The 135,833-nt window shown below is 47.8% G+C and overlaps 7 protein-coding genes across 19 annotated transcripts; 1 reads left to right on the forward strand and 6 right to left on the reverse strand.

The window, feature by feature from the left end:
- Positions 1-5,763: 5,763 nt before the first annotated feature.
- Positions 5,764-12,800, reverse strand: MRPL9 (mitochondrial ribosomal protein L9). Of its 2 annotated transcripts, none has more exons than XM_086392716.1 (7): positions 12,628-12,800; positions 12,296-12,452; positions 11,475-11,599; positions 11,210-11,260; positions 9,409-9,510; positions 6,427-6,487; positions 5,764-6,292 (listed from the first exon to the last, which is right to left on the reverse strand). In XM_086392716.1, exons 1-7 carry the CDS (start codon positions 12,778-12,780, stop codon positions 6,243-6,245), a joined length of 699 nt encoding a protein of 232 aa, XP_086248842.1. In that variant the 5' UTR covers positions 12,781-12,800; the 3' UTR covers positions 5,764-6,242. The 2 variants fall into 2 exon arrangements, with proteins under 2 accessions (XP_086248842.1, XP_086248841.1); XM_086392715.1 differs by having other exon boundaries at positions 6,404-6,487.
- A 3,296-nt stretch (positions 12,801-16,096) lies between these two features.
- On the forward strand, positions 16,097-19,107 carry OAZ3 (ornithine decarboxylase antizyme 3). Its single transcript, XM_086392719.1, is given in 6 exon segments — positions 16,097-16,234; positions 16,521-16,584; positions 16,586-16,660; positions 17,398-17,573; positions 18,080-18,165; positions 18,855-19,107. Coding segments are annotated over 6 exon segments (564 nt in total). The 5' UTR covers positions 16,097-16,214; the 3' UTR covers positions 18,998-19,107.
- Positions 19,108-20,582: 1,475 nt separating this feature from the next.
- TDRKH (tudor and KH domain containing) lies at positions 20,583-43,136 on the reverse strand. 6 transcript variants are annotated; one of them, XM_086392713.1, is made up of 14 exons: positions 42,140-42,258; positions 27,772-27,908; positions 27,032-27,138; positions 26,237-26,426; positions 25,204-25,343; positions 24,776-25,097; positions 23,539-23,699; positions 23,184-23,356; positions 22,886-22,950; positions 22,453-22,604; positions 22,124-22,225; positions 21,778-21,871; positions 21,486-21,573; positions 20,583-21,308 (listed from the first exon to the last, which is right to left on the reverse strand). In XM_086392713.1, the coding sequence occupies exons 2-13, from the start codon at positions 27,893-27,895 to the stop codon at positions 21,521-21,523; spliced, it is 1,683 nt and encodes a 560-aa protein (XP_086248839.1). In that variant the 5' UTR covers positions 27,896-27,908; positions 42,140-42,258; the 3' UTR covers positions 20,583-21,308; positions 21,486-21,520. The 6 variants fall into 6 exon arrangements, with proteins under 6 accessions (XP_086248839.1, XP_086248836.1, XP_086248837.1 ...); XM_086392710.1 differs by lacking the exons at positions 24,776-25,097; positions 25,204-25,343; positions 42,140-42,258 and adding an exon at positions 42,418-43,136; XM_086392711.1 differs by lacking the exons at positions 24,776-25,097; positions 25,204-25,343; positions 42,140-42,258 and adding an exon at positions 42,316-42,396.
- Positions 43,137-49,638: 6,502 nt separating this feature from the next.
- Positions 49,639-53,150, reverse strand: LINGO4 (leucine rich repeat and Ig domain containing 4). The gene has a single exon (XM_086392720.1). The coding sequence runs from the start codon at positions 53,033-53,035 to the stop codon at positions 51,086-51,088; it is 1,950 nt and encodes a 649-aa protein (XP_086248846.1). The 5' UTR covers positions 53,036-53,150; the 3' UTR covers positions 49,639-51,085.
- A 1,112-nt stretch (positions 53,151-54,262) lies between these two features.
- Positions 54,263-81,453, reverse strand: RORC (RAR related orphan receptor C). 6 transcript variants are annotated; one of them, XM_086392727.1, is made up of 12 exons: positions 81,173-81,453; positions 80,669-80,706; positions 78,443-78,472; positions 66,350-66,435; positions 65,924-66,065; positions 64,138-64,650; positions 63,683-63,804; positions 62,707-62,839; positions 62,436-62,543; positions 62,143-62,253; positions 60,557-60,666; positions 56,092-57,605 (listed from the first exon to the last, which is right to left on the reverse strand). In XM_086392727.1, the coding sequence occupies exons 1-12, from the start codon at positions 81,451-81,453 to the stop codon at positions 57,444-57,446; spliced, it is 1,836 nt and encodes a 611-aa protein (XP_086248853.1). In that variant the 3' UTR covers positions 56,092-57,443. The 6 variants fall into 6 exon arrangements, with proteins under 6 accessions (XP_086248851.1, XP_086248849.1, XP_086248850.1 ...); XM_086392725.1 differs by lacking the exon at positions 80,669-80,706 and having other exon boundaries at positions 54,263-57,605; positions 62,472-62,543; positions 81,173-81,246; XM_086392723.1 differs by lacking the exon at positions 80,669-80,706 and having other exon boundaries at positions 54,263-57,605; positions 81,173-81,246.
- A 6,742-nt stretch (positions 81,454-88,195) lies between these two features.
- C2CD4D (C2 calcium dependent domain containing 4D) lies at positions 88,196-92,732 on the reverse strand. Of its 2 annotated transcripts, none has more exons than XM_086392729.1 (2): positions 90,326-92,732; positions 88,196-89,424 (listed from the first exon to the last, which is right to left on the reverse strand). In XM_086392729.1, the coding sequence occupies exon 2, from the start codon at positions 89,345-89,347 to the stop codon at positions 88,307-88,309; it is 1,041 nt and encodes a 346-aa protein (XP_086248855.1). In that variant the 5' UTR covers positions 89,348-89,424; positions 90,326-92,732; the 3' UTR covers positions 88,196-88,306. The 2 variants fall into 2 exon arrangements, with proteins under 2 accessions (XP_086248855.1, XP_086248854.1); XM_086392728.1 differs by having other exon boundaries at positions 90,318-92,732.
- A 9,769-nt stretch (positions 92,733-102,501) lies between these two features.
- Positions 102,502-112,746, reverse strand: THEM5 (thioesterase superfamily member 5). Its single transcript, XM_086392731.1, has 6 exons — positions 112,315-112,746; positions 109,246-109,447; positions 107,880-108,018; positions 103,578-103,688; positions 103,013-103,137; positions 102,502-102,694 (listed from the first exon to the last, which is right to left on the reverse strand). The coding sequence occupies exons 1-6, from the start codon at positions 112,435-112,437 to the stop codon at positions 102,648-102,650; spliced, it is 747 nt and encodes a 248-aa protein (XP_086248857.1). The 5' UTR covers positions 112,438-112,746; the 3' UTR covers positions 102,502-102,647.
- Between the last annotated feature and the right edge of the window lie 23,087 nt (positions 112,747-135,833).

A 135,833-nucleotide genomic window follows, 5' to 3' on the forward strand; every position in this document is an offset into this window, starting at 1 on the left:
CATCTGTGTCTCTTTTGCTATCTCGCATAGAGGGTCATCGTTATCTTTCTAAATTCCATCAGTTCAGTTTCAGTTCAATTGCTCAGTCGTGTCTGACTCTTTGCAACCCCATGAATTGCAGCACGCCAGGCCTCCCTGTCCATCACCAACCCCCAGAGTTCACTCAAACTCACGTCTGTATTGGTGTTTTTCTTTCTGATTTACTTTACCCTGTATAATAGGCTCCAGTTTCACCCACCTCATTAGAACTGATTCAAATGCATTCTTTTTAATAAATGAGTAACATTCCATTGTGTATAAGTACCACAGCTTTCTTATCCATTCGTCTGCTGATGGACATCTAGGTTGCTTCCATGTCCTGGCTACTGTAAACAGTGCTGCGATGAACACTGGGGTACACGTCTCTTTCACTTCTGATTTCCTCGGTGTGTATGCCCAGCAGTGGGATTGCTGGGTCATAAGGCAGTTCTGTTTCCAGTTTTTTAAGGAATTTCCACACTGTTCCCCATAGTTAGCCATTCTTTTAGTCAGTCTACTGGTGACAAACTTTTAGTTTTCCTTTGTCTTAGAGTATCTTAATTTCCCTGTCATTCCTGAAGGATTTTTTTTTTCTAGGTATAGAATTCTGGTCAACAGTCCAACATTTGAAAAATACGGTATCAACTCCTTCCCACATCTGTGGTTTCTGATGAGAAGTCCGCTGTCATTTGAATTGGGTTGTTTTTCCCTTAGCAGCAGTGTCATTTTTCTCTAGCTTTTTTCAAGACTTTTTGTCTTTAGATTTCAGATTAGTCCTGATATGTCTTGGCATGAATTTCTTGGAGTTTATCTTGTTTGGGGTTTGCTTAGTTTCTTGAATCAATATGTTTATGTCTCTTAACAAATTTGGGAGGTTTTCAGCCATTACTCTGTTGTATATATTTATATTTTTAGCCCTGCTTTCTTTCTCCTCTCCTCCTGGGACTCCAATGACAGAAATATTAGATCTTTTGTTATAGTCTCACAGGCCTCTGAGGCTCTGTTCTTCCCCGCGCCCCATTCTCTTTTCTCTGTGTTGTTCATAGTCGGGAGTTTCTGTTGTTCTCTTTTTCAAACCTTTCCTCTGTTCTCTTCGTTCTGCTGCTGAGTCCATCCACTGAACTTTTCATTTCCAGTATTACATTTTATAGTTTTAATACTTCCACTTAATTCTTCTTTGTATCATCTATTTCTCTAAAAGCTATTTTAATCCCATTAAAGCATATTCATAATTGTTTGTTGAAGCATTTTTCTCATGGCTGCTTTAAAATATGCCAGGTAATTCTAATATCTCTGTCATCTCAGTACTGGCATCAATTTTTCTTTTTTCATTGATTGAAATCATTTTGGTTCATGGTATGAGGACAGGTTTTTAAAAATTGGAATCTGGACATTTTTGTATTATGAGACTCTGAATCTTAATTTAAAACTTACTTCTGTTTTAACTGACTTTCTCTTATACTGCTTTGGCACAGAAAGGGGAAACAGATCATTACTGCCAAGTATAATTTCAGATTTTACCCCTTACCTCCACTGACACCCAGGCACGTGGAGCGTCTCTTTCCCGTTAGGTGGGGATGTGAGTTCCAGCTTCCTACATGGTCTCCACTGATACTGCAGTGAATGAGGCCTCATTACTGCTGGGTAGTGGTAAAAGTGCAAACTCTCCACTAGGCCTCCTCTGACTCAACCCTGTAGGAAGGCAGAAGCATGCCCCTTTCTGCCAGGTGGAAGTGAATCCAGGTTCCCTGATGACACCAGGGAGGGATAGGACTCATTACTGGCTGGTGGAGGGGGAGCTTGTAGCTTCTTCTTTGGCCTTCTGTGGCACCCCCTGGCAGGCGTGTTGGCCCAGGTGTTATCACCTTTATAGAGGATGGAAGGCTAGATTCCCCTCTCAGCCTTGGCGTGGTGGTGGCAGGGCCACAGTGCTGTCTGTGGTGTTTGGCTAGAGTAGAGCAGTTAATTGTCTAAAAGGTTTTTTGCTAAGGCTGCTCCTTTGCTTTGACTAGGAGCAGGCTTTTACTGAGGCTTATTATTTGTACTTTTATTTGTACCCCAATTTGGCCTTTCCAGGTTGCTGGTTCTTTAAATCTGGGATAAATGAGGCAAAAAGAAAATCCAAGGGATTCACTGCAGTGTTGTTCCTTGGGCCCCACCATTCCTAGGCAGTATGCTTGCTTCTTTCCACTTCTCAGTCGTCTTTGTTTCATGTATAATTTCTAGGACTTATAGTTGTACCAGGAGTGGTGAAAGTGTAGCTATTCTACCTTCCCCAGAAGTAGAAGTTCCATCAGTGTATTTTTCACGTTAGGTATTGTATTCTTCATCTCTGAAAGTCAAAGTCGCTCAGTTGTGTCTGACTCTTTGCAACCCCGTGGACTATACAGTCCATGGAATTCTCCAGGCCAGAATACTGGAGTGGGTAGCCATTCCCTTCTCCAGGGGACCTTCCCGAGCCAGGAATCGAGCTGGGGTCTCCTGCACTGCAGGCAGTTTCTTTACCAGCTATCAGGGAAGCCCCAATAGAAAGAAGTTCCATCAATGTATTTTTCATGTCAGGTATTGTATTCTTCATCTTTAGAAGTTCCATTTGGGTCTTATATTCTCTCTCGCGTTATAGTTTTGTTTGCCTTTACAGCCGTAAATGTCTGAAGCATATTTATAGCTGTGTTAATTCCACCATCACTGTCATTTTTAGGAAAATTTCTTTTGGTTGGGATAACATTTCCCTGACTCTCTCTGTGTCTTTTTTTATGGTAATATTTGATTTGCTGGCTCTGTGGTGAAGAATCCACCTGCCAGTCCAGGAGGTGCAAGAGACGTGAGTTTGATCCGTGTTGGGAATACCCCCAGTATTCTTGCCTGGAAAGTTCCATGGACAGAGAAGAGAAGCCTAGTGGGCTACAGTCCATGGAGTTTCAGAGTCACATATGACTGAGCATGCATGCGTATTGACTGGGCATCAGACATTGGGAATTTTGTTTAGTGTTATATTTTATGTTTGCTGCATTTCTTTCATGAGTGTTGGTCTTGGTTCTGGCATGCTTGGTTATCAGTTTGATCCTTTCAAGGCTTGCTTTCAAGTTTTGCATGGTGGGTCCAGAGTAGCCTTTATCCTAACACCCTTTTGAAGACTCCACCCGGTGCTCTGTGCATTGTAAGATCTACCCACACTGTCAGGAATACAAACAAAACATTCCTAGTACTGTGTGGGGGAGCTCGGAGAACTGTTTCTTACTGTCTTTTGGTGTTCCCCACCTCCCAGCCTCGGTTTCACCCCACACATCCACAGATCAGTATTCAGACCAAGGTTTGAGGGGACCCCTCTGCAGATCCTCAAAACTCTGGCCACTCCCTCATCTACAGTGTTCTGTTTCTCAATTTCTAATCAGTTTCTCTTCCATCAACCCTAAGAGACGCCTATTAATAGCAAGGAGGTGCAGCACTGGGTACATGCCCACAGGATCCATGGTCTGATCACACACCGTACCATCTAGAAGCAACACAACGATGGAGCATCTTAGAGACACCAGCTTGGAGACGACACCCTGTAATGATGAGATACCATCCTCCGGGATGGTTTATACCCTTGATCAGCCTAGAGTGCTGTCCCTAACTAAAACACACAGGTCTGGGAAACGGGGGTTGGGTGTAGGAGCAGCCCCCCTTTACCATCACTCTCAGTGACCCACCTGGAAGTTGTGCCTCCAGCTCAGGGCTCTGAATATTTAGAAGTCCTGCTTCACAGAAGGGGAATATTTTTACTAGTGGACACACTAAAAATCTCATTACATTTTAAGTTAGGGCTGTCAGCAGATTTACTTCAGATCACTACCAAAAGACAGTGAGGTTAAGGGAAGGAATCATTAACCTGGCAGGAGTAACTGACTTAACCATCAGGAGGTAAGGCTGCAATTACACAATGGGGACAAGGGAGCGTATATTTGGCACCTAAGTCATCCACTCTTGCCTGATTATTATAAATGGACAAGTGTAGTCATGGCCTGAGACAGTAACCCATTTAGGCCAACAGAAGTATAAACTGAGGGGATGTGGGGGAGAATCTAGAATGGGTAGTCCAAGAAGAAATAGGTATCAGTTGTAGACTTAAGCTACAGCAGCAGGGGCTATAGTCTGTCCCAGATCTTCCTCTTGTTTTCCCAGAACCTGCAGGATCATGTTGGGACTTGAAGCAAATGGGTCTGAAGAGCGCAATAAGTGGACTGTAGTGGACACTGGTGTGCTGCCCAGACTCCTGCCTTCAGCACTGAGGCACTCATTTCCCAGGCTGCTGAGAATGTGTACAGCTCTCATCTGTGTTCCCCCTGGGAACTGTCTGTGCCTGACATCAGTCACCACACCCAAGACCCTCCCCTGGTCAGTGTAGGGTTCTAAAGGTCTGGCCACTTGCCTCAACATGGCACACATCTTTGTAGAGCCATTCCTAGCTTCAGCCTCCTGTGGGACTAAGGCCTTTGCTGAAACTGCATCAGCTCAACTTCTGTCTCTACCTAATCTTCCTTCATTCCCCAACAGGTGTTAATCTAGAGGACTCCCCCCAGTAAACCTCACCACATCACGGTTTTGCCAGGAACTCACCTTATGACAAGTATTTAAACACTTTTTGAGATTAGCTGTGTGGAATGTTGTCTGTTGCCCAATTTCAGAGAGCTTCAACCTGGTGATGGTGGTAGTATGGAACGATGTGGTGTTAAATGACCTTTCCATTTCAAGGATAGCAGGGATTGATGGCAAATTTGACAGTTGAACAGCAAATTTCAAAGAATACTAGTGCTCGACCTGAGTTATGGAATTCTGGAAAGTGTGACGGATACAGATACAAGTGCTGCAACCACTGATGAAAGAACCCTCACTAGAAGGATGGCTGCATGTGGACGAAAGTAGTTAATTGGCTTGGCAAGGCAGGTGAGCTGCTGCTGCTGCTAAGTCGCTTCAGTTGTGTCCAACTCTGTGCGACCCCACAGACGGCAGCCCACCAGGCTCCCCGTCCCTGGGATTCTCCAGGCAGGAACACTGGAGTGGGTTGCCATTTCCTTCTCCAATGCATGAAAGTGAAAAGTGAAAGTGAAGTCGCTCAGTCGTGCCCAACTCTTAGTCAAGAGTACTGGAGTGGGGTGCCATCGCCTTCTCCAGGCAGGTGAGCTCAAACAGGATAAATCAATTTCTCTGAGCTTCTGATAAGGGTAGCAAAGAGTCAATGGTCTCATCTTTATCCTTCCTAAAAATCTCACATTTGAGTGACTCCGGCACAATTCATTGTTAAGAAGAGTTGGTCTTTCTTCCAGGAAAGAACCCTGAACTTATGCGGAACTATCTACTTGCCTCATCTCCCAATCCATAATTACCTATGAACTAGCCCCACATCTTAACCTTTGTCTGGAAACCAGACAAATTCTTTTTCAAAATTTCAAGAGTTCCCTTTTTAAACTTCTTTCTTTATTTTCTCCAACAACTGTCCTTAGGCCTTATTCAGATCTCCTTAGAAAAGTAGAATCCATTGTGCTTATTTGTATTGAGGACTTTATTAGTATACCTAATAAGTTTTAAGACCATAAGGTATATCAGCTTGTTGAGTAATTTGTCCATAGCAACTGTGGGCTGTAGCCCAAAAAATGTTTCTCTTTTTCTCCTTTTAGGAGCAAACCCCAGGGGCTTTCCAAGAGGACATTCCACTTGGAAGTCCTGTCCCCAGTTTACTCAAGTCAGTAAACAACACCTAAAAAGAGCACAACCTTTTTATTTTTTCAGAGATACAATGTTCAGTTTGGATGATGAGAATAAGCTAGCTAGCTCTACCATTTATTCCAGTGAATTCCAATGAAGGAAGAGGCTAAATAGGATCTAGACTCTTTTGGTCTGTTAATATCTAGCTTATCAAATCCACAGCCTGTACTTCTGGAGCAGGCCTCCCCAGTAAGGCCAAACGTGGTAACTGTTGAAGATGGAAAATAGGGACGATTCAACACATACATGCAGTCCGGTCTGCTGTTGCTGCCTCCATACGCTCTCTAAAATTCTGTGTTTGGTTCGAGCTAGGAGCGGTACCACAGTGCTGGTCCATCTTTGCTCCACCGTTCCTCTGATTCTGCTTCGCTGCTTTCGAGGGAGAACAGGTTCAGATCTTCTGGAAGCTGGTGGAGGCCATTCCCTTGGCAGCTTGCTGGGCTAACCAGTACTTGTATCTTTTGGTTTTGGGCCTCTCAAAGTTCACCACGGACATAGGTACCCTCACAGTGTCCAGTCCATTTACCTGCCCACAGAACAATAGGAATGCTTAGGTCAGGGGGCAAATAAGGCCAACACGACCCAATCCCAGCTTTCTACCCAGTCAGAAAAAGGAGACCGTATGTCAAACACTCACCGTCACCTCGCACCAGTACTCACCCCTCTGGGTGATGGGCTCTTCGGGCAACTTTAATGCATGTGGGGCAACCACAACGCCAAGCTGCAAAAAAAATCACAACCAAAAGGAGCTCTTTTTACATGGTTGCCACACTGGGCAATCTGAAGAGGACTCTAGACTTCCCTGTACAGGGATGAGTAAAACTGGGGAGTTTACCCTGGCTGATCCCACGGAAAGGCACAAACCTCCATAAAGAGTGGCAGAGAAACTCAGTCCTGATTTCTCAGGGAGGTGGTTTCACAAAGAGAAACAGGGTTTGAGATCAAAATCACTTCATCCACATAAGTAAAAATTCTCCAGTGTCACAATTCCCCAGCTTTTCCTATCTAGAGAAAATAAATGTTCCCATCTTCTATCAGTTTTCAATTTCTTTGTGACCATCCTTAGTCATTTCCCTTCCACGCCTCTGCAAACCAATCCAGAACACCTTCCCTAAGATGGACAGCCACGTGTAAATTGATGAAGTTAGAACACACTCTCACACCATACACAAAATTAAACTCAAAATGGTGTAAAGACTTACACACAAGATATAACACCACAAAACTAGAAGAGAACACAGCAAAACATTCTGGCATACATTGTACCAATGATTTCCTGGGTTAGGCTCCAAGGCAACAGAAATAAAAGCAAAAGTAAGCAATGGGACCTAACCAAACTGACAAGCTTTTGCACAGCAAAGGAAACCATGAAACAAAAAGACAACCTGCAGACTGGGAGAAAGTATTTGCAAATGATGCCACTGACAAGGGCTTAATTTCCAAAATATACTAACAACTCATATACAACTCAACAACAAAAAAATCAACCCAACTGGACTTCCCTGGTGGTCCCGTGGTTAAGAATCTTGTCTGCCAATGCAGGGGACATGAGCTGAATCCCTGAAGATTTCACATGCTGTGGGGCGACTAAGCCCATGCATCCTAGGGCCCGCGCTCCGAAAAGAGAGGCCACCACAGTGAGAAGCCTGTGCGTTGCAACTAGAGAGCAGCTCTTGTGCACAGCAATGAAGACCAAGTGCAGCTAGAAATAAAGAAAAATTGAAAGAAAAGAAGCCAACCCCATCAAAAAATGGGCAGATGACCTAAACAGACATTTCTCCAAAGAAGACACACACTAGCCAACAGACACAGGAAAAGATGCTCATCACTGCTAATGATTCAGTTCAGCTCAGTTGTGTCCGACTCTTTGTGACCCCATGAATCGCAGCACGCCAGGCCTCCCTGTCCATTGAAATGCAAATCAAAAGTAAATGAGGTACCATCTCACACCATTAAAAAGTCTAAATAGACCTCCCAAGTAGTCCAGTGGTGAAGAATTCACCTGCCAATGCACAGGACATGGGTTCAATGCCCTGGTCCAAGAAGATCTCACATGCCGAGGGGCAACTGAGCTTGCAATCTGCAACCACAGAGGCCACACACCACAACCACTGAAGCCCATGCTCTGCAACAGAAGTCACTGCAAGGAGAAGCCCGTGTACTGCAAGTATAGAGAAGCCCCAACTCACGACTAGAAAAAGCCCACATGAAGCAATGAAGGCAGTGTATCCAGAAGTGAAACAGAAGTCTACAGATAACAAATGCTGGAGAGGGTGTGGAGGAAAGGGAATCCTCTTACACTACTGGTGAGAATGTAAACTGGTGCAGCCAGTATGGAAAACAATATGGAGCTTCCTCAAAAAAAAAAAGAATCGCCATATGATCCAGCAATACCATTCCTAGGTATGCGCTTAGTCGCTCAGTTGTGCTGGACTCTGCGACCCCAGGAACTGCAGCCCACCAGGCTCCTCTGTCCATGGGGATTGTCCAGGCAAGAATACTGGAGTGGGTTGCCATGCCCTCCTCCAGGGGATCTTTGCAACTCAGGGTTCAAACCCAGGCCTCCTGCATTGCAGGCGAATTCTTTACCGTCTGAGACACCAGGGAAGCCCACTCCTGGGTTTATATCTGGACAAAACTACAATTCCAAAAGATACATGTGGGACTTCCCTTGGGACTTCCCTTGTGGTCCAGTGGTTAAGAATCCACCTGCCAATGCAGGGGGCATGGGTTTGATCCCTGGTCCGGGAAGATCCCACATGTTGCAGAGCAACCAAGCCCCTGTGCCACAGCTACTGAAGCCCCCACACCTAGAGCCCATGCTCTGCAACAAGAGGAGCCACCACAATGAGAAGCCTGCACACCATAACAGAGCCCATGCTCGCTGCGACCAGAGAAAGCCTGCGTGAAGCAGCAAAGGCCCATCGCAGTCGAGACACGGAAACAGCCTAAATGTCCATCAGCACATGAATGGGTAAAGAAATTGTGGTCCATATACACAACGGAACACGACTCACCCACAAAACGGAATGAAACCGTGCCATCTGCAGCAACAGGGACGGACCCAGAGATGACCATACTAAGTGAACTAAGTCAGAAAGACAAAGACCGGATGCTGTCACTTACATGTGGAATCTAAAATGTGACACGAATGATCTATGAAACAGAAACAGATCCACAAACGTAGAGAACAGACTTGTGACTGCCCAGGAGGAGGGCGCATCGATTTACGTATGGCTGTCCAACTTAGGGAAAGCATTCCTGGCTGGCTTGCACTGTGGGAGGGAAATGACTTGTGGTTGCCAGACTGGGGAGGGATGGATTGAGAGTCTGGGATTAGCAGACTATATATTGCAACTATATAGGATGGATAAACAGCAAGGTCCCACTGTACACAACAGGGCACTATATTCAGTATCCAGTATATTCAGAATAGAATATGAAAAAGGGCACATATATATAAAACGATCATTTTGCTGCACAGTAGAAATATGTTTTAAATCAATTAAAAAAAAAAAGCTTTCCCTAACTTCAGCTGGATGATCACACCCTTTCCTAACAGAGGGATCAATCCTAGAGTAGCTGCTGCTTCCCAGGGGTAGCTTCCATCTTAGGGCTACAGTGGTGTTTGGGAGTACTCACATTTCTGAGAAAGTGGCGGGCAACTATTTCAGGGTTTAGCTCCCATTTGACGTTGTTCTTCATTCCTACCTCCAGGTGGCAACTCCTCAGAAATTTCACTGTCTGAGAGGAATTATAAACAGAGGGTAGGTTAGAGTTGGAATCAAGGAGAGGAAACATGTTAGCAAGAGGCCAAGAGGCATGAAGTCTGAGAGTTCAGGCAAAGCATGATTCCTGCCTCGTAGCCAAGGGAGGTGAGATGATGAATAGGAAAGATAAAAATTCCTATCATCTCATGACTGACATCATGGAAAGATGTTTCAGCAATGCTCTGGAGGGGAATGCTGCCTGTACTTGGCTCTCCCTAAGCAAGGAGACACAGGCCATGTCAAAGTTAGGCTCATCGACTGTTCATCTCAGGATGGAAAGACTTTCATAGACTGTTTTAACCCAATATTCTGGCCCTTCAATCCTACCACTACACCATTAATGATTCCTCCTTGCTTACAGAATGAGGTATATTAAAAAAAAAAAAAAAGAATGAGGTATAAATTCATCAGCTGAGGATTAAAGATGTTTTATAAACCATGCCCACCCCACTTTTCAGTCATATATTTCCTAATATACTATTCAAGTCCTCTGCTTTAACTAGGCTGGTCTACTTTCTATTTTAAAACATGCTTTAACTGAGCTATCACTTCACACCTGACATAATGGCGATCATCAAAAGAATACAAGTAACAAATGCTGGCAAGGATGTGGAGAAAAGGGAATCCTTGTACACTGTTGGTGGGAATTTAAATTTGTGCAGCCACTGTGGAAAACAGTACAGCAGTTTCTCAAAAAACTAAAAATATTAGAACTACCATATTATCCAGAAATTCCACTCCTGGGTATATATATCCAACCTCCTCCAAAACACTAATTCAAAAAGATACATGCACCCCAATGTTCATGGCCATGTTATGGACACAACCTAAGTGTCTATTATGAATGGATAAAGATATGGTATACGCACCACACACCCACACACATATAGACACAATGGAACACTATGCAGCCATTTAAAAGAACAAAATTTTGCCATTTGCGGCAACAAGGATGGACTTGGAGGCCATTATGCTAGGTGAAATAAGTCAGAGAAAGAAAAATACTGTGATATCACTTATATATGTGGAATCTAAAAAACACAAATCAGTGAATATAACGAGACAAAAACCGATGCACAGGTATAGAGTGTAAGACAGGTTACAAGGATGTACTGTACAGCCTGGGGAATATAGCCAGTATTTTGTAATAACTATAAATGCAGTGTAACCTTAAAACATGCCTTAATTATCTACTCAGACTTTGTCTCCCTTAATACCTTGCCTACCTTCCTGGTCTATCCAAAGCCTATTAATCCCACAAGGCCTAATTCAATCCCATCTGGAAAAAACCCCTCCTCAATCACCCTAATCCATTTTAGTCCATGTCACTCATGATTTATTGTCTTGAGTTTATGTATCACTTTCTCTTGTGTCTGTGTTCTTTCCAGCTTGTCTGTAAACACCCCTGAAGGCAGAGTCCTCATCTCACATTTTCCCAAGGGTTCCCGCCCAGGTTGGGGCCTCCCTCAATAAGCCAGAGCATTTGACCCAACATGTCAGGATCTCCTAGGAGGTCTTAATATTAGTATCAGTTACAGTAGCCACAGTACTTCCCCCTGCCCCTACCTTGTGCCTGAAATTAGGAGACTTCAAGGAAATCAAGGAGCCTTTTAGGGAGAGGTTGGTGACTTCTGTATGTGACCCATAAATAAAGATTTTCTGTTTCTACTCACCGCCTCACCTGCCTTGGTCTGGATCTTGTCTAGTTTTCCTTCTTGTCTCAGCTAGAAAAGAAAGTTACAGATTGAAAAAGAGAAAAGAGTCCATAGTAACTAACAACAAATTCTTACTATACTGGGCATAGTCTGGGCTTCTGAATTCCTGTTCTTCTAGTCCCTACCTCATTTTCAAATTAAATATTAAAGGGAAAGAAGCTGTTAGAAGTAATGTTCAGGTTTTACTATCTCTTGAGTCCCTCTGCTTTCTTTTTGGGCTCACCAATTTCTCCTCTTCAAACAGCTTCTTGTTTTCAGGAGATGCATACACAGCCAGTCCTTCAGGAAGTAGTCGATTACGGCCCACAGACTTTTTCACTGAGACCAGGTCACCTCGGACTCCAAGTTCTGCCAACAGAGAACAGAGGCACAGGATCAGAATTATCTAGCAGTCCCTAAAGAGGAGATGATCAAAGAAAAAGAGACCTCTTATTCTTTCACAGTGCTTATTCCTCCCAGAAGAAATATTAGTATTCACTAGGAATAGCACGATTTCGAATTCATTTCTTTAGGGTCTGATTGAGAAACTCAATATTCCATGTACAAAGTGAAGCACTGTCCCATCACAGAGATTTCAGTATGTGGTGCCTACTGTCAGGCCTTTCTCCCCACACACTGTTAAAGATGCCGTGCTAAGTGGCTTCAGCCCTGTCCAACTCTTTGCGACCATGTGCACTGTAGCCCGCCAGGCTCCTCTCTCCATGGGGAGAATACTGGAGTGGGTTGCCGTGTCCTTCTCCAGGCGATCTTCCTGATCCAGGGATCAAACCAGTGTCTCTTAAGTCTCCTGCATTGCCAAGCGGGTTCCTTACCACTAGCGCCACCCGGGAAGCCCATGCATAGGGAAACAGTCAAAATGAGGCCTTCCAAGACTCTGGAACATAAAATTAGATGATGCTGCATTCATATTCTAATTTTCTATGTAGGAAATCAATGTCACAATCACAGTACTTTTTACCCGCTTCTTCTCAGTAGTGAAAGGGCAGAAAAAAGTTGATGCCGAACAGAACCAGCCTGAGAGAAGTACCTCTCCCCGGGCCTTACCGTCCACCGACTGGGTGAGGATGAGCTCCAGGTTTTCTTTGGGCCTGTGTTTCGTATCTTCCACGAGCTTGTAGACGCGGTGTCGCCGGTGCAGGCGCGGTTTCCGGCCTTCTCCCGCTAGCGGCACCTTCCACCAGCGCTCTACAATGACCGTGCCCTGGAGGCCGGAGGAGCGAGGGTTAGCCTCCTCCACTGGCCGCCGGCACCTCAAGGAGAGCCCACCACCCTTGATTTGGGGCCCACCCGGTCTCACCGCGCTTCTTAAAACAAGCCTCGGCCATAACTAGCTCCACCAGAGGCAAGGAGCCCCAGGACTCAGACCCAGCCCTCACCCGACTGTGAGACAGGCTGAAGTCGCGCTCCGAGCCGGGGGTGCTCCCTGAAAGTCGCGGCCGGAGGAGCTCCCGGACCCCTCCTCGCAGCAGCCGCTCAGTGAACACCCGCAGCTGAACTCCCCGCGGGACCGCAAAAGCAGCCGCCGCCATGTTCTCGGGCGCAGAGGAACGTCCGCAAGGCGCAGGCGGCAGGAAAGGCCCCCGCGGGCTGCCCGCGGCGGGCCTGAGCCGGCGCGGCTCTGTGCGCGCTGAGCTTCCAGGAAAGCCTGGCACGGATTGAGCTGCGATTTGGGTGTCTGGAGACCAGAGATCTGGCTGGGATGGGTGCTCCACGATTCAGCATTTCCGCCACTCCCTTTTCCCAGTTTCTTCTCGGGGGAGGGACACCCATAGCCATTGACCGATAGTGGAATGACTGTTACGTGCACTGACACCGGGAGACACCCGCTCCCTCCCTTGGCTTCACTTGTCTTTATTAGTCTCTATTACTGGGGTCTTTTTATTTAGCTCCAGTCGCTCTCTGAGGTCGCTTCCAGTTCTGACGTTCTGTGATAGCTGGATGCTGAGAGGAGAGGGTACTGCTCTCCCTTTTCCTTACTTCAAATCTATCTAAAAGTGGTGGAAGGATGGAATCCTTTGGAAAACTGCCAACCTCAGGATCGTCTCTTAATCGTTACACTATTTAGTCCTCCTATCCTGGAATAAGATACTATCTTCCTTCAGGATTACTGCAATAGTCTCCTAACAAATATTTAAATAAGTAAATCACGAGGGAGACAGTTCCCTCTGTGGAGGGTCTCAGTACTGGGGAGTAAACCATATAAATGGAATGAATAGGGCCTGTTTGGCAAGAGATTTATGGAAAGATGCTCTGAGCATCATGTTGCTGCTGCTAAGTCGCTTCAGTCGTGTCCAACTCTGTGCGACCCCATAGACGGCAGCCCACCAGGCTCCCCCGTCCCTGGGATTCTCCAGGCAAGAACACTGGAGTGGGTTGCCATTTCCTCCTCCAATGCATGAAAGTGAAAAGTGAAAGTGAAGTCGCTCAGTCGTGTTTGACTCTTAGCGACCCCATGGACTGCAGCCTACCAGGCTCCTCCGTCCATAGCAGGAGGAGCATTTTCATTTCCTCCATCCGTTTTCTAGGCAAGAGTACTGGAGTGGGTTGCCATTGCCTTCTCCGAGCATCATGTTATTCGACCTATAAACAGCCTTTGGCCAGCAGTCCCTCGTAATTACACTTTCTTTAGGGTAGCTTCCAGGACACCCGATTTATTTTTCTCCTTCTGGTCTCAACATGCTCCTAGAAACAAGCGGGGAGCTTCACTCATTTTCTTCAGTCTCCTTTGCTGATTTCTCCTTTATTCTTTATCTCTTAGAGTGCCCCCAGGGCTCAGTCTTTGGATCTTTTCTGAATGCCAATCTTTACTCATAATGCCAATGACATCAAATTTCTGTCTTCACCCTAGACTTCTAAACTCCACACATGACTATCCAGCTGCTTACTTCATCTTCCCCTTATACAACTGTGGACAATGCAAAGTTAACACGCTCCAAACTAAACCCATCTCTATCCTCTGCCCCATACTGCCACACCAGCAGCCTTTCTTCTCTGTCGATGGTAACTCCCTTCTTTCAGTTCTTGGACTCACCTTCTCTCCTATTTCAGGAAATCCTGTGGGTGCTACCTTTATACTATTTCCAGAATCCGACCATATCCCATCACTCCAGCTCTCCACCATGGTATAAGATACTATCTTTCTCCAGGATTACTGCAATAGTCTCCTAACAAATAATCCTTTAGAGCTCTACAGTTTATTTGCAATACACCAGTCAGAATCTTTTGAAAAACATGTCAGATCATGTCTCATCTGTCCAAAACTTGCAAAGACTTCCCCCTTTAGTCAAAGAAAAAGGCCATACAATGGTCTACGAGGCCCTGTATGACCCGGTCCCATTAGCTGTCTTCTTCTACTCCCCCTATAGCTTACAGAGCTTACCAGGTAGCAGTAGTGGTAAAGAACCTGCCTGCCAGTGCAACAGATATAAGAGATGGGGGTTCAATCCCTGGGTTGGGAAAATCCCCTGGAAGAGGAAATGGCAACCCCCAGTATTCTTGCCTGGACAATCCCATGGACTGGAGGCTGTCAGGCTATGTCAGGGGGTCGCAAAGGGTCAGACAGGACCGAAGCAACTTAGCACGTAGCTTGTAACCCACAGTGGACTTGAAAACATTTGACCTGTTCTCCTTAGGGATTTGCACTAGCTGTTGCTTTCACACAGAAGCTTGTTATCCTCAGATGTTGGCTTGGCCTAACTCCCTCACCCTCTTTGAGTCTTTAAATGTCACCCTTTCAATGAGAGCTCCTTAGAGCACCCTTTTATTACTGCCACTGTCCCACCCCTTCACCCTTCTGAGCCTTCTTTCATCTTCTAACACGTGAAATAGTTCTCTTGTGTTTAGTGTTTAGGTTTGTTCTTTCAGTGTTCGAAGCTCCATGGGGCAGGGATATTTGGTTTGTTTACTGGTGTATCCCAAGCTCGCAGTAGGCCCCCAATAAGTATTTGTAAATAGATGAATGAAGAACGTGCAGAGGTCTCAGACTGGTGGCGCCAGCTCCAAATTTTGCACACAATGTTGATTTTTTTTAATCAATAATTTTTATTTTTTGTTAGTAGTAAAATTTCTCAAATTAAAAAAAAAATCTTTTTGAGAAACTTACCACAAAAATCTCTTTCCAGTTTCTGTTGAAAATTGTATGATCTGGTCTGCATTCCTGCATGGAAACTTGGAGCTGAGCTGTGTCCCTACACACCGCACCCCAACCCCCTGGCTTTTTTTAAGAGTGTGTGAGCTTTTCATTTTGCTATAGTCCCACCCAGCAGCTCCACTAATTTCCCCTAGCTGTCCAGGCTCCTGGAGACACTGAGTTTGCAGTTCCTACGCCATAAGGCACTGAGAAAGTTCAACAACATGTAGAACCACTGGGTTATTAAAGGTAGGGATAATAAAAATATTGAACTGAATAGGGAACCAACCAATCAAGTCAGATACTGGATCAGGGCCTTAGAAGACTCCTGCAGTATCAGACCCCAATCTGTTACTGAAGCGTGGGTTTGCCACATGCACACGCCAGAGGGGAGCCCATGTTCCGTGAGCACAAGTGGTCAGCCAGGGCTGTTTATCAACCACACAGAAACAAAAAGTATTTTAATTTCTGGTACAGCCATGAAGTCCATACTAGTTGAACAAGAGCTCTGGGGGCTACCTAAGGGGGTAGATGGGGTAGGGAGCACAGAGAGGAGCCCTGAAGTGACTGAAAGGCTGGCCCTTTGCCCAGGTCACAGTGCTCACCGTGTCACAATGGGACCAGGGGCCTGAACCCCTGCCACCAGCCCCTGAACCTCACTTTGCCGCGGGGAGGCACTGAACTAAGAAACTGCCTTGTTACAGGTCACGCCCCTCTTTCTACTCCCTTTCTTATATCAAGAGGGGAAAAACACGGAACTACCTCTACCCGTTCTGGTCACCATACGCCTATTACCTTTACTGTTACAAGTACCGGATCACCCTCCGGGAGAAGATGCTGCCTTGCTGTAAAAGGTACTTGTTTTAATCTCTACCTGTAGTTGTTTAACTGTAAAGAAAAATTAAAGAATTTGAAAGGACTCCCTAAGTGGCAAAAGATAATAGCAAAGTAGGGTGGAAGGCTGGCATGGAACTTTGTAAACCTTTCTATCTGGCTGGCCTGGGGAAATGGAAATAGATAGGCTGGTTCACAGAAGATACAGAAGACAGTGCCAGACCTGGCCCCGTGTACCTGGAAGGCAAGTCTCTCCTCATCTCAGACTCAGAGATCAACTATTTGGGGCCTCTTTTCCCTCATCAGTATCACCACTTATAAGGAAGAGGAGGACTTGACACTCCGGCCCCGTTGCTGTCTTCAGTGCTCCTGAGTCCCTAGTAGGTCTTCAGGGGGCCAGACACACCGAGCAGGGTGATCAAGACCAGCTTAAAGAATTATATTCGGTAAGTGGACTGGGAGCTGGTGCTGGGACATGGCAGCCCATTGCTTGCTGTAATATGGTATCTTGCAAAGGGACATGAACTAGTTGGAAAATAAATCATAGAAAGCTAGCTCATGTGACCTCCTGTGTAAAAGTGACTTGCTTTATAGGCAAGGATTCTGGTCCAGAGAACTTAAGGCAGGGTCCTAGGGCTGGTGTTGAAAAGCAGGATGGGAAAAGAAGAACTGAAAACAAAGACAGACTATATTAAGACATAAAGCTGTATTCTGGGACATAAAGCTGTTCAGATGCTAAGTTTTGGGTCCAGAATCTGGAACTCCTGCACTTGCCTTTGTATCATCATGCCTAGGTATGAGCTATCCATTTTTAGATAAGAAGTGCCAGAATTTAGAGAAAACTTATATGATGGAAAAAAGTAGAAGAGTAATATTAGTGAGACAGTAAACAGATGACACAGCTTTGTTTAAAGAATAAGCTGTTTGATGTAAATACAAGTTTCTGAACCGTTAGTGCACCCCTCACTGGAGTCAGCAAATTTTTGTCAAGGAAAACTCCATGATAGGGACAGAGTTAGGTCCTAGAACTAAGAGATATTGAGTAAGGCCTGGCTCCACTTCACCTAGGCTCTCCATCAGCCCCCTCCTTGCTTCCATAGACACACCTAAACAGGTCTGAGATCTGATTTGAGGGTTAGGTGAGCACAGAAACAGGAGACTCTCAGTTTTACTCCTTTTCTAGGCTGGGAACCTGACGGTGCTGTCTACTGACCCCCTGCTTCACAAGGACCCGGTGCAGTTAGACTTCCACTTCCGCCTCACCCCCCAGACCTCTGCCCACTGGCACGGCCTTCTGTGTGACCACAGGCTCTTCCTAGACATCCCGTATCGGGCCTTGGATCAAGGCAACTGGGAAAGGTAACTGAGTCTGGATGGGGGGAGTGGAGGTGAAGGGAAGAGGTAGGGGTTCACTCTGATGTCACAATCAGGTAATGGGCATGCTAGCCAGTGAGGGCTTATTCAGAGGCTGGATACATTCAAATCATTGAACCAGCCAAATCACTGAACCAGCTCCTGGTGAGCTGAGCCAGGATCTGGATTCAAGGGATAACAGCCTATAGGAGGTTGCTAAACTGATTCAGAATCACAAGGTGGAATCCATAAATAGTTGAAAGGAAGTGATCTCCAGCTGTTTGTCTTTATGGAGTGGCCCCCTTTCCCCAAGCCCCTTCCACGGTAGGGGTATGAGGCCACAGTGTATAAACCCTTAGCTTCAGAGAAAAATCCATCAAAACTAGTTTGGAACTTTCACTTCCTTGGGTCAGGAAACAATGAGCAATAAAACACCTTCTGTTGCAAATAGGCACCTTTCTCAATTTTGAGTTTGTGAAACATGCCTTAACCATTTTCCTTCTGGTCCCTAGTCTGACCGCAGCACTGCAGTATGTGGAGGAGAAGACCAATGTGGATTCCGTGTTTGTAAACATCCAAAACAACCGGAATGACAGAGGTGGGGAATCTGCTCTCTCCTTCCTGGCCCTTTGTGCTGAAGCAGCTGACAGCAATTTCCCCTTTATAGGAGACCTTCCTCCCCTCATTCTAAAGGGCATGTTCAGGCAGTTCAGGGATTCAACACCCATCCCCTTCTCCCCACCAAGGAAATTAAGGCACCTAGTATTCTGTTCATTCAAGTCATAACTGAACTGTCAGAAAGGCCCTGCACACAGATTTCAGAAGCTAAACTGAAGAAGCACTGGTGAAATTACACAGAAGCCATTCAAGGGTTGTGGCTGGTAGGATAGAAAGAGTCTCAAATGTATTAAGCACCCATAATGTGAAAGGGTCAGGTGTAAGGCCAGGAATATATTTAACCAGATGTGAGGTGCACATTACAGAAATGCTTGCTCCCTCAGGGAGCTTATACTCTGTTGGATATGAGAGACAAGCAAGAGTTTATTATACCATCACTGTGTTAGGCACTTTGTAAACATCTCATTTAAATTCTGTGATCCTCATTTTACAAACATGTAGAACACTGAAGCCAGGTTAGAGTCCAGCTCTGTTTGACTCCAAAGCACATCATCCCTGTGCCTGCACCACACTGCTCCCTGCCCAGTCATTCCCCAGTGGAAGAAGCCAAATCTAGGGGAATGGTTGCATGGAGCCTCAGAGTATTCTAATGTTGTTCTCTTTTCACAGGTGCTCTGCTACGTGCCTTCAGCTACATGGGCTTTGAGGTGGTCAGACCAGACCACCCAGCCCTTCCTCCCTGGGACAATGTCATCTTTATGGTGTATCCCCTTGAAAGGGATGTTGGCCACCTGCCCAGTGAACCTCCCTGAACATGCTTATTCCTACTCTGTGAGGGGCTGGGAGCCTTGTTAAGTGAGAACCAAGCTTCCAGGATGTGACAAAACACCTTCCGTCTAGGAGTAAAGGGTAGTGCAATCCTCTTGTGTTTACTATTTCTTTGCAGGGGGAGTGGGGGAGAGGGCTGGCTGGAGTGAAAAATGAGCCTTACAGAGCTGAATTTACTGAGGGACAGACAGACATTTGATGACTGAAAAGCTCAAAGGGGTCTGAGCAAGACAGGGAAAGGACCCAGGGATTTTAAGCTTTTGCCTTCCCCCATCCCAAAACTATTCCCTTGTTTATTTTAACCATCTGAGCACCGGCCAGGAGCAGGAACCAAGCACCGGGGAATTCAGAAAGACTTAAGCTTTACTGGGATATTTTTATCCATATACTTCGGTTCAAACTGGAGACCAGTGAAGGAAATGAGAGAAGGTACATGGTTCCTGTGGCACTAGTTTAAGGGCAGGAACATTCCAGGAGGCTGCAGAAGTAGTGCTGTTAAGAATAGGGAACTCATTAGAATGGGTTAAAAGGTCTTAAAAGCCATGTTAAAGGAAAAGGCTTTCATACACAGTAACAAACTGTAGCTAAGAATGAGATACCACTCATTTTTCATAGAAGTCCTGTGAACAGTTTATATCAGGAGACCTCTTTTTAGAGTAAAGGCTGATAAACAACAAGGTCCTACTGTATGGCACAGGGAATTATACTCAATATCCTGGGATAAACCATAATGAAAAATAATACAAAAATAAAGTCACTTTGCTGTACTTTGCAGTGTTGATTGTCACAACACTGTAAATCAACTGTACTTTGATTAAATAAAATTAAAAGAAGAGAGTAAAGGCTGAGGAAACTGGGGACTAACTGGCCCCATGATCCTGTCGTAGAGTAGCTCCAATTCCAGGGCCGAGCTGGCTTCAGTGAGCAAGTGCAGCCAAGGTCTGAAATATCAAATCAACAGCATGCTTTCATTGATTCTTGTGGGACTACCCAAGCTACCCAGAGATGCTCCTTCACTGAAGCCTTTCTGCTAATTTCTACCGAGGTTTTTCTAAGACAATCAAATTTGAAAATTGTGTTTCTGGGAAAATATAGTTGCCATGCAGTACATGGGTAGCCTCCATCAATCCCTGGATTAAAAGTCCTGCGTGTCAGAGTCTTATGTGCTAGTTTTAAGTCTTCTACTTTACCTTGCTGATGTTTAAAAAAAAAAGGTTAATTTACCGTTATTCTCCCACCCATTTTCAAGCACCTTCACAGTTCTCACTGGATCCTCACAATACTGTCAGAAATGGAGAGATGCTACGTACGGAAACAGGCTCCAAAGTTCACAGCAAAGATCTATTCCTAGAACCCAGGTTTCTGTAATTCGAATCTACCTCTTTTAGGTGAGGTTTTAGTGAATGATTAATTCTCAAGTCGCTTTAAGGAAAGAATATGATCTGCACATGAGAGGGACAGCTGTTTCATAGGTGGTGTGAGGTGTTAGGCAATCTTACCAGATTTTAGTACAGAAGATACCCATAGGCTTGTTTCCACCTTGTGATTCAACCAGCATTTAGTTTTAGATAACTTTCTTAAGAACTTTATTCAGCAAAGAACACCCCAAATGATCTAAACAGCTCTACAAGTTCTCTATGGCTCTGTGTGTATACATATATTGATATAGATACTATACCAGCAATATAGCAATATTTCCTGAGTTACCTTTCTCCTTGTCTACTTGTATTTTAACCAAAGTTTACAGGGAAATAGCTGGAGCACTGTTACAAAAATCTTGTCTCCAATAACACATTAGCAGTTGAGGCTGGGAGGCAGTATTCTCTTCTCACTTTCTGAGGCTTTTAATATAATTATGCTGATTTTTGCCTTTGCTGCCTGACTTAACTGCAATCTTTGAGTTTACCACTCAAAAGATTTCCCCTTAACCAGAGTCACCTCATGTGGTGAGTCAGTCTGCAGAATTATCACTTCCAATAACCAAACCCTGGCTGTTTCCCAGCCTCAAAGAGGACGCTGCCTAGCAGTACTGTGCATTAGGACTGCCAGAGGGGAACAAGCTGGATACTAAGCAGCCTGAAAGTCATGTGGCAGTACTCACACTGCACAGGGCACAGGGGGTGGAGTTAGGGGCATGTGTCTGTCTCCCTCCACCCCACATGCTCTCTGGTAGTCCGGTGGAAGAAGAAAATGCATTTGGTTCACAGCAAGCCAGGTCATGTATATAACGAAGGAAGAACTGCATAGATCTCTATTACAGGCTCTTCTCTCCAGGCACCGAGCCTAATGCCAAACCTGCCAAAGACACACACAGAGAGACACAAAAAGCTTGAAAGGGCTCAAACTGAAAGTAAAGCTGCAGGAAGGCAGCTGCAGAAAAGTAGTAATAAGATGGGCTACAGGGAAGAGGCAAGGCCCTGTGGTCACCTCATTACTCTCTGGTTGCTACAGAGAGAGGACAGTTCTACTCACAGCAAAGCAGATGGCCGAGGCAACTGAAGGTGACTTCAGAGTAAGTAGTCATCTTCAAGATTATCATCACCAGACATAGAGGCTGCTTCTATTCAGACATGAGGGTAAAGTTAGATACTGCCCTACTGTAGCAGGCACTGCCATTGAGGATCAGAGAAAAAAATAGGCTTTTTGGTGTTCAATGACTACTCTGGTTAGGAGATAAATCTTGACACAACTTCCCTAGTTTGGAGAGGCTGACTAAGAATTGGTAACTTCCAGAGATGCTCGAGGGAGCAAATGCTGTTTGTACCTGATAAACTGAGGCAGGACAGGGTGTTTGCTATCTCTCCAGGGCTCTTCTTGGTCTCAGTGAGCATGCTCAGTGAGACATCTGTTTCTGTGGCCTGAGGGGATAAACAGGAGAAAAAGGAAGAACGTGTTTGGCTGGTGGGAAAAGAGAAGCGACCCCATCATTTTGCTCACAGAGTCTGGTGTGGCTGCTAAGGGACACAGTGCTTCCATTGATCAACTAGTGGAGCAACTCAGAGTCCTTAAGGGTGTTCTACAAATTGCATGCATGACTAGAAGCCCTCCTGTCTTGAGGCACAAGGTTTGTCCCAAAGCAGCACCCCAAATGATGATAATGGCTCACTTACGAGGTCGTCCAACATTACTGGGACAGCTCTGTTTTTTTCCATGTCTTCTGCAAGCTCAACTGCGTATCCTTTACGAACTAATTCTAGCCCAATATCAAGATTCTGAGAAAAGAAATGAAAAGGCTTCTTGGTGTTCAAAGAAGGGCAAATCAAAGGAAGGGCAGAAGAGCTGGGATTGATACTTTAAAAAATTCCTTTGGTGGTTCAGTTAAGCAGGAGCTTATGAAGCAGGACTATTATATCAAATAAGGATTTCTGAGAAAGGAAAAGAAGATGAGCCTGTAAAAATACTGAAGAGACAGTGAGCAACAAGTGAACCTCAGTCTTACCTTCCCGTCGCTAGTATCATATAAATAGATCTTGGGCCAAGTTGAGATCCCAGACTGGACATAGCTAGAGATCTTGGCCACCAGGGGCTTCCAGTCAGCACAGTGAGTGAGTCTGTCAAACTCATCCAAAGCTTCCTCTTCCCACTGTTCACCTGGTTAAAAAAAATTGTAGACAGAGCCTAAGAAGGGGTCAGTGCTGATAGGGGTGGGATTATGCCCTGGAGGGAAGCTGGAACTACCTCTGTCTACTTCAGAAGGTACCTATGTCTGACTGCCAGGCAGGTTTCTGGCTGTTGCTGTCTGGCACTGGTGATGAAAAGGCGCCTGAGCCCCTGGAACTCAAAAAGCCTGGGAATGTGAGAATCCCCACCACATGCCCTGTGAAAGTTATTCTGTTTGTACGCACAGTCAATAGGTAATAGGACCAATTTACCTGAGGGGGCAATCCGTGCCAGACTACACTCTATTGCTTGAAATGGAAGGCTTAGGAAGTCACTCCTAAAGTGAAAGAAACTGAAATTAGAATCCTAGTGCTAGGAGGGCCTTCTTATATTCGTTCCTTCTAGACAGCACCAGTTAACCCAGCAGCGGAAGATAATTAACTGATCTCTAAAGAGGCTCTCTTCCAACCCTCCCCCCCACCTCCTCCCCAGTGAGAAGTGCCAACAGCTCACCACCTTATGGCCAGGACTGAGTCAACAGATGAGACTCCAGCCTGATTCCACACTGACCTGAGCACCCTGAGATCCCTCAGTGGGCAATCTCCATTATCTCCAAAGTCAACAAAGTAAAGGTCCAGGTTCCCATTCTCCAAGGTACCAAGGACCCGGGCTCGATACCAGGAACCATTTGTAGGTAAAGGTGCTGCGACAATGTCTCCTACATGTACAGTCAAGTCTTCAGGCTACACAAGGAAATGAGGAGTCAGGAGAGGGCAGAGTTAGGAAGGGATGGGCTAAAAAACTGAATACCAGAAGGAAGAAAGAACAAGCCATTGCTCCACAGGAAAGGGAAGAGAATACATCACAATGAAAAAGGTATGTCCCCCTTTCATCAAACCCCAGCCCTGTCCCTATAGCAACTCACCAGACTATTTTCGTAGTGCTGGGTCATCTCACTGACAAGCTTATCCAGCTGCAGGCTGCGGGAGCCAATGATTTGGATCCAGAAGTGGTTAGGATGTTCAGAGGCAGAGACATACACTTCTAGGAACTCATCAGCATGGAAACTGAAGTCCGGACTGGGAACTAACCACAGGCATAAGCAAGTTAAGCTACAGAATCATTATTATCTAATATGATGACCATTATCAGAATCATCTCTGGTTGAAATGGGAAGACTGCATCAGTGGGGTGAGAGGTACAAATAACAAGTGGCTAATACCATTTAAAAATGGCTGGAGGGACAAGTGGATGAATCATACAAAAACATCCTGAAGGAAAGGTACTATAAGCTATGTTCTGTTCTTTATATGTAATTGAGTAATTAGAGTTCTTCACATTCTTTGTCATCTGCCGTGTATTCAAATCAGCACCAATTATAATGAAGGGAAATCCCCATATGCTAGGGAGAAGATATGTGGACAGATGTGGGCCTGCTCCAGATTGTATTCCACCACCGATTCATTACAGACCCTGGACACGTCTATGAACCTCTTAAGGACTCTGGTCTTCCCTGCCCATCCCAGTACCTATGCATAGAAGAAAAAGCCCATAGCCTTTTCATTCTTCTTGAATGGTGAAGATTTTTAAGAACAGTAATGAGACAGGAAAAAATATTGGACTCAAAAGTATTTTACTTATTTGTGTATGTTTGAAGAAAGAATACCATGTAATTCAATTATTTGATGTATTACTTGCAGACCAGTTTCCTGTGAACGAGCACATTTCTATATTGTTCTCTAATTAGCTGGTTTGTATTTAGAAAAAAATTTGTGTTCAGTATTAACCCAAGGAAAATATTACCGGTAAGTCCCATCTGTAATTAAAGAACTGTAAATGTAGTCAAGAAAATAGAAATTATTTTTTTATTGTTTCCTTATTCTGGGTTATCTAAGCCAGTATTTCTGGCTTTCCAGGTAGCAGTAGTAAAGAACCCACCTGCCAATGCAGGATTGGCAGAGGGCTCGATCCCTCGGTTGCGAAGATACCCTGGAGAAGGAAATGGCAACTTGCTAAAGTATTCTTCCTGGGAAATCTCATGAACAGAGGAGACTGGCAGGCCACGATCCATGGGGTTGCAAACAGTCAGACACAACTGAGCATACACACATAGCCAGTATGCCTATCTTCCATATGGCTAAGGGGTCCCCTTTGTTACATACTTTCAAACATGGACATCTCTGGACTGGTCTGGACAGCAGACCTCTGAAAGCTGTCATCATTAGGTTTCTCCCAGGAACCCTCTTCTGGTCCCACAGCAGCCACGTCACCATCTCCTTTGTGGGGAGGAACTGCCAGAGGTGCAGCCTGTTTTAAACTAGTGCCAGTGTTTTTCCATAAAGCTGGCTCTCTGGCTCCACCTGGCTCTGTCACTTCCTCTCTTCTTACGCTGATTGGCTGCTTCCGTGGAACTCTGGTTTCTGCAGAATGAGCAATTCTCTTCCTAAGTTCTTCATCTTCTGAAACTTTCTCCAGTATCAAATGCTGTGGAAAATAAAAGAAGGGATGATATCTACATGGTCAGGTACTGACCCAGGATGGAGTAAAGGGTTCTTCTCACTCTCAGATACAATTCAGGTTAGCTACTTGCCTTAGCTGCTGCCACTTCCTTCTGCGTTCCTGAGATTTTTATAAGTCTTGATAGTAGCAATGTTCCTTCTGATTCTTTGTCACAGGTTATTTTGGCTCCTGAGGCCTTACAGATAGAACGAATTGTCTCGCCGCCTCTCCCTGTATTGAATAATACATAAGACCCTGTCCTTTCCTCTACTACTCCTAGTGATGCCACTATCTTGTATACACTATGAGGTGAGAGTCAGGGCTCATTTTCAAACTAAACAGAATGTAGGATAGTGAATGGAAAACAGGAGCTACTGAAATCCTTACTGTAATCAGGGGGATACTAGATTATTTGCTCTACCCATTTTATTTAAATTCTACACACTGGCTAAGTTAATGTGGTCATGTCACTTTCATCTTCTGGCCACTAAGCAGACTTCACATCCTCACTTCATTAGCAGACATCCCACATGAAACCACTGGACCAAGCACAGGACGCTTCTCTGCCTCTCACAGCAGCATGAGGAATGCTCTAGGAGAAGGCATAAAAAGTGCTTTCTATGGCACGGTCTTGAGAGATTTAGGATAAAATGAGCATCCTTAGCTTCCCTTTAAAAGTCTTAATATGAGGTAAGTACATTTACCTGAACCCTTGTGGAACCTATTTGTAAGGTTCAGATCATACTTTAAAAATTTTTTATTATTTATTTTTGGCTGTGTTGGGTCTTAGCTGTAGCATGCAGGCATCTCTCCAGTGTGGCACACAGGCTTAGCTTCCCTGAGGCTTGTGGGATCTTAGCTCCCCGCCTAGGGATCGAACCCATGTTCCCTGCACTGGAAGGCAAATTCTTAACCACTGAACCACCAGGGAAGTTCTCTTACAACTTCTTGAGGTAATGAGTTTTGCTTTACCACTGGCTTTATAAAAAAGTAAAGCTCTGCTCTCAATTTCCCTCAGCAAGATGAAGGGGAAGAAGGCCAGGAAAAGCCCTCTGGAAGGTGTGAAAGAAAGGAAGGCAAAGGGAACAAAAAAGGAAACAGCAGAGAAAGTTGTCCAGTGGTACCTATGATTCTGCCCACGGATCTCTGGGGGACTGAGAGCTGCTCAGACACTGGCGTATTCTCTGTCAGGATCTGATGAATCGCTGCTTTGGCCTTGCACACCTGAACAGGAAACCCACTGATAAGCAGCACCCGCTCATCTCCTATATCCTCCGTGTCCACATCGATCCGAGCACCTGTCTTCTTTCTTAGCTGCAGAGAAAAGGATATGTGGCAGTATGTTCTGGAACAGCTCTCACCTGGGTCAGCTAAGGATACTCTAAACCTAACCCTGGAGGTGGATGGAACTGGACACAGTAATCAGTGAAATCGGGTTTTGTAAGCAGTCCTCAATTACATGTACTTACGGAAGGAGAGACAAAGATAACCCTGAACAGCAGTTAATCCAAAACAGTTTCTCTGTGTTTAGACTGGTATTTCCCCAAATTTGGATTAAACAATCAATTATTTAGTTTTCTTGACATTCCAAATGAATAATGGAAGATGGTAAAAAGAATTAGGGAGCAATTAATTACTGCCAATTAATAAGAGTTCATAATTCCATGGCAGACAGGAATGATTCAACCTATACCAGGATGAGAACCATCCAATTAAAAATCCCCATTTCAAGCTAAGTCACCCATTCTATAAGGAGTAGAAGTACTCATCTCTGGAAGGAAAATAGCAGCCAGAAACTTCCTATTTTTGTTTTGTTTTGTTTAAAATATACATAGTGTAAGTGGGTTTTACAGAATGGGGGCAGAGGATGGACAGCAGAAATCAATCCCAGGAAAGCTGTTGCCTGCTCACACACTTACTTGTTTAATATTGGCTCCTTGCCGACCAATGATGAGCTTTACAGCCTCCTGGGGGACTCGCATCTCTATCTCGATGTCATCTTCCCCAACAAATGTCAGCCGTTCTTCTGCACAGATCATCAGGTCAGATTTAGACAGTACCCAAAGCTATTACTTCCCCTCCCCTGAATCAAAGCTGTCAAAGAGACATTGATGTAAAAGATAAACTGAGGATTTCAATCATAAAGAGAAGGAGAAGCAGCATCTGAGTGGGAACTAAAAGGTCCTGAAAGACCAGAAGATGAGCATTCTTTCTGGGATACCGTTTTCAAATGCTAAAATGGGAAAGCCATTAGATTCTGGGCAAACTACTTCTCCCAAGACATGACTCCTGGAGAAGAATGAAGGCCAGAAGTTGCCTGAGGAGTCCGTTAGGCTCAGAACTTCCCCCGTTTATACACAAATCATTTTCTAAGTCCTCCTCTCTAGGTCCAGGCTGTGGGGAAACTGGACCCAACAGTTAGCAGAATCCCTTACAGTGCTGGTGTTGCTGAAGGGAACAAATCAACAGAATTATAAAATGAACTCTTTATTTCACAGACTAGCTTCACATTAACGTAGAAAAGAAAAACTTTTTTTCAAAGGTCCCTCACAGAGAGCCAATTACATCCCAACAAGTGATAACTTGAAAGAAGTTTCAAGTTAACAATGCCAGAACATAGTCTAACCATTTCGGTATGTACAGCCATGGATTCACGTACCTCTGCTTTCCCTGTATCTGCGGTATAGGATATAGGCCACTGTTGCACTGGCAGGGATCCCAAGGCCCAGTGCTATTTTTTGAATAGTGGACAAACTTGTCCAAGAAGTCCGTTCAGTGGACATTTTCGGCCGCCTCCTGAAATAAGCATATGAAGAGAAAGGAGCTTTCATACAACTTTTACGCCAGAGAGGATGGAACACATTACAATATTACAAAGAACACTACAGCCTAATTTCCCATTTCAAGAGCTGGAGCAGTCTCAAGGTGTGCTTCATGTGAAAGGTCATGAAAGGGGTACTTTTTTCAGAAAGTTAGCTGAGGGACACACACACATATGATTAAACAGAGGAGTACTACTCCCAGCCCAACCCCTGCAAAGAGGACTGTGTATTGATCAGCTTTAAAAGACAAAGGAACAAGGAATTAACTGAATCAAATATTTTAAAAAATTTACATTTCATATCAAACTATTTAAAATTCCTTACGTGTGCACTTCTATGCCTTCTGGCCTTTCTGGATGCTGTTGTCTCTGAAAGGAATGGCACTCCAGGCCCAGGTTTAGGTTTTGCTACTTCTACTTCTCTCTCTTGGAAGTGTGGTCTATTTATTCACTGTACTCCTTATTTCTACTTAATCCTCAACTAACAGTGAAAGGGGATTCTTCCTGCTCCTTCATCAAAACTAAAACTTTCCAGGTAGTTAACCTGCTGCTGCTAAGTCGCTTCAGTCTTGTCTGACTCTATGCGACCCCAGAGACGGCAGCCCACCAGGCTCCACCGTCCCTGGGATTCTCCAGGCAAGAACACTGGAGTGGGTTGCCATTTCCTTCTCCAATGCATGAAAGTGAAAAAATAAAGTGAAGTTGCTCAGTCGTATCCGACTCCTAGTGACCCCATGGACTGCAGCCTTCCAGGCTCCTCCATCCATGGGATTTTCCAGGCAAGAGTACTGGAGTGGGGTGCCATTGCCACCTAGATGGCATATATAAGCCTTATCTAATCTCACCTCTCTTCCCTCTTTCCCATGGTTTCTATTTATCTGGAGGAGTCTTCTGAGTTTTGAGCTGGTCTTCCAGTGGCCTCTATCCATTGCTATTGTCACTCTGCTCTCTTTGGGCAATTTTATCCACACTTGAAGCCTGAACTACTATCTATATGCTAATGACCCCAACACTGTACCTGAACTGATTGCTCATCAAATCTCATTTAGACCACTGTAACGGTCTTGCTATTAGTCTCTCTCTGACACTGTATCTTCATTTTCTTACCCAGCATATCTTAATATGTCCCTCACTCTATTTCTTTATTTCATGTATCAGTACTTGCTCACCCTCCCAATTATTTTATACCATCTCTTCTCAAACCTCTAGTGCTTCCTTCTTCATTCTCCCTCTCAACTGATGTCTGCTTCCTATTTCACTGAGAAAGTAAAGCATTTGGAGAAAATATTAACTAACTTCCAAACTGATCCATCCACCTCCACCTCCTAGCATTTTATCTTCCTTCCTGTGGTCATGGATGAACTATTTTGGCTCTAGCGCTGAGTCTTTCATGTAAGTGTTGCTCTCCTTCTTTATCCTGCATCATTAATGTTTTCCTCTCTGCCTAATCTTTGCACAAGCAGACAAACACGCTATTATTTCTTTCTTAAAGAAAATTCTTTCTCAATTCCATTTATTCCTCCAAATACTACTCATTTCTTTCCTTCCTTTTGCAAGAAAACTCAGTGTCAATGCTTCTGCGCTAGATTTCTCTTCTTGAATTCACCCTTGCTGCTCTGGTGAAGGTCACCAGTGACTTGGATTTCCTGAATCCAATGGTCAAATCTCAGTCCTCCCTTTACCTCCCCCACCACCAGAGTCTGGCACAGCTGGCGACTCCCTCTCCTCTGACACTTTCTTCACTTGGCTTCACAGTACTGTTTCCTGGTTTTCCTTCTCCCTTTCTGGCGGCTCCATCAGTCTCCTTTGTTAGTTCTTGCTCCATTTTTTAACCTCTAAACACTGGAGTGACCCAGGGCTCTGTCCTTTGCCCTCTTTATTCAAGAATCATTCCGTCTTGGCTTTAAGCCCCATCTATTTGCTGACTGTTTAACTCCCAAATTCATAGATCTAGTGAGGACAGTTCTGAACTCCAGGTTTGTACATCCAACTGCTTATGAAATATCTCCTTTTGATGTTTAACAGGTATCTCAAACTTAGCAAATGCAAGTTCACTAAGCACCCCAGATCTCACTCCTTTCTTCTTTGCCCTATCAGTTAGTGGCAACTCCATTCTTTTCAGTTCCTCAGGCTAAAAATCTTATTCTTCTTTCCCTCAAACAGCACCTCTATCCTGGTCAGATTATCCAGAATCTGACCACTTTTTAACCTCTTTATTGCTATGACCAACATCTGCTCAAAACCACCATTATCTCGTCTAGATTATTAAAAAGCTTAATTACCTCCCTGCTTTTTATCATCGTCCAATTTATTCCCCATATAACAGCTGGAGTAAGTGAAAAGTGTTATTCATCTGCTCAAATCCTTCCACGGTTTTCCATTTCACTGTGTTTAAAAGCCAGTCATTATAATGACCTGCAAGGTGTTCATTTTGATTGTTTCCCCATTGGAAAGTTAACTCCCCAGAGGCAGGAATTTTTTTTTGTTCCTCAGTACTTAGCACATGGTAGCCACTTAATAAGTATTTGGTCAATAATAATCTTTGAATGAACACACTTCCTCTTAATCTTCAGCAACTCTCTTGCCTACATGTAAGCTCAGTGGTTTGAAAGGTTCTTTATAACCTAATCTCTGCCCATCATTTCCACAACCTTATATTCTAACACTACTTCTACTGGGGAACAGGATGTGCTTTCTTAAGTATCTTTGCTCTGTCACATGTCACTTCTGTCTTCACAGTCTTACTCCTTAGCCCATCAATACACTTACAACCATTCTGCTTTTTACTTTAACAAATTACGTGTGATGAAATAAAAATTCATATTCTAAGGCAAGGATAATTTAAACATTAAAAAAATTTCCTCTGCCCTTTGGCCTTCTCTCTCCTCTCCACTGTGCACTGTGCATCTGCACCATGCGTCGACCAAACCGCCCCACTGGCAGAAGCCTGCCCGAACCATAAAGCGTAACACTCTTGAGGAGCTAGACTCAGAAACGGCCACATTCGATCCACTATACTGCCCTTATAATGTTGCTCAGACTGTATCTCATATCTGAATTAGGCTGCCAAGTTAATAATGGGAAATTGTGCCTTGAAGGCCAAACTCTCGTGTAGACAGACAGCCACCTACGGGAATACCAGCTGGGTTTATGTATGCTCGCAAATACTTAACTAAAAATTAGAGGAAACCCTACCCTGAAATGGCCAAGACTGGCTTCTCTTTCTGGCATTCCAAAACTGATTTTCTGAATGCAGTTAAAAGCTGGCAGTCTCCTGAAACTCTGCCTGCAGGGTCTACTAGAAATAGTGGAAAGAATTTTTCTCTTTTAAAAATTAGGTTAGCAGGGAGAAATATTTGTACAGGGTTAGCTTTTTAAAGCTTTGGATCCTGCTTTAAAAATCCTGATCCTTTAAAAATCCTGATTCTTTAAAAATCCTTTGGATCCTGAATTGAAAAACTTCCAAGTTAAAATTTTAGACAGCTCTCATCTTAAACCACTGTACCTATTTTAACTGATATGCAGAAGCCTCAAAACACTTCAAAATTTCAAAACAGCCTCAGTGAAAGATTTGTTGTAGAAGGCTAATGAAAGTTTAATGATAGGTACCTAAAAACTGCTCCCCTCTATCTTTGAATACTCATTCTAATAATCCTCTCTCTGACTTGCCTTTCCACTCTGGAGACACTATTAAATGGTTACCTTTAGAAATGGGACCACCTGAGGAATGCAAGTTGGTACAGGCACTATGGAAAACAGTATGGAGGTTCCTCAGAAAACCAGAGTTATCATATGATCCAGCAACCCCACTCCTGGGCATACACCCAGACAAAACTATAATCAAAAAGATACACGCACCCTTATGTTCACAGCAGCACTATTCACAGAAGCCAAGACATGGAAACAACCTAGACGTCCACTGACAGACGAATGGACAAAGAAGATGAGACATATATATATATATATATATATATATATATATATATATACACACACACAATGGAATACTACTTAGCCATAAAGAACAACAAAGTAATCTCATTTACAGCAACATGGATGCAACTAGAGATTATCATACCAAGTGAAGTCAGAAAGAGAAAGACAAATCCGTACTTATATGTAGAAACTAAAACACAGCACAAATGAACCAATAACAAACAGAAACAGACTCACAGACACAGAGATCAGACTTGTGGCTGCCAAGGGGGAGGGAGAGGAGGGGCCAGCTGGGAATTTGCTGGTAGATGCAAACATTTAGAATGGATAAACAAGGTCCTACTATATATACATAGCGCAGGAAACCATAATGGAAAAGAATATAAAAAAAAAGAAATATATATGTGTAAAACTGAGTCACTCTGCTGTAAAGCAGAGACTGGCACAGTATTGTAAATCAACTATACTTCAATTAAAAAAAAAAGAAATGGGACACCTGAGGCTGTAGACCATAGCTAAATAATTTCTTAAGCCCAGGAAGAATCCTTAAAAGTGTGTGTAAATGGATTGCCAAGATGGGTGACCACTGGCCTGACTAAAATGATCACAGCTGATATTTAGAACCTGAGAGGAATTTTACTGGGGGGAGGTGGAGTCTCTGTCCCCCAAGCTAAATGAGGGAACATAAAATTCCAGCATTGGTGAATGCATATGTCAGTCTTTGCCCTGAGGTGGCTACTCAGTTTTATGAGGAATTAAAAACCACTGTCCTTGTGTTGCAGGAAGGGGGACTACCTTCCAGGGCCCCAAAATGGGCTCCTCTCTAACACTCAGAAATGAACTGTCCGAGCAGACACATGTGCTAACCAAGCAAGAAATATTACTGGAAAGGGCTCCTGGGCAGAGAGTTGTAGGGTAAGGGAACCCAGGAAAACAGCTCTGACACATGGCTCGCAGTCTCAGGTTTTATGGTAATGGGATTAGTTTCCAGGTTGTCTTTGGCCAATCATCCTGACTCAGAGTCCTTCCTGGTGGCACATGCATTGCTCAGCCAAGATGGATGCCAACGAGAAGGATTATGGAAGGTGACTGGACACATGGTGTCTCCTTTTGTTCTTTCCCGAACTCTTCCGGTTAGTGATGGCTTATGAGTTCCGTGTTCCTTACCAGGACCTCCGGTCATAAAATAACTCATGCAAATAGTTACTATGGTGCCTGGCCAGGGTGGGTGGTTTTCAGTCAGTGTGCTTCCCCTAACACTTGTTTTAAAAATCTAGTCTTTATAGGACCAGAGGTGTGGCCTCCAGAAATAATACAAAACTCACAGGTGGTGCCAGTGGTAAAGAACCTGCCTGCCAATGCCAGAGACTCAAGAGATAAGAGTTCCCTTCCAGGGGTTGGGAAGATCCCCTGGAGAAGGAAATGGCAACCACTCCAGTATTCTTGCCTGGGAAATCCAAGTCCCATGGACAGAGGAGCCTGGCAGGCTACAGTCCACAGGCTCACAAGGAGTTGGACATGACTTAGTGACTAAACAACAACAAAACCTTTCTTATTAAGAGGCTTGCAAGTACTGGAGAACAAAAATCTAGCCCTTAAGGAACAAAGTATCCAAGGAGGAACTTGTGTTTTTCTTCCTATGCCTTTGAGATGCAAATATTCTATTTGGTCTTTTCCAGGAGCTCTTATCTGGACCATCTTTTTTTTTTTTTTTTGCTGCACTGTGTGGCTCGTGGAATCTATGGTCCCCAGGGATTGAACCTTGGCCCCCTGCACAGGGAGTGCAGACCACCAGGAAATTCCCCAGACTTTTTTTTTTAAACACAATTTCATGCAAATCAAAACTACAACGATGTACTACCTCACACTGTGCTAAATGGCCATCATTAAAAAGTCTACTGGATACTGAAGAGATAAGATGGTGGAGTAGAAAGACCTAAGCTTACCTCCTCTCATGAAAACACCAAAATCACAACTGCTGAACAATCATTGACAAAAAAGACTTAAACCAATAAAAAAATATATTCTACATCCAAAGACAAAGAAGAAACCACAACAAGACAGTGGGGCTCTTTCACGATTTAATCAAATCCCATACCCATTGGGTAGGCAACTGACAAACTGGAAAATAATTATATTGCAGGGGTTCTCCCACAGGAGTAAGAGTTCTGAGCCCCAAGTCAGGCTCCTCAACCTGGGGATCTGGCATCAGAAGCAGAAGTTCCCAAAGCATTTGGCTTTGAGGCCAGTGGGGCTTGAGTGCAGGAGCGCCACAGGACTGGGGGAAACAGACTCTACTCTTAGAGAGCACATTCAAGGTTTTACATGTATTGGGACCCAGGGCAGTGACTCCATAGAAGCCTGAGCCAGACCTACTTGGAGGTCTTGAAGGTTCTCCTGGGGAGACAGAGGTTGGCTGTGGCTCACAGTGAGGGCAAGGACAGGTGGCAGGGGACCCAGTGAATATTCAGTGTGAGCTCTCCAGGAGGTCACCATTTTGGCATTGAGACCTGGCCCCACTCAAAAGCTTACAGGTTCCAGTGCTGAGATGCCTCAGGTCAAACAACCCACAGGGACTCCCTGGTGGTACAGTGGATAGGAATCCACCTGCTAATGCAGGGGACGTGGGCAGATCCTTGGTCCGGGATCCACGGATCCCTGGTCCGAGAAGATGCCATATGCCGTGGAGCAACGAAAGCCCATGTGCCACAACTATTGAGCTCACATGCTGCAACTACTGAAGCCTATGCTCTGCAACAAGACAAGCCACTGCAACGAGCAGCTCATGTGCTGCAATGAAGAGTAGCCTGTGTGCAGCAACAAAAGACCCAGCAATGAAGACCCAGTGCAACAACAAAACTAACAAGGTGGGAAAGAGCCCCACCCATCAGTAGACAGGCTGCTTAAAGCTGTCCTGACCCCACAGCCACCTCTAAACACACTCCTGCTTACCAGAGGGACAAGACCCAGCTCTACCCACCAGTGGGCAGGCACCAGCCTCTCCTTCCAGGAGGCCTGCAGAAGCCCCTGGACCAACCTCACCTACAAGGGGACAGAGAACAGAAGCAAGAAGCTACAATCCTGCAGGCTGAGGAACAGAGGCTACAAACATAGAAAGTTAGACAAAAGAGAGTAATGATAGTAAACAAATTATATCAAGCATCTTTTCCAACCACAACAATCCCAAAACTACAAGGTCAGAAGTCAACTACAAGAAAAAAAAAAGGTAAGAAACAAACAACATGGAAGCTAAACAATATGTTACTAAACCAATGGATTACTGAAGAAATCAAAGACGAAATAAAAAAATACCTAGAGACAAATGAAAATGAAAACAGTGATCCAAAACCCATGGGACACAGCAGCAGTTCTGAGAGTTTACAGCAATACAATCTTACTTCAAGAGACAAGAAAAATCTCAAACAACCTAACCTTACAACTAAAGCAACTAGAGAAAAAAAACAAAATCCAAAGTTAGTAGAAGAAATCATAATGGTCAGAGCAGAAATAAATGAAACACAGATGAAGAAAACAAAAAAGATCAATGAAACTAAAAGCTGGTTCTTTTAAAAGATAAAATTGATAAATCTTTAGTCAGACTCATCAAGGAAAAAAGGGCGCAAATCAATAAAATTAGAAATGAAAAACTGATACCACAGAAATACAAAGGATCATAAGAGACTACTACAAGCAACTATACACCAATAAAATGGACAACTTAGAAGAAATGGAAAAATTCTTAGAAAGGTATAGTCTCCTTTCTTGGAAGAAAAGAAAGAAAACCAGGAAGAAAATAGAAAATATGAACAGACCAATCACAAGTACTGAAATTGAAACTGTGATTTAAAAACTTTTAACAAACAAAAGTCCAGGACCAGATGGCTTCACAAGTAAATTCTATCAAACATTTAGAGTAAACACCTATCCTTTTGAAACTGTTCCAAAACACTGCAGAGGAAGGAACACTCCAAACTCATTCTATGACACCACCATCATCCTGATGCCAAAGCCAGACAAAGATACCACCAAAAAAGAAAATTACAGGTGAATATCACTAATGAACGTAGATGCAAAAATTCTCAAATACTAACCATGTGAATCCTACAATACATTAAGAAAACATACACCGTGATCAAGTGGGATTTATTTCAGAGATGCAACGATGTTTCAATATCTGCAAATTGATCAGTGTGATATACCACATTAACAAATAGAAGAATAAAAATCATATGATCACCTTAATAGATGCAGAAAAAGCTTTTGATAAAAATTCAATACCAATTTATGATTTAAAAAAACTATCCAGAAACGGGGCATAGAGGGAACCTATGTCAACATAAGAAAGGCTATATATGACAAACTCACAGGTAACATCATACTCAATGGTGAAAAGTTGAAAGCATTTCCTCTGAGATCAGGAACAAGACAAGGGATGTCTGCTCTTGCCATTTTATTCAACATAGTTCTGGAAGTCCTAGCCATGGCAATCAGAGAATAAATAAAAGGAATCCAAATTGGAAAAGAAAAGAACTGTCACTGTTTGCAGATGACATGATATTATACACAGAAAATTCTAAAGATACTACCAGAAAACTACTAGAGCTCAATGAATCTGGTAAAGTTGCAAGATACAAAATTCATACACTCTTGCAATTCTATGGGGCTTCCCAGGTGGCGCTAGTGGTAAAGAACCCTCCTGCCAATGCAGGAGATGTAAGAGATCTTCCCTGGGTCAGTAAGATCCCCCGGAGGAGGGCATGGCAACACACTTGAGTATTCTTGCCTGGAGAATTTCATGGACAGAGAAGATTGGTGGGTTACAGTCCATGGGATCGCAAAGAGTCGGACATGACTGAAGCATGAAAGATTAGAAAGAGAAATTAAAGAGACAATCCCATTTATCATCAAAAAGAATAAAATATCAATACTTAGAAATAAATCTATCCATGGAGGCAAAAGACCTGTAATCTGAAAACTATAAAATGCTGATGAAAGAAATCAAAGATGACAAGCAGATGGAAAGACATACCGTGTTCTTGGATTGGAAAAATCAATATCGTCAAATTGAGTATGCTACCCAAAGAAATCTACAGATTTAATACAATCCCTGTCAAATTACCAACGACATTTTTCACAGAATTAACAGCAAAAATTTTTTAAATTTTTATGGAAACACTAAAGACCCTGAATAGGCAAAGCAATTCTAAGAAAGAAAAGAGCTGGAGGAATCAGGCTCCCTAACTTCAGATTATACCACAAATAGCTCATGCAGCTCAATTAAAGAAACAAAACAACCCTATCAAAAACTGGGCAAAAGATCTAAATAGACATTTCTCCAAAGAAGACAGATGGTCAAAAAATACATGAAAATATGCTCATCATACTGTTAATTATTAGAGAAATGCCAATCAAAACTACTATGAGGTATCATCTCACACTGGTTAGAATGACCATTACCAAAAAGTCTACAAACAATAAATGCTAGACAAGGTGTAGAGAAAACGGAACCTGCCTGCACTGTTGGTGGGAGTGTAAACTGATACAGGCACTATGGAGAACAGAATGGGGGTTCCTTAAAAAACTAAAAGTACAACTACCATATGATTCAGCAATCCCATTCCTGGGCATATATTTGAGAAAACCATATTCAAAAAGATACATGCACCTCTATGTTCATGGCAGCACTACTCACATTAGCCAACTTACATGCCCATTGACAGAGGAGTAGTGAAAGAAGATGTGGTACAAGTATTCCTCTACCACAAATATTACTCAGCCATAAAAAAGAATGTAACTTGCAGGAACACGTATGGATTTAGAGATCATCATACTAAATAAGTCCAAAAGACAAATACTGTATGATATCACTTACATGTAGAATCTAAAATATGACACAAATGAACTTATTTACAAAACAGAAACAGACTCACAGACATGGAAAACAAACCTATGGTTACCTAAGGGGAAAGGGAATGGAGAAGGGATAAATTAGGAGTTTGGGATTAGCAGATACAAACTACTGTATATAAAGTAGATAAACAACATCCTACTGTATAGCACATGTATAGCACATGTATAGCATATTCAATATCCTGTAATAAACCATAATGGAAAATATGAAAAATAATATGTGTATATATGCATAGCAGAATCACTTTGCTGTACACCAGCAACTAACTTAACATTGTAAATCAATTACACTTCAATTTAAAAAATAAAATGCAAATTTCAGGAAGCATGTAGGTCATTTGGAACTTGTCAATGACAAAATCTTGACTATCTTCTCCATTAAATATTAGTAGAAAGGGTTTAGCCATCTAAAAAGGTGACTGATTTGTTCCATCTGCCAGAAACCCAATTTGAATTTGCTTGTAACTGATGGGTTTAATATTACTGTCCCTGATTCATGGCTGAAATTTTGGAATGAAAACTATAGGGTGTCTGTTATGTATCTGTGTTGTAGCTGTGCTGCTGCTGCTAAGTCGCTTCAGTCGTGTCCGACTCTGTGCGACCCCATAGACGGCAGCCTACCAGGCTCCCCAGTCCCTGGGATTTTCCAGGCAAGAGTACTGGACTGGGTTGCCATTGCCTTCTCCAGTAGATGTGCTGTATTGCCAAAATTAATTTGTAAAAGAGCTGTATGTAATTGGCTTAAAGGAAATAAAACATCTATATAAATACTCAGAAATTTCACACGATCTTGTTAGCAGATAGGATAAGAGATCCCTGGACACTGTTTTCTTGACAGTAGAGAAGCCATTTTTAGCCTAAGTCATTTTGTAATCTAAGCCTGGCCACAATGCTTGTCCTTGAACAGGTCTCAGGACAGTAACAAATGATTTTAAGGGAACAAAGAATCCAGAAAACAATGGCTTATCAGGCAAGAGAAGTAACAACAGCAAAGGTATTATTAGTTGTTAACAGAACTCCAGGTTCTATTTCAGTCTTAAAGATTAGCCTGAAGCACTGAACCACCAGATCAACTGACACCTAAGGGATGATGCTGTCTTTTCCTGACTCTCCTGACTTAAATCAACTAAAGAGAGGACTCTCAATCACCCAAGACCCTTCATGAATATGCATGTGCCCTTACACAGACCCACCAGTTTTGCTATTTGAGGAGACATGTTTGGAGACAGATCCTCAGTGTTCTCTTTACTTGCTGCAAGCAATGAATCCTTTTTTCTCCCAGTCTTTGACTTGGTTTTATGGCTTGATACCCACCAAGAGGTGAAGTCAATTTTCTGGTAACATCTGGGAAATACTCAATACTGAATCAATATCTGGTATTAAAGTTAGCTTAAGTTTGCTGAATTAATAATATGTATCTCTTTAGAATCAACATAATGGATAATATTTTTATTGTACCTAGATTTACTAGAAATCAAACAAGACCTTAAATCTGTTGCAAAATTTGCCGGCAAGAAAATAACTTGATATGATGAAATGTTTAAGTAAATAGAGGTAAATGAAATAAGAGCCTTTAGGTAAACTCTTTCAGACTAATTATGTTTTGGGAATGTCTATCCAAAATGCTCTCCATATTTTGGTAATTTGAAATTTTAGCATTTTGCTAAATTAAGTTAAATGCTGAAAGTCTACTGAATAGATAATTACCAAATAAAGTGAGATACTATAGCACTAGTGAATATAGGTTTCCTTTTACAAAGAAACTAAAGATATTTGGAACTATTTAATAGGTTTGGTGCCATGCTAACACATTTTCTATTAAAAAGCACATGTTTTCTAGAAACCATAAATAGTATTTATGTACTATTTATAAGCATAAATAGTATATATTTACATACTATATATAAGCTTGCCAATCTACAGAATGCTAATGTAAAACAGTTAATAATTGCTTACTTGTTAGTTTTCATTAGAGTTTTAAGACCTGAGAATTCTAATTAATATACGCAATTTAAGCTACTAGAATAAGGGAAACATTGCAGTATACGAGGAAAGAAATGTTTTCAGAAAAAAGAAGGTATGAGGAACAGAAATACATTTCTATATTTGCCTTTGAGACCTTTTATTGTCACTTTGGTTCGGTGACCAAGAATCATTCCACGTATAATCCTATTTGACCAAGTGTTTTAAAGCTTTTTGATATGTTTAAATTTTTTTTTTTTTTTTTAACTTTTTGGCCACAAGGAGCAGCACGTGGGATCCCTTCCTGGACCAGGGATGGAACTGGCACTCCCTGCGTTGGAAGCTCAGAGTCTTAATCACTGACAGGGAAGTCTCAAAACTTTTTGGTATTTTTGACAAACTTCCCAAAGTTCAAATTCTAAATAAAGTTCATCTTACCTCTAATTAACTTTGAGGTTTTCCAAGGGTCTCTAGAACACCTCAAAATGTTTTTCGCTATCTCAGAGAGGACAGAATGACCCTAGTACGACTCTGTACTAAGCTGGGTTTTATTGCTATGGGTTTCTACAGTACTCCAAACATCCCTTCATAGCATTTGCATTGCTTATAATCATTGATTAATGGCTATGTCTGTAGTGAGAATGAATTGAAGGCAACAACAGGCGGTGTAGGGAGACCAATTCAGAGGCTAGTCCAGGTGTCAATGATGGAGATGGAGAGAAGCAGACAGACGGTTCAGAGGGCTTTCAAAGGAAGAATACACAAGACCCAGCAATTGATTTATGGGAAAGTCAGAGGGTGAGCCAAGGAGCTGGCTATCATGTTTCTCATTTGAGCACCGGGTAGATGGTAGTGTCTGAGATAGAATATTGATGATCTGTTGTGGGGGATGAATGTCTGTGACATGAATGAATTTACTGGGTGACTTCCATTTGAAACAAAACCTAAATTTTACGAACATCTCTTCAAATACTACGAATGAGGTTTGTGCTAAAATATCAGCTGATACCTCAAAGAATATCTACTTGATTAATATTAATCAAGTATAGTTGTTTACAATTTACATATCCTTTCACATTGCTAAGTTTCTCTTAAAAATTAAAAGTGGAAAATATGATGGAAATAAGAATAATTCTACAGTGAAAAAAAGAAAGTGAAAGTGAAGTCGCGTCTGACTCTTTGCGACCCCATGGGCTATAGCGTACCAGGCTCCTCAGTCCATGGGATTTTCCAGGCAAGAATACTGCAGTGGGGTGCCATTTCCTTTGCTAGGGGATCTTTCTGACCCAGGGATCAAACACCGGGTCTCTGGCATTGTAGGCAGACGCTTTACCATCTGAGTTACCAGGGATTGCGCCAATTCTACAGTACTAAATGCTAACTTGTGCTTGACTTTATTACTTCAAGTTGAATGTAAAGAGGAGACTAGAACTTAAGATCATAGAAAGTGAAAGAAAGTGAAGTCGCTCAGTCATGTCCGACTCTGCGACTCCATGGACTGTAGCCTACCAGGCTCCTCAGTCCATGGGATTTTCCAGGCAAGAATACTGGAGTGGGTTGCCATTTCCTTCTCCAGGGGATCTTCCTGACCCAGGGATCGAATACCGGGTCTCCGGCATCGTAGGCAGACGCTTTACCATCTGAGCTACACAGAAGACATGTGGGTCATCTCAGGTTGAGAAAAGTAGGTAGGCAACGCTTTTCAGTAAAAGCTAACGATATTTGTATTAAAACAGTTGCTAACAACTATCTGATATGCATTTCAAAACACAAAGTGAACTTCATGGGAGCGAGGATCTGATATATCACTCCAGGATCTCCTAACAGCCAGAAACCTACAAGGTACCTAAAACATGGTGATCGGTGTGTTGAACTGAAGCAGCTCATTCAATGTTCTCATTCTTGCTACATTTATTTTTAAACCAGTGAGTGAAAAAAGCCTCCACCCATTTCTCTCAGCTGAGGAAAGAGTAGCTGTGACACAGAAGTCTTGAGCCAAAACCCACGATTCTATGCGCGTTAAAAACTAAAGAGGGAAACTGGAAAAACAAATACTCAAGACCATTAAAGAAAAAGCTTTGGGAAATAAGAGGTAAACTGATAATCACTGGCTTGGGGCAAACCCTCTCGCACGGTGCAAGGGTCTGCTGTGACTACCTTGGGACGAGCGCCCTTTCTCTGGAAACAGTTACTAGCCCCGGGGTGGGAGAAAGCCGCCCCCAAAAAGCGCCTCACGACCCCAGGCTCAGAAGCTAGCTCCCGGGCCCCACACCCTCGTCTCGCCCGGGGGCGCCTTTCTTCTCTCAACCCCACATTCCCCGCCTTCTTGTTGCTAGTGGTGTCCCTGGCTCTCGCCTCCCCGACTCCCCAAACCTCCGCTCCTGGTCCCCGCCTTTACCGCTCCTGGAGTTAGCCGTCGCGCGCTTTGCCTCGCACCTCACCCCTGGGGCCGTGGCCGCCTCTCAGCAGCAGCACCACTCCGAGGCCCGCCAGCCTCGCTTCAGCCGCCACTTCCCCGCCCCCTCAGCTAGCCCGCACCAATCAATGCCCGGCTTGCAAGCCCGCCCAATCAACCTCCTCCTCGAAACCAATCCTCGCGGGAGCTGCCCCTGAGCGACGGCGCTGTGCTGCGTGCTGGTACCCAATTACCCGGATGGAAATCTAAGCCCGGCTCACCAGGTTAGCCAATAGACTGCAGGGAAAGCCGACGACGTTGAGATTGCACCTGCTGAGTATTAAACAGCCAATTAGAGGCTCAAGGAGTACTCCCAGCCCATCTCCAGGCCAATTACCTAGGAGGCTTCCACTGAGGTGGGGGTGGGGGTGGGGTTGTAAATCAGCGCTCCAGAGGTGCAAGTGGGTGGAATCACTCAACCGCATCACTGTTCGCACAAAATTAGTGCCTTTGTAGAAAGCCAGTGCCACTCTACAACCCAGTGACCATTGGGGAAGCCGCCTCCTGACGGGCGATTCTTTGCCTCAATCGGTCTGCATACCATGACAGAGACTCAGGAGACATTAAAAACGCTCCCCCCCCCCACCCCCCCGCGCCTCATCCCGCGGGAAAACATTAAAAAGGCTTTGTAGAGATGTAGAAAAAACCAAGCGGAAGGAATGGCGCCGCAGAGCGTGAGGAGCTCTATTTCTCTTTCGAGGAGTGAACAGACGAGGAGGACTGACACCACACAGCAGGAGAGATGAAGTACCCAAGTTCGGAGCAACCCGTGGTAAGGGAGCTGTGGGTAGTTCGGGCATCAGGGGCCCACCCTTCCCTGGGGATTAAAGGGATACCAGCCAAGTCTACTGGCTCGAAGGCACAAGCTGCGGGTAGGGGGGCCGTTTCTGTGGGGGCGAGGAAGGGGATGCAGACGGCAGTTTGCTTTGAAAGAGTGTATTCCAGTCGCCGTCTGGATACTTGGACCGTTATGGACGGTTGGGCCCTGCTACCCACTCAGAGCGGCGGAGAGCCTCGCGAGATGGCCCCGATCCTTCCCCGCCTCCAGTCCCCGCCCGGCACTAGGGGCTCAGGGGTTGAGCGCTCCATGTAATGTGGGAATCGTGCGCACCAGCTTCTGTTACAATGCCTGGCACATGATAAGCATGCAGTAAATGTTTGTAAAATAAATGCAAGATTATATGTTTAGTCAACTAAGGAGATGCCATTGAGCCTCAGTTTTCCGTTTTGTATTAATTTAAAAAATATGTGTTTTGAAAAAGTAATACATGTACATTCTATCAAGGAATGAACAGGTTTCTCATCCTTAAAGAAGCAACCAGTTTTACCAGATTCTTGTGGATTTTCCACAAGATTTCTATAATATGCATACATTAAATTTATATATATTATCCAGTTGGTAACATGTTATATATGACTATTTTGCAATTTCTTTTTGCATGGTCCAGATATCTTTCTGTAGCAGTACACATGTATCTGCCTAATAGTTAAGTTTCACAGTAAGCTTGAGGCATGTATTAAGGTTTATTCAATCAGTCCTTTAACATTATATTGACACCCAAGTATATTTTGTTTGTCTCTTGTATATATGTACAGTAAACATTTAGGGCTGCAAACATTTAAGTCTGACCAGTGTGTGTATTTTTTTTTAATTTGGCTATATACAATTTCACAAATTCTCTTTCTTCCACAAAGATTTTTCTCATTTGCATTCCACCAACAACATTTGAAAAAGATTTTGGTAAGTATAGTATTGCCAAATTGCCTTCCACAGAAGTTTTACCAGTTTTCTCTGCCATCAGCAAGCTTATACAGCCTATTATAAGACTTCTGGATTTTTGACAATCTGATAGTGTAAATGGCATCTTACTGCAATTTTAATTTTCATTTCTCTTATAAGGTTGAGCATCTCTTAGTATGTTTAAGTGGCAATTATATTTTTCTGTAAATTGTCTGTTCATATACTTTGGATATCTGATAAGGGTTGGATAAAAGCTTCCCAGGTGGCGCTAGTGGTAAAGAACCCCTCTGCCAGTGTAGGACAAGTAAGAGGTCTGAGTTTGATCCCTGGGTTCAGGAAGATCCCCCGATCCCCCAGAGAACAGAATGGCTACCCACTCCTGTATTCTTGACTGGAGAATTCCATGGACAGAGGAGCTTGGGTGGGCTACAGTCCATAGGGTCATAACGAGTTGGATGCAACTGAGGTGACTTAGCACACAAAACAAAATTAGATCTGTATTTCACATCTTAACACCAAAATAAATTCCAGGTGAACTAAATACTTACGTATAAAAAAAGGACATTATAAAAGTATTTAAAGAAAACATAGGGTGACTTTTTAATTATCTTAGATAGTAGGAGGCTTTTCTAAATATGATATGAAACCCAGAAGTTATCAAAGAAAATGCTGACAAATTCAGCTCCATAAAAATAAAAAATACTTGCATAACAAAAAAAGTCACAATAAAAAGAAGACGACATACGACAAATTGTGATTGGGTGAATTGTGATTTCTTTATTCTTATCTCCAGTTCTAAAGAGTCCATTTTATTTCCTTGAAGAGTATTCTGAACAAGGTGTAGGTGGCAGCAGGTAAAACTAGTTAAAGTGTGGGTGGCCCAGAATTCAGTGGGCAGCTGTTTCTACTCCACAAGGCAAAGCAGGGAAGTAGACTGTAGCTAGAGGGCTGGACAGGGAGGGGTTCTCTATACAGTAGTTCCAGAGCCTGCTGCTTACAGAGTTCCCTTCTTGGACAACATGCAAACCATTCAAATGATGCTCTCTCTGAGGTTTTGGAAAACAACACAGTGGCTCTGCCCATTGTAGGATTCGCCCCATCACTCAAAGGTCTTCACCAGAAACCAGCAACTGGGAGCGTGGGTCTTAGTATCAGAAATTATGCTGGTGCTACTCTTCTGTCTTTAGGTTAGATTAATGAGTTGTGGCAGGCGTCCTAGGAGAGAGACACTCTCCTCAGCCTCTTTGGCCACCGCCATCCAGCTCGAAGTCTTCCTCCTTAATCCCCCTTTACAAAGCAGTTTGGAGGAAGAGGATTCAGGAGTTCCTTATCTCACACACCCTCCAGCCTGCATCACCACCACACTGACTTCTTAGAGCAAAAGTCCTACCCAAAGCCTCCTGCATCTCGCTGAGAGATGGATGCTGCGGGGAGAATGGTGGCAGGGAGGGGAGCAGAGCAGCTGGAGGCAACAGTATGTTTTCTTATAGGATCTGTCCTATCACTTGCTCTTATGCAATTAGCTACTTCACACCGTAGCCCTTCCTAGCCTTTTCTCTTTGCCTCTAATGGACCTGGAGAGCGCAGGCAGCCTAAGCCTTCACCTTTCTCCCTGCCACCCGAGGCTTCTCCCAGCAGAGGTTCTATAAGCATTTTTGTCCATTGTGTGTACTGAGTATTCTCACAGGGGCCTGTAACTCTCAAAGTTAAGGATCATTGCCTTGCAGCATGCTCTTCCTTTGAATCAGGGAAACAGCCCAGCAAAGGACGTAGGGAAATTAGAGTATCTCAGGAACCAAAATAGGGAGTGTGGAAGTGCTGCCAGAATGTCTTTGGATCCAAACTTCTCTCAGCTTAGATGAGATCATGTCTGAAATGAAAGAGAGGAGGGGTAGAGAGAGGATTGGGCAGGATGATCTCAGGAAGGTTCTCTCAAGCAGGAGTAGGCAGGTGAGTAGAGCTGAATTTTTCTCGAGAGTAATGCAGTTCACCAATCATCCCACCATACTGGAAATTCCTGAGCCGGTGCTCTATAACCTAAGAGGTTGTTGAGGTTAGAACTCTGAAAAGCACCTGTGAAATCTGAAGCCTCCATTTTTAATCACAAGAGGTGTTGCTGGCATCCAGGCATTTCATCTGATTTCTGGGATTTCTGCTGCTTTCTGCTGGTCCTTGGAGCAGAGGCAAGGACATTGGGAGAGGAGACGGAGAAAAAAAGATTAAAAACCAACAACTGATCCTCTGCTTCCTGAATCAGGTGCATTAGAGTTACTGAAAGGTGAGGATCAACAACTGACCCCAGTTTTCCTTAAGAGTTGGTCAGAGTAGGTGGGGCGGAGGATGTCCCCTGGATTTTACCTTTCTCACAGGTCAGTTCCTGCAGCCGAGAGACCCTGGGGAAGTGGGTAATGAGAGCAGACAGTGACTGGAGCTGTACGACAATGGCATGGAAAGCCTTTGGCTTTTGAATCAGACAGCCCTAAGTTCAGAAGCAGCTCCCTTACTAATTAGCTCTGTGTACTCCAGCATGTTACTTAATCTACCTGACCTTTAGTTCCATCAGCCAAGATTCCCTATTTTATAGGGTTGTGGATTAAATTAGAAATCCTACATATAACCACTGACATAAAATAAGTGTTATTTCTTTTCTATCTCCACGGCTGTCGCCCCAGGTGAGGGCTGGCACTGGATTGCCTGTGATGTGGACCATAACATTCCTGCACATACACACATACCACCTGCCCATGTCTTTGGTTGTCGTCACACACTTGGCCACACACAGACACATACCACTACCATCCCCCCCACCCCCGCCCCAACTAAAGCAGCCTTTCCAGACAGGTGAGGTAAGCAGTTGGCTTACTGATGATGGTACCAACTGTGGTACAAGTGCTCATCCCAGTAACCTTGTTACAGTAATTAGTGTCACTCATTGAAGGTGTTCTGGAAAGGCGTTTCAGAGCCCCACAGGCATTTCCTCTAGGTTGAATGTGTTTTGGGGGGGATACTTTTCTTACCTGTGCTGGAGAGGCCCTAGTCTACACCTAGAGTATAACATCTGGAGCTATGCTGTCTAATATAGTAGCCACTGGCTACATGTAGCTATCGAACACTTGAAAGATAGCTGGTGTGACTCAGGAGTGGGATTTAAAATTGATTTCATTTCAGTTGATTTAAGTGTTAAAACCAATATTTAGCTATGGAAAACTACAGCGAGCTACATGTGGGATCTTAGTTCCCTAACCAGGGATTGGAACCATGCACCCCTACGGTGGATGCACGGAGTCTTAACCACTGGACTACCAGGGAAGTCCCTAGAAAACTTTTAATATAGTTGGAACAACTTGGATGTATGAGTTGATTTTTGAAACCTAAATACAGATCAGATATTGCTGGTGAAAATTTAGTTACTAAATTGGAATGTGCCGTAAGTGTTAAGGATATACTAAGTTTCAAAGGCCTAGTATGAAAAAATAATGTGAAATATTTTATCACTCATTTTTATATTGATAACATGTTGAAATGATCAGAGATTGGGTACACTGGGTTAAATAAACTACAGTCTTAAAATTAATTGTATCTGTTGCTTTTTTTTTTTTTCAATGTGATACCAGAAAATTTGAAATCACTTAAGTGACTCGTGGGATTTCCCTGGTAGCTGAACTGATAAAGAATCCACCTGCAATGTGGGAGACATGGGTTTGATCCCTGGGTTGGGAAGATCCCCTGGAGGAGGGCATGGCAACCCACTCCAGTATTCTTGTCTGGAGAATCCCCATGGACATAGCAGCCTGGGGGACTACAGTCTCTGGGGTTGAAAAGAGTTGGACACGACTGAGTGACTAAGCGCAGCACCCCGCAACCCCGCAAGTGACTTGCAGCCTGTCTCTCCTGGGCTGCTCTGGAGGCTGTGGGGCGCAGGCAGCAGCAGCTCCTGATCTAGATACACGTCATCTGTTCCCCACTGCCTCAGGGAGGGGGTGCTTCCCAGAGGAGATTTCTCTGAACTGCAGTGCTGCTTCTGCCCTTTTCTGCATTGCAATGTGCACAGTTGAAACGAGAACTTCTGGCACCTGTCGGCCAAGTCCCAGTCTAACAAGCAGCTGGTGGAAGAGGGGCGTGCCCCAGGGGAACCTTTCTGATGTCTGGAGAGGAGAGGTTGCTGCAAGGCTAAGAGAACTGTCTGTGCATGGTGGGGGGCAGGGTTGGAGGCTCCAGGGTACTCAAGATTGCCTGATTCCCCAGCCTCACTCTCCAAACTGCTGGGTTTCACATTCACCTCTGCGTCCTCTCCACCCCACCCCCACATTCCCACCTCTGCCCAGCTGAAGAGTTTGCCTACTGGTGAAGTCTGGCTACCTCCATATGGCGTCAGCTTCTCTCACCTGTCAGGGATAGTTTGGGCTGGGAGTCTTCTAATGACTAGAGTCTCCCCAGAGCAAGGACTATGACTGCAGGAATGGCTCAGAAGATGATGATGCTTGCAGATTGTTGGGTGAGGGATGGGTGGGGGCCCAGAAGATGGAGGGGAATTGAGGATGCTGTGCAGATGCTGCTGCAGAGAGAGAGAGAGGGAGGGAGAAAGAGAGGTTCCCGGGACCTCGTGACTCTCCACTTCTCGGTCCCTCCTCCCAGCTCCTTTCCTCTCCTTTCACTCCTCCCCTTCCTATGATGCTGAGACTGCTTCTACCTCTCTTGAGCTCTCAGCATCTCCACTTTTTCTGGCACTGCTTTGCCCTGTCTTTGAAGCACACTCAGAGGCAGTCAGCATCTTCTCCTCCTACTCCACCTCAGCATTTGGGGTCTCCATGAGGACAGCGGAAAGGCATGTAGTTCCTGCTGCTCCTTCTTCCCTCCACTTTGCACTAGAGCTCACAGTGCCCCTCCCACCTTGCTCCTCCAAACCTAGTCCTGTTGTGTTCTGGGTCTCTCTCCTTTGACAGCTGCAGATTCTCTTTTTGTTACCATTTTGTGGAGGTTCTCTTGCTTTCCACTAAGGGCACTAGGGATCTGCACAACAGTAACGGTTGGGAGATTCCAACCAGAATGAGAAAGAAAGGGGAGGAGCTGGGTGTCCTGGGTTGGAATTTCTGCAGAGGGATCCTTTGGAAGGCAGAAACTCTCTCCTCCAACTCTGGAGATGGAGCACACAGAGGAAAGGGCTGACATGGAAATGGGTTGCGGGTGCTGATCTTTTCAGGCATGGTGGGCAACCTTTTGCATAAACCTTTGGCTGTCAGGCTCGTTAGATTCAGGCAAGGTCATTGTTACAGGCTTAATAAGCAGGCAGAAGGGTAGGAAGCGGGATTCTGACAGAAAGAAGAGGTGGAACAGACTGAAGTAAAGAAAACTCGAGCGATCACATTTAGTTGTGGCTGCCACTATCATAGCCTTTTGATAGCAGGTTTAATGATATGGCAGGGGTGGGGAGCTCATGCAGACCCAGTGCCAGTGTGTAGTCTGTCCCCATCCCCAGTCCCCAGTCCCCCGTCACATCCTCTTCTCTTTAGCTTGGGGTCACTGGCCCTAGTTCCTTGTGCCTAGAGAGGGGATAGAGCAGCAAGAGGGAGAGAGAGACACCACCACCTGGATAAGGAGCAGACTCCAAGAAGCAGTTGCACTTTCCAGCCCCACCCATGAAGTAGCCTTATCACTGCGGTTTGGCAATTGGTGTTGGTTATTCAAAAAAGCAAGAGAGTTCCAGAAATCATCTATTTCTGCTTTATTGACTATGCCAAAGCCTTTGACTGTGTGGATCACAATAAACTAAGGAAAATTCTGAAAGAGATGGGAATAACAGACCACCTGATGTGCCTCTTGAGAAACCTATATGCAGGTCAGGAAGCAACAGTTAGAACTGGACATGGAACAACAGACTGGTTCCAAATCGGAAAAGGAGTATGTCAAGGCTGCATATTGTCACCCTGCTTATTTAACTTCTATGCAGAGTACATCATGAGAAACGTTGGGCTGGAAGAAGCACAAGCTGGAATCAAGATTGCCGGGAGAAACATCAATAACCTCAGATATGCAGATGACACCACCCTTATGGCAGAAAGTGAAGAGGAACTTGATGAAAGTGAAAGAGGAGAGTGAAAAAGTTGGCTTACAGCTCAACATTCAGAAAATGAAGATCATGGTGTCTGGTCCCATCACTTCATGGCAAATAGATGGGGAAACAGTGGAAACAGTGGCAGACTATTTTTTGGGGCTCCCAAATCAGTGCAGTTGGTGACTGCAGCCATGAAATTAAAAGACGCTTACTCCTTGGAAGAAAAGTTATGACCAATCTAGATAGCATATTGAAAAGCAGAGACATTACTTTGCCAACAAAGGTCCGTCTAGTCAAGGCTATGGTTTTTCCAGTGGTCATGTATGGATGTGAGTTGGACTGTGAAGAAAGCTAAGTGCCGAAGAATTGATGCTTTTGAACTGTGGTGTTGGAGAAGACTCTTGAGAGTCCCTTGGACTGCAAGGAGATCCAACCAGTCCATTCTGAAGGAGATTGGCCCTGGGTGTTCTTTGGAAGGAATGATGCTAAAGCTGAAACTCCAGTACTTTGGCCACCTCATGCGAAGAGTTGACTCATTGGAAAAGACTCTGATGCTGGGAGGGATTGAGGGCAGGAGGAAAAGGGGATGACAGAGGATGAGATGGCTGGCTGGTATCACCGACTCGATGGATGTGAGTTTGAGTGAACTCCGGGAGTTGGTGACGGACAGGGAGGCCTGGAGTGCTGCGATTCATGGGGTCGCAAAGAGTCGGACATGACTGAGCGACTGAACTGAACTGATCTGATTCAGGGTATGTGTAAGTGTGTGTGAAGGAAGTCTGGAGTTTAGACTAGCAGACTGGAGGGTTATAGTTCCTGCTTTGTATGTGGTGTGCAGGGAGGGCTGGGCTGGAAACGGATCTACACCTTCCGTTTCCTGGGACTCTCAGGGAAGAGATGACAATGCTATCCTTAAACTGCAAAAACTTGAGGAGGCAGGCTATGAGGAGGCGGCATCTGCTGCTGGCGTGGTGTGGGCAGAAGGTGGGGAAGATCTGGGCTGTTTGGGATGAATGTCCAGTCCAAGCAGCCTTGGTTCTCTCCCACTGTGGTATCTGAAGCTGGCCTAGATGAGGCCCCGCTGTGGAAGGAAAGGTCAGAAGAGCTTGGCAGTGACCCGGTTACCCCCAGAGTTCTTATCCCCAGAGGTCCGAGGTGCCACAAAGTCGAAGGTCACGTGATGTTTGACCCGGCCTTTGCCTTTGCTCCAGAGGGCGATGAGGCCAAAACAGAGGGTCACCGAGGTGAGGAAGGGGAGGAAGCCAACCGCCAGCACCATAGCTATACCTCTGCTGTCCAAGAAGAAAGGCCCTGGGATCCCTGGGGAGGTGCTGTTGGGGTCAGAGAGAGTGCCATTCGGTGGTTCAACTTGGATCACTTCCAGCCAGGTCCTCAGGGAGTCATTCCCCGCCACGTTGCTGACCACACAGACATAGGCCCCTCTGTCCCGGAGTTGCACAGAGCGGATCTCCAGCGTCCCATCCTGAAGGACCCTCACTCTCCCAGCCCTCCCCAGCCGAACCCCCTGAGGCCTCATCCAGGAGACAGTGGGGGCTGGGTCCCCATCTCCAGAGCAGGAGAAAACGGCGTGCCCCCCTTCCTCGGCCATGACCCAGCGCGGCCCGGATTTTCGGATCAGGGCTGGTCGGCAGGTGAAGTGCCCGGGAGGTAGGATGTCTGCAAACTCCCTCAGGCTCTTCCCCTGGACGTGCTGGGGGCCAGCACAGGCAGGTGGGGTAGAGCCAAAGTCCAGGCGGCGGCGGAGCCGGAGCAGCCAGAGGAGGCGGCAGTCGCAGGTCAGGGGGTTACCTGACAGCCTCAGGGTGACCAGTTTGTCTGGAGAAGGGAAGGCTGTTTCCTCCAGTGTCTGAAGGGCGTTGTCTGCCACATCTAGGAGGTGGAAGGCCGTCAAGCCATGGAAGGCGTGGGCCGCGATGGAGGTGAGGCAGGCACCTGACAGTCGGAGCTCCTGGAGCCGCACCAGGGAACTGAGCCTGCGGGCTGGGATGGCTGAGATGGGGTTCCGAGAAAGATCCAAGGCCCTGAGGAAGCTCAGGTGGTGCAGTGCTTGGAAGGGCACCGAGCTCAGGTTGCAGTGGGTGATGGCCAGGCTGCTGAGATTGAGCCCGCCCAGGCTCCCTGGCTCCAGAGCCTCCAGAGCTGGCCAGTGGTGGATCTCCAGCTCCCTTAGCTGCCCCAGCCCCCGTAGCGCCCCCGCTGGCAGCCTCCCGATGTCCAGTTCTCGGAGCTTCAGGGCCCCCAGTGCTGGGAGGCGGGCCAGGGCCGGGCCAGGCACGGTGCTGAGGTTGCAGCGCTCCAGGGTGAGGGTGCTCAGTTTGGCCAGCCCGGCAAAGGCTCCCGGAGCCACAAACACCAGGTGGTTGTCCCCAACCTCCAGCTGCTGGAGGCTGCCTAACTCCCTGAAAGCGCCGTCAAGGAAGAGGACGATCTGGTTGAGGCGAAGGTCCAGCAGTGTGAGGGCAGACAGGCCCGCAAAGACCCCGGGCCCCATGATTCGCAGCCGGTTGCCCTGCAGCCTCAGGGTGAGCAGGCTGCGCAGGCCGTGGAAGGCCCCTGGTTCCAGGGTGGACAGCTGGTTGTAGCTCAGGTCCAGTTCCCGGAGCTGGCCCAGGCGGGAGAGCATTCCCTGCTGAAGCCCCCACAGGCGGTTCCCACTCAGGTCCAGGAGCTCAGTGTCTAGTGGGAGTCCCCCCGGGACAGCCTCCAGTCGCCGGTGGGCGCAAAGCACTGCCTGGGGTTGGGAGGTGCAGTCACACACAGCAGGGCAGTTGCCGCTGCTCCCCAAAGCCGGCAGGAGGAGCAGGAAAAAGACGGGGGGCCATGGGGGCCAGGCTTGCTTTGGAGCTGTGGCCACAGCCATGCCCTCTTTGTTCCTGGAACAGAGGATGACATGGCCCTTTTTGGAAAGTGGCTCAGATGATGGGTACCATGAATTTCCCTGAGCCTCTGTAGAGGAGAGGGATTGAGCTACCTGTCTCAGCGTGGCCGGGTAGTGTGCAGACACAGGAGAGAGTCTGGCGTACATCCCCTGGAGCCTCCTCTTTGGGGATTCTCTGCTCCCCTCCACCACCCCTGGGTAACAGGCTGAGTGCTTACTAGCTCATGGAACCCTAGTCCAGTGGGGAAGGTTTTACGGAAACATGACAGGAAGCAGCAGGGAAGTAACTTTTGAGTTTCCCTCTATCTCAGAGATCCAGAAATACCAGGTCCCTTCTTCTGAGAGCTGCTCTCCTAGTCTCTGCCCTGACCCTCTCTGCCCACCCTTCTCTCATTTATCTGCCACAGCTTTGTCTTAGGCTTACGGGGGTCATATCCCTGGATCCTGATCGGAGAGAGGCCTCACCTTGACTTAAGTCATCCAAGCCTGGGAAGCATGTGCGCATCAATTTGGCCCCCCAGGCTCCACTCACGGCCTCTCTGCCTTCCTCCAGCCTGGCCCAGGGCCCGAGGCCCCAGACTAACACAAGGCAATCACCCCAGAACGCCTTATGGATGACAGCCAATCTACACATTAAATGTGGCAGAGGATACAGGGCACACGTGAATCCCTCACCAGAGCCCCAAGGGCAGCCCACCTCCTCTGTAGATGATGTTGGGGTGTAAGGGACTCAAGAGAGGCCGAGCATTGTTTGCTTGGTCCTCAGACTTAGGCTTCTCTCATGCCCCTCCATGGTGTTTTGATTCAAACCCCGTGTGGGAGTCTGAGAGAGATCTCTTGTTGCCTTTGGCCTCTGCTGCCTGAGAAATGCACAAGAGACACATTGGGAGCCAGGGAGGCATAGATGAGTGAGGAGGGACAGTGTCTGACCACATACTGTGGTGGGACTGAGCAGGCCCTTGGCTGGCATAGGATATCTTGGCACAGGCTGTGTGCCCAGTCTGTCAACTTAAAGTAAGTTTCTGGGTGCCAGGTGCCTGGGAAAAATTAGGATGATGGTGACTGTGATGACCACTGGAGGCTGAGTGAGGCGACAGAGGAGAAAAGATGCCATGGACCCACCCTGTTCAAAGACCACTGGGACCCCAAGAGAGGGGAAGTACTGGAATTGGCAAGGGATGGCTGCACAGATAGGACAAGAGCAAACTAATGCTCCCTGGGAGGCAGGATGCCTGGGTTTCTTTCTAGCTGCAGATCCCAGTCACCTTTGACCTTTCAGACTTCTGACTTTCTGGGCGCTATGAGGTCAGCTTTCTACCACATGGGCCGTTTTCTCCCAGGTGGAACTTAGGAAAGACAGTTTAAGAGATAGTGTGATTTTTTTCCCCTTTATTTCCCACACTATACCCCTTCCCACAAGGATCATTCAGGTGGCTACCCTACAGCTATTTCAGAGGACCATAGTAGTTCAGGAACTGCAGAAAGAGGCTGAAAGAGCACGGGACGTGGGACACTGTTCTGAGGCTTGGGCATGAGAAAGAATGGCCCAGCTGAGGCTACTGAGCAGGCTCCTCTGTTCCCTATCCCAAACTAACAGGTATGGATGGCCTGCTAAGAATTCTCCAGGGAGCAATGTCCCAGGTTCCCTCATCCCTGCCCCCCTCCCCCAGTGCCTGTCCTGGGAAGTCCACCTGACAGCTAGCTCTTTATCACTACTGCTGCAGTTCCTGCTCTTCCTTCTTTCCTGCATTCAGCAAAAGTGCAGTGAAGCGTGTAACCCAGCTTTCCCCCTTCCCACTCTTGTGAGCATCCTCTTAGTCTCCAGAGCCTGCCAGACCAGGGGCTGGCAGGTCCGGCCCCCTTCTCTTTAAAGGTGGCTAATGTAATCGCAAACTTCCTTTGCTAAGCTCCATGGGTATCGGACTGGCTTCCGGCCACTTTGCAGGAACAGATAGGTGTCAGAACCCTTCTTTCTCTCCTCATGTGGGCTGGGGTCCAGGGGCATCACCCTCAAGAAGGAGGGGTCTTTCTTCTTCTTGCCTCTGTGTGCCAGTCCAGGGACACATTTGATACTGGAACAGCCTCTTTAAAGCAGACCTGAGTGAAGCATGGGGAACTACATGGGGGGTGGGGGGGTGCTCCTGGAGGAAAGGTCTCTGGAATATCCACAATGATTGCAAAATAATCCTTCCCAGAAGTAGAGCACCTGGGAAATGGAGGGAGAGCTCCTTGGAGCCCTTTTGCCCAGGGGCACCTGGGACATCTTACTTTTCCCATCAAAGTCCTAAGAGGCCAAGATCAATGGTGGGCTGGGAGCAGAGTGGGCACAAACGCTCTAGCCCTCGTGGGTCTGGCCTTGTCTCTGAGCATGTTATGGAGAAGGGCAGCTGCAGCTCCAGGACAGGAGGTGGGGTCACTTACCGGAGAAGCCGGAGGGTGGCATCAAGTTGGGCACCGCATCTGTCCAGGGCTGGGGGCCTGTCCCGTTCAAGCTGCCCCTCGGCCCGCACCTCCCTAAGTGCCTCACTCCCTGCCTGCCCGCCTGCCGGGCCACTGCTGCTACTGCTGCTGCGGCCGCCTGCTGCCAAGACCGAGGTAGAGAGAAGAGCCAAAAAGCATTTCTCCTTTTTTTTTTTTTTCCTCTCTCTCTTTTAAACCGGGCGAGAATGAGTCTGCAGCAACCCTGTTGGTGCAAAATAAATAAATAAAGCAACCAGGGAGGGCTGCAGCACTCGCCACTACAGGCTGGCAGTGGAGGGGAGGGAGCGCAGGGGGAGGCTTGGAGCCCCAGGGGTGGGAGGGTTGGCAGCTCCACAGTCTCTCGGACATCCTGACTCCCCCAGGAGCTCTGGGACCGGCCAGGCATTCTCCATAGGGTTGTCTTTCAGTCTCCCAAATGCTGGGCGATTCTGTGCCACCTCTCATTCTAAATGTCCCCTGTGGGTATCATTTGTGGGGAAAGTTCTCAGTCCAGAATGCCTGCTGTGGTGCTTAGTCTGAGATTGCTTCAGTGGGGGAGGGGGGGCGTTCCTGATAGTCAGCTCCCTCACCTCTATGGGGGACGGCTCAGGGAGGGGGGCTAGCATCCTTACAATGTTGATGGCTGCCTGGGCTAGGAACCTGGGTCCTCATGCAGAATGAGATTTCAGAGCAGCACTAGGATAACCTTCATTAAGGCTCCTCCCACCTGGCACACACACCTCTTGCCTTTGAAATCATTTTATAAAGAATGGCACAGGTTGGAGTTTATGTTTACACTCCCCTGAGAGAAAAAAAAGAAAAAAACCAAACCTCCTGACCACCTGCTGTTTCCCTCCAAGCAGGAACACAGCTGTTTATAAAACCAAGAGAAGTTCTCGGGCAAGATCACGGTCTTCTCCACCTTGATGGACCCAGCAGTATCCACGGAGAGAGTGCTGGAATTGCATCTGCTTCCTTTCTCATAACAAGAGCAGGGCTGCAGGGTGGGGACCAGACAACTAGTACTCCAAGGGTCTGTTCTTGGCCCTGTGACTGATCAGTGTCCAGCTACCTCTTCTTTTAGGATTTCTTGCAACCGAAGACAGCTGGGGCTGGCATAGAGTTTGGGCCGCCCCTGGCCTAAGACTGGGGAACTAGAGCACCAGGTGAAATGTTCTGGGGTCCCTCAGGATTGGGACTCTTCCCTGGGGCCGCTAAGCTCCTCTGAGCTGTGACCTCAAGGGAGACAGATTGTGTCAGATTAAATGTGTCTACAGAGCCACATGACTGCAGGTTGAGTGTGTGAGTATGTTTCACCTGTCTGTGGATGTGTGTCTCTGACAGATTTGGGTAATCCCTAAAGTCTATTTTTAAAGTGCACAAAAGAAGTCTGAGTTCTAACTGTCTATCTGTGATGTTCTTGGTCTTCATCATACCCTATCCCTATATCCAAAGCCCATAAAATTATCATCCCCAGCCCCTCCCTTACTCCCATCCGATCCTTACCCTTCACATATCCAGTTTTTTTTTTTTTTTTTCAAGACCCCCGAGTGCCTAACCATTTCCTTGCTGAGCTGGGAGGAGGGGTCAGGCAGAAAACCTGGTGACGCAGATTCGTGTTATATGCAGGTCCTTCTGGGCTCCGGCCGCCAGTCTCCAAGCTTGTGGCACCACCCCAGCCAAAGCCCCCAGGGAAGTGCAATGAGGTATTTCAAAGTCCTATTCTTAGCTTCCGAGTCCAGAGTTGAGTTCCATTCATCCAGGGTGTCCTGGAACCCCTTATTGTCCTGAGGATACCTAGGTCCTCCGAGAGGTCCTTGTATCCCACCCCAGGCCTCCCAGAAGCTGGGGGTGACAGGGCATGGGAAAGGAGTCCGGACAAAGCTGAGGCTGGGGACGGAGTCCCTCAATCCCGACCCTCTGGCTCTTGGCCTGCTGCCAGGCAGACCGGTGGGCTGAAACCCAGTCTCAGCGTTTGTTCACCCATCCCCCCATATAGTCAGAGACCACCCTCCAGGGGCCACAGGAAAGGAAAAGACCAAGGGAAAGGTGAGCCAGCAGGCTCTAGGGAAGAGAACGGAGTCCCTCCTCCAGATCACTTGGACAGGCCCTCGGGTGACTCAATTTCAGTGCTGAAGAGTTCCTTGTAGAGTGGAGGGAAAGCAGCTTGGACCACGATAGGGTGGAGATGCTGGAAGGTTTGCAGCTTTTCCACGTGCTGGCTACACAGGCTCCGCAGCTTCCCCTTGGGTGGCAGCTGGAGGTGGGTTCATGGGAAGAAGGGTGAGTACTGCAGCTCTGTCCCCAGGTCAGAGAAGTCCTCCCATCCTTCCTGGGCTGGGATAACCCTCTGTACTCCCTCCCTGCACACTCAGCACTTGGGGGTCAGCCAGATCCCATTGGTAGGGGTAGGTCTGTATTCAAAGAACTGGAAGCACGCGAGAACCGCAATGGGACAGGAACATGTTTTCTGGCTGAACCCCCAAATGGTGTTCCTGCTACTCCTTAAATGAGCCCTGTTCAGGACTCTCTCACTCTCTTATGCTTTTTAAAAAAATCTTTTTGCCACGCCATGTGGCATGTGGGATCTTAATTCCCTGACCAGGGATTGAACCCATGCCCTCTGCACTGGAAGCATGACATCTTAATCGCTGGACCATCAGGGAAGTCCCCATGCTTTTATAATAGTGAAAGTCTGTGACTCTCTTACACACTGTTAGGCGCCTGTTTGCCTTCGTTGATGCTGTTCCCCTTACCTGGAATGCCTTTTCAATTCTTCTGTGCTTGGCTAATTCTAGCACCTTCAGTGTTACCTCCTCTAGGACTATTTCCCTGGATTAAGGGTCCCTTCCTTTGGGCTTCCCTCTGTGTAGCACTTAAATCCCATTTTAGGAAAATGATCCAATTTGTCCATCTCTCCAGCCTAGATTTAAGCTCCTCGAGTCTCTCTCCCTCCCTCTCCTCCCTACTGTCTCTGTATCCTCTGTACCTATCTTACTGCTTGCACATGGCAAATGCTCAATAACTGTTTCTTTGGACTAAGCATTTTCCAAACAGATACCCAACACTGCAAATAGTAAATCAACATTGCCAGCACTCAGCCAGTGGAGGGGAATGAAAAAGGCCCAGAGACCTGTGAGGAGACAGAGGCAGAGAGACCTCACCGGAGGAAGACTGAGAAAACCATTTATCTTCTGCAATTTCCTGTATCACCAAGTGAGGCTTAAAAGCACCTCTCACCAGCCACCATCCCTTTCTCCCCAGGTTAGGTATCTAGGAAAGGGACAGTCAGGGAAGAGCAGGCAGCATGGGATCCCTTGATACCTCTTAAATTCATCCTCTTCTCATTCCTCCTGCTTTATCTTGCATTTGTTTGGGCTATTGCAACATTCTTTCATTCATTTCATTCATTCTTTCATTCATTCTCATTATGTGTGTTGAGAACCTTTTGGCTAGGCACTGTGATGGGCTGTGGTGATGCATCAGTGAATAAAATAAAATCTCTACCTTTATTAACTGTATATTCTAGTGAGGGAGCCAGAAAATAAATATTAGAAAACTTCAGAAAGCTTTTTGGATGGGGTGGTCTGGGAAAAGCTGTCCAGAATAAAGGGATGGAGCAGGTTGTTTGGAAAACGAGGGGAAGAAGCATCCAGGCACCTGGGGAGGCAGGTGCAAAAGCCCTGAGAAGCAACTTGATGTGTTCAAGGCATAGCAAGGAGGCCAGTGCTGCTGGAATGGGTGACTGAGAGGGCAGTGGAAGGAGAAGAGGTAAGCAAAGAAGTCGGGGGTCATGCCATGAGGCCAGTTGGCCACGACAGAGACTCTGGCTTTGATTGTCAGCACGGTGGCAGCTACAGGAGCACTGAGGAGTGCCGTGTGGCTGCAGTGGGACAGACAGGGTCCAGCCGGAGGCCTCTCTAATGGTTCAAGTGAGCGCTGACAGCAAGAGGGTGACGGTGGGGAGGCAATGCATTCCGAAGGTGGATTCCACCAGATTTGCTTTCCAACTGCCCTCCCAGCTGGTGCTCCTCCTGAACTATTCTACCAGACTTGAGGTTCATGTAGGGCAGAGACTGTCATTTAAGTCATTTCTGTATTCTCAGCACCCAGCACAGTGCCTGGCACACAGCAAGGGTCCATTGCTTGAACCATTCCATAAATGGTCCCCTTACATTGGTTCCAAATTAAATTGCCTAAAAAATAGCTCTGATGATATCATTCCTCTAGCCTTTGGTGCTCTCCATTGCCTGGAAATAAAGTCTTAATTCTTTAATATGGCATTGAAAGTCCTCTCTGATTTGCTCCCTGACCTAATTTTTAAGGTTGTCTTCTGCTACTTTCCTGCCCCCATCAATCTATCCCAGCTTCCAATCTTAGCATGTAGTCAAAATGTTCCACCAACTATTCTCCATATACACATTGTCTTGCCTCCTTATTTTTGCTCATATTGTTCCCTAAGCCTGGAATGCCTACCCCACCCCTCAATGCCTGTTAAAATAAATATTTCATGGCCTAGTTTAAATGCCACCTTCACTAGGAAGCATTTACGATCCTCTCCTTTTGCCCTCAAGTTATTTTTAATCCCTATTCCATGCTGTCACATTTCCCCAATATTTCTTATTGTAGTAATATGTCAGGGGCACAGAGATGCAGTAGAAAGAGCCCCGGGACTTGCATTTATCACCCACGATTGTGTAAACTTGAACAAGTCATTCAGGTCTTGTTATCACTACAGGGAGATTTTAACATCTCTCTTACTGACTGAGTTGTCACAAAGATGAGTATATCTGGGAAAGCACGTTGATAATCACATTATTATTTTATCCCGTATCACATCCTATTCTGCGTTAGTCATTGGTATACAAATCTCTTCTTCACAGCAGGTTAAAAACTCCTGGTGGGGGTAAGGACGGCATCTCTGTATCTTTCCACTCACAGTACAAGCAGGTGCTGGTAAGCGGTGGCTCTATTAAACTGAATTGTTCCCTGGAGGTCCCTCCCAATTTCAGGCTCCCTAACTTTTCATCTGTACCCACACAGAAGTGGCTGCTCAGTCCCCGTGTCCTGTGCTGTTACAAGCTCTCTCGTCCAACTTAGCTCTCAGGCACTTCCTCCTCTGGACCCTCAGACCCTGGTCCTTGCAAACCCTGAGGTCACAGATCTGGCGCCGGGCCTGACCTCCTCTGTCCCAGGGACTGCTCCTACCTTTGCCAGGATGCCTTGGCGATGAGTCTTGCAGAGATGATGATGAAAGGCCAGCTCCAGATTGCACTGCAGCTGTTCTACTTTTCTTTTCTCTTGGAGCCCTGGCCGGTCTGAAGGAGGGGATGGGACCACAGCAAAAACAAGAAAGAACATGGACATTAACTTCCCCCAAAGGGTGTGTCATTCTGGACATCTGTGCTGAACAGAGATCTTCTGAGCTGAGTGAGAGACAGTGTAGGGGGTGTGGGTGTGTATTGTTTTGGAGTTGGTAAGCTGTGGGGGTCTTGGGTAGCTCTCTATAAGGAAAACTGCGAGAGATGAAAGAGATGAGACATTCTGATCTCCCCATTCCAGGCTGCCTTCTCCCTGGTACCTGATATTTCACATAGCTAATTCAGTGCTCTCCACTAAAACTCTGCTGTGTGGAAGAAAAGATCTCCCCCTTCACCCTGACTTGGTAAAGATGGTCCCAGAGAGGAGATGGGCCTTGTGCAGCCACCTAGGTCAGCACTGGGGCTTCTGCAGCAGTCTGTGGCTAACTTCAAGAGACAAACCACTTTTGTCCTGACTCCATAAAATAACCAGAAGTCCTCTTTTCAGTCTTTATTTCCAGGTCAAGGGGCATGTTTCAGTCTCTACTCATTGGTAGAGCCAGTGGACTGATAACTTGGTCTCCAAACTCAGGTTAGTAGCACAACCCACTTCCCCAGGTTCTCAGAATCCTTGGCATTCAGCTGGCTCACCCAGCCCACTCCATTCTGTGGAGTGGACATCCAGAGTCCTGCCCTGATGGCAGGTAGCCTTTTGTTTTTATTTTTGGCTCTGTCCTAGGACTTGTGGGATCTTAGTTTGCCCACCAGGGGCTGAACCCGCACCCTCAGCAGTGAAAGCGTGGAGTCCTAACCACTGGGCCGCCAGGGAATTCCCGATGGCTTGTTGCCTTAAAATGAGTTCACACAGAGCAGCGATTCTCAAGCTTGGTGGCACGTTACAATAACCTACGAGAGGCTGTGAAAAATTCTGGTGTTCCGACTGCACCTGAGATCCATGACGTCAGAATCACAGCATTCATTTTTTAAAGCTCCACCGGTGATTCCAGTGTGGAGCCACAGTGGAATCCCTGGCAGGGACTCACATGCAGCCTCATTGCTCTCAGGGAAGTGGCTCACTTCCTCTCTTCCTCATGTCTCCCCACTTCTCCAGCCCCACCTGCACGTCTCTCTTCCTTTTCTCAGGCTCCTCTGGATCTTTATTTTGACTCATCTTATTTTACAGCAACATTGGGTGGGCTTATTCTGCTTTATAAATACCTTCCCAGATTTAACCACAGCCAAGGTCCACACCCTTCAGTATCCGTCGTGCCCCCACCGCCTGCCTGTAGGTTGCAATTTCCTCCTCCAGGGGATCTTCCCGACCCAGGGATGGAAACACACATGTCTTATGTCGCCTGCACTGGTGGGCGGGTTCTTTTCCACCAGTGCCACCTGCGAAGGCCGTTTGAGCACAGCACACAAGGTCCAGACTCTTCAGTACCTTTTGTGCCCCCACCGCCTGACTGTCCTTTGCCCAAGCCCAGTGACACTCACTGGCATTGATGAGGACGAGGGCTGTGTAGAGGGCGATCTCGTCCTCTGAAAAGCGCAAGGCACTCAGGGAGCGGGAGAAGTCAAAGATGGAGCTGATGAGTTCACTGCAGCCTGGGAGGGTGGAAACAAAATAGTGAGCAAAGTGGCTGAGGCCATGGTGCCCAAGGACACCCACCCCCTTGGTGTCTGGAGCAGAGTGGGCAATCTGTCCTGAAAAGAGGGCGCCCTGGGTCTGGAAGCCTCAGATGGGGTTGGCCTCGGACTCCTCTTGCTCATCTCCCCCTGCCCCTCACCCAAGGCTCGGAACAGCTCCACGCCACCGTATTTGCCTTCAAAAAAGACTGTGTCATTGTCAGCGTTGTAGGCCCGGCACATCCTGACCAGCACCACTTCCATGGCTCCTGGGGAGTGGGGAGAAATGCAGGCGCGTTGTCACACAGAGCCAGGAATCTGTCTCTGTCTCCCTTCAGTGTCCTGGGTCCCTAAGGCACCTCCCTCCACACAGCCCCGCCCATTCCACACTGGTGCCCCCTACCCCGCAGCCCACCCGCTCTCCCTGGGCACCTGCTTTGAGTAGCACGATCTGGTCGTTCTGGCAGAGCTCCATAAAGCCCGGGAGCCTCTTAGCGAACTCCACCACATACTGAATGGCCTCGGTGAGTCGGTGGGCACAGCGTCCCCACATCTCCCACATCGACTGCAGAGGAGGAGGGAGGTCCCACTGGAGCTGTCTTTTAGGACCCCGGGACCCCACTGATGCCCTGGGAGCCCAGACAAAACGGCAAGTACCCCCCACGTTCTCAGCACTTGTGTTTTTAGCCTGTTCTTAGCACAATGCACTTTGGGGCCCAGTGGATCTAAATTTGCCTTTGGCTCCACTACCTTGTGGCGTGGAGTACATCTACGAACTCCTCTGTGCTCACTTTCTCAGTCCATTAAAAGCAGGAGTGGCAGCCTCATAGGGTGGTTGTTGTAAGGGTCAAGGGTAATTTATGTAAAGTGTTCAGCACAGTGCCTGGCAGAGAAAGAGTGTTGAAACAGATGCTAATGAGAAGTCTGACTACTGTTGATAGAGGAGGAGGAAGGAGAGTATGCTGAGGTCTGTACTTCTAGGTCTGGGTGGTGAAGGACATAGGGTGTGTGTGTGTATATGTGTGTGTGTGTTACTCATTGGTGTTCAACTCTTTGCGACCCCATGGACTACAGCCCTCCAGCCTCTTCTGTCCATGGGATCAAAAATACTGGAGTAGGTTGCCATTGCCTTCTCCAGGGGATTTTTCTGACCCAGGGATCGAACCCAGGTCTCCCCCATTGCAGGCAAATTCTTTACCGATGAAGACCAGGTAAAACAACCATAGGCAGGAGCTAAGGAGAAGTTCTCACCCATCTGCTAGGGTGCGTACTTAAAAGCAGGTGCACACTGTGTCTCTCTGGGATACCCTGCCTCGGCCCAGCCCACTCATGTGTTCAGGTTGCTGTCTCTGGACTCCCTGGGTAGTGGCAGGAGTCTTTCCTCCCCAGCGCGGTGTCCTGGCCTCACCTTCCTCTGGTAGCCAGCCACCTCCTCTCGTGAGAAGATGTTGGAGCGCTGACGGAGCAGGTCCTCCAGCCGCAGCTGACATGTGTCCCGGTAGGACTTGCAAACGTTCTGCACCAGGTGCTCTGGGGCCAAGGGAGGAAGGCAGAGGTTCCATCTCAGCCAGATCCTACCTTTCGCATACCAAGGGCGCTCCTCTGCCTGGCCTAGACCTGCTCTGCCTCCCCCTAGACCCTTGTGTATGCTTGGTTTACATGTGATGCTGACTAGGGCCCCCCACTCCATTTTTTTTCCCTGCACTGCACAGTATGTGGGATCTTAGTTCCCTGACCAGGGATAGAACCCATGTCCCTGCAGTGGAAACGTGGACTTTTAACCACCAGGGAAGTCCCACAGGGCCCCTTTCTTGAAAGCTCCTCCCTCATCTTTCTACACTCTCCGCCTCCCCAGCTGCTTACCAATCTCCGTCAGGGAAGCATAAGGCACCTCTGGGGTGCTGCGGAAACTGGGGGTGAAGTAGCTGTCCAGGCCCCGTCCTGGCTCCCCAAACCCAGGACGCCTGGGGTCCTCAGAGTGAAGTCCACCCCTGTCTGGGGCCAGCTGGCTGCCTGTGCCATAGAAGTTCTCCCTGCCCTCAGCCTTGCCCCGCTCAGGGCTGTATTCCAGGTGGTACGAGGCCCCGTTGAGCTCGGTCTTGGCCAGGCTGTTGGAGTAGGAGGGCCCACAGCCTGGAGCCCTCAGGAGACTAGGGGGACAGGCTGAGGCCTCTGGCAGGTCAGGCGAGGAGCCCAGGGGTAGCTGCCCATCCGGGAGCCCCAAGGTGCAGGCGAGGGTGTCTGCTCCTTGGGCTCCCATGGGAGGGGTCTTGGCCGCTTGTTCCCGTTGCTGCTGTTGCCGCTGCTGCAGCTGTTTCTGCACCTCTGCATGCAGGCTGTCCCTTTGCTTCTTGGACATGCGGCCAAACTTGACAGCTGAAAGAGGTCGGGGGATCAGGAGTTTTGGAGGCGGGAGGACATGGCACAGGGCAGAGTCAATAGGCATTGTGACCATTACAGGATTAACTTGCTGCTCCTTGAAGAGCTCACTCCGAGCAGAGCTTCTCCAGTCTGGCCCGGGAGCTTGCCTTCCAGGCATTTCTGTTCAAGACCCACTCCTGCCGACTCCTGTCTGCTTCTGGGCTCTGTCCAGCCCAGATGTATCAGCAGACGTATCAGTCTTCTGAGCAAACTCTCCCTGCTTGAAACCAGCTTCGACTAAGTGGCAGAATTTGAGCAATGAGTCTGGGCTGAGGAGCCCGGCCTCCTGCTATGGGACTGGGGATGGCTGGAGAGGGAGCCTCAAGCTGTATCGGGGTCACCTCGCCCAATCTAGGAGGGTCGGAGGAAGAGGAGAGCCGAGAACACAGGTCTCCCTGTGGTCAGGCCTACAGGCTCCCTGGTGACCTAGATACTCACCACAGCCCAACCCAGGCTCCGCGGCTTGTTTCTGAACATCCTCTTCTGCTCTCTCTTTCCTGCCTTTTCACTCGCCCCACCGCCCCTCCCAGGTGTGGGGGCACAGCCCCTCACCCCGCCTGCCCCTTTGCAACCCTGCGTGTTTCCTTTCACTTTGTTATTTTGGGCGCTGAAAAGTGCTGACAGGCTCCTTCTGGCTCCCCATCACCTCATGCCTCCCCCAGCCCCACCCTGGGCTCCTTCTGTGGTGTTGGAGGGGGGAGCAGTTTGGGGGCTGCCAAGGGGGCGGTGGCTGAGAAAGGGAGAAAGGCACCAGGAACAGCCGCCCTTGTGAACCTCAGCCTTCCGGGCTGTTCTCAGGGTGATTGTGGTCCCATTCATAGTCACAGCCCTTTGTCCCAAGCTGGAGATAGGGGTATGGGGAGCCAGGTGGAATTGGAGCAAGGGGGCAGCTGGGGAAAGATGTGGACTGTGGATGGGGATGGGATCTGGGCTGGAGGCGAGTCGGGTGAGGAGAGTCCCTCCCAAGGAAGGGGAAAAGGGCCTAGGAGTTTGAGGAAACAAGGGTTGTTGTTGCAGAGCCTGAAGCTGGGGACTGTGAAGACCTTTGATGAGGGCAGCCTGCCCACCGCCACGCTGGACAGTGGAAGAGACCAGAGCCTGCCAGAGGGAAGTTTGGAGGGCGGAGACCCGGAAGGCTGCTGAACCCCGGTCTGGTGCCGCTGAACCCGTCTGGTCAGGCCGCCGCTCTGGCGACTGAAGCCCTGGGGGGCTGCCCACTCGGCCTCACCATCTCGGGACATGCCCAGGGCCAGGCACTTCTGCAGGCGGCAGTGCTGGCATCGGTTGCGGCTCGTGCGGTCGATGGGGCAGTTCTGCTGGCGGGTGCAGGAGTAGGCCACGTTGCACTGCTGGCTCCGGCGGAAGAAGCCCTGGGGAAGGCAGGTGAAGACCATGGCTGCTGGCCCTGGCAGGGCCGAGATCAGTCTGAGGACCTCCAGATCGTAGGACCCCTCAGTTTTCTCTCCTCCATTATAATCTGTCCTGCAGTCGCTTCCCAAGTTGAAGACAAGGCCCTCTGGCACAGGGCTCTCCAGGCAAGGCGCCACCGGGCAGCTCCCTAGCCGTCTCAGGAGACCAGCCCTGCAGGCAGTACGGAGGCTGCCGAGCCCCCTCTCCTATCCTCTGAAGAGACTGTGTATGAGCGAGCACTCACCTTGCACCCCTCACAGGTGATAACCCCGTAGTGGATCCCAGATGACTTGTCCCCACAGATTTTACACGGAATCACTTCAATTTGTGCTGGAAGAAGGAAAGAGCAGAGGTGAGCCTGGGAGCCTTTGGTGCAGCCTACCCGAGCACCTGGGAGGCAGATCCAGGGACGTGGTGTATCCTCTGCTGCCCTACCCCAGTCCTCTTGTAAGATGGGAGACCGGGCTTCCCTGGTGGCTCAGTGGTAAAGAACCCACCTGCCAAGCAGGAGACGTGGGTTCAATCCCTGGGTCGGGAAGATCCCCTGGAGATGAAAATGGCAACCCACTCCGGTATTCTTACCTGGAGAATCCCATGGACAGAGGAGCCTGGCGGGCTACAACAACTGAACAACAACAATAAGATGGACGAAGGAGTGAATGCCAAATGCCACTCAGCAAAGGATCTGTGGAGGCTGTTTTAGTTTTGCGGAATGGCTGGGGTTGTACCAGTTCTATGGGGGCAGAGAAAGCAGCTGCAGAGAGGCCACCTGCTCAGCCCTTCAAGATGAAAAGCTCTAGTTGCCTCCCTCTCGCCTGGGGACCTAGGAGTCCTCACTACTTCACAACACCTGCTTCCCGCCCAGGGGGCTTCCTCTGAGCTGCCCTCCCCACACTGGGGCTTGGCCCCCCAGGGCAGACTGTGGGGCCTGGTGGGAAGATGTGGTGCACCAGGCGGGAGGCACCTGGGGGCCAGGTAGAGCTGCCTGCCATCCTCAGCTGGGCTGTGAAGGCTCAGGGAGGGGCTGTGCGGAGACTGGGGGGCCAAGAGGGCAGGGTCACAGGGTGGGGCCCAGAGAGGGTAGAGAGAAGCCAGATGGAGCCCAGGAAAGTGGGGGCAGCAAGCCAGCTCTTCTGGATGTCTGAGAGCCAGGGAGCGGATCAAACAGAGCTCCCAGGTTCCTGACCCAGAGCAGAGGGTGGCTGTGTATGGATGCTTACGTGTGTGTACGCGGGCCTCTGCCTCCAGCTGTGTGAGCCCAAATCATGAATGTTAACACTGGCTGGGACTAGAGACCATCGGATCATTCAGACCTCTTTTTTTCCCCTTTACCAAGGAAGGAATAGGCCAGATGAGATCAGATGGTTGGCCCAGGTTCACAAAGCTAGCTTACTCAGGAGCTGGGTCTATCTCCCAGTTCCCCATAGCTTTCCATTCTGCTGATCCATGTCTGTGATTTCAGGGGCACACACATCAGTGGGCATGTTGCCTGCTTGAAGGGGTGCTCGTGTGTGCGCGTGTGTGTGTGTGTGTGTGTGTGTACACGAAAGGTATATGTGATTCACGAGGCAACAGGCATAGCTGCTTGAGCCAGTGTGTACACTGTGCATATTTGTGTGTTAGTGTTTGTTGACTGGCTGCCAGGACCCTCCCCCTCTCCCACTAAGCTCATTGTAATCTACCTCCCTGGTGCCTTCGCTGTGGATGGTTACTGGCCCCAGGTCCATTTCTACTTTGCCCTATCCTTGTCAATGCCCACAGCTCCCTGCTAAGTTTCAGGGATGAGCCGCCGGCCTCTCCACCAGCCAGTCTTTGGAGGGACTGGGCAGGGATGGGTTCCCTTTCAGGTGTTTTCATCACTCCTAAGGGCATGCGCTTCTCTCCTCTGCCGTTGCTGACCTGCTGCCTCCCCTCTGAGGGAAAATGCCTGGGATGGCTGCTGCTGCTGCTAAGTCGCTTCAGTCGTGTCCGACTCTGTGCGACCCCATAGATGGCAGCCCACCAGGCTCCCCTGTCCCTGGGATTCTCCAGGCAAGAACACTGGAGTGGGTTGCCATTTCCTTCTCCAATGCATGAAAGTGAAAAGTGAAGTTGCTCAGTTGTGTCCGACTCTTTGCGACCCCATGGACTGCAGCGCACCAGGCTCCTCCGCCAATGGGATTGTCCAGGAAAGAGTACTGGAGTGGGTTGCCATTGCCTTCTCCTGCCTGGGATGGAGCAGGATGTAAAAGTGGTCTAGGACCGCAGCTCCCCCTCATCTCTGATTCCAAGGGTCAGAGGAAGCAGCCGCTGCCTGCAGGGCAAATCCAGTGCTATGAACTCTCTTCTGGCCTAGGCCTGGACTCTGGTTGTGGTGTAGGGCCTGCTGATGTGAGGTGGGGAGGGTGACCATGGCTTGCCCACTGCTCCCCCAAATATTGTTTTTGTCACCCTTAAACCATCATCCCCTCAGGTTAGCCTAGACCTGAGTCAGAGTAAGCAGCTGCCTCTCATGGGGGACAGGGTGTCTGAAATCTGTCCATTAGATCTCGAGTCTCTCCTGACTCGAGTTCTCAGGCAGTCCCACTAGCCTGCCCAGCACCCACCCAATAGGCGGTCCTGATCATCTAGGACAGATGGCAAGAGAACTTTCAGATTCTTTCCAGTAAATTAAGAGCAGATGGGAATGAATGGAGGGAAGAGAGAACAAGGGAGGACTGGATACCTAGAAAAGGGGCAGAGAATGCAGGGACACCTGCACATCTTAGCCACTGGATTCTCTAGGTCTCAGTGCCCTTGTCAGTAAAATCAGGGTCAGCACAGCCTTCGTGGCCGGTGCAGGGGGTGACAGGTGTTAGCATAGTGGGTACACGGACTCACCCGAGGAAAGTGCTTTGCAGCTGGAAACACTGTGTGCTGGCTGCCATCGAGCACAGCAGTGGGAAGAGAACCCTGAAGGCGTTTGAGGCCCAAGAGAAGTACTTGTCTCCTGTGGAGTCAGCTCTTGCCTCTCCCCCACAAGTTCCCCTCCAGCATTGTGGGATCTCACTCCTCAGTGGCCCTAAGCCCAGAGAGGGCAGAAACCATCGTGGGTCACCCAAAAAGTAAGCGGGAGGGAGACTAGGCCAAGCCACAGTAGGAACTTGGGCTCCAGCCCAGCACTCAACCACAGGCCTCCCTGCCTCTTCCCTTCTCCAAGAGCCACATCCGTGTGCGTGTATGCGCTGACCACACGGCTGACCCAGACACGTCTCTCGGCCCTACCGCCTGACCCACTGCTGGTCCCAGCCCCAGGAACCTCACAACAGTGTCACTGAGACCTTGCCCTTTTCATAGGACGATGTGGCCAGCCACAGACCACCTTCACAAATACCCGTGTTTGGGGGAGACCAGAGTTTGGACCCCAGCCACTGGGCCAGCAACCATAGTCCCACACTCCCCAGCCACAGTCCGAGACAGAGGTACAGAGTGAGACAGGCACACAGGGTCAGGGGTTTTGAGCTGGACCCTCCAGCCTCTCAGCTAGAGAGACCAAGAGATTTGGGACCAGGAGACGACAGAGACAGATGCAGAGATGGAGAGAGAGCCCCGGAAACACAGAAAAAACCCACACTCGTGTCCTGCCCCCATGCCCAAGGCCTGGCCCTGTCAGCACGGTCAGGCCCTCTTATCCTGCTCCTCCCTCCTGGCCCTGCCACCTGTACCCCGGCCATGCCATCTACCCAAAACCTCAAAGAGAAAGTACCGGTGCACACGAGTGTGACTTGTGGAGGAGGGGCGGGGAGAGGACGGGAAGAGGACCGGCAGAGGTGGCGGTGGGGTGAGCTGGAGCTGAAAAACACCTTGAATACCTCACCTTTGCAGCCTCCCCCCATGAGCCCTGTCCCTGAAGCAGTAGCTGGTGGGAACCCAGGTTGGGGAGGGGAGCTGAGTAATCACAGGATTACTCAAGCTGTTTCCCAGGAGCCTGGCCTGCCAGGAACTTACCACCTAAGGGCCTAACAGTGCCAGGAACTAGAACTAAGCAGAGGTCAGGAGCCTCGAGGTCAACCCCTGCAGCATGGCTCCCACAACAGCCCTCACTCTATCTGCCCTCGCCTGCTGCTTCAGGAAGATCTGTGTAGCTCACTGTGGTTCTCTCCCAGTTCAGTTCAGTTCAGTTCAGTCACTCAGTCGTGTCCGACTCTTTGCGACCCCAGGTTCTCTCCCAGGGCCCCTCAGTTCCAAGGAGGGAGACGACGTGCCCACATACACATGATACCTCCTGAAACCACCTAGTGATTGCATGACCCTAGACCTCTGAGTCGCCAACAAGATCCCCTAGGGAGCTAGTTAAGATGCAGGTCCCTACTCAGGAAGTCGGAGGGCCCCAGGTTCTGCATTTGAACAAGCTCTTGGTTGGTGCCCAAGCTTGCTGGTCCTCACCCTACATTTCTGAGTAGCAAGAATGTAGTCCCTCTTCCTGCTTCTGCCTCTTGCTGGGGCATAAGGGTGGGGCTGGTGGTCTCCTCCCCAGCTCATTCTTTTATCTGCCAACCGGTGTGACTTCTAAAACTTCATTCCAACACAGTACTAGGAAAAGAAAATGAATCTCTTCTGGACTGCTTTGGAGATTGAAGGATCCCCAGGGAGCCTCCTCTGAGCACCTCCTATGTGGGGAAATACGGTAGAGACAAAGTAGGCTGTCCCCCTCCCTCCAGCCTCCTCTAATCTCACCCTTCTCACAGCTGCAAGATTCATTGATAGCGCTCTTTGAATGCATCCTGAGCTTGGCCCTGTGCCACCTTAGAAAGCCAGCCCTGGGCCCTGTCCAGGTGCCCTATGCCACAGAGAGGAAGTGGTAGGAGCAAAGGAGGGGCTGCAACCCAGGGGGATCTTTCCCCTCAAACCCCAGAACCACCCCAGCTCTGGCAGAGAAAGGTGCAGACAGAGGCACCCTGAGGTCCTCATCTTCCCCTGGTGCTCTATCTGCCCAAGGCTAGGCTTTTCCTCTCTCCTCTTTCTCTCTCTTTTTCTCCAAAGGACGTTGATTAAGGATGATGATGACAGGTGGCATCTTCCCAGGTGGCAGAGTGGTCAAGAATCCACCTGCCAATGCAGGAGACACAGGAGACATGGGCTCGATCCCTGGGTCAGGAAGATCCCTTGGAGAAGGAAATGGCAAACTACTGCAGTATTTTTGATCCCATGGACAGAAAAGCCTGGAGGCTACCCACCCCAGTATTCTTGCCTGGGAAATTCCACGGACAGTGGAGCCTGGCAGGCAACAGTTCATGGGGTCGCAAAGAGTCAGACATGACTGAGCAGCTGAGCACACACAAGGATGATAGACATAAGCGTTGGCTGAATTCTTACTCTGTGCCAGGCTTTACATACATTTTTCATTTAATGACCACGATAATCCCGTGAAGTAGGTACTCTTTGTATCGTCCCCATTTTAAGAACGAGAAAACGAGCAGGGGAGAGTGAGTGGCTTGACCAAGGTTGCACAAGCTTGCTGGTCCTCACCAGAAGTGGGAGATCTGGTATGCAAGCCCAGGTCTCTGTAACCTGAGAGCCAGTGTCCCCAACCATTGAGCCTTTCACTCTAGAAGGATGAGACACTCAAATGCACTAGGCAGATTGTGGGTGGGGGCATGTTTACCGGCTGCAGCGGAAGTGCAAAGTGAGGGGGGTGGGCTAGGACCAGAATTCAGGGAGGACACCCATGGAACTAAAGCTGGGCCTCATGTCTAGTCTAAAGATCCAGTCATTATTCCCTCTGTCCCATACCTTCTCCTGTGGTGTCAGCCCCCTCCTGCCTTTAACCATGGTTCGCCCACCCCAGCCGAGCTCCTGATTTAGGACCCTTCACAGGACCACAGCTCCTCTGGCCTGTGGTCTGGCTTTCAGGTCAGGCATGCTGGCAGGCCTCTTTGCAGAAACCAGTGAGTGAGTGAGTGAGAAAGGACTGTATCTCTTTTCTTAGCTCAGGGGCCCTCACCCCCCAGCTCCAACTCAGTCCCTCTCCCCACAGAGACCACACCTCCGGCCAGGGGATCCCTGTGTACCCCAGCCGGTCACCAGCCTCCCTCCTTTCTCAGCTCTCAGTTCCCGCAGCTTCTGCAAAGTTGGAAACCACGGCGGTGGGCTCCCGCCGCAAAGAGCAGGAAGGGGAGGGCAGGGTGGGGGTCAGAACAGAAGCCGCTGTACCTGGCGAACGCTCCTGTCTGCCCTTAGTGAAAATTTTCTGCTGATACACCCAGGTCCCAGGGCTGAGAAAGTAGTGAAGCTAAAACTCAGGTGGGCGAGGGAGAGTCTGGGGTTTTGAAAAGCTATGAAAGCCAGCCAGCCACCTGAAACCCCCTCCTGGTGCCCCCGCCACCCCCACAGTCTGGGACAGGAGAAAGGAGGGGAAACAAAAGAATTGAGTGAAAACAACCAGGGGATGGGGGGAGGGGATGAATCACCAGGAGGAAGCAGTAAGGAGCAGGAGCCCAGACGCACCACCAGCGGCCTTCCCGAGGCTCGAGTCTCCTTTCCAGAGGGCCTCTGCTGCTGTGGGAAGGCCAGGGCCCCCAGAAAGACCCAGGCTCTGGCCCTGTGGCCCAGCCCTGCCGCCATCCCTCCTCCTAGATGGATATCTCCATCCTTTCTGAGCCTGGAGTCCCAGGGAGGGGGCAGCTGGAGGAGTGGAGATGAGATCTCAGAAAGGACTAGTCATTGGAGGAGACCCCAGGGCTGCCTCTCTAGGAGAGCTCTCAGCATGGGAAAGTCCCTGTTCCCCGTCTGAATCAGGGGACAGGGGCAGGGGAGCGGGAAGGAGCCCCTGGGAGGGGCAGCCACACCAATACCCATGTTTCTTGGTGATGGGACAGGCTGGGGTGCTCCCACCTTCTAAAGCCCTGAGCTGGAGGTGTTTGGGAGTCCTGTTAGGAATGGGCAGAGAGAAGAAGCCAAAGGTACAACAGCGATTCAAGGAAGGAGGGGGCCCTTTGAATGGCCCTGAGCTCTCTGGGTGAGGTCTGCAGCACCCCGGGACTTGGACTTCTTTCTGGTTGATGGGTCCTCCTCATCATGACCAGACTTGAGGAAGATCAGGGCACAACAAAGACGAGAACGCAACCTCATAGCCCTTGCCCTCCCACCTCCCCATCCAGGCCTAACGCCAGGGCCTTATGTCTGTTGGCTCCACTCCAGGCATGCCCCGGAGTGAGCTGACGGGGCCACCCTCCCTCTGGCTGGCTGGGGAGCTCTTCTGGCTAATGGATGTTTCCTCTCTCCTCGGCAGCAGGTCATGATGGCAGAGACCCTATCATTCTTTCGGAGCTTCTGTAAATTCCATCCCTCCCACTTCTGCCTTCCTACACCTGATCTATATTCAGTGTCTCCCCTCTCCTGCCCACCTCCTTTTCTCTCTGTCACCCCCTGGGTCTGTGTGCCTTTCCATCTTCTACACTTCAGTCCTGTCTCAGGCTACACGTTGTAATGTTTTGGCTCTCCTGGTATTTCTCCAGTTGTAGCTCTATCTAGACATCACTCTCTCCCCATGTGTTTCATAGATCTTCTGTCATTTGAGTTTGGCCTCTGCATCTCTCTTTATTTCTTGGTCTGGTTCCTTTCTTCTTCATCTTTTTCTTTTTTTTTAAAATTTACTTGGCTGTACTGGGTCTTAGTTGCAGCATGCAGAATCTTTTATTTTCAACACGTGGGATCTAGTTCCCTTACCAGGGATCAAACCTGGGCCCCCTGCACTGGGAGCACAGAGTCCTAGCCACTGGACCACCAGGGGAGTGCCACTGGTCCGTTTTCTGCTCCTGGTGTGTCTGGACCTTGGTCTTTGTGTGGGTCACAGTTCCAAGCCCCTAGTGCTCTGCCCGCCCCAGAGAAGGTCAGAGGACAGGGAGGTAGCTGGAACTCACGAGGGGCTATGAGGTGCCCAGAGACGTCCAAGTGAGAAGGACCGGCGGCACCAACCCCAGATGGGAGGAGACCCTCTCCAGCCTACCAGCTTGGTGAGGGTGGGTTTGTCACGTAGACCTGCTCTGTTCAGTGTCTCCTCTGTTCAGTCCCGGGCTCTCCTGCCCTCCTGCCAGGCTCTGAAGCACATCCGACCGTTGCTTCTTCCCAAGGTGGATTGGCTGATTTGAGACCATTTCTGGGAAGACTAACCTTTGCTGCTACTGGGAAGAAGCCAGGAGGGAAACTGAAGTTTGGGTCTCTTCACCCCTCCTGGCCGCCCCCGCTTGGACGCCTGCACGGGAGTCTCCACCCCAAGTGTGGAGGTGAAGCTCTTTCCTTTCCTTGGCCACCTCTCCGTGTCTCCTCTAAGTTCCCTCCACTACTCTGGGGGATGCTTCACTTGGAGACCACCGCTCTCTGCTTGGTCAGAACGGGAGCTTCTCCGAAGTTAGTTTTGTTTTTAAATTCAGCTTTTTTTAAAATAAGAGAGGGGGGGCGCAATGACTTGCCTAAGGACAAGGCTAGTCAGGGACAGAGGTGGCTCAGAAGCTGGTATTTAGACTCAGCCCGTGGGTTTTTCCAGTATAATATGGACTCTCTTTTGTGGGTTGTGGGAAGACCCCCAGTTGAGGCTGGGGGTGCCTCCTGCCTCAGGCCACAGGAGTCCAGGGCTTCCCTTTTCGTCCTTCACCCTATGCTCTGGGAGGTTCTCTGGCTCCCCACATGAGGGCGATTTGCCCACCCTGCTCTGCTGGAAGGCACAGGGACCCCAGACATCTGCCCACCAGCTGTTGGCCCATGGCTTTGGGCCAGGAAGCCAGTAAAGTTGAAGGCTTTTTGCTCTCATCTCTACTGCCTGATCCTACTCATCAAATGGGTGTCTGAACCTGGGATGAGGGGTCTCTCATACACACACACACACACACACACACACCACCCTGGCTGGATTCCACTTGGTCCTCATGATCCTGCAGTGGGCAGGGAGTGTGATGGCTCAGAGGCCTGGATGCTGGGGTTCTGACCCCCACTGCCAGCTGCCCTATCTTTACCCTCGCCAACCCGCTGCTTCAGGGCACAGCGGCTCCTCTGGCCTCCTTTCTCACCCTGCCCACAGGTAGTTTGGAGGCGTGGAGGGAAACACTGCAGTGGGTGCCGGGACAGCGAGTTTGGGCTGCCTGTTAATTACCAGCCTCCACCTACTACAGCTGTGTGATCTAGGGGTGAAGCACTGGGCCCCTCTGGGTCTCAGTCTCTTTTTGTAAAACAAGGCGCGGGGCACCTCACCTACTCTGGGAGATCCTTGCCAGAGCCCATGACAGAGGAGTTCCTCAGTAGTCCCTTTACTGCAACTGCTCTAAGAGAACCGTTTGAGGAATGAGACTCCACGACTACTCCATCCAACAGATCCTAGCCTTGACCAGGACACACCCTGCCAGGGAAGAGTGCTCGGCTTTTGCCCACACTGTTCCCTCCTTTTCAGAAGGCCCGGGAATGATGATGGGCCCCAGGCTTCCCCGCTCCCAGGAGGCCCATTCACTTACTTCTCATGACTGAGTCCTGGGCTTTGCCGCCTGGGCTCCCTGTCCTTCTCAGCCGGGGTGGTCCAGGGATGGGGCGCAGCTGACAGCAGGGGTAGGAGCCAGGCCCTCTTGGCAGAGCCTCAGTCCGCAGCTCTGCACCTAGCTCTCCCCCAATGCTTCTGGGCCGGGGGGTTTAAGATCTGCACCACACAGGTGGCCGAGTGACAACCCCCCCCAACTCCACCCCCCAACCCCCCCTGGGGTGCAGCGGGTAGGATGACAGGCGCCCCATGTGGCCAATCTGGGCCTGGGGCAGAGTGTGAGGGGCGGGGCAGCCAATCGCAGGGGGCGTTGGAAAATTCCAAAACCACAGGCGACAGCCACACGCGTAAAAGCTGTTTCCACCCGCCAGGGTAGTTCTGGCTGGGGAGCCGGAATGGAGCTCACATGAGCCTGGGGCCAGGTCCTTACTCCCCCTCCCCCCGAGGATCCCCGAGAGCCTGACCCTCTTTGCCAGGTGACTCCAGGGACGGGGCTATTTCTAGAGGTAAGTCACAGAATGTCTGCCTGGGGCCACCTGCGACCCTGTGGACTGCCAACAGCCGTGCTCAGTGAGATGCAGTCTGGGAGGCTGCCCACCATCCACCACGCTCATGCCCTCCCTGCACACGGTACATACCCTGGGCTAGGGCATAAGTGATTATAGTAGCAGCAATAACCATCAGACAAATGCCACTATCTGTAGGAGGGGTTAGTCGGTCAGAAATTTCCTCAGGAGCAAAACTGCCGAACTTGGAATGAAGATGATGTTAATAATAATGCTTAACCATGTGCCAGAAATGGTTCTTAAGGCTTTATGTGGATGATCTAGTCTTCACAGAAAGCTTTATGTTGTAGGTACCATTATCCCTACTTCAAAGATGAGGACAGTGAGACACAGAGAGGTTAGGTAACTTGTCTGAGGTCACACAGCTAGCAAAGTGGTGGAGTCAGGACTCAAAATCAGGGTGTTTGACCCCAGATTACACTTGAGAAATGGGAAGCTTTCTCTGGTTCAGGTCTGCTTAGGAGGGTCTCCTGCTGTGGGAGTCTCTGTAGAGTTTCTTGGTCTTGGAATCCTTCTCTGGGGTCCATCAACTTCAGAGGCCCTCTCAGCCTCATATCTGCTCTGTGGGCACCTCAGCCTCGGGGTTCCCTCTTCAGGACCCCTTAGTAATCAGGTGCCCCTCTCAGTCTGGGAGTCCCTCTTGGGCATCTCCCTTCCTGGGGTTGTCTTGGAGGCCCCTTTTACGACTGTCTCCACTTCCAGAGCCCACTTTTCAGAGTCTCCGGGCCTGGAGGAGGCATTAATCTTTCCTGGATTATCTGGGCCAAACCTCCTAAAAGGCCTCTGATCTTGCTGGGACTCTAATGGCGCCTGGCACAGGCCTTTCCCCGCTGGCCTTCCTTGGGCACTCAGGAGCTGGCAGTGGGTGGGGGAGGGGCTGTCAGCCCATGTTCTCCTGAGGACCCTCACGGGTGGGGGTGGGGTGGAGGTATGGTTGCACAGGGCCAGGGGGTTGGAAGGGGGTGAGGGGGTGTGGTCCTGGCCGAGGTTTCTGTGGTAAGGGGTTGAGGGTAGGAATGGCGTTTAGCCTCTTCCAGTTCCAGATGCTCCGAAAGTCCCCCTTCTCCCCCCCACCCACATATGGTCCCTGGCCCCCACCTCCCTCAGCTCACCCGCGTCACTCCTTGACCCGCTTTCCTCCCAGGGCCCTGCTCAGCATTTCCGTGGGGCCCTGTGGCTAGGGGCAGGCGAGGCACTGATCAGGATTGTGCTGAGCAAAGCAACCCCCCACTCAGAAGGATGTAGCCTCCTGGTGGCCTCCCAGCCCCTATCTGACCAGCTCAGGGAGGAGGGTGATGCTTGGGCCTTCTGAGATCTCTCTTCTCGGAACAGGGAGCTCTAGGCGATGATGGCAGCAGAAAGAACTGCAGTGAGCTCTCAGGAGGAACTGGTAGGCAGTCCAAGGCAGGGCCATGGAGAAGGGACTCATGCCCTGGAGTGGTCCTCCTCAGTTCAAGGATTCTGAGAAGGCATCCTGGGCCTGGAAGGGCACGTTGATGGGACATGAGCTTTGAGACCAAGGTGCAATGGGTGCATTTTCTGGGGGTGTAGCCTCTCTTATGAAGTAGGAGGATAGATCTGATGAGTTGAGAGTTCCCAAGAGAAGGTATTCCTTGCTAGTATCCATTGGTAAGTCCTTCCTGGGCTCTAATCCCTTCCTCACATGTTGCAGCCTCAGTCTTTCAATGTCCCCAGGACCCAGAGTGTTTCTCTCCATGTGTTTCCTACCAAGATGAAGGCTTTCCTGTTCTCCTGCTCTGCACAGGCTGGCCCCAGGCTTGTTCATGCCTTGGGATGTGTTAACCACAGAGATGCACAGCAAACCTGACTCTGCTGCCACAAAGCCTGGTGCAGGCACCCTGAGTCCCTGAGGCCACCCTGCCTCAGCATCTCCCTGCCTGACCTAGTGATCTCCACCACTGCCCACCCCCCACTGCCCCACCCAGCATCTCCTGTGCCTCTGTCCAGCAGCTCCTTCTTCCTGTGGCTCCCTTTCACTGTGCTCTCCTTACTTCTTTGCGACATTCCCTCGCACTTTTCAGGCTTCTCCCTTATCTCCTCCCTTTGCCCCCCAGTCTTGAGGTTTTATCACTCCTCCTCCTCATCTCCCCATGTCCCTGGTTTTTCAGCTCCACCTCCTTTCAGACCTGGCCACCTCTGCCCGGTTGCTCCAGCTCCGAGCATGCAAGGCATGTGCCTTGCTTTTACATGGACCTCCTGGCGCCCTTGCTGAATTCTTTGCCATCTCTCCACACCCCAGCACCAGTTCCTGCCCCAATCCTCTACTCACAGGTGTGGGTCTTCTTTGCAGCCAGCAGCTCTGTAAGGAGAAGAGAGGGGGTCAGGGCCAAAAGTTGAGGACCACGGAGGATCAAGAGATCCTCCCCAATGCTCAGGCCCTCACCCCTACCCCAGTCCTTCCTGGAAGAACCTGGCGTCTGAGAAGGTGGGAACACCTCCACTGCACTGCTCTCTTCACTCTGCCCTACAGTCATGCAAAGCCTCTTCAAATCCTGAAATGTGCCAGGCTCCTCGCCACTCTGGGACTTCCCCACATTATTCTTTCTGCCTGGAAGGCCCTTCCCTGGCCCCTCCTCAATCTAGACAACTTTTCATCCCCCAAGTTCCCAATCAGGTCTTTTCCCCAGAGAAGCCCTCCCGCCCTTGTACTGACACACTCAGCTCCAGCAGTTGATTTCCTGGCACTCATCACATCATCTCACCGCTATAACTGTTCATGATCTAAGAAGAGGGAGCTTTCCTGCTAGACAGTAAGCCCTATGGAGGCAGGGACTGTGTCTGCCTTGTTCATATTGTTATTTTGTAGTGCCTGCCCCTTAGAGATACACAGTAAATATTCTGCTGGCTGCACAAGCATGCTCAGTCGTGTTCAACTCTGCAACCCTACTACTGTAGCCTGCCAGGCTCCTCTGTCCATGGGACTTTGCTGGCAAGAATATTGGAGTGCGTTGTCATTTTTTCCTCCAGGGGAATCTTCCTGACTCAGGGATCAAACCTGCGTCTCCTGCATCGTCAGGAGAATTCTTTACCACGGAGCCAAGCGGCCAGAGTTAAAACTCTTGGTTGCTTGTTTGTGCCCGCAGCACCTGGGAATTTTGAGGTGTAGGGGTTGAGGGTAGGCTAGTGAGGGTGTTAGAAGGAAGAAGAAAGAGCTTAGAAGGAAGAAGGGAGAGCTGCAAGCACAGACATCCCCAGCACACACACTGCCTCCTGCAGGCTCTGGCTCCACTGGCCCCCCAGCCTGCAGAAGAAGCAATGCCTCCTGCTGTGTGTGGCTGGTCCAGGTGAAGAGAAGGCTGTAGGGAGCACAGATGGGTTGATGTGGGAGGGAGGCAGGGAGGCACAGACCTCCAGAGGAGCAGCTGCTGAGGGGGAAGCCTTCAGCTAGAGCCTGGTTGGAGCAGGGAAGAGCATGTCATTCATTCATACGGTTAACTTTTATTAAACACCTACCGAAGGAGTCCCTGTGAAGAAGCTTCCCCTGCCAGACCTTACTGCATTTTGTACATCCACACAGCAGCTCCTCACAGAGCGCAAGGCCAGTTTTCATTTCAGTAAACGCTGCAGGCCTGCCTTAAGCCCCCTGTATTTCCCCTGACCTCTGACTGTGCTCTCCTGTTACTTTTTCCTTCTACTTGCCCAGTGGGCTTCCCTGGTGACTCAGATGGGAAAGAATCCGGGAGACCTGCAATGCCGGAGACCTGGGTTGGATCCCTGGGTTGGATCCCTGGGTTGGGAAGATCGCCTGGAGGAGGGTATAGCTACCCCCTCTAGTATTCTTGCGTGGAGAATCCCCATGGAAGAGGAGCCTGGTGGGCTACAGTTTATGGGGCCGCAAAGAGTCGGACACCACCGAGCGACTAAGCACATCACTTGTCTAATGCTCAGCATCTTTCCCTTCTGCTCACCCTCCCGGCTCACACGCTGTCCCTGTGCCCAGGAGATGCCCCCGTAAGCCAGTTCCTCCACTGGACTGGGTGGGAGTGATGGACTTGAAGGTCTGGGCTCAGCTGGGGTGGGGTAGGGTTGGGGGAGGACTGCGCAGAGAGGGAGTGGCTCCATCCGGCCCCTCCCGCCTGCCGCCAATCCTGCCTGGCCCCACCCAGCTTCCTCCCTGACGTGGCACCCTCTCTCTAGCCTCTAGCCTTGAACCTCACAGCAGGCCTGGGGTGGGGGAGCTCCCCTTGCTTGCCCCGGCAGTGGAGTTCTTCCTCCACCAGGTGGCCCCACCACTTTTTGCCTCAGGGCTCACACCTGACCTAGCATGTGGCCATGGGATCCTGCTGAGCGGTCTCTGAGTTAGACCCTTCGTGCGGCCAAGGACTGCCTGACTCTCCACACCCCCCGGTCCCCCCCTGCTACCCCTGGCCGAGCGTCCCACATTTTCTGCAGAAATGAAACCGCATCCTCCACCCCACACCCTGAGCCAGTGGGGAGCAAAGTGCTGGGGGTGGGCGTGGGCACCGGACAGGGTTCTATTGCTTGCTTCCCTGACGTTTGTCATCTTTAGAGGCAGGACAGCTTCCTCCGTCGCTGAATGAACAGAAGGTGGAGTGGTCGGCCTCGTACTGCTGCCTGGGGTCCCAGCCAGATGAGCAGTGTCTGCCCCTCCTCCCAGGGGGCGCTCTCACTGGAAACCAGACCCTGCCCACATGCTGGCCCTTCTTCCCTCCAGTTTCCCTGACTCTCTTCTCTCCTCTCCTCCCCCAGCCCACCTGTCTCTTCCTTCTTCACGGCTCCCTTTCTTTCCCCTCCATGTGCTTCCTGCTTCTCCTTCCTCTTTCTCTCCTGTCTAGTCCCCAGCCCTTCCTCCCATGTCTCCTTCAGTCTCTATCAAGACCTGCCGTGCCTCACCAGCCTACCCTCCCCTGCCAACCCATCTTTCTCTCCTCTCTTCTCTTGCCCCAACCCTCTCACGTCCCGACCAGCCCCTTCCATCTCTCCTCTGCACCTCCTGGGAGCCCCTTCCACCTGCCTGTAAGGCTGCAGGGCCTCTTACCCTGCGAGGCTCGGTGATGTCTCTGTGGGGCCCTGTCCATGGGGCAACTCCCTTGGTGCCGTCCTTGCTGCCCTGGCTGCCCAGGAGGGCAGGGAGCAGGGCCCAGGGGAGGGAAGAGAGAGGAGGAGGGAGCACCTGGCCCGACAGCAGGCAGGGGAAAGGAGTGGCTGGCAGAGCGTCCCGACATCAGGAGGGGACACAGGGAGAGATGGGAGGAACAGAGTCTGGGGCCTTGAGGAGAGACAGAATAGGTGACAGGAAGGGCACTGGCCTTTCTGCATCACCTACTGTGTGCTGGGCCCTTTGCCAGTCACTTTCTGTAAATCCATGATTTTCTCCAATCCTCCCAGTGTCCACCATGGAGCAAGCATAGTTGCTTCAGATACCTATGTGATGCTCATAAGCTAGATGATGCTCGAAGATAGTCACAACTTGCCCAAGGATTGTACAAGGACAGTAAGTGGTTGAGCTGTGATTTGAACCCAGGTCTTTGTGACTCTAGAATCATGTGCTTTCTATTTGACCAAGACATGCATGCTCACTCAGTCGTGTCTGACTTTTTGCAACCCCATGGACTGCAGCCTGCCAGGCTCCGCTGTCACTGGGATTTTCTTGGTAAGAATACTGGAGTGGATTGCCATTTCCTCTTCCAGGGGATCTTCCTAACCCAGGGATCCAACTTGTGTCTCCTGCATTGGCAGGCAGATTCTTTACCACTGAGCCACCAAGACAGGTGACTGGTGAAGGGGAGGTGGGGAGGGAAGAGATGAAGATGGGATGGCTTATTTGGGGGATGGTGCCTTCTCTACAGGGTGAGGTCGGGTTCATCCCAGCAGTTCTTGGTTTCCTTGAGGCCTCTGCCTGCTTAGCCTCTGCACTTTGCTGACCTTCCCTAGAACTCCCTGGCTCCCTGATGCCTTCACAGCCTCCTGCTCTGCTGGGTGCTAGGGGCAGGCCTGGAGGTATGTGCTGAGGCAGAGGAGCAATGGGAGAGGAGAGGAGAGGAGACATGCTTCATGCAGTAGTTGCAGGAAGGAGACCCCCCACCCCCAGTCTGGCAGCCCCCACGGAGGAAGTGCTCTGGGGAGGCCACAGGATACAGCTTCTGAGGGTCCTGGGTGCCACTGATCCTCTGCACAGCCTCGGCCCAGAGTTTGATTAGCTGGGCCTGGCTCTCCTGGTTACCCAACAGGCCGGCTGGCCAGGGGCCAGGCTGCAGTGGGGAGGCTCCCTGGCACCTCCTCTTGCTTTCACTCCCAGCTGGTAAACAGCAGAGCAGGAGCCAGACATGCCTCAGCCTCGTGACTGCAGCCCACTCCCCCCAACGTGGTGCACGTGGCACCTGGCGTGGAGAGGCGGGTAGCTGTCCCCTCCTGGGCCTGCCTTCCCATCTCGCCATCCTCCACTCATGCCCCACCCTGGAGCTTCACGCTCAGCTCCTAGCGGCACCTCCATTCCCAGGTGGCTCCCAGAGTCTCCGAGGGCTGCAGCTTACAGGACAGAGGTTAGAAGTAGAGAAGGACTTTCCAGCTCCCAGGATGGTTGACAAGGGGGTAGGGAGTGAGGAAGAGTGAAGTGGAAACTTTTGGGGACCTTCTCGTACCGAGAGTCTGAGGGCGTGTGTCTGTGTCTCTGAGACTCTGATTATCCTCATGTCCTTTTGGTAAATGCATGGCCCACGCATCTGTGTACACTTCTCTGCACAGAACAGGATGTTGGTCTGTTTTGGGGTGCAGCCCCTTGGGCAGGCTTCAGTAAGCAAAGCTCTCTGAAGAACCCCCAGGCAGATCAGTGGAGCCAGTGAGAGGCAGGGGCCAGGGGCACTGGGAGTGCTGCTCTGCCAGCCCCTCCCCACCCACAGTTGGCTTTGCGTCCACTCAGGACCCTCTCTCTGTGTTTCCCTCTGCCAACCCCCCATGCCTGAGGCTCTTCTGTTTTCTGTGCTTCATCTCTCTCTTTTCTTTTCTTTAAGCCTCCTTTCCTTTCTGACTCTGGGTCTCTCAGGATCCTTCCTGATCTCCCAAGCATGGGCACAGAGCAGAGGCCATGCAGAGCGCCTGGCAATGGGCACTTGGCCCTGGCATGGTGCCAGGCAGCCCTGCCTGCCCCAGATACCACGGGTCTGGTTGCCTCTCTCAGCCCCGCCGCTTCGGGTCACTGTGTAAGGTGGGGGAGGAAGTGACTGGTGGTTGGGAAGACAGGGTCCTCCTAGACCTAAGCTAGTTACACACTTCCTGGACATTTCTACCCCTTCCTTGCCCTAAGCATGGATGTCTGGTGTTCTTTCTCCCTGGGGCAAGAAGGTAATTCACCCTTTTGGGAAGTCCCCTCGTGCCTACCCTTCCTCTCTTCTGCTCCAATCACAGCCCCCTTTCTGGAGGAATCCAGAATGCCTCTTCTTTCAGAGCAGGGCATTGGTTATTTCCTCCTCACATTTTTATGCAAGGAAGAGGCTGATAGGGATCAGAGAATCATTTCACCCGCCACGTGCCCAAGTTCCCTTATCAGGGGAATCTGAAAGTGAGGGGCAAGCAGCCTAGAGGGGGTGGAGGGTGGTGGTGGCGGCTTGGAACTGGGGAACAGTCACCAACTTCTCTTTCCCTTCTTCCCCACCCCTAAACCACAGAAACCACTTAAAGCTCAGGGCAGGCCTGCCCTCCTGGGGGGGCCTGGGGTGGAAAGGTGGAAAGTACGGGGACCTGGGCAGTCTGCATGCCACATACTACCTCAGCTCCATCCTTCGAGGCCCACCCCTCTGGCAAGCCTGACCCAGAGATTAGGAACAGTTTCCTTTAGGTCCTCCCTAAGAGGTCCATGCCTGGGGAGAACTCAACGCACTGGAGTGACTCGGGAAGGGGGCCCAGGCCCCTCAACCATGAAAGAAAAGACATCCCACTTCTATAAACACCTCAGTCACCAGCTCTCCCCTTTCCTGTCACAAAGGCCACTGTAGGTGGAGGGACAGTAGAAATGTGGCCCTAGTTCCTGGCCCTGAACGTTCCATGTCCCCCTGCCTGTCAGTTAGCATTTGTGGTCATTTAGGCTTGGATGCAGCAAGGAGCATTGAAAAGCAGGAGCTCTGATTTTTGGAGCCAAAAGACAGATAAGAATGCAGCCTACTATTATCAGGCCTCAATTACCACATCATTAAAAGGGGGACAATAGGTTCAGGATGGGGGACACAGGGACACCCATGGCTGATTCACGTCAATGTATGGCAAAACCACTACAATATTATAAAGTAATTAGCCTCCAATTAAAATAAATAAGTTAATTAAAAAAAATAAAAGGAGGACAATAATATCAGTCCAGACTTGTGTCTGAACATACTTTGAGGCCAGAGCAGTCTGCACACTGGAGGGAGTCTTCGGATCTTAGTGGCCCCAGGGCATGCTTTTGTGGCTTTAGCTCGCCAGGAAGTTCCTCCTGAGACTCTGTGGTCCCCAGGGTGTGGGGAGGGGAAGGTTGCCACTGTGGACGTTGAGTGAACTGCTCCTGACTGGAATGGACTTGAATTCTCACCTCTCAGGCACCTCTGAGCAGCAGTAGGAGGTGAGGAGGAAGCCACAGTCCTGAAATTTCCCTGCAGCCAGGGCTGCTCCTCAGGCAGGTTTACTTAACCTCTCCGATCTATCTGCTCGGTCAAATAGGAACAGAACCCACCTTTCTGAGTGGTTGCAATGATTAACTGGCATAATGAGTAAAATACAGGACCTACGGGTACAAAGTACTGTGGTTAAAAAGAAATGTTTCAGTCTCTCTCTCTCTTTCCATTCCTCCCTTCTTCTCTCTGTCTGACTTCCTTCCTTTGCCCCTTTCCTGCTTCAATTTTCTCTAAAACAGATTACCAAGTAACATTTTTACATTTTGCTTATTCATTTTGTAACTTGTCTGATTCCCATTTCTGTTTTTTTTCAGTGTTTATTTATTAATTGGAGTATGATTGCTTTCAATATTGAGTTGGTTTCTGCCATACATCAACATGAATCAGCCATAGGTATACATATGTCCCCTCTCTCTTGAACCTCCCTCCCACCCCTCTAGGTTGTCACAGAGCTCCAGGTTGAGCCCTCTGTGTCATATAGCAACTACCCATTAGCTAGCTATTTTACATGTGGTAATGTATATGTTTCAGTGCTACCCTCTCAATTCATCCCACCCTCTCCTTTCCTTCCCTGTGTCCACAAGCTTGTCCTTTATGCTGTGTCTCTATTGTGCCTGCATGCTAAGTCACTTCAATTGCGTTAGACTCTTTGTTACGCTATGGACTGTAGCCCCCAAGGCTCCTCTGTCCAAGGGATTCTCTAGAGTTCTTTACCACTAGCTCCACCTGCGAAGCCCTGAGTCTCTATTGCTGCCCTGCAAATAAGTCCATCGCTACCATTTTTCCAGATTCCATATATATGTGTTGATATCAATATTTATCTTTCTGTTTTGGACTGACTCCATTCTGTGTAACAGCTCCCGTTTCTGTTCTGATCACTGCTGTATCCAAAGCCCAGCACCTGCCATGTGTGTATGTGCTAAGTTGCTCAGTCGTGTCTGACTCTGTGCGACCCCATGGACTGCAGCACACCAGGCTTCCCTGTCCATCACCAACTCCCGGAGCCTACTCAAACTCATGTCCATTGTATCGGTGATGCCATCCAACCATCTCATCCTCTGTCGTCCCCTTCTCCTCCCATCACTTCATGGCAAATAGAAGGGAAACAATAGTAACAGTGACAGACTTTATTTTCTTGGGCTCCAAAATCACTGCAGATGGTGACTGCAACCATGAAATTAAAAGACACTTGCTCCTTGGAAGAAAAGCTATGACCAACCTAGACAGCATATTAAAAAGCAGAGACATTACTTTGCCAACAAAGGTCTAGTCAAAACTAAACTCTGGACTTTCCAGTAGTGAGAGTTGGATGTGAGAGTTGGATCATAAAGAAGGCTGATCACTGAAGAACTGATGTTTTTGAACTGTGGTGTTGGAGAAGACTCTTGAGAGTCCCTTGGACTGCAAGGAGATTAAATCAGTCAATCCTAAAGGAAATCCTGAATAGTCCTGAATATTCATTGGAAGGATTGATGCTGAGGCTGAAGCTCCAATACTTTGGCCACATGATGGGAAGAAATGACTCATTGGAAAAGACCCTGATCCTGGGAAAGATTGAAGGCAGGAGGAGAAGGAGAGAACAGAGGATGAGATGGTCAGATGGCATCACCAGCTCGATGGACATGAATTTGAGCAGGCTCCGGAGTTGGTGATGGACAGGGAAACCTGGCGTGCTGCAGTCCTTGGGGTCAAAAAGAGTTGGACACGACTGAGTGACTGAACTCAATGGACCAGATGCCATGATCTTCTTTTTTTGAATGTTGAGTTTTAAGCCAGCTTTATCACTCTCCTCTTTCACTTGCACCAAGAGGCTATTTTCTCTTATGGCTTTCTGCCATAAGATGGTGTCATCTGCAATGAATATTAAGGGTTGATTTCCTGTAGGATTGATTGGTTTGATCTTGCTGTCCAAGGGACTCTCAAAAGAGTCTTCTCCAGCACCACTATAGTGAGGTGACTGAGAGCTCAGACTCTAAGGCCAGACTGTGGTTTAAATCCTAGTTCTATCCCTCACTGGATTAGTAAAACTTGAGGTCACACTGGATAACAATATTAACAATAGTACTTAACTCTCATGGGAGTTGCTTACAAGTTGTTGGATAAGATTCCTTGCATGCTGCTGCTGCTGCTGCTAAGTTGCTTCAGTCGTGTCCGACTCTGTGCGATCCCATAGACAGCAGCCCAGCAGGCACCTCTGTTCACAGGATTCTTCAGGCAAGAATACTGGAGTGGGTTGCCATTTCATGGCGATCATATTTTTTGTAGCTGTTAGTGCTTAATATTAGTTGATCAATGCTACCACCTGGTGGACATCTGGAGCAGGATTTTCCCTGGCCTGGGGGATTGGCGAGGGACCTAATCAGGGGAGGGAGAAAGAATGGAGGAGCATGGGGTGTGTGTGTGTGTGTGTGTGTGTGTGTGTGTGTGTAATGCTAGCATTATATATGCTGAGGTTTATATAGGTAACGAAGGCTTGGCCCTGGTTATGGGCACTTGGCAAAGTGAGAAATGGCCCAAGGGGGTGGGAAAAACAAGCTGGGTTGGCACGGTGTCTCCCTCCCTCCCTCCCTCCCTCTCCTCCTCCCTGTTTTCCTTTTCCAAGCCTGCCCCGAGCCAAGAGGAACCAGCTTCAGAGAAGGAGGGGTGAGAGAGAAGAAGGTCACTGCTGACGTCAGGGACATTCAGGTAGGAGGTAAATACACTGTGACCTACACGTATCCATCTTCCACATTCTGCCCCTACTCACCTGGGTAGCCTTTTCTGAGCATCCATGAGAATAGCTCTCACAGTCCGGTGGGACCCCCTCTGCCCCCAGGACCTCAATCCCTGTGACCTTATATCTTGGTCTTTCAGCACTCAAGTGCGGCTTTACTCCCCAGGGAGGCCTAGGTATGGCAGGAGCAGGCAGGAGAGAGGATCCCTAAAGGCATAGTTTGCTAGTCTGACATCCTCTGACTCACTCCCAAGACCCAGAAATTTCATCTCTCTCTTCAGATCAGATGTGGGTGTGAGTGGGGTGCTAGATGGGTGGGGAGTGTTGATTTCCCCTGTGCACCCCTCAGGAACCCCCAGGGGAAGGAAAGTTATGCGGGCTTCAGTCACAGAGCTTTTCAGTGATTGGAGGGCCCCCTGAAGGGATAGGGGCCTTGTTGAGCAGGGACTTCGGACCCACTCAGGTCAGACCTAGTGAACTAGTGTCTGAGTCTCTCAGGAACAGAGCTCAGGATTCTTTCCCTGTGTTTAACAAGCTCATCCAGCATTTCTGATGTCTGGTAATTGTGATACTCAAATTCAAGTTTGAGAACCACTTCTTAAGGTCTGCTCCAAATCAGAAAACCTGAATGAACTTCCTCCATCCCTTGTAGGGCCAGGGCAGAGGGAGGAGGGCAGGCTGCAGATCTGACAGCGCAAAGTGCAAACAAGGGGAGACAGATATTTTATTTGCAAAAATAAATACATGCTGGGCAGATGGAAAGAATGGAGACTGTAGACCCGGTGGAGCCCTCCTGAGGAAGAGACCGTCTCTCAGGCTACAGGCTGAGATGGGCAGGCACCAGGGAAGCCCCGGGACCTAGCCCAGCACCCAAGGGCGGCAGCAGGGCAATCAGGGGCGTCTCACACTCCCCCAGCAGCACGTCCCTGCGGAATCCTGCGCCCCTGTCCAGCACCTTGGCCCTCAGACTGTGGGCGGCCAGGTCTGGCGGGCCGAGCCCATCGAAGAAAAAGTCCTCATTGAAGATGGGGTTGGTGCTGCATTTGACCACTCGGCTTCGCTGGCCCCGCGGCCGGGCGCGCGGCCGCAGCCTCAGCACCACGCAGCAGCCGCCCCCGCCGCTCCCGGGGCCGGCCCGCGACCGCGGCAGGCCCTCAGCGCTCACCAGGCGCAGCCGCAGCCGCCCGGGCCCGGCCGGGTACTCGGCGGAGAGCCGCAGCTGCCCTCCCCGGGGCTCGAGGTGCAGCACGCTCTCCTGGGTCGGCCGCAGTTGGCAGCACAAGAAGTCGAGGTGGAAGAGGGGAGGCGTGGGCGGTCCCGCGCGGCGCGAGGCGTGTGGGCTACTGCCCGCCGAGCTCGCCTGCACCCGGGACAGCGAGCGCGGCCGGGGCCGGTCAGGGCCTGGCCGCGGCGAGCCGAAGGGCGACGAATCCGGCGACGAGGCCGTGTCGCTGTCGGGGGCCTGGCAGAGGCGCAGGTCCGGGGCGGAGACGTGCAGCCGGGACGGCGTAGGGGGCAGCCCGCCGGCGGGGGTGGGCGGTGGCCAGTGGAACAGGGACTCGCGCCGGCGCGTGTGCGGGCTCTCGGGCAGGAAGGCCCAGCCTTCGCGGCCCGCCAGGTGTGGCAGCGAACAGGTCGCGGGGAGGCCGCGCCCGCCGCTGTGGGGCAGCGCGCCACCTGGGTCCCGGAGCCGCGGCGGGATAAAGAACTGTGGGATGCGATCCGGAGTGAGGACGTTGGGGCAGGGGTGAGCCAGCGGGCACGGGGTGCGGCGCTTAGGAAACAAACTGGAGGGCGCCCATTGGGCCCTGGGCTCCGCGGCCCCTGCCCTGTAGCCAGCTTTCTCCAAGAGCCACATGAGGCGGCGGCGGTGGTGGTGGAGTGCTGAAAGTCCGAATTCCACGAGGCCGAGAGGATCCGAGTCCAGCGTGGAGGCTTGGGCAAGGAAAGAAGGGGAGCCCAAGGTGAATGATGCTGCAAACGTACACCGGGTGAGCTGCTGCCGCTCCCTTCTTTGGGGGCCCAACCGGCGCACTAGGCCCTTTTTGAGCGGCAAAAACAAAGGGCGACAAAGTCTGGGGGTCCGGAGAGAAATGGAGTCCAGGGCTAGACAGTCAGGCCTCGGACATACGAGTACACAGAGTCCCCCACTGCTTTCACTGGTACTAAAGATGTACACCCACTTCAGAGTGAGAAGGCCTAACGCACCCACTGGAACCCTAGACTCCTATTAGAAGAATCGAGTTAACACCACGTTATCAAAAGGTCTGTAGTCTCAAACACTGACCCAGAGCTGAAACTCCCTCATATTCACTCTCCTCCTCAAGAGACACCGCGGCCCTAGGGGAGGGGGGAGGGGGGATGTTACCCCCTTCTCCCATGCCCATTCCGGAACACTGAGGCTCTCCTCCAGGGTCTGATCTGGCGCCGCTTGGGACTCCCTCCACTCCCCTCCCCACCCCCACCCCTTGGCTCCCGTTCCTTGCTGCTGCGCAAGTTTCTGCAGGTTGAGCCATCCTTCGTCCCTCGCCCCACTTGTATCCTCTTGCTCCTCCCTCGCCTTCCGGGGTCGTTCCAGGCCAGAAACAACCTGCCTGCACATCTGACTGCTGCCCCGAGAGCACCCGCGGCCTGCTCAAGAAGAGCACCTCTTGGGGGCACAGGATGCCACCCCCGACTTAAGCCCTGGCTGTCCGGCTCCCTACCTCCCAGTCCTACCGCATCCCGAGTCTGCAGCGGACCAAGTAGTTGGGCTGCCCCTCCCACTCTCCACTCCTTTTCTCCCTAGGAAACCGCTGAGCACAAAGACAGCATTGATTCTCCGTCACCTTCTGACCTGATTCCGGGAGGCCCTCCGCAGCGCGCTTACCGCCCGGCTCACCGCACTCCCAGGGAGCGCGATGTTCTGACTTTCTGTCTGAGAGTCTGAGCTCCAAAGCAGTGGGCTCGGCCTGGCGCCCAGAGTTCAGGCCTCATCTGTGGGCCGCCTCTGGGTCCTGGCGTCGGACCAGGAGCCGTTCGAAGCCGGGAGGGGAACAACTTCCTCTCCAGCTTGCTCCCCCAGCCCAGTCCTGGGAGGAGCTGGCAGGGGCCTCCGTTGTCTACGTACGACCTCTTTTCCTGGATAAACACAGCTCTGTCTTTGAGTCCATCAGCCCGGCCTTCTTAACTCTTTCCTTCAGGTTTCTAGCAGCAAGCCAGCCCTGTGCCCTGGGGCCTTCTCTGCTGGGAGTTGGGGAGGGCTGCTGTGAAAAGGGAGACAGCCATTCGTTTGCAGTGGCCTCCATCCCTTAATGCTACCCGGGCACCACCCAACCCTCCTAGGTGAAACCTACAGCCCTGACCACACAAACGGTAACTTCTGCAAAGCCCTCCCTGCTGGAATCCTGCCTTGGCCCCCATTGTTTAGTTCTGGAAACATCCCAGTTGCTCCCAAACACAGTGACTGCAGTGACTGGTTCTTTGAATTACACTGGACCAGGGAAAAGTGACCAAGCTGGAAATATCTGGACATAGAGACACTGAGGACAGAGCTGTTTCCATCAGTGAGCAGAGGTCAGGCTTGTCAGATGTGTGTTAAACTGTAAACATAGTGTCTCCCCCTTCCTTCCTGTCCTTGAAGGCAGATTCTAGGAAACACAGGCCACCACTGGCAAGATGAGACCATCAGCTGTACTTCAGGAACACTCACCATCCTTCATTCCCGCCTTAGGACATTCATCTTCGAGGACCACTTCCCCTTCACCCTTCAGATCTGGAGGTCCTCACTGACATTCTCCCATTGAAATTAGGATGTTCTGTTGTCTGCTTTCATAGTGCCCCATACTTCTCCCTTAGGGCCCTGTTCAGTTTCTTTTTTTGTGTGTGTGATTTATTTCTGTGACTGTTTAATATCCTCTTCCCTTAGTAGACTGTAAGCATCACAAAGACAGTGCTTAGAACAAGTCAGATGCTCAGTCAGAATTGTGAATGAATGAATGATATTAAGCAGGTGGCTCAGCCAGTAAAGAATCTGCCTGCGATGCGGGAGACCCGGGTTCCATCCCTGGGTCAGGAAGATTCTCTGGAGAAGGGAAAGGCTACCCACCCCAGTATTCTTGCCTGGAGAATTCCATGGACAGAGGAGCCTGGCGGGCTACAGTCCATGGGGTCTCAAAGAGTCAGTCACAACTGAGTGACTAACATTTTCACTTCAAGCAGAATTGTATCTGAATTAGTTCATTTATCCCTTCATTGTGTTAAATGCTGGGGATACATAGAAGGGGGAAGCAGACAGACGATAAGGACAGCAACAAGGCAAATTGTGAAATTCAGGAAATGAACAAGATTATTATTTTGACATCTGATACTTAAGAGTCTTCAGGGAGCAAAAGTTTCCTTTATGGAGATGACTGGCAGCACCCAGACCCTTCAATCCAAAGGCTTCTGACTTAGCTCAGCCTTGGTGTCGTTTCTGGGGACAGTGGTCTGTGTGGAATGCTGCAGCCAAGAACTCGCAGCTGTGGCATCAGTCAGGCTGGGGATTTGAGCCCTGGGACTTACTAAATGTATGACCTCTGGCATGTAACTTAATCTCTCAGGAGTTCTTCTTTCCCATCTGAAAAACGGAGAGAAAATATCTAAACTTCAGAGTTAGCATGAAGGTTAAGATCATACATAGAGGTTTTCCTGGTGGTCCAGTGGTTAAGAATCCACTGGCCAATTTAGGGGACACGGATTCCATCCCTGGTCCGGGAAGAGCCCACAATCTGAGGGGTAGCTAAGCCCATGTGCCACAATTACTGAACCCTTGTGTTGTAACTACTGAAGCCCATGCACTTAGAGCCTGTGCTCTGCAACAGGAGAAGCCACTGCCATGAGAAGCCCCGCAGTGCAACTAGTAGCCCGCATTTACTGCAACTAGAGAAAGTTCATGCATAGCAACGAAGACCCAGGGAATTAAACAGAAATTAAAAAAAAAAAAACAAAAACAAACAAACAAAAAAAACCCTAAAACTAAAAGAGTGAAAATGATCATACTTGGGTATCAGTTAGACTGACTTCTGCTACAAGCACATGAAAACAGAAACCCCAATTCAATCTTACTTGACAATAAGGACATTTTTGTCTTCTGTGATAAGTTCAGAGGAAGGGTAGGATTCAGGGAAGTTTGATTCTTTAGTTTCATTCATCCATCCATCCATAGTTATTGACTACCTACCACATGCCAGGCACTGTGTACTAGACTCTGAGGATATAGCAGAGAACAGAGAAATCTTCTGGCCAAATGGAATTTATACTTTCGTGGGAGAAGAAAAACCATAGACAAAAATGAATCAGTAAAAAATACAGCTTGTCAGATGAAAATCAGTGTCGGGGAGAAAATTAAAGTAGGGGAGGATCATAGAGGGTGTCAGGAGAGCATACAATTTTAAATAGTGGGGTCAAGGATGGCCGTCTTGAGAATGTAACATTTCAGTAATGATATGAAGGAAGGAGAAAGGAAAGCATTCTAAGCAGAAGGAATTGAAATGCAAAGTCCCTGCAGCAGAAGCATGCCTGGAGTGTTTAAGGGGGCAGAGTCCAGTGTAGCTGGAACAGAATGAATGATGGGAAGATGACCTTAGAGAGATAGTAAGGTCAGAATCTTATGGGGCTTGAAGCCACTGTAACAGTTTTAGCTTTTCCTTGTGGTGAGCTAAGGAGTGATACCACTTGACTTATGCATTAAAAAGGTTGCTCTAGCAGCTGTGTTGAGAGTAGAATGAGAGGGATAAGGGCATAAGTAGGGAAAACAGATAAAAGAATATTGAAATAATCTTTGCACAAGATGATTGGGGCGTGGATCAGCATTGTAGTAGTCAGTTTCTGGCTACATTCTGAAGATAGAATCAACAGGATTTCATGATGGATCCATCCTTATCTAAAGAGAATTATCCAAGGTTTTTGGCTCTAACAGTTGGAAGAATGGAGTTGCCATTTGCTGAGGGGGAAAATACGAGGAGCTCAATTTTAGATCTGAAGCTGAAGCTCCAATACTGTGGCCACCTGATGTGAAGGGCTGACTCATTAGAAAAGACCCTGGTTCTGGGAAAGATTGAAGGCAGGAGGAGAAGGGATGATAGAGGACGAGATGGTTGGATGGGATTACTGACTCACTGGACATGAGCATGAGCAAGCTCCGGGAGATGGTGAAGGACAGGGGAGCCTGGTGTGCTGCAGTCCATGGGGATGCAAAGAGTCAAACACAACCGAGCGACTGAGCAACAATTTTAGATCAGTTAAACTTGAGCTGTCTGTTAGACATCTAAATGGAGATACTGACTAGAGGGATGGAATTGGGTGGGAGGTAGGAGGGAGGTTCAAGAGGGAGGGGACATATGTATGTTGCTGCTGCTGCTAAGTTGCTTCAGTTGTGTCCAACTCCGTGTGACCCCATAGATGGCAGCCCACCAGGCTACCCCGTCCCTGGGATTCTCCAGGCAAGAACACTGGAGTGGGTTGCCATTTCCTTCTCCAATGCATGAAAGTGAAAAGTGAAAGTGAAGTCGCTCAGTCGTGTCCGACCCTCAGCGACCCCATGGACTGCAGCCTTCCAGGCTCCTTCGTCCGTGGGATTTTCTAGGCAAGAGTACTGGAGTGGGGTGCCATTGCCTTCTCCGGGACATACGTATAGCTATGGCTGATTCATGTTGATGTATGGCAGAAAACAACACAATATTATAAAGCAATTATCCTTCAGTTAAGAATAAATAATTAAAAAAATGGAGATGTTGAGTAAGCAGGTAGATGTGTGAATCCAGAGCTTAAGGAGAGGCCCAGACTGGAAGTATAAATGTGGGCACCGAGAGAAATGTAAATGGAATTTAAAGTCAGAAGACTTGATAAACTGTAGGTAGAAAAGAAAAGCCATCCAACAACTGAGTCCCAGATGCCCCAGCAGAGTGGGAGAGGAGGAGGATGGTAAAGAATCTGCCTGCAGTGCAGGAGATCCAGGTTCGATCCCTGGGTCAGTAAGATCCCCTGAAGAAGGGAATGGCAACCCACTCCAGTATTCTTGCCTGGAGAATTCCGTGGACAGAGGAGCCTGGTAGGCTACAGTTCACGGGGTCGAAAAGAGCTGGACGCGACTGAGCAACTAACAGTAACTTAGGATAGTGATCATGACTTTCAAGTGAGACTGGGCAGGAAGGTTGTGTAGGTTTTCTCCAGCTGTGCTCAGCTGTGCTGTGTGCAGGGGGGAAATGGGCAGAGATTTGGATTTAGCCAGTATTGTGCTCAATCTCTGACTGTTCATTTTCCTCCTTCCTCTTGCCTTCCGTTTTCTCTTCTTGGTAGATATTAAATTAAGGGGGCATGCAAGGTTATACACTAGCTAGGCTGTACACCAGTGGGACTGTAAACTGACCGTAGACAATCCACAATCTGACTGTATTAGTCTGGGTCTGGTAAGGAAGACAGTCTTCTCTCTGGTGTCTCAGACAATAAAGAATCTGCCTGCAATGCAGGAGACCTGGGTTCGACCCCTAGGTCAGGAAGATCCCCTGGAGAAGGAAATGGCTACACACTCCAGTATTCTTGCCTGGAGAATTCCATGGTCAGAGGAGCCTGGCAGGCTACAGTCCATGGGGTTGCAAGCAGCTGTTAGGTGGTTCAACAGAGGGCATTTATCACAGGGAACCTGTCACCAAGGTGGTGGAAAAATAAAAATGGCAAAATAGGAAGGTGAGGGCTGTCTAGCAGGATCTGTAATCATGGACCTACAAAACTACTCGTAGGATCTACGCCACTACTTGAGTTGCCTCTCAAAACAGAAAAGGGTGAGAAATACCCTTACATCTCCCGACTTCCCGCTTTCCAGTCTGCCACCAGAGCCTTTCAAAGCCGATGACAAAGGAGACTGGGAAATGTAGATTGCAGGCACTGGGCCTCTGCAGTCCGAGCAGAGTAGGACGAGGGTGGGGATCTGAGAGCACTCACTCAAATAACTGGCACATCAGGGAGCTGAAAGCTGACTTAATTAGAACAATAAGACATCAGACCTGGAACTTGGAGGTCACCTCATCTACTCTTTCATTTTTATAGAGCAGGAAACAGACCCCAAAAGAAATGATGTGCCAGAGAGTAGCAGAGATGAGACTAGAACCCAGATCTTCTATCTTAAAGAACCTCTGTTCTTTCTTGTACTCCAGGGGTCTTCATTATTAAGCAGAGCTTCTTCGTTGAATGAGGACCCACAGGGTGGCTTCCCCCCCTCCCAGCACCATTGCTGCCACTCAAGAACTTTATAGGTGACCTGGGACTTTGACCTCCTTTTTCTTGCCAGTGCCACTGTAGAAGGACACTTAGAGGACTGGGCAGTACAGAGTGCTTTCCTGGGTTCAAGCCAGAAGAAGAGACACAGAGGGGAGAGACTTTTCCTTCAGGTCAGCAGACGACTACAAGACTCCCTGGGCTTTCGGGTTAAATTGTCCCTTGTCCTTGAGCAGTGGCCTCAGGCAGCATAACTTGGCCACCCGCACCCACTGCAGGTACTGGCAGGTGATAGGACTGGTGATACACTGTGTCTTGCAGCTCTGGCTCCTCACCCAGGACCCTTGATGATGACCTAACTCTCTGATCTTAGTTTCAGGAAGACCTTAGGGGGAGCTGATATGAGCTATTGATAGCCCTTGCTTTCGGAACTGGTTAGTCTTATAACTGCTTTATTCACTCTTTGGTTTCTCTTGGCCCTTGATTCAGATATTTGGAGGACACATATCCTTTGCTTCAAGCAAAATAAGCTCCCACATTTGCCTGGATGGCCTGTTGGATTCCACCCCATCTACCTGAGTAGTAGTTGCATTCCAGATGAACGCACTACACATGGAATTGGCTTTTAAAGTGTGGAGGTGGCACCTCCCCTTGTTTCTGCCTAGAAAGCTGCAATACTTCACCCTCTGTGAGAAGAGAGATATCTGTTGATGCTCTCAATGCTAGAGAAGCATTCCAGCAGCTGGCGATCTTGTTTCCATTCTGGAGATCCCTGCCTGCCCCCCAGGCCTTTTCCCATCAAGGCTGTCACTCCCAGCCTGTCTGTGGGTCTTGCCTGAGACCCTCCTCCTTCTGTATGTTTTGCAGCTTATGCTTGTTTTCTGCTAGAAACTGGCCCCAGTGGAGAAGTGACAGGGTGTATCGAACCTCTGCCATCCTCAGCACTTGTCTTCCAAAGTCATCCTGAGTGTTGACATCCAGTTGCCAACTGAGAAAAGAAAGAAGCAAGTTATATTTGAGTTTTCAAATACAACTGTTTTGGTTTTCTTCCTTTTCTTGACTGTATGGGAAAGATGGAATATATTTCTTCTCTTGGAAGTGTTTAAATGACACAAAGACAGAAACATAGATCAATGGAACAAAATAGAAAGCCCAGAGATAAATCCACGCACCTATGGACACCTTATTTTTGACAAAGGAGGCAAGAATATACAATGGAGAAAAGACAATCTCTTTAACAAGTGGTGCTGGGAAAACTGGTCAACCACTTGTAAAAGAATGAAACTAGAACAGTTTCTAACACCATACACAAAAATAAAATCAAAATGGATTAAAGATCTAAACATAAGACCAGAAACTATAAAGCTCCTAGAGGAGAACATAGGCAAAAAACTCTCCGACATAAATCATGGCAGGATCCTCTATGACCCACCTCCCAGAATATTGGAAATAAAAGCAAAAATAAACAAATGGAACCTAATTAAAATTAAAAGCTTCTGCACAACAAAGGAAACGATAAACAAAGTGATAAGACAGCCCTCAGAATGCGAGAAAATGATAGCAAATGAAGCAACTGACAAAGGGTTAATCTCAAAAATATACAAGCAACTCCTGCAGCTCAATTCCAGAAAAATAAACGACCCATTCAAAAAGTGGGCCAAAGAACTAAACAGACATTTCTCCAAAGAAGACATACAGATGGCTAACAAACACATGAAAAGATGCTCAACATCACTCATTATCAGAGAAATGCAAATCAAAACCACAATGAAGTACCATTTCACGCCAGTCAGAATGGCTGCTATCCAAAAGTCTGCAAGCAATAAATGTTGGAGAGGGTGTGGAGAAAAGGGAACCCTCTTACACTGTTGGTGGGAATGCAAACTAGTATAGCCACTATGGAGAACAGTGTGAAGATTCCTTGAAAAACTGGAAATAGAACTGCCTTATGACCCAGCAATCCCACTGCTGGGCATACACACCAAGGAAACCAGAATTGAAAGAGACAGTGTACCCCAATGTTCATTGCAGCACTGTTTATAATTGCCAGGACATGGAAGCAACCTAGAGGTCCATCAGCAGACGAATGGGTAAGAAAGCTGTGGTATATATACACAATGGAGTATTACTCAGTCATTAAAAAGAATACATTTGAATCAGTTCCAAGGAGGTGGATGAAACTGGAGCCTATTATACAGAGTGAAGTAAGCCAGAAAGAGAAACACCAATACAGTATACTAACGCATATATATGGAATTTTGAAAGATGGTAATGAGAATCCTGTATGCTAGACAGCAAGAGACACAGATGTATAGAACAGTCTTTTGGACTCTGTGGGAGAGGGCGAGGGTGGGATGATTTGGGAGAATGGCATTGAAACATGTATATTATCATATGTGAAACGAATCCCCAGTCCAGGTTTCAATGCATGAGACAGGATGCTCGGGGCTGGTGCACTGGGATGACCCAGAGGGATGGTGTGGGGAGGGAGGTGGGAGGGGGGTTCAGGATGGGGAACACGTGTACACCTGTGGCGGATTAATGTTGATGTATGGCAAAACCAACACAATATTGTAAAGCAATTAGCCTCTAATTAAAATAAATAAATTTATATTAAAAAAATAAATAAATGAAGATTAGGCCCTAGATGGTTGGATGGCATCACTGACTCAATAGACATGAGTTTGGGTAAACTCTGGGAATTCGTGATGGACAGGAAGGCCTGGCATGCTGCAGTCCATGGGGTCGCAAAGAGTCAGACACAACTGAGTGATTGAACTGAACTGAACTGATCATAACGAAGGACAATAGGTTTTTGGTATACACTGATTTAGACTCTGGGTTTAATTGGTTTTCAAAGGCAACCGTGAAAGCACAAGAGAAAGGTGTTTTTTTGTTTTGTTTTATTGCTGTGACATGCAGCATGTCGGATCTTAGTTCCCCAACTGGGGATCAAATCCATGCCCCCTGCATTGGAAGTGCAGAGTCTTAACCACTGGGCCACTAGGGAAGTCCTTGAGAAAGGATTTTTATGTGAGTATGTTGGGGAGGGAATAGCTGCCACAAGGTTTCTGGCTGTGGCTTCTAGTAAATCTCCAGTTTTTGGAAGGCACTGGATCAAGTCCCTTCAAATCCATGTCAACTGATCTTTTGCTTGTCATTCAAGACTGATGACTTAGGAAGTATGTGGTCTAGTTACTAGAAAGAGAGCCTGATCCACCCACCACTGCTGAATTTGTGTCCAACTCTCTGACCCTGTTCCATGCCACAAAAACCTCGTTTTCTCTGAACCCCCTGAATTTGAATTCTTTACTTGGCAGGATGAGAGTTTGGACACAGACTCACCCTCCTCTGCTGATTCTCCTTTCAAACTGAGGCAGTGGTGGCTAGCTACTTACCAACCCCATTCCCCTTTCTTCCACAACATGGAGTTAGACCATATTTTCCAGCTAACCTTCCTTTCAGTTTGGCAGAGTCTTGTGACTGAGGAAACACAGTGAGGCTTGGTTCTGAAAACCTCCCTGTGATCCTCTCTTCTCTCATTTGGCAACTAGGCGTCAACCCAGGATGACTTTGGAAATTGCGTGTTGAAGATGACAGCTTTTGTCAGTCAGGTTACTGAATGACTGCTAAAAACCAAACACTAGACCTAACATGAATGAAAACCACAGTCTATTTACGAAAAGGGTTAGACTATGGAGATGCAAAGCTTTATCTGTTTCAGCATTTGGCATCACCATACCTAATAAAGGGTGTCCCAGGTGGCTCAGTGGTAAGGATCTGCCTGCCAATGCAGGAGACGGGGTTTTGATCCCTGGGTAGGAAAGACCCCCTGGAGAAGGAAATGGCAACCCACTCTAGTATTCTTGCCTGGGAAATCCCATGCACAGGGAAGCTTGGTAGGTTATAGTCCATGGGGTTGCAAAGAGTTGGACATGACTTATCGGAGAAATGTCAGTAACCTCAGATAGGCAAATGACACTGCTCTTATGGCAGAAAGCAAAGAGGAATTAAAGAGCCTCTTTTTTTTTTTTTTTAAAGAGCCTCTTGATGAAGGTGAAAGAGGAGAGTGAAAAAGCTGGCTTAAAACTCAGCATTCAAAAAACTAAGATCATGGCATCCAGTCCCATCACTTCATGGCAAATAGATGGGGAAACAATGGAAATAATGACCAACTTTATTTTCTTGGGCCCCAAGTCACTGTGGACAGTGACTACAGCCACGAAATTAAGACACTTGCTCCTTGAAAGAAAAGCAATGACAAAACTAGACAGCATATTAAAAACCAGAGACATTACTTTGTTGACAAAGGTCCATATAGTCAAAGCTATGGTTTTTCCAGTAGTCATGTATGGATGTGAGAGTTGGACTGTAAAGAAAGTTGAGTGCCAAGGAACTGATGCTTTTGATCTGTGGTGTTGGAGAAGACTCTTGAGATTCCTTTGGACTGCAAGGAGATCCAATCAGTCCATCCTAAAGGAAATCAACCCTGATATTCATTGGAAGAACTGATGCTGAAGCTCCAATATTTTAGCCACCTGATGTGAAGAGCTGACTCATTGGAAAAGACCCTGATGCTGGGAAAGATTGAAGGCAGGAGGAGAAGGGGATGACAGAAAGTGAGATAGTTGGATGGCATCACCGACTCAATGGACATGAGTTTGAGCAAACTCTGGGAGTTGGTGATGGACAGAGAAGCCTGGCGTGCTGCAGTCCATGCGGTCACAAAGAGTTGGACACTAATGAGCGACTGAATAATGACACAGCTGTTCTCACATCAAACCTTTCCTCCCTAGAAATGTGCACCAGCCATATCAGTCTTTTTCCTCCTTTACCATTGTTCTCACCTGATGTGTCTGCCATGGCCCCTTGGTTTTGCCGGCTGCTTCACACCTTTCTTTCACTCCAGGTTGGTGCCACTCCAGAGGCCTGCCTTTCACCAGTATCTGGGCCTTCAGCATGCCTTAGCCCCCATGTATTGGTCAATTTGTTTTCCTGATCCTCACTGTGGCTTATGCAAATCATTGCCCTTCCTCCAGACCTCTTTCTCCACTGGTGGCCTTGCCTCCTACCTCACTGAGAAAGTCAAGGTGCTCCTGTCAACTTCTAATCCTTCTCTGTTCCACCCTCCAACTCCTTCCTTCTGGTCTCAGAGTCATGTTGATGTTCTTCTGCCTCCACTTGTGTCCACTTCTGGACATCAGAGTTGTAGTAGTTGTGGCCCACAGGCTTAGTTGCCTCTCAGCACGTGGGATCTTCCAGGACTAGGGATCAAATCCATGTCCCCTGCATTGGCAGGTGGATTCTCGGTTAAGAATCCCTTGGACCTCCAGGAAAGTCCACCATTTGTGCTCTTGATCTAGCCCTAAGACCAGATGGCTATTCTGCGTGATGACACCTCTCTCCTCAATACACTTAAATCTCTTTCTTTAAATAACATAATAACATCAACAAAATTCCCAGAAAGACTCATCTCCATTCAGTTTGTCATTCCCATTCATTTTTTCATCTACCACAATCTAGATTTTGCTCCTATCTCCTGGCAAAAAAGACCACCACCTTCCTTACTGCCAAGTCCAAAGGCCTCTTTTTAATTCTTATCCGCTTTCTCTTTAGCATTTGATATTGCTGATCTAACGACGTTCCCACCTGTCCTATTCTTGGCCTCCTTAGTGGGTGTTTGATTCTCTGTCCCAGCTTTAAGCCTTAGTGTGGCCACATGTTCTGTCACTGACCCTTTTCCCTGTCCTTCCTTCCTCTTTCATCTTGTCGCTCTCATGCTCTCTGGCTCCTCCTCACTTTCATTCTGCATAATCTACTCCGTGGGATTCCAAGTCAGTTTTTATATCGATGACTTACAGATTGAGTCAGTATGTAATCAATTCTGAGTTCCAAATGATAATATCCAGGGCTCCTGCTGCTGCTCCCCCTATGGTGGAGGCTCCATGGGTACTTCAAGCTCAGTTCGTGAGAAGTTGACCTCAGTATCTCCCTCCACCTCACGCCTGCTCCCCTGTATGCCCAGTGATGCTGCCTGGAACCATCAAGCCAGAAACTGTACTCTTTGCAATATTTTCATATTTCATCTTCATTGCTTTGAACCATGTTAGGTCCTTACTATCTCTTGTTTGGAGCCCCACAGGGATCTCCTAACCAGTGCTCCCACCTTCAGTCTTGCTGACCTCTTATTGTCACCAGAGTCATCTTTCCAAAAAACAAAACTTTATGCCATCCTCCAGCCCAAACCCTTTAATGGATCCCTGTTTCCTATAAGACAAAGTTCAAGGTCCACTGCTCGGTTTAAGGCACCTTCCATGGCCTGCACCTGCCCTGCCCCCTTCTCTTTCCCTAAACTCCTGCCCACTCAGCACCTTGCTGTTCTCCAAAGTCACTGTACCTTTGCCTGGACTAGCCCCCTGTTCAGAATATCCTCCTCTTCCCTGCCTGCCTGGTGGACATCACTTAACTTTTGAGACTCAGTTCAAGCACAGCTTCCTCTAGAAAACCTCTGATTGCTTTCCTAGAGGAAAGTTGATCTCTCCTTCCTTTGTGTCATAACCAGGGCCTCGGGGTGGGAGGAGCAGACGGGGGTGCTCTGCTCCCCGCCCTGCGCCGTGCATGCTGAGACCAAGGGCCTTGTCTTTCATCACGGTGAGCCTGGCACCTCACCCAGCGCCTGGCAGGCCTCAGTACACTGCTTCCCTTGGTGCTGAATGGGAAAGTGGGTATGTGGGAGGCCCCGGGAGAATCTTGAGTTTCAACTATAGGAGCATCTTGGACTGAGAACAGGGCTGTGAGACTTTATTTATGCAAGGAAAGCATCCCCCTTCACTTCACCCATTACTTCTTGAGCACCCCTCCCTGCTCTGCGGTGGGTCCCTGGTAGGCAAGGTGGTCGTTGCTAGGCTCTCCTGAAGGCACTGTGTCTATTGTCGAGATGAATCCTTTTCCAGGTGCATCTGGAGGAAAGTGCCTGCAAGAGAAGGGTGAGCCAAATAGCAGGGGCCAGGGCACGGATGGCAGGAGCTGATGGGGTGCTCACAGCTTTGGTACCCAGTTACTCAGTACCTGGGTCCTGTCTTTGTGCGACACGCTGGGCCACTCATATACAGGAAAAAAAAGTTCTAATTAGGTTTTTCCTCACTTTGCCTGTGTGTACAGCAGGTCCCAATCCCACTCTAAAAAGTTGGAGCCCACCTTGTGATTGGATCCTTAGCATTCCCCCTTCCGTTTGTTCCGGGCATAGCGCCAGCAGAACAGGGCCAGGGGCCGGGGCTGAGGTCCTCTTTACCTGAGGCTTTAGCGTAAACTGTCTGCTGATCTCTGCTCTGGGTGACACAGGACAGGTACATCTTCTGATCCTCGATCTTTTCCACGTTGACGTTCAGCACAGCCAGAGAGCCCAGGGGAATCAAGCTGGGAGAGGAGGTGGCTTAGCCCCCGCTCATGTAAGCCCCTGGGCCCTGCCCCTCAACTCTCTGTCCTCCCCCAAACTTCTCTTCATCTTACCTTGTCTCAAGGACTTAAATGGCTCCCGGCTCAGGGCCCATCTGCCAGCAACCAGAGTTGCATGGCAGAAGTTCTGATCTGGCCAGGGGACCAAGGGACTGTGTGGCTGGGGAAGGAGCATGACAGGTCTTCTGCACCCCAACTGCCCCCTCAATGGCCCACACCCCAAAGATCTGTACTTACTTTAAAAAAAATGATCTGATTTTTTGTTTGTTTGTTTAATTTTTTGGCCACACCGTGTAGCACGTGGGGTCTTAGTTCTCTGACCAGGGATTGAACCCACACCCTCTGCATTGGAAGTGAGGTGTATTAACCACTTGACTGCCAGGGAAGTACCCCATACTTACTTTTTGAACCTGATGTTGAAATTTACTGTTAATAGCCCCTCTCCAGACAGGTAAGCAGTTTTAGAAAAGGTCTCATCTATCAAGGCTGCCAGGGACCCTCCGTGGACAAACCTGGGGGAAGGGGCAGGGAGTAAGGCCAGAGACAGAAACCACCACCCCCGCCTCCCCCACTTCCATCTTTCCCCAGGAAAGGAAAGGAAATGGATCTGGATCCTGTCTGATCAAACCAGTCAAAATCAGCTGGTTTTTCTTCCATGTTACTACAGCCTGTGTTAGCAACCACTGATACCATTATTGTATTTCACCAGGAAAAAAACGTTTTTCTGATAGAATGAATGGAAGAAGCCTTTTTTTGATTCATCACCTAATTGCTGGTAGCTATTACTGTAGTTTGGAAAAGTGCACTCCTTCAGGGGATGGAAAAATCCCTGAACTTTTGGGCTTTAGTCTCTAAGCTGACCTTGGGCAGCTCTCACCTCACCAGTCACTCTGGCCAGTGTTGAGCCCACATTTTCAAGATGGGTAACCATGAAACTTGACCTAGGATCTATTCAGTGATGACAAGATGGACTCCCGAGCGGCACTGCCTGTGGAAAGCTGAGAGCCAGCTTCAGCAGATGCTGCAAACACTTGCTTTATTTAGAGGGTGCAAATTCTTGTTCTCACTTGTGTAACCTGACTTTCTTCATGCCAAAGCTCCATTGCTGGTTAAGTTGGGGAAAATAGAGAGGCACCGAGTTTTAGAAAGCAGACAACTCGAAAGAGATTCCAGTTTCTGACTTTCAACAGTGTGACCCCGATTCTCCACAGACCAGGTCAGCTTCCCTGCTGTGCTATCACGGGTTGCCCTGCTGTGCCTGCCACCAGCCAGCTTCCCACACCCCTGCTTCTGCTCCCTTTGGTGGAAAGTACTGGGGGCCATGCAACCACACCCGCCTGGTTTGACTCCTTGCTCCACCTTCACTACCTGTTTGATCTTGTGCAAGTTGCTAAACCTTTCTGAGTCTTAGTTTTCTCACTGTGAGTTGTGAATAAAAATAATTTGTGTCCCATCAAATCAAATGAGGTAATGTTTATAAAACTTTACATACGCCTCTAGGCAGTTCCCTTCCCACAGGGCTTGAAATAGGGGAAGAGTCGTAGCCAGAGAACAGTACGCCTGCCCTTCCCTCTTTGTTCAGGGCCCAGGACCCAGTGGCAAGTGTGAAGACGCTCCAGGGTAGCTCTTGGTCAGTTATTCTACCCTGCCTCATTGCCTTGGGGCTGGACGGGTACTTGTAAGATAAGAGAATATGTATATATGCTGTGCTTAGTTGCTTAGTTGTGCCAGACTCTTTGCGACCCCATGGACTGTAGCCCACCAGGCTCCTCTGTTCATGGGGATTCTCCAGGCAAGAATACTGAGTGAGTTGCCGTGCCCTCCTCCAGGGGATCTTCCCAACCCAGGGATTGAACCCAGGTCTACTGCTTTGCAGGCAGATTCTTTTAAGGGAAGCCCAGGAATACTGGAATAGGTAGCCTATGCCTTCTCCAGGGGATCTTGGTCTCTGCCCCTGGGTCCTGGCACAGAGCTCCTGAAACCCTCATAATTTCCTGTGTGATAGGAATGTCTCTTGTTCTAACAAGGTGACTCTGTGTGAGCTCCTGGTTGAGGGCTCTTTACCAGAAAGACCAAGCCATGATTGCTGTTGTTACTGCTAAGTCGCTTCAGTTGTGTCCAACTCTGTGCGACCCCATAGACGGCAGCCCATGAGGCTCCTCTGTCCCTGGGATTCTCCAGGAAAGAATACTGAAGTGGGTTGCCATTTCCTTCTCCAATGCATGCATGCATGCTAAGTCACTTCAGTTGTGTCCGACTCTGTGCGATCCTATGGACAGCAGCCCCCAGGCCCCTCTGTCCACAGGATTCTCTAGGCAAGAATACTGGAGTGGGTTGCCATTTAGAAGCTTGGAATTTTCAGTCCTGCCACCACAACCTCTAGTTCTGTTGAGAAGGGAGAAGGGCTGAAAGTGAAGTTAATGATGGATCATACCTATGTGTTGAAGCCTTCATAAGAACTCCAGTTAGTATGGGGTGGCGAACACATCCACACTAGGAAGATGATGCACCACAACTCCACAAGGACAGAAGCTCTTGAACTCACGATGTGTTCCCAGACCTTCTCTTACAGACTTCTTCCATCTGGATGTTCATCCTTTGGTGGTGGTTTAGTTGCTCAGTTGTGTCTGACTGTGACCCCCATGGACTGTAGCCCGCTAGGCTCCTCTGTCCACAGGATTTTCCAGGCAAGTATACTGGAGTGGATTGCCATTTCCTTCTCCAGGGGATCTTCCCCACCCAGGGATTGAACCTGGGTCTCTTGGACTTCAGGCAGATTCTTTACTGACTGAGCTACTAAGGAAGCTTGTTCATCCTTTACAATATCTTTAATAAACTGGTAAACATAGGTAAGTGTTTCTTTGAGTTCTGTGAATGGTTCTAGTAAATTCATCCAACCAGAGTAAAGTGTACTGGGAACCATCAGTTACTGCCAGATCAGAAATTGTGGGTAACCTGTGCACCTACACTAGCAATCGGCATCTAAAGAAGGGTGGAAGCAGTCTTGTGGGACTGAGCCTTTAACCTGGGGGGTCTGACACTATCTCCAGGTAGACAGTGTCAAAATGGAGTTCTATCGTAGGCTCCCCACCCAGTTGGTGTCACAGAGAATTTCCTGGTATTGGGAGAGCTTCCAGCCATTTGGTGACTGAAGTGTCAGAAGTGAAGTGTTTTGTGTGAGAGTGAAAGAGGCTCACAGGAAAGAAAGACAGCAGGAAGTACAAGATTTTTCCTTACACAGGGAGATAGACTGACCTGGGTGTTTCTAATTCAGTGCTGACCCCATCTTGGATCCCTTCAATCTTCTAGCCTCAGTGTCAAGGGGTCCTCTTCTGCCTTTCCAGCCCCACCTCCATGAGCCCCTAAATAAAAGGCCACATTCCACCCTATCCCTGCCCCTTTGGGGGGTTTTCCTCTTCATAAGGGAGGGGACCTGTGGCCTGGGTAGAGCTCTGACCTAGTCCCCCAGTGTCTGCACGCACTCATGTGGAAGTCCCCATGGAAGATACCTTCAGGATGGCCAAGGTGACGAAAGGGATGCAGTCAGAATCCGTGGCCTGCAGAGGTGCTGACATCTAATAATCTCTTTGAATTCTGTTTAACTGCAACTCAGTCTGTCTCAGGTCTTGGGACCCTTACGTTTCTCCTTCCCTCCCCTCTCTCCTCTCCCTTGCAAGGATTCTGACTCCACAGTTAGCCTTCAGTGACTGTCTAAAGCAGGAACAGGGATCAAGAAAGCAGACAAATGTGGACCTGGTGACCCAGTGTCCTTAAGCAAGAGGCTCAGGGCCCGTCTGAATGTGTATTTATGTCCAGCGTGAATGTATTTACGTCCAGTGTGAGTTCTTTCCTGGGTCTCTTCCTGGTTTGGAGGCAGTGGAGTACAGAAGAAGCGATGGATTTGGAGTCCCGCCTCCTGGGTTAGAGTCCTGGATCTGACCTTAACTGCCTGTGCTACCTTGGGCAAGATCACTTACCTCTGTGCGTCTCAGTTTGCCCACTGGGCAAAGGTGAAGTTTGGAGAGATAGCCTGATAGCTGTATTGTGCTTTATGGTTTATGAGTACATAAACCATACATATGAGTCCATAAACCGAGGCCCTTCATTTCTCTTAGCTGTTCTGGGAGGTAGATATTACTGCCCCAAGATTTAGGTAACAAGACTGAAGTGCATGCATGCTAAGTCATTTCAGTTGTGTCCAACTCTTTGTAGAGCCCCATGGACTGTAGCCCACCAGGCTCCTCTGTCCATGGGATTTTCCAGGCAAGAATACTGGAGTGGGTTGCCATTGTCTTTCCCGGGAGACTGAAGGCCAGGAGACAGAGGTTAAATTGCTTGCTTGGGGTCTTCATACAAGCAGTGGCAGAGCAGGACTGGAAGCCTGGCCCTTAACTCCAGACCTTGTCATCTTCTGAGTCCACTACACTCCTCTCAGAGTGGCTTCTAAGGCCCCTTCTTACTGAAAAATTCCCAGGCCTGGAATAAGGAGACTGTCTCTTATCTGCCCAATGGGGACTGAACCAGATGACAGAATATCCTTCCACATCTGACACTGCGAGACTGAAGCCCAGTGCCTCCCACTCTCCACCCACCTCCCTAGACAGAGGTACAGAGCCCAGAGGCTGGCCGAGCCCAATGCACCCCCTTGGCCAAGCCCAGGAAGCAGCCAAAGATGTCCTCCCTGGGTTAGCCCGTTATCTTACCCTGGGACTCCCTCCAGGTAGGGGCCCGGCTGGAAAAGACAGATGGACTTCTTCTCGGATGGTTGGAAAAAGATGACATACTCGTAGCCTTGTCCTTCCCTCTCAATACACCTGGTGAAGAGGCGCCAGTCACTCTTGTCTGGGGAGAGATGGGCAGTGACACAGCTGAAGGAGGGAGTGTGTGAGGGCAGAGGGGCCAGTCAGGAGGCAGGGTCAGTCATTCAGCAGCAAAGATGGAGCTGGCCTCTGGCACACCATTGAGGAGAGAACCAGAGGACATGTGGGCTCTGCTCTTGGGGAGTTTTCAACTGGAGAGTGAGGCTCCGACCTGTCCTCAAGGTCTTCGGTCTGAGGGGACACAGCCCTGTCCTCTGGGAGCCCTGAATCTTGAGGAAGAAACACTCACGAAGTTCCCTGGCTGAGAGTAGATGTAGGGTCAGAGACAAGTCAGACTTTAAGAGACCTTAAACACTGAGATGGTGATGGACAGGGAGGCCTGGCGTGCTGCGATTCATGGGGTCGCAAAGAGTCGGACACGACTGAGCGACTGAGCTGAGCTGAACTGAAACATTGAAAATTAAAATGTAAGGCATTTAATTCACATGTAGTTCAAAATAAAAATACGGAACAGAAAAATAAGTGGATATGAATCCCCCAAAGTTCTGACTGCTTTTTTTTCCCCCTCAAGGCAACTATAAGAACCATATCCTTCTTGGATGAAAACCAAAGTCTTCAAAATTTTTTGATGCAACTTTGTTTTTTCCATAAACTGAATGGACCATCCAGTCGGCACTTGGTTTGAAGAACACCTATGTGAGTGAGAGAGACATGTTAACCCGTCCAAGTCCATGCACATGCAGAGAGATCAAAGTGGAAAGCTCTATTGCTCTGACCTGTGGGTGTTTCAGGAGTCTCTGGGCCTAGCAGAACAGGGATGGTGTGGAAGGTCTGCAGTGGGCAAGGGGGAATCCTCAGACCTTTGTGGGGTAGGGAGGAGGACTTGGGATAAGGCTTGACAGTAAGGCAAGCATCCCTGGTGAGAAGGGAGATGGGTGGAGGGCTGAGGCAGCGGTTCTCCGGTGGGTGCACTCTGGGCTGAGAGCACAGGTGGTTACTAGGGTGCTCTCATCCCCCAGGAGGAGGGGAGGAGGGGGCAGGGGCTGAGAGGACGCTTTCCTCATCCATGTGCCTGGGGCTGCATCGTGAGAGGTGGACTTGTAAGAAAGAACTTCTGGCTGAGAACTGGCAGAGAGCTTGTGAATTTCCTCCCCAAAAGTCTCTGGCCTTGGGAAAAGGGGCTGGCTGAACTGATTCCAGTGGGCTGGGGCATGTGCCTGCCAAGGGCTGCTCTTAGGCCAGGCCTTACCTGAGTTAGCTGATAAGTCTAGTGGGAGCTTGAACCCCTGGATGTGGTCTCTGTTGGATCTGAAGGAAGGCACTCTGACCCAGCCACTGGTCTTGGTCTTCTCCAGAAATTCATGATACAGGCTCAGCATGTCTGGACCCCAGCTGGCATTGGGAAGGGCATAATTCTTACCCTTTGTCATCTCCTGACAGAATCTTGAGACCTGGGCAGGAAAGATTGGGGAGACTAGATGGCTTTCTGGAAGGTGGGCTGTGGTTTGGGCTGCGGTACCTGTATGTAATGTAACCCAGCTCCTGGGTTCTTGGGCTTCTCAATCCCTTCTGTCAGTGTTGAGGGAAATGGCCCCTGGGGACTCCTGAGAGTGATCAGGCAAGGGAAAAAGTGAAAACCACTCAGTCACATCTGACTCTTTGTGACCCCATGTCCATGGAATTCTCCAAGCCAGAATGGGTAACCTTTCCCTTCTCCAGGGGATCTTCCCAACTCAGGGATCAAACTCAGGTCTCCCACATTGTAGGCGGATTCTTTACGAGCTGAGTCACAAGGGAAGCCCACGAATACTGGAGTGGGTAGCCTATCCCTTCTCCAGTGGATCTTCCCAACCTAGGAATTGAACCTGGGTCTCCTGCATTGTCACCCTGTTTATTTAACTTATATGCAGAGTACATCATGAGAAACGCTGGACTGGAAGAAACACAAGCTGGAATCAAGATAGCCAGGAGAAATATCAATAACCTCAGATATGTTCTGCATATCTGACACCACCTTTATGGCAGAAAGTGAAGAGGAACCCAAAAGCCTCTTGATGAAAGTGAAAGTGGAGAGTGAAAAAGTTGGCTTAAAGCTCAACATTCAGAAAACGAAGATCATGGCACCTGGTCCCATCAGTTCATGGGAAATAGATGGGGAAACAGTGGAAACAGTGTCAGACTTTATTTTTGGGGGCTCCAAAATCACTGCAGATGGTGATTGCAGCCATGAAATTAAAAGACGCTTACTCCTTGGAAGGAAAGTTATGACCAACCTAGATAGCATATTCAAAAGCAGAGACATTACTTTGCCAACAAAGGTCCGTCTAGTCAAGGCTATGGTTTTTCCTGTGGTCATGTATGGATGTGAGAGATGGACTGTGAAGAAGGCTGAGTGCTGAAGAATTGATGCTTTTGAACTGTGGTGTTGGAGAAGACTCTTGAGAGTCCCTTGGACTGCAAGGAGATCCAACCAGTCCATTCTGAAGGAGATCAGCCCTGGGATTTCTTTGGAAGGAATGATGCTAAAGCTGAAACTCCAGTACTTAGGCCACCTCATGAGAAGAGTTGACTCATTGGAAAAGACTCTGATGCTGGGAGGGATTGGGGGCAGGAGGAGAAGGGGACGACAGAGGATGAGATGGTTGGATGGCATAACTTACTCGATGGATGTGAATCTGGGTGAACTCCGGGAGTTGGTGATGGACAGGGAGGCCTGGCGTGCTGCGATTCATGGGGTCGCAAAGAGTCAGACACGACTGAGTGACTGATCTGATCTGATCTGCATTGCAGGTGGATTCTTTACCAACTGAGCTATCAGGCTAGGGGACACTAATGTGCAAAGGAAGGGAAGGAAAGGCATTGGGGCTGACAATTAGAGGCAGCAGCTCTTTGATGGTGCAGTATAATTGCCCTGTTTTAAAACCTGAGAAGGGACTTCCCTGCTGGTTCAGTGATTAAGAATCCACCTTGCAATGGAGGGGTTGAAGGTTCAATCCCTGGTCAGGGAATTAAATTCCCACATGCTGAGGAGCAACTAAGCCTGTGTGCTGCAATACTGAGCCTGTGCCACAACTAGAGAGTTGGAGTGCCAGAATGAAAGATCCTGTGTGTCGCAAAGAAGATCCCATGTGCTGCAACTAACACCCAATGCAGCCAAACAAGAACAAAAATGAAAACCACCTGGAGCTGTTCTTTGAGGCTGAGAATGGCTAGTATTAGTCCCACTGTACAGATGGGAAAACTGAGGAAATATGGCTAAGGTTGCCAAACGTATGAGCATGTGAGCTGATGGTTGGCCTAGAGCTCTTTCTGTGTGTGCTAAGTTGCTTCAGTTGTGTCGACTCTTTGCGACACCATGGACCACAGCCCGCCAGGCTCCTCTGTCCATGGAATTCTCCAGGCAAGAATACTGGGGTGGGTTGATGTGCCTTCCTCCAGGGGATCTTCCTAACCCAGGGATCGAACCTGTGTCTTTTTTGTCTCCTGCATGGCAGGTGGATTCTTTACCAATAATGCCACCTGGGAAGCTCAGAGCTCATTCTGAGCAACTGTCTACCTCAGGGGGTGGGTGGGGGGGCGGGAGAGGGACCACAGGTGAGGACCATCATTACTCACCTCAGGGGCTACTTCAGCTCTGTCCACAGCTGTCCTCACCCTGAAGTGAGTAACAACGGGGAAATGGGGAGTGGGGGCTCTTCTGAAACATGTTTTGGGCACCTGCAGTGGTGTGGTACCTTCTATGGGATGAAGAGGAGTCCTCTGTGGCACCACATGCTCATGCACCAACTGCAGCCATGGGCAACAGACCAGCTGTTTGCTAAGGCCACACACAGCATCCGTCACGTGCGGATGTCCCAACAGTCTGAGCCCCGAGGAGGAAAGTGATGGGTGGCCACACAAGATTCAGATCAGGAGAAAAGTGACCTGGTGGTCTTAGTTTGGGAGCTGGGCTACTTGGTTTCCTTTGCCAAATCAAATAGCTCCCAACAAGCTGCTCACCTGCCCTGGCCATGATCTAGGAAGAGGAGATTTGGGTTGGTCCCCATGGTGGCTCAGATGGCAGAGAGTCCACCTGCAATGAAGAAGATTTGAGTTTGATTCTTGGGTCGGGAGGATCCTTGGAGAAGGAAATGGCAGCTTGCTCCAGTTTTCTTGCCTGAAGAGTCCCATAGACAGAGGAGTCTGGCAGGCTACAGTCCATGGGGTTACAAAGAATCACGGCTTAGCGACGGAACAACAACAACAACAACAAGAACAACAGCTATATCTTTGGGCTCCAGAAGGGCTGTGCATTTGGTTGAACTGAGAACTCACTCACCAGGGACTCCGTGGAGGATCCGAAGGCTGAGGCAGGGTTGAATCTGGGCAGGAGGTGGGTGGCACCAGGAAGAGTTCCATGGTGACCAAGTATCACTGCCGCCTGGAAGCCTCTCCGTAGCATGACTGAACGCTGAGCTGCAGGGCTGTAGCAGCGAGGCCAGTGAATGCTCTCCAGCTGCTTCTTGGTGCTGTCGGTGCAACTGCCTCTCAGACAAGCCTCTCTCCTGTCTCAGGCTTTTATTAACAAGCTTCCACCACAGATGACTAGGCAAGGCTGAGCTCATTTGATGCAACACCCACAGATGCTTGGGGCTTCTAGCTGGTGCAGAGCCCCATCCAGCCCTTGGGGAGAGGCAGGTGCTGCTTGGGCATGAATGCAGAGCAGGACTGGTCTCAGTTCAGAAATATTTGAACTGAGGAGCAAAAGAGTACTTAATGAAAATAGTGTAGTGTATATGAAACTTCAGAGAGTTGCCCTGGAGCTTTTCTGGGAAGAACCCAATAATACTCCCAGAAAGGAAAGGGAGGTCTGATCCTTGATTGGAGGTTGTTGATGGAGAATCTGTGTATGTTGGTGGAGTTTTGGCAGCAGACAGTTTTGGGAGTGAGATGGGGAGCAGGGCAGCACAGGTTTTGTCAAAAACAAGTCTGGGAAAGAGCCAGCTTTGAGTGGGGTGGGGAAGAGGTGCTCAGTCTGCAAGGGTGCGAACTCTTTTCGGTGGTGGTATTTTTTCTACTGAATTAAAACTGCCAATTTTCAACTAAAAGTCCCGGAATTTAATTCACCAGAATAAACATGGAAATTTAAAGATTTTATCCCACCTTCTGTAGTTAGCTGCCCTAGAAGACTAGAATATAAGTATTTTCCTTACTCTTGTCAAGGTTTGGAATGAAACTTCTTCAAGGACTGGGGGAACTCAGTTTTTTGATTGATTCAGTCTCTGGGTCTAATCATAAGTATTTGAACCAGTTGCCAATATTTAAAAACAAGGAGTTTCATAGAGAGCAGAAGGCCTCAGACCTCCAGATAAGTGGAAAGATCTGGCAATAGGGCATCTTCATTCCTGTGTGCCCTTTGCCTTGCCCCAGGCCTCGGCGATCCTGAACATTCCTTCATTCCGTCTGCCAGCCTCTATGTTCAGTTCAGTTCAGTTCAGTTGCTCAGTCGTGTCTGACTCTTTGAGACCCCCATGGACTGCAGCACGCCAAGCTTCCCTGTCCATCACCAATTCCCAGAGCTTATTCAAACTCATGTTCATTGAGTCAATGATTCCATCCAACCATTTTATCCTCTGTCGTCCCCTTCTCCTCCCACCTTCAATCTTTCCCCGCATCTGGGTCTTTTCCAATGAGTCAGTTCTTTGCATCAGGTGGTCAAAATATTGGAATTTCAGCTTCAGCATCAGTCCTTCCAATGAATATTCACGTTGATTTCCTTCAGGATTGCCTGGTTTGATCTCCCTGCAGTCCAAGGGACTCTCATGAGTCTTCTCCAAAACCACAGTTCAAAAACATCAATTCTTCAGCACTTGGCTTTCTTTATGGTCCAACTCTCACATCCATACATGACTACTGGAAAAACGACCAACCTAGACAGCATATTGAAAAGCAGGGACATTACTTTGCCAACAAAGTTTCATCAAAGCTGCCAGCAGCTTTGCAAGTATGTGCAATACTTGATTTGGAATATGAGACTTGAGCAGGAGACAGGAGAGAAAAGAAGAATCTTAGAAAGGGTAGATGGGGGACTTCCCTGGTGTCCCATGGCTAGGACTCCATGCTCCCGATGCAGGGGGACTGGGTTCAATCCCTTGTCAGGGAACCAGATCCCACATGCTGCAACTAAGACCTGGAGGAACCAAATAAATACTTAAAAAAAAAAAAAAACAAACATAGACAGACTGAAGAGGAGTCAGAGGAAAAGGGAGCAGGGAGGAGAAGGATTCATGGGAGTTGCGGGGGCAGTGTTGGATGCTGGGAGCTGATCCCAGGAATGTTGCCCTGGGAGAAGAAGGCAGGGGCTGTCGTCCCAAGAAGAATCAGTAGCTGAATCTAGGAAAGGAAATCCTTGTTTCATTGCCTGGGTTCACTGTCTGGTTCCTGACACAGAGCTCCTAAATCCCTTGAAATTTCCTGGGTGATAGGAGAATCTTTTGTTTTGATGAGGTGACTCTGAGTGGGCTCCAGAGAGCCTCAGGATGGGGGCTGGTTACTGGAAAGATGAAGCCTTGGTTAGAAGCTTGGAATTTTCAGTCTCACCTCCCATCTTTCAGGAAGGGGAGGAGGTTGGAGACTGAGTTTATGATTCATCATCCTTATGTGATGAAAGTGAAAGTTGCTCAGTCGCATCTGACTCTTTGTGGCCCCATAGACTATACAGCCCATGGAATTCTCCAGGCCAGAATACTGGAGTGGGTAGCTATTCCCTTCTCCATGGGATCTTCCCAACCCAGGGATCGAACCCAGGTCTCCCTCATTGCAGGTGGATTCTTTACCAGTTGAGAAGCCTCCATAAAAACCCCAGAAGTGTAGGGTTTGGAGAGCTTGCAGGTAGGCACACTCCAACTTCTATGATCAGTTCAGTTCAGTTGCTCAGCTGTGTCTGACTCTTTGCAGGATCCTTCCAAATCTCGCTCTACATATCTCTTCATCTGTTCATCTATATCTTTCATAATACCCTTTAATAAATCATAAGCCAATAAATGTAAAACTGTTTCTGAATTTGATAAACTGTTCTAGCCAATGATCAAATCTAAGGAGAGGAGTGGTCATGGGAAGATCTGATTTGTAGCCAAGTCGGACAGAAGTTGTGAGTAACGTGGTGACCGGCATTTGAGGTGGGGCACAGTCTTGTGAGACTAAGCCTTTAACCCGTGGGGTCTGTGCTAACTTTGGTTAGTGTCAGATTTAAATTATGGAGCATCCATCTGGTGTCATAGAGAATTGCTTGGTGAGGAGGAAAACCCCACACATCGGACATTAGAGTGTGTGTGTGAGAGCAAGGGGAGTGTGTGTGTGTGAGCAAAGGGAAAACACAGGAAATTCTTCCTATAAGCACCCTCCTACTTTAGTTGTTCTGCAGCTTTTGATTAAATTAACTTTCAAAACCTGACATCACTATGATTATGTAAATTTTCTTCTCAGCCTTGCCATATGCTATAGTTCCATTTTCTTTCTTGTGTAAGTTTTATTTTCTGTGAATTGATCATTTCCAAGGTTCATCTAGACAGTGTGGTCCAGGGGAATACAGGGAATTTGAAGGACAGTGGTTGAGATGCTTAGACTTCATTGCCCGGCTGAGAGGGAGGAGAGAGAAAATTTTTTTAAAAAATGAAGATCTGGCAATGGCTGTGATATTTAAGAGAAGATATAATGAGATCAAGAGTATGACAGATGGAGAGTAACTAGAAAGAAAGATATCTGGGGAGAATATCTATGGTGATGGCAAAATTGTACATGAGGTGTTGAATTCTGATGGCTCATGTAGGATGGAGGATGTTGTTGTCCAAGGCCATGTAGGAAGAGAAAAATTAAGATTGTGGAGAAAGCACTCTTCTCCTCTCTTTGAACTCCTTTCCCACTATTTCATACATCTTGTGGATTCTTTCTGCTACACAGAGCACTTCCCACACGTGGGCTGGGAAGTCAGCTATCCAGCGAGGTGGAAAGGTGCTTGGTTAGTGCCTTGAACGTGGGGCTGGCTACAGCCCTTCTTCTGGTGAACTCAGCTCAGAGAACAAAGAACATTCAGTGCAGAGAAAACGCTTTTCTCCAGACCTGGAGTCTCAGGATAAGCAATTAGAAAACAGAGGGAAGTCAGTGAAGGTTCAGCATAATTCAGAACTCCTGTTGGATTCTTATTTAGCTTGCTGTCTGCCTCCTGCATTTCCTGTTTGGAATCCTGTAGGGGAATGTTGAGTTTGGTGGCTTTTCTGACTGAGATATGACATGTCCCCAGAAGCATAGAGGAGGCCTGACCTTTGCACAGAAGAACCAGCTGTGGTGTGCTAGTAAGTGGTAAGGGATTAACACCTCTTAGCAGGGAGGAGCGGAGAAGGCAATGGCACCCCACTCCAGTACTTTTGCCTGGAAAATCCCATGGACGGAGGAGCCTGGTAGGCTGCAGTCCATGGGGTCGATAAAAGTCGGATATGACTGAGCGTCTTCACTTTCACTTTTCACTTTCATGCATTGGAGAAGGAAATGGCAATCCACTCCAGTGTTCTTGCCTGGAGAATCCCAGGGACAGGGGGGCCTGGTGGGCTTCCGTCTATGGGGTCGCACAGAGTCGGACACAACTGAAGTGACTTAGCAGCAGCAGCAGCAGGGAGGAGAGGGGCTTGCTGGGTAGCTCAGCTGATAAAGAATCTGCCTGCAATACAGGAGACCCCAGTTTGATCCCTGGGTTTCGAAGTTCCTCTGGAGAAGGAATGGCTACCCACTCCAGTATTCTTGGGCTTCCCTGGTGGCTCAGCCAGTAAAGAATCTGCCTGCAATGTGGGAGACCTGGGTTTGATCCCTGGGTTGTGAAGATCCCCTGGAGAAGGGAATGGCGACCCACTCCAGTATTCTTGCCTGGAGAATCCCATGGACAGAGGAGCCTAGCAGGCTACAGTCAATGGGGTTGCAAAGAGTTGGACACGACTGAGTGACTAGGAACAGCATAGCAGGGAGGAAAACTATAATTAGCATTTGCTAGCTTCTGTTGTGGAGAAGGCAATGGCACCCCTCTCCAGTACTCTTGCCTGGAAAATCCCACGGACGGAGGAGCCTGGTGGGCTGCAGTCTGTGGGGTCACTAAGAGTCAGACACGACTGAGCGACTTCACTTTCACTTTTCCCTTTCATGCATTGGAGAAGGGAATGGTGACCCACTCCAGTGTTCTTGCCTGGAGAATCCCAGGGACGGGGGAGCCTGGTGGGCTGCCGTCGATGGGGTCACACAGAGACGGACATGACTGAAGCGACTTAGCAGCAGCTTAGCAGCAGCTTCTGTTGTATAAATAAACCAGCAAATACTACCAATTAGAGTTCCCCTCCCATTTGGAAAACTCAGCAGTGGCCACAGGCCTGGAAAAGGTCAGTTTTCACTCCAATCCCAAAGAAAGGCATTGCCAAAAAATGTTCAAACTACCACACAATTGCATTCATCTCACAATATCAGTAACCTCAGATATGCAGATGACACCACCGTTATGGCAGTAAGCAAAAAGGAACTGAAGAGCATCTTGATGAAAGTGAAAAAGTAGAGTAAAAAAGCTGGCTTAAACCTCAACATTCAAAAAACTAAGATCATGGCATCCGGTCCCATCACTTCATGGAAAATAGATGGGGAAACAATGGAAACCATGACAGACTTTATTTTCTTGGGCTCCAAAATCACTGCAGATGGTGACTGCAGGCATGAAATTAAAAGATGCCTGCTCCTTGGAACAAAAGCTATGACGAACCTAGATAGCATATTAAAAAGCAGAGACATTACTTTGCCAGCAAAGGTCCATCTAGTCAAGGCTATGGTTTTTCCAGTAATCATGTATAGATATAAGAGTTGAACCATAAAGAAAGCTGAGGGCCAAAGAATTGATGCTTTTGAACTGTGGTGTTGGAGAAGACTCTTGAGAGTCCCTTGGACTGCAAGGAGATCTAACCAGTCCATCCTAAAGGAAATCAGTCCTGAATATTCATTGAAACGACTGATGCTGAAGCTGAAGCTCCAATACTTTGGCCACCTGATGTGAAGAGCTGGCTCATTAGAAAAGACCCTGATGCTGGGAAAGATTGAAGGTGGGAGGAGAAGGGGACGACAGAGGATGAGATGGTTGGATGGCGTCACCGACTCGATGGACATGAATTTGAGCAGGCTCTGGGAGTTAGTGATGGATAGGGAAGCCTGGTGTGCTGCAGTCTATGGGGTCTCAAAGAGTCAGACACAACTGAGTGACTGAACTGAACTCCCTGCTAGGGGGCTCCCCTGGTGACTCAGATGGTAAAGAATCTGCCTGCAATGCAGGAGACCCAGGTTCAATCCCTGGGTAGGAAAGATCCCATGGAGAGGGAATGGCTACCTACTCCAGTGTTCTTGCCTGGAGCATCCCATGGACAGAGGAGCCTGGTGGGCTACAGTCCATGGGTTGCTAAGAGTCAGACATGACTGAGCAACTAACACTTTCACACACTCTCTGCTAGGAGTTGTTGATCCCTTTCCGCTTACTGGCGTACCACAGTTGGTTCTCCTGTGTACCACATGTCAGGTCAGGCCCAGGCTATGCTTCTGGGGCCATGTCATGTGTAAATATTCCTATGGTGGCTGATCGCAAGCTACCAGTATGAGGCCACTGACCCTGACTATGAAGTTGGGAAAAGGTGTGCTCAATCAGTTCTTGGAAGCTGGTAAGCACTGGCTCCAGCACACCACTGAACCAGAAATTTCTTTGGCTTGGGGTGAAGCAACACAGGTAGGTTAATCAGATCCCTTCTTGGCCCTTGGTCCTCCCAAATGTAAACCTGCAACCACTCGCCTCTTTTCCAGTTCCCTTCCCTCAAAAGACCAAGAGGCAATAGTACTTCATTTCCCCAGCCTGCCTTCCTTCCTTGCTGCCTGGCAAGCAAGTTCACAGGACATGTTTTTTTTTATTTGTTTGTTTGTTAAAGATTTTTGTGTTGTTTCAAGATATTTAAGAGGAAAATTATAACATTTCTAGAAATCTTACAAAGTCTTCCTCATCTTGAGGGGCACTGGAAGCCTTCTCAGATCATTCGGGACAGGCTGTGGACCTCTCCTGATAGCCAGCAGGGCTGGCGGCTCCCTGCCAGGATGGGGGATTCCCAGCACTTTGGAAGGGTTCTGTCTGAGATAACCCCCTGTTAGCCTTTCTAGATGAGGAAAGAACTTCCCTAATAGCCTTCCTAGATGCCACTGCTATATCGTCCAGTGCAAACTCAAATCCCTCCTGAAGATTTGGCCTTGTAGGCTCACACAGGGCACCTCCTGGAAGGCTGCACCTCTCCCTATCAAGTTCATGGTTAATTTCCAGACTCCTTCCCAGGCTGGCCCTGCCTTCAGAGATGTTGGTTTCTTGACCTTCTCATGAGTTAAGCCTCAGCGGGGCAGGCTGGGCAGGAACCATTGTGCACAGCAAAAAGTGATGGGCAAACTCAAGGAACCCTAGAAGGGGCTGCCCTGTCCATGTTCCATTCAAAGGTTGCCATAATAGAACCCAGGCCCAGTTGCCAGCTTTTTGCATTTTCCCAAAAAGCCAGCACAGATCCAGACCTGTTAAGTAGTTTTTAGAAAATTAATGTTTTGGCTGCCCTGGGTCTTCGTTGCTTTGCTCAGGCTTTCTCTGTTTGCGGCCAGTGGGGGCTACTCTTCGCTGTGGTGCACAGACTTCTCCTCGTGGCGGCTTCTCTTGCTGCCGAGCACAGGCTGTAGGTGTGTGGGCTTCAGTAGTCGCAGCACACAGATTCAGTCGTCGTGGCTCTCGGGCTCTAGAACGTGGGCTCAGTAGTTGTGCCACATGGGCTTAGCTGCTCTGCAGCACGAGGAATCTTCCCAGGCCAGGGATCGAACCCATATCCCCGGCACTGGCAGGCGAATTCTTGCCCGCTGTGCCACCAGGGAATTCTGCAAATCCAGACTTTTATTATACTAAACCTTATAATATTGCAACTAATGTATAAAAATTTTTCAGGAGCCACTGTGACAATCTACAGGGGTGGGATGGGGTGGGAGGTGGGAGGGAGGCTCAAGAGGGAGGGGACATATGTACACCTATGGCTGATTCATACTGATGTATAGCAGAAACCAACACAATACTGTAAAGCAAATTATCCTTCAATTAAAAATAAATAAATCTTAAAAAAATTTGCATGAGCCAGACTTGACATCTCTGATTGGACTTGGCCTGCAGGCTGCTGATTATGCCATCTGATTCTAAGCTCACTCCTGAGCCTTTCTTACTTCGGTCTTCCAGAAGTTTCTTGTTTGTCTATTCCAGCTTTCTTCTCTCTGAGTATTACTAGATCAGTTATCTTTACCTGGCTTCCTCTCAGAGGGGCCTTCCTGAGATTCATTTTATACTCTGGGTGCCCACGGTGGGCCCTTTGGAGAGGAAAATAACTGTCATATGTTGAAACTGATGAGTCATTTGGCTCTATGCTGCTTCAGGATTTTGCTTTATCCAGTTTCTAAGGTTCTTGCTTTTTGCTCTGGGTGCAAAGTGTTGCAGGGAAGGTCAGCTTCAGACTGGCCGAGACAGGAGAAAAGCCTGTTTTCCCAAGCCTGGGGCCCTGGGTGGAGGTAAAAGCAGTGGTTGCTAAGTCCTCTGTCCAGAGGGAACCAGGGCGGTGGGCTGGTGGGATGTCCTCCTGGTAGAAGAATAACACCGGTAAGGCAGGGCTGTGGCAGGGGACCTGGTGTCCAGGTGAGCTGATCGGCAGGCCCTGGCTCCAAGCGCTGCTGCCTGGTGTGGCCCCTGGGCTGAAGGAGGGGGTCCCGAAGAGTATAGGCCAGTGGAGGGGAACCTAAGATCCTCCCAGAAATGTGAGTGCTCCCCCTTGCTGCTCAGCTGGGACTGTGAAATGCGAAAAGGCAGAGAGAGGCAGGACTGCTAAGCTCAGAAAGTGACAAATCCTGAAAGTGTGTGTGTGCATGGTGTGCTCATGCTCAGGGTGGGCTCAGAGGCATGGCCAGGCCAGCACCTGGGATACCCTCTTTCCCAAACCCAGAAAGTTTCTTGAGCAGTGGTTCTTTCAAAACCAATGGACAGTCACATCTGCTTTCCCAGCTTTGGGCACAAAGTAAGATCACATTCCTCTTAAAAAGTATGTTAAATGTCTAACACCCATTCCCGGGATACCTGAGCCCTTTCTCCCCTGAAAACTCTGAAACAGGGTTTCACTAACTGTTGAACTGACTCAGGGGCCAAGTTCATGGGCCCTCAGAATATAGGCGATGGTGGCGTAACCAACAGCTGCTAGGTGCCCAGGACTCCTGCCCTCAGGGCCACGGGCATCCTTAGGTTGGAGTGTGTCCACACAGAATGATCATATGGTTATGGAATCATGTCCTTTGGCCCTGGTGGGTATTGTTCCAGCTGCTCAGTCATGAAGGAGTGAGGGTGGGGTGAGTGTCATGAGGGCAAGTCCTTTTCAGTCCCCAGGATGAACTACTGACATGCCTTGGGGGCAGGGGTGCTTTGGTTCCTGAGTGGCTCCCAGAGGAGGTCTTGAACACTGTCCCTCACAGGGAAGCCTCTGCCAAGACTCTCCCACCTCCGCCCCCAACCTTGGTGCTTCCCAAACAAGGAGGCCTCACGTTTGTTGGGCAGTTTCCCCTGCCACCCACTATCCCTTATCCACCCTCTCCACCATAGCCACCTTCTCCACCTCCCCTATTCCTAGTTAGTCCTCAGACCTAGTTGGCAGGTCTTCTGAATTCTTTGTCTTCTTTGTCTGAATTCTTCCCTCTTTTCTCGGAGTTCTCTGCCAGAATTGTTAGCATCTAAAAAAACTGGTTCTTCCTTTCCTGGGGGCTGATCTGGTTCTATCTTCATACTTCTGGGGGGCTGAGGGGAAACACTTGCACTCCATTCTTTGAATGCTGTAAAAAGATTAAGTTTCATATTAAACTGGCCTGACCATGGATTCCATCTTTGAAGTCAGGTGGTCTAGGCAGTTCTGCCCTAGGTTCTGTCCATTAAGACAAAGAGCCCATTGGGAGGTCCCTTCCTTCCTGCTGCGATAGTTCCTGGCCCTTCGTTGGCAGCTTGAGATGTGGCCTCCTCTCTTATCCACAGGTGGGTACTGGGCAGTGGACACCCGGCATGACCACTGTGCCTGGGTGGCCCCGTCAGCAAAGAACAGTGTTGTAACAGTTCTGGTGTAGAGTTCCTCGGTGCAGAGAAAGACTTGCTTCCTTCACAGCGCCCTCTGCTAGGCTAGGTTGGCCTGGCTCCCAGACACCATGAATCCCTGTGCTTTGCTCCCCACCCCCATCTCTGGGAACTACATACCAGAGTTACCTGGCTCTTTAGTGCCTGCAGAGGCATGCCAACACATACACACAGAGGAACATGCATACGCTCAAACATACTAGGCATGGCCCCCCCCACATGCACACTCACACATGCATGCACACTCATAAACATATCTATACAGTGTACATACAGGTGACTGAGGCTGGTCAAGTGCCTGCCCCAGTGCCAGAGGTGTGATTGGTCCCCTCCCCCGTAGAGTCACATGTAACCCAGAAGGACTGTCTGCTAAGTCACACAGTTCCTTTACCAGAAGCCAAGGGAGGAAGGGATGATGGGCAGACAAAAAACAACCGACATCTATGGCTGTATCTGAACAATAGTCCAGAAGCCTGAATCCCAATCTAGACCCGGCACTTTGAAGAGACTCGTAGCCAATTGTTTAGTTTCATCCAAGTAGGTTTTAACCTTTGATGTGGTATTAATACATAAACCAAAGCAGTTGTCACTGTTAATAATTTTAGTATTTCTCTGGGTATGAGAAGATGCAAGAATTTGGGCTCATAAAAATCCTTACCTAAAACTATCTATCTGAAGGCTTGCTCTGTCAGTGTTTTGCAGAGTACAGAGTGTCTCATTCCTGATCTCTACTCTGAATTCCGTCCGGGGGATGTTGAAGGTTAGCAACTGCAGCCATTCCTGATTTAACCTTTGCAGAAGCAGATGGCAAGTGCTAGTTTTCAGTCAGCAGGGTTCTGTCATGGCCATAAATTTGACCGTGGTTTGGGTGATGCATTTTATGTTCATTTTACCCCATGGTGCTAGGAATGCTCATTCCCATGTGTGATGAAGATTTTGCCAAGGGGCCACTCGATATGCTATTATTGGACTAGGACTTGTTAGCAGTACCCAGAAATCTCTGGACCACCTGTCTTATTAGTCTCTTAAGGTCCAAGAAAATATTCCCTCTTGTTGCTTCTTCCTGTATCTATGGTTATACTATTACAATCATTGATTTTGTGTGGAACTATAGACCATCATTTTATTAGAGGCTCAGTCACATATTTGGTAATGTAAGAAATAATAATTGTGTAAAACAGGCCCAAAAAAGAAATAATATAGCCAGCAGTATTAGTGAGGTCATAAGTATGACTTTAAGATCTTTCATTAGGCGCAGCCTAGTATATCCCGTTTGTCTGGCTTAGCCTGTTTCATGCTAGTCCTTATCTTTAAGGGAAATTGTGTACACTGGCATTGTCCATAATGCATTTGTCCCAATTTTCTAGTGTTACTAGATTAGTTATCCTTGGTATAGTCTTGAATGTTCCTTCCCATTTAAATGATCACACCCCAGTGTTAATCTCCTGGTTGTAGATCATGGAGTATCTGATCTTACCCCAAAAGTTAGGCTTTAGAAACAAACTTGGAATGTTCCTTTAATAATTTAATTAAATCTTGTAACAGTATAACATAACAGCAAGGAACTATCAAGAAGTGAGTCTTACTAACACAGACTTTAATTAATATGAATATTAAACTAGAATTTAATATTCAGTAAAACATTTTTTTTCCTAAAATTATCCCACTTTTTTTTTTTTTTTTTAACCAAACACAGCCAAGGCTACTTTGTTTTTAAAATAAGTTTGGTCTATTGACTGCATGGGCTCTTCTATGCTGATTCTGGTATAATTCCTCAGAAGGAGTTTCAGACTAAATTTCTAAAGGCAATAAAGCCATGTCAAAGGCCTGCCATCAGATTTTGTCTAGGTGGATTTCTCTCTTTTAGAGAGAACCTTTTTTTAGAGGTTTTCAAAAATATTTTAAGATTCCTGTACATATCAGGAGACAGTCTTTTTTTATTTACCAGATAACCAAAATAACAAAAAAATTTAAAGCAAGCATAAATTACTTAAAGGCAAAGAAATTCATGCAGCCTGCTATCAAAAGCAGCATCCCAAGAACACTTTGTTCTCTTAACAGACAGAAAGCCAAGTTTAAGTCTGGTACTATTAATTACAAAATTTATTTACCTAATTAAATTCAATCTAGTCCTGATTAATCTTAGAAAGTCCTGACCACATACAAAATTCTTTTCCCAATGCTCCTTTTGTACAAACCCTTTATCACTTTCTGGATCTATATTAACTTGTCCTATTTTTTTCCCATCCATATACAGTTGGCTCTAGAACAAAATTATTCTCATTTCCTTCAACAAGGTATCTCCAGTCTTTATATCATCTCTCACCTGCTTTACACTTATATCTTACCTGCTTTACACTCTGAAATGCTTCCCTTGTCACTTCAGTGGCTTTGATTACATATTATAATTTTTAACCCTTAAAAAAAACCTTAGTTTCTAGTGAACACCAATATAAAAGCAATTATGAACTATTTGTCATATTGGCAATTTTTGATATTCTATTTTTCATATTCTATAGAATATAGAATATTTTTCATATTCCATAACCTCAATAAACATGCATTTTCCCAAGGCACAATTTCTTTTCTCAGTGTAATACAAAGCATGTGTCTAACAAGTCCAAGCATCTTCAGTTTCTCTATTGTATTTAGAATTGCTTGATTTGTGAGTGCTTACTTTTCTTTGAAGCCAATTGAATAGAGCTTATTTACAAATTAACCTCAGCAATATTATTCAAAGGCAAAGACACATACTAAGACACACATAAATACAGACAGAGAGAGATATCATAGATTTCTAGTTGAAATTTAAAATGTCTCTTTTCTTCTCTCCCCTACCCCCCACCGCCTCCTTGACTTGAGGTTTCACCAAACAACCAAAGGCTGAAATCTCAGGCAAAGTGGGCTATGTTTGTATCTCAAGGACATGTAAGAGTTAACTTCAAGCTTTTTTCCTAGGCATATTTTTGTACTTTCAGCGTCAGAATTCTGAAAAAGTATGTCAAAAGCTAGCTTAGTCTGGGACCTCACAGGTGGTCCAGTGGTTAAGACTTCACACTTCCAGTGCAGAGGGCACAGGTTCAGTCCCTGGTCAGGAAACAACGGTCCCACATGCTGTGTGGCCAATGCCAGAACAAAACAAGAACAGTAACAAAAGTAGCTTTTTCTGATTGCACATGCAAAGAGGACCAGTTTTGCAATTTCAAGGCAAAGTTTTATTTTAACCAGTTTCCTCTGGAATCTAAAGAATATTGTGGTCATCCTGTAAAAATAAATCATATTTCCTTTCTGTAGTCATAGTTTCATAGCTAAAATATAGACTAAATAGTGCTCAAATCCCATGGACGGAGGAGCCTGGTGGGCTACAGTCCATGGGGTGGCCAAGAGTCGGACACGACTGAACGACTTCACTTTCGCTTTTCACTCTCTTGCATTGGAGAGGGAAATGGCAACCCACTCCAGTGTTCTTGCCTGGAGAATCCCATGGATGGGGGAGCCTGGTGGGCTGCTGTCTATGGGGTCGCACAGGGTTGGACACGACTGAAGCAACTTAGCAGCAGTAGCAGCAGTGCTCAAATTGACCCTGGTAACAGGGGCAGACTGGCTGATAAAATGTTGTCCCTGCAGGGATTGTTCCTCTGGGGAGCTGGAGTTCTTAGTTTGATCAGAAGAATCTGGAGGAGTACAGGAACTTTCAGAAGTGGGGAAAGCTTGGTTCCCCTCTCAGAGTTGGGAGAAGTTAAAAGGGAATCATTTAGAATGTTAGGAGAGATTTTCTGATTCCTCAAGTTTTTGAGTATGAGAGCCACATAGAGCAGGATTATGATAAGGGGCATGAAGTCTTGAACACAAGGGAATCCCATGGACAGAGGAGGCTGGTGGGCTGTATATAGTCCACGTGGTCGCAAATAGTTGGGCATGACTGAGCACCCAGAGCACAAGAGTAGTGATACTGGCAATTCAAATATGTCCAAGAGAATTCCCAAAGAGACAGTGTCTCCTTTAAGTGAAAAGGTGAAAGTTCTCAACTGAAAAAGCAAAGAAAAAAAATCCTATGCTGAGGTTGCTAAGAAGGATGGTAAGGATGAATCTTCTATCCATGAAGAACTTCATCTTCTGTCATGAAGTTGTGAAAAAGGACAAAGAACTTTGTGCTAGTTTGCTGTTGCACCTCAGACTGTGAAAGTTATGGCCAGAGTGCAAGGGACGTGCTTTTTAAGAAGGAAAAGGCATTAAGTTTGTACAATAAGCTATTGTGAGAGAGGGCTATCACATTCACATAACTATTGCAGTATATTGTTATAGTTGTTCTATTTTATTGTTAGTTATTATTGTTCTCTTACTGTGCCTAATTTATAAATTAAACTTTATCATAATGAAGTGAGTGAAGGTTGCTCAGTCATGTCCAACTCTGCGACCTGGGGGACTGTAGCCTGCCAGGCTCCTCTGTCCATGAAATTCTCCAGGCAAGAATACTGGAACGGATAGCCTATGTAAGCAATCTTCCTGACCCAGGAATCGAACTGGGTTTCCTGTGTTGCAGGTGGATTCTTTACCAGCTCATCTACCAGGGAAGCCCCAACTTTATCACCAGTATATATGTAGAGGAGGAAACGTAGTATATATAGGGTTCAGCAATATCTGAGGTTTCAGGAATCTATCGGGGGTCTTTGAAAGTATCCCCTATGGATAAGGGAGGCTACTTTTATTATCAGTAACTGCTTTGGAACTACGATGTCTGTGACAGATTGTATGACCAAGGAGCCTAAAATATTTACCCTCTGGTTCTTTTGGATAAAATTTGCTAACCTCCGTCCTGTTTACATAACAGACCAAATAGTGTTGCGTAAAGGTGTTATAGGAAAAAAAAAAAAAAAAAAGAACAGTTTGTATCTATTTCACAATACTTTTCCTTCAGGGAAAAAGGTTAGGTAGTTTTATTAAGATTTTGAGATTAAGAAATGAGTGGGAAAACTTTCTGGTTTCTTATCACTTTGTCTGATTATTAGGCAATTTGGTAAGATTCAGATCATTGTACTGAAAGGCTTTTGAGGGTCAAAGATAAGTTGAATGAGTTTGAAAATGTTCTGCTATTGAGAATGACTGTAGCCTAGGAAGAACCTGCTGAGAAGGAGTAGAAGGAAACGAAAACTTCAGCCTCTTGCTTCGGCAATTTTGATTTCCTCTGAGCAATAAGTTAAAGAAGATTTGCAAAATAAACACAGCACAAACACAAAATTGATACATTTTCCAGCCCACTTAATTTTTAAACAATTAAAATAATTTATTTGGTGTCAATACAAATCATATTTTTGCTTTTACTATAAACAGCTTAATGTAATAGTATTTTAAATGAGATCAACGAAACCAAATACATCAGTCATTGTTTCAGTCTTGTAATGTGACTGACAAAGGACTCCTGGTAATGAGGGATGGCTCTGCTGTTTTGTTTGCTTTTGAAAAATTTGCTTTACTCAACTTTGATTTTATAAAAGTACCTGTTTCTGTTTTCACTAACTGAAAGAAATCTGAAGAGGACTTTTGCTTTTATGAAAAAAGTCGAAAAGCAAAAATAGCATTCCTCATTTGTTTTGCAGTGAGCCTTTTAGAGGCGGCAGGTACCCCGAGACACCCCGAGTGGCACCATCAACTCCTTCCCAGGGAATTTCAGCGTCTTCAGCACCTTAGCATCAAGCCGCCACACCTTTGAATCGTGTCTGTGAGCATCTGTGCTTTGTCTCAACTTACCAGCAAGACGTGTCCTTAGGAAACTGTTTCTTCCCTTTACCTTATTTCAGCTTATGAAAGGCTTCATAGGAATGCTATACTTCGGGATAGTGAGGGGGACACGTGCTTGCATTGTTAATATTATCTCTTTTTTAAAACAGCTTTATTGATATAACATTTATTTAACATACAATTCACACAGGAAAGTATAATTCAATGCTTTCTATATGTTATATTAAATTTTAAAAGTTGTGGTATATGTATTATATATATATAACATAAACTAGCCTTTTTAATCACTTTCAAGTGTACAACTCATGGCATTAATTACATCCACAATATTGTGTAACTATCACCACTATTTCCAAAATGTTTTAATCGTCTCAAACAGAAAGTCTGTACTTATTAAACAATAACTCCCTATTCCTCACTCTCTCCAGCCCTCTTTTAAACTCTAATCTGTTTTCTGTCTCTATGAATTTGCCTACTCTAGATAACTCATACAAGTGGAATCATATAATATTTGTCCTCTAGTGTCTGGCGTATTTTCAAGATTCATTCATGTTGTAGCATGTGTCAGAATTTCCTTCTTTTTATGCCTGAATAATATTATGTTTTATGGATTTTGTTTACCCATTTATCTGCTGATGGGCACTTGGTTTTCTTCCTTTTGGCAGTTTGAAAAATACTGCAGTGGAGGACTTCCCTGGAGGTCCAGTGGTTAAGAATCTGCCTTCCAGTGTGGGGGATTTGGGTTAGATTCCTGGTCAGGGAACTAAGATCCCACATGCTGTGGGGCAACCAAGCCCATGTGCCACAAGTAGTGAGCCCACGGGCCACAGCTGGAGAGAAGCCTGCACACTGCAGCTCCAGACTGAAAATAATAATAATATTAATAAAATTAAAAAACATTGCAATTAACAATAAGTCCTGTTAGAGTCTCTCTTTTTTAAAATTAAATTTTATTTTTTTTTCAGTCTTTTATTTTAAATTGGAAGATAATTCAGTTCAGTTCAGTCGCTCAGTCGTGTCCGACTCTTTGCGACCCCATGAATCCCAGCACAAGCCAGGCCTCCCTGTCCATCACCAACTCCCAGAGTTCACTCAGACTCACGTCCATCGAGTCAGTGATGCCATCCAGCCATCTCATCCTCTGTCGTCCCCTTCTCCTCCTGAGATCAGCCCTGGGATTTCTTTCTTTGGAAGATAATTACTTTACAATATTGTGATGGTTTCTGCCATACATCAACATGAATCAGCCATAGATAAATGTATGTCCCTTCCCTCTTGAACCTCCATCCCACCTCCCTCCCTATCCCACTCCTCTAGGTTGTCACAGGCTTTGGATTCCCTGTGTCATTCTGTATTTTCCCACTGGCTATCTACTTTACATATGGTAATGTATATGTTTCAATGATACTCTCTCAAATATCCCACCTTCTCTTTCTCCCACTGTGTCCAAGTCTCTTCTCAATGTCTGCATCTCCACTGCTGCCCTGTAGATGGATTTATCAGTACAGTCTTTCTAGATTCCATATATCAGTTCAGTTCAGTCACTCAGTCGTGTCCAACTCTTTACGACCCCATGAATTGCAGCATGCCAGGCCTCCCTGTCCATCACCTACTCCTGGAGTTCACCCAAACTCATGTGCATCAAGTCGGTGATGCCATCCAGCCATCTCATCCTCTGCAGTCCCCTTCTCCTCCTGCCCCCAATCCCTCCCAGCATCAGGTGCCGGAGTCCAGCTCCAGCAGCCAGGGAATCAGCCTGAAGGGATGAGCAGTGTCGGCGGAGAATGATGCAGCCTCTGACTCAAAGTGCAGGACTGCATGTTTATTTTAAGCTTCAGGTTCTCTTTTATATTTTGACAAAAGCATTAGGTCAGAGGTTTGACATTTTCAGTTCCCCCTCACCCAGATTTATTGTCTCCAGAGATCATTGTTGCCCTTCAAACAGAGTTCCTGCTTCATTGATTCTCTCAGAATCGGGTGTACTATCTATTATCTACTTCCTTTTATGTGTCCTATACTTAACTTGTGATTACATTGTAACTCATGCCACATTCCTCAGTTTATTTCTTTTTTTTTTCTCAGTTTATTTCTTATCTTTCTAAATCCTGTTTGCCCCTATCTTAAGCTATCTCCTAAAAAGGCTTCTAGCTATTAATATGTCTAAAATTCCTAATCCCTACAAGCTATGTAAAATATGCTAACACTACAACATTCCTTAAATTTTTAGCTTCTAACCATTCTTAATTATTCCTAAACCCTAAATTCAGCAAATTTCTTTTGCCATAAACATTTCCCTCAAAAACAATCCTTCAGATAACAATCCTTCCCATGGCCTCAAGCTGCGGGCTACGTGCTCATTCTGGAACATTCTTTGTAAAGATCCTTGAACAAATGTCAATGGTTAACTTTACGGATTATTCTCTGGGCACAACTGCAGAAGGCTTTGTGCCTTCTCATGCTCCTCTCAAGAACAATAAGCACCTTAACATTCTTTCCAACCAACTCAACTGAAGAAAGGAGAAAACAAGTCAGAATCACAAGACCTAACTCCTTCATCCCAGGACCGTGCCTGCAGGATGAGGAGGGGGTTGGGGCCGTGCCTCCATTTTTGTCAGTAATGCCTAATGTGGCTCCTGACAATCAGGGTCTTTTCCAATGAGTCAACTCTTCTCATGAGGTGGCCAAAGTATTGGACTTTCAGCCTCAGCATCCATCCTTCCAATGAACACCCAGGACTGGTCTCCTTTAGGATGGACTGGTTGGATCTCCTTGCAGTCCAAGGGACTCTCAAGAGTCTTCTCAAACACCACAGTTCAAAAGCATCTATTCTTCGGCACTCAGCTTTTTTCACAGTACAACTCTCACTGAAATTTTGTCTCTTCAGAAGTTTATTCTAAATATTTTATTCTTTTTGTTGCAATGGTGAATGAGATTGTTTCCTTAATTTCTCTTTCCGATTTTTCATTGTTCAGTTCAGTTCAGTCGCTCAGTCGTGTCTGACTCTTTTCGACCCCATGAATCACACTCACCTAGAGCCAGACATCCTGGAATGTGAAGTCAAGTGGGCCTTAGGAAGCATCACTATGAACAAAGCTAGTGGAGGTGATGCAATTCCAGTTGAGCTATTTCAAATCCTGAAAGATGATGCTGTGAAAGTGCTGCACTCAATATGCCAGCAAATTTGGAAAACTCAGCAGTGGCCACAGGACTGGAAAAGGTCAGTTTTCATTCCAATCCCAAAGAAAGGCAATGCCAAAGAATGCTCAAACTACCACACAATTGCACTCATCTCACAGGCTAGTAAAGTAATGCTCAAAATTCTCTAAGCCAGGCTTCAGCAATACATGAACTGTGAACTTCCAGATGTTCAAACTGGTTTTAGAAAGTGCAGAGATCAAATTGCCAACATGTGCTGGATCATTGAAAAAGCAAGAGAGTTCCAGAAAAACATCTATTTCTGCTTTCTTGACTATGCCAAAGCCTTTGACTGTGTGGATCACAATAAACTGTGAAAAATTCTGAAAGAGATAGGAATTGTCATTGTTAGTGTATAAAAATACAAGGAATTTCTGTGTATTAATTTTATGTCCTGCAACTTTAATTCATTGATTAGCACTAATAATTTTCTGGTGGCATCTTTAGAGGTTTCTGTGTAAGGAATCATGTCTTCTGCAAAAAGTGAGAGTTTTACTTCTTTTCCAATCAGGATTTCTTTTATTTCTTTTTCTTCTCTGATGGCTGGAGAGTGTCTTTTCAATTCCTTTGGAAATGCTGTGTCATATGGTAATTTTTATGTTTAGCTTTTTGATGAACTGCCAAACTGTTTTCCATAGTGGCTGCATTATTTTATTTTCCCACTAGCATCATATGAGGGTTAGAATTTCTCCATGTGCTTGCCAACATTTGTTATTTTCCATTTGGGTTTTTTTTCCCCACCTTTTGGCTATTATGAATAATGTGGCTATAAACTTTTGTGTATAAGTTTGTGTGGACATGTTTCTATTTTTCTTGAACATACACCTGAGAATGAATTGCTGGGTCATTCTGTGCTTAATATTTTTTAAAACATAAATTTATTTTAATTGGAGGCTAATTACTTTAAAATATTGTATTGGTTTTGCCATACATCGACATGAATCCACCACAGGTGTACATGTGTTCCCCATCCTGAACCCCCCTCTCACCTCCCTCCCCATACCATCCCTCTGGGTCATCCCAGTGCACCAGCCCCAAGCTTCCTGTATCATGTATCGAACCTGGACTGGTGATTCATTTCACATATGATATTATACATGTTTCAATGCCATTCTCCCAAATCATCCCACCCTTGCCCTCTCCCACAGAGTCCAAAAGACTGTTCTATACATCTATGTCTCTTTTGCTGTCTCGCACACAGGGTTATTGTTACCATCTTTTAAAATTCCATATATATGCGTTAGTATACAGTATTGGTGTTTTTCTTTCTGGCTTACTTCACTCTGTATAATAGGCTCCATTTTCATCCACCTTGTTAGAACTGATTCAAATGTATTCTTTTTTTATGGCTGAGTAATACTCCATTGTGTATATGTACCACAGCTTTCTTATCCATTCGTCTGCTGATGGACATCTAGGTTGCTTCCATGTCCCGACTATTATAAACAGTGCTGCGATGAACATTGGGGTACACATGTCTCTTTCAATTCTGGTTTCCTCAGTGTGTATGCCCAGCAGTGGGATTGCTGGGTTGTATGGCAGTTCTATTTCCAGTTTTTTAAGGAATCTCCATTGTTCTCCATAGTGGCTGTACCAGTTTGCATTCCCACCAACAGTGTAAGAGGGTTCCCTTTTCTCCACACCCTCTCCAGCATTTATTGCTTGCAGACTTTTGGATAGCAGCCATTTTGACTGGCGTGAAATGGTAACTCATTGTGGTTTTGATTTGCATTTCTCTGATAATGAGTGATGTTGAGCATCTTTTCATGTGTTTGTTAGCCATCTGTATGTCTTCTTTGGAGAAATGTCTGTTTAGTTCTTTGGCCCTTTTTTGATTGGGTTGTTTATTTTTCTGGAAGTGAGCTGCAGGAGTTCCTTGTATATTTTTGAGATTAATCCTTTGTCAGTTGCTTCATTTGCTATTATTTTCTCCCATCCTGAAGGCTGTCTTTTCACCTTGCTTATAGTTTCCTTTGTTGTGCAGAAGCTTTTAATTTTAATTAGGTCCCACATGTTTATTTTTGCTTTTATTTCCAATATTCTGGGAGGTGAGTCATAGAGGATCCTGCTGTGATTTATGCTGGAGAGTGTTTAGCCTATGTTTTCCTTTAGGAGTTTTTGAGGAACCACCAAACTTCCATAATAGCAGCACCCTTTTATATTCTGACCAACAATGTAGGAGGGTTCCCATTTCTTCACATTCTGGTTGACACATTTCCCATTACAAAATTATAGTCATCTTAGTGAGTATGAAGTGCGGTTTTGATATGAAACTCCCTAGGGCTGCCGTCTATGGGGTCGCACAGAGTTGGACACAACTGAAGTGACTTAGCAGCAGCAGCCATGACCAATTATGTTGAACATCTTCCTGTGTTTGTTGGCAATTTGTATTCCTTCTTTGAAGAAATGTTAATTCAAGTGCTTTGCTGATTTTTAAATTGTGGGCCTTTGGAGTTGAGTTTTAAGAATTCTCTATATATTCTGGGCCCTAAACCCTTATCAGATACATAATTTGTAAATATTTTCTCCCATTCTATGGGTTGCCTTTCCACTTTCTTGATAATGTCCTTTGATGCACAAAAGTTTAAAATTTATATGAAGTCTTGTATGCTGTATCTTTGCTGAATTCATTTATTAGCTATAGCTTGTTTTTTGGTAGATTCTTTGGCATTGTCTATGTATAAACCCATATCATCTAAAAATAGCTTTACTTCTTCCTTTCCAATTTGGATGCCTTTTATTTTTCTTGTTCAATTATTGTCTAGGACTTTGGTTTTATGTAGAATAGCAGTAGTAATGGAGAAGGCAATGGCACCCCACTCCAGTACTCTTGCCTGGAAAATCCCATGGATGGAGGAGCCTGGTAGGCTGCAGTCCATGGGGTTGCTAAGAGTTGGACACAACTGAGTGACTTCCCTTTCACTTTTCACTTTCATGCATTGGAGAAGGAAATGGCAACCCACTCCAGTGTTCTTGCCTGGAGAATCCCAGGGACGGGGGAGCCTGGTGGGCTGCCGTCTATGGGGTTGAACAGAGTCAGACACGACTGAAGCGACTTAGCAGCAGCAGCAGCAGTAGTAAAAGTAGGAATCCTTTTTTGTTTGGTTCTGAGTTAAAGGGGAAAGCTTTCAGTCTTTCACTATTCAGTATGATACTAGCTGTGGATTTTTCATAGGTGCCCTTTACTATGTTAATGAAGTTATTTTCTATTTCTGTTTTTTGGTATATTTGTCATGAAAAGATATTGATTTTTTTCAAATGACTTTTCTGCATCTATTGAGACGATCATGTAGTTTTATGCCTTTGTTCTATTACTGATTTTCTTGTGTTGAACTCTTGTTGTGTTTCTGGGATAACCCCTGTGGTCGTGGTGTATATAATCTTTTACATGTGCTGTTGAAATCCAGTTTACTTCTGTCTTGTTGAGAATGTGTGTAACCATATTCAAAAAGGACATTAATCTTGTGGTGTTTTTCTTTTTTCTTGTGGCACCTTTGTCTGCAGTCCACTTAATTTTAAATCTTCACTTAAGAATGAGCTAATTCTGCAATTCTGTGTTGACCACAGAAGTGCAAGACCAAGAATACTATCAGAAGACATTTGAACCCTTCCTGAGAAGAAAAGTCCATGGTTTATTTTCAATGATATAAATTTGAAAGAGATTATCTTGTTCCTACCATTATAGTTGGCACTGAAAAATATGTTTTGCTAGGGCTCCATGATGGCTGGTTACTAGTAGAACACCAGTTTGACTTTACAGCTCCCTAGGGTAGAGGGAATGTCAGGGTCCTGAGAAGGTAATGGGGTGGGCAACACAGGAGACAGGAAGTTGCTTAATAAAGAGTAAGTTTTTCTTGACTTCCCTTTGTTTCCATTCACTTTCCAATTAGAGGAAAAAAGTTACCTTTATTTTCCGTTATATTTTATTTCTCCAATAATGTATTTCTGTACGTGACTATCTTCTTATTGCGCTTCTTAGACATTTAGAAGCATGGGGTTAAGAGCAAAAACTCACTGCATTGTTATGTTTGCACTGATAGTTCAAGGATATTTTAACACTGACCAGCATCTATTCCTAATCTTCATTCAAAATGTTATTTTCCATCCAGTGTAGAGGGGAAATGGGCAGTGAGGAACAACTGCATGCATTACACAGCAAGCTAGTAATAGAGTGAAGGTTGCAACAATTGGGCTCTTACCTCCTTCCTGTTTAGCCACCTTTTGCTAATCTTATGTATTTATCAAAGTAAAAATCTGATAAGGGCAAGAATGCCAGGGCTTGGTCAAGCCTAGGAACAGTCTGTTGCAAAACAGGGAACCCATTTTGCCCTCACTAGCTATGGGGGAAACCCTGTGTGAACAGCTACTGAGCTTTTCCCTTAGTTATTTGGTGTAGTTTCACCCATATGCTTCCACGTACCTTGGACGTAGACCAACCAGTGTCGGAACTAAAACTGCACAATGGCTAGAAGCGGAGGTATGGGCATATTTGACAGAAAGAAGAGAAACCAGTCATTTGGCATTCTTCCTGTTAGCTTCTTTTTCCTTGGATGAAGGTCTGGTGTGTTGTAGCAGTTTCGTGTGTGCATGCTAAGTTACTTCAGTTGTGTCTGACTCTAGCGACCCTATGGACTGTAGCCTGCCAGGCTCCTCTGTATACGGGATTCTCCAGGCAAGAACACTGGAGTGGA

The sequence above is a fragment of the Bos grunniens genome, chromosome 3 (assembly GCF_055505025.1).
Source record: "Bos grunniens cultivar Pamir isolate PY7600 chromosome 3, Bosgru_T2T1.0, whole genome shotgun sequence".
Lineage (NCBI taxonomy): Eukaryota > Metazoa > Chordata > Mammalia > Artiodactyla > Bovidae > Bos > Bos grunniens.

Bases quoted from the DNA above. Each gene is read 5' to 3' on its own strand.
- C2CD4D (XM_086392729.1), bottom strand. From the start codon at position 89,347: ATGTGGCTCTTGGAGAAAGCTGGCTACAGGGCAGGGGCCGCGGAGCCC.
- TDRKH (XM_086392713.1), bottom strand. From the start codon at position 27,895: ATGTCCACTGAACGGACTTCTTGGACAAGTTTGTCCACTATTCAAAAA. The intron at 26,427-27,031 runs GTAAGTGTGTGA...TTTTCTCTGCAG, and splicing joins AAGGAGCCAATATTAAACAA to CTAAGAAAGAAGACAGGTGC. The intron at 21,872-22,123 runs GTAAGTGAGCCA...TTATCCCCTCAG, and splicing joins CAGTAATGTTGGACGACCTC to GCCACAGAAACAGATGTCTC.
- THEM5 (XM_086392731.1), bottom strand. From the start codon at position 112,437: ATGCTACGGAGAGGCTTCCAGGCGGCAGTGATACTTGGTCACCATGGA. The intron at 109,448-112,314 runs GTGAGTGAGTTC...TTTCCTGCCCAG, and splicing joins GATCCTCCACGGAGTCCCTG to GTCTCAAGATTCTGTCAGGA. The intron at 102,695-103,012 runs GTAAAGAGGACC...CTTCTCTTGCAG, and splicing joins AGTTTACGCTAAAGCCTCAG to GCACTTTCCTCCAGATGCAC.
- RORC (XM_086392727.1), bottom strand. From the start codon at position 81,453: ATGCAGAAAGGCCAGTGCCCTTCCTGTCACCTATTCTGTCTCTCCTCA. The intron at 78,473-80,668 runs GTCAGGGAAGCA...TTCTCCTTACAG, and splicing joins TGCCTCTAAAGATGACAAAC to AGCTGCTGGCTGCAAAGAAG. The intron at 64,651-65,923 runs GTGAGGCCGAGT...GACCTCTTTCAG, and splicing joins CCTGGGCATGTCCCGAGATG to CTGTCAAGTTTGGCCGCATG.
- MRPL9 (XM_086392715.1), bottom strand. From the start codon at position 12,780: ATGGCGGCGGCTGCTTTTGCGGTCCCGCGGGGAGTTCAGCTGCGGGTG. The intron at 9,511-11,209 runs GTGAGTAGAAAC...AATTCCTCTCAG, and splicing joins AGACCAAGGCAGGTGAGGCG to ACAGTGAAATTTCTGAGGAG. The intron at 6,488-9,408 runs GTGAGTACTCCC...TTTTTTTTGCAG, and splicing joins CCCGCCACTTTCTCAGAAAT to CTTGGCGTTGTGGTTGCCCC.
- LINGO4 (XM_086392720.1), bottom strand. From the start codon at position 53,035: ATGTACGCCAGACTCTCTCCTGTGTCTGCACACTACCCGGCCACGCTG.